Source organism: Xiphophorus maculatus, chromosome 10, assembly GCF_002775205.1.
Source record: "Xiphophorus maculatus strain JP 163 A chromosome 10, X_maculatus-5.0-male, whole genome shotgun sequence".
NCBI lineage: Eukaryota > Metazoa > Chordata > Actinopteri > Cyprinodontiformes > Poeciliidae > Xiphophorus > Xiphophorus maculatus.
The window spans coordinates 2,113,081-2,234,976 of NC_036452.1; the positions used below are offsets into that span (position 1 = coordinate 2,113,081).

General features: G+C 38.9%; 7 protein-coding genes across 12 annotated transcripts in view; 5 read left to right on the forward strand and 2 right to left on the reverse strand.

The window, feature by feature from the left end:
* The window catches only part of sbk1 (SH3 domain binding kinase 1), an 18,748-nt gene extending 11,742 nt beyond the window's left edge, over nucleotides 1-7,006 (reverse strand). Inside the window, exon 1 of one of the 2 annotated variants that reach the window (XM_023340438.1) lies at nucleotides 6,922-7,006. Coding sequence is in view for 1 of the 2 variants with exons in the window: in XM_023340437.1 (XP_023196205.1) it covers nucleotides 6,581-6,618 (38 nt within the window). In the remaining variant the exon portion in view is untranslated. Of the gene's footprint in view, nucleotides 1-6,580; nucleotides 6,662-6,921 lie in introns of those variants that run through there. The other variant, XM_023340437.1, reaches the window with a different exon arrangement.
* A 2,359-nt stretch (nucleotides 7,007-9,365) lies between these two features.
* On the forward strand, nucleotides 9,366-15,338 carry rdh13 (retinol dehydrogenase 13). Of its 2 annotated transcripts, none has more exons than XM_023340420.1 (7): nucleotides 9,366-9,420; nucleotides 10,476-10,594; nucleotides 11,355-11,510; nucleotides 11,583-11,687; nucleotides 12,726-12,938; nucleotides 13,082-13,183; nucleotides 14,305-15,338. In XM_023340420.1, coding segments are annotated over exons 1-7 (957 nt in total). In that variant the 5' UTR covers nucleotides 9,366-9,418; the 3' UTR covers nucleotides 14,565-15,338. The 2 variants fall into 2 exon arrangements, with proteins under 2 accessions (XP_023196188.1, XP_005803347.1); XM_005803290.2 differs by having other exon boundaries at nucleotides 9,371-9,545.
* A 1,399-nt stretch (nucleotides 15,339-16,737) lies between these two features.
* On the forward strand, nucleotides 16,738-22,856 carry decr2 (2,4-dienoyl-CoA reductase 2). 2 transcript variants are annotated; one of them, XM_023340434.1, is made up of 10 exons: nucleotides 16,738-16,948; nucleotides 17,718-17,816; nucleotides 17,929-17,997; nucleotides 18,717-18,768; nucleotides 18,852-18,987; nucleotides 19,584-19,708; nucleotides 20,450-20,543; nucleotides 20,628-20,732; nucleotides 21,475-21,712; nucleotides 21,824-22,856. In XM_023340434.1, exons 2-9 carry the CDS (start codon nucleotides 17,719-17,721, stop codon nucleotides 21,693-21,695), a joined length of 900 nt encoding a protein of 299 aa, XP_023196202.1. In that variant the 5' UTR covers nucleotides 16,738-16,948; nucleotide 17,718; the 3' UTR covers nucleotides 21,696-21,712; nucleotides 21,824-22,856. The 2 variants fall into 2 exon arrangements, with proteins under 2 accessions (XP_023196202.1, XP_005803301.2); XM_005803244.3 differs by having other exon boundaries at nucleotides 21,475-21,663.
* Nucleotides 22,857-24,258: 1,402 nt separating this feature from the next.
* rab11fip3 (RAB11 family interacting protein 3) lies at nucleotides 24,259-57,151 on the forward strand. Of its 3 annotated transcripts, XM_023340727.1 has the most exons (14): nucleotides 24,259-26,223; nucleotides 34,426-34,519; nucleotides 38,838-38,908; nucleotides 42,479-42,651; nucleotides 46,747-46,938; nucleotides 48,968-49,105; nucleotides 49,980-50,015; nucleotides 50,087-50,180; nucleotides 51,184-51,428; nucleotides 51,852-51,933; nucleotides 52,014-52,151; nucleotides 52,225-52,380; nucleotides 52,964-53,104; nucleotides 53,426-57,151. In XM_023340727.1, the coding sequence occupies exons 1-14, from the start codon at nucleotides 25,126-25,128 to the stop codon at nucleotides 53,537-53,539; spliced, it is 2,772 nt and encodes a 923-aa protein (XP_023196495.1). In that variant the 5' UTR covers nucleotides 24,259-25,125; the 3' UTR covers nucleotides 53,540-57,151. The 3 variants fall into 3 exon arrangements, with proteins under 3 accessions (XP_023196495.1, XP_023196496.1, XP_023196497.1); XM_023340728.1 differs by lacking the exon at nucleotides 48,968-49,105; XM_023340729.1 differs by lacking the exons at nucleotides 24,259-26,223; nucleotides 34,426-34,519; nucleotides 38,838-38,908 and adding an exon at nucleotides 40,654-41,402.
* Nucleotides 57,152-58,017: 866 nt separating this feature from the next.
* Nucleotides 58,018-81,528, forward strand: telo2 (telomere maintenance 2). Its single transcript, XM_005803292.2, has 20 exons — nucleotides 58,018-58,707; nucleotides 59,854-60,131; nucleotides 61,242-61,310; nucleotides 61,801-61,948; nucleotides 62,021-62,123; nucleotides 62,205-62,273; nucleotides 62,780-62,921; nucleotides 63,586-63,722; nucleotides 76,005-76,141; nucleotides 76,491-76,571; nucleotides 76,662-76,750; nucleotides 76,944-77,035; nucleotides 77,385-77,501; nucleotides 77,580-77,651; nucleotides 77,725-77,880; nucleotides 78,626-78,717; nucleotides 78,793-78,892; nucleotides 79,271-79,335; nucleotides 79,448-79,563; nucleotides 80,599-81,528. The coding sequence occupies exons 1-20, from the start codon at nucleotides 58,364-58,366 to the stop codon at nucleotides 80,718-80,720; spliced, it is 2,529 nt and encodes an 842-aa protein (XP_005803349.1). The 5' UTR covers nucleotides 58,018-58,363; the 3' UTR covers nucleotides 80,721-81,528.
* Nucleotides 81,529-82,429: 901 nt separating this feature from the next.
* ift140 (intraflagellar transport 140) lies at nucleotides 82,430-120,332 on the forward strand. The gene is made up of 30 exons (XM_023341108.1): nucleotides 82,430-82,571; nucleotides 83,823-83,984; nucleotides 84,871-85,092; nucleotides 85,169-85,290; nucleotides 86,405-86,535; nucleotides 87,581-87,756; nucleotides 88,381-88,472; nucleotides 88,565-88,671; nucleotides 89,323-89,474; nucleotides 89,587-89,790; nucleotides 89,877-89,949; nucleotides 91,111-91,202; nucleotides 91,287-91,414; nucleotides 92,024-92,141; nucleotides 92,238-92,359; nucleotides 93,282-93,417; nucleotides 93,502-93,633; nucleotides 96,206-96,423; nucleotides 112,988-113,165; nucleotides 114,419-114,609; nucleotides 114,690-114,785; nucleotides 114,877-115,009; nucleotides 115,568-115,711; nucleotides 115,780-115,908; nucleotides 116,371-116,553; nucleotides 116,632-116,835; nucleotides 117,110-117,322; nucleotides 117,481-117,647; nucleotides 118,452-118,593; nucleotides 119,554-120,332. Exons 2-30 carry the CDS (start codon nucleotides 83,838-83,840, stop codon nucleotides 119,728-119,730), a joined length of 4,329 nt encoding a protein of 1,442 aa, XP_023196876.1. The 5' UTR covers nucleotides 82,430-82,571; nucleotides 83,823-83,837; the 3' UTR covers nucleotides 119,731-120,332.
* tmem204 (transmembrane protein 204) lies at nucleotides 99,130-111,461 on the reverse strand. The gene is made up of 3 exons (XM_005803245.2): nucleotides 110,158-111,461; nucleotides 107,961-108,116; nucleotides 99,130-101,000 (listed from the first exon to the last, which is right to left on the reverse strand). The coding sequence occupies exons 1-3, from the start codon at nucleotides 110,432-110,434 to the stop codon at nucleotides 100,756-100,758; spliced, it is 678 nt and encodes a 225-aa protein (XP_005803302.1). The 5' UTR covers nucleotides 110,435-111,461; the 3' UTR covers nucleotides 99,130-100,755.
* Nucleotides 120,333-121,896: the final 1,564 nt, after the last annotated feature.

The window sequence follows — 121,896 nt, forward strand, 5'->3', positions numbered from 1 at the left end:
TCTAAAGGTCTTTTTTTCTACTGTTTGTCAACCCCACCGAACGAAAAAACCTCCGTTTGCTGCGCAGCTGTCTGAGCGATCGGCCACAGACTCTCACTTTGACAAATCACCTGCTCTGCACTCGGCCCGGCTCCCATATGGACCCCTGCTGTTAGCGCTCCAGATTCACCTGGCCTCCTGCTGGGAGGACCAATGAGCCGGAAGGACGCTGGCCAAGGTGAAACGTCCCCAAACTTTGAAAGCAAAGTGGAAACGTCCGCAGTGACACTGGAAGGACAAACTGAGGTGACTCTGGCTGGACTGGGTTTGGTTCAGCGCTCAGCAGCAACGGCTTAAAGATACAATCCCACATTTTTTCATAACATATCCAGTTTTAATCAATTTTTTTCTTGGTTTATTTTTTAAAAAGATAAACAAGAATTGACTGAAATAAAAGCCCATTTTTAAAAATATTTTCTAGCATCCCTTCTATGAGTTGTACATATCAACATTTTTTCCTTAATTATAAAAATATATGTTCATAATTAGGAATGCAAACAATTGACTTACAATTAATTGTCGATTAATGATTTATTCGATTAAAATGAATTCCAATAGATTCACTAATAACGTCCATTTAGACCACAGCTGTAAAACTCCAGCCCTGCAACTTTTAGATGAGCCTCTGCTGCACCTGAACAGAATAATTAGGTCATTAAGGTTCTGGAGACCTGATGTACACCAGGAGGAGGTGATGAAGCCGTTTCATTCCAGTGTTTTGTACCTGTGGCTCATCTAAAAACTGCAGGACAGCGGCTGGAGGCCTGGAGTTTGACACCTGATTTAGACCTTTTTGCAGTGATGCAGTTTGGACGCCATCCAGCAGAGGGCGCAGCTGGTCATTCTTAAGAGGAGCCAGTTGATGCAGAAACAAAGATGGCGGAGGGATACCAGAACGGAAAAAAGAAACGATTCAGACAGAGTCCGGTTAGGGCCATTGTACGTAGATAGACAATAAAAAAATAAATGAAAATTCCACCAAAAAAAAATGGTGGAATTTTTTTTGTTTAAAAAAAATCTAAAATTTGCTCGAAAAAAACTTTAAACTTCACTATATGCTTTAATCTTTTGTTAGTTTTTGTGTTAGAGTTAAAAAAGTTACAATTACTTCTCATATTATTTCAACTTTATTCTCCTAATATTACAACATTTTTCTTGTTATATTATGACTTCATAAAAATTGTAGCCTTACTCTAATATTCTGTCGTAACGTCCAAATAAACAGAAGCTGTAAAACAAGATGGCCGCCCTGACATCACTCTGAACTATGGAAACCAAAGGAATGCCAGATTTTCCAAATATACAACCTTCAAAAACCAATAAAACACCAACACAGAAGTCATTCAGTTCAATATGAAGTGAGCAAACATCCGTACCAGGCAAATGATGCACAGACTTGTCCCCTGTCTCAAACTTTGAGCTTGGTGGCCCACAGTTATCCTTGCACATGTCTACAGCCGTGTTTAATTGGCCAGTTTGCCGTCCCTTCAGTTTGTAATGCAATTAGGAAATGGCATTCAGCAGAAACCGGAAAGGTCAACCCGAGACATGGCAGAAAACCTTCAGAGATCCCGTCTCAGGAAGCCGAATCAGTCCCTGCAGAAACACCGGGGAACCGCTGGGTCATTAAAACGAGCAGCAAGATTTGCATGAATGTGACCTTCACAGAGGAGAGGTTTAAAAACGAACATTTAAAATGTAAAAGCGATAAATGCTTCAGGTTTGTGTTCCTGCAATCATAGGAAACATTTTAAACTGAATCCTGAGTTTATTGGCATTTTGTCACATTAAAAAGACAAACTTTGAAATATTTTATTGGGATTTTATGTGTAGTTTATATTTCTGAAACAGAAGAAAATTAAATTGGTGCTAGAAGGTTGTGGTGTAAATAGAATGGAAGTTAGCACTTTAGCATTAGCTTCTGCTAAATACGGTGTCGGTATTTAGCTTTAGCATTAGCAGAACTAAAGTTTATGATTAGTTTTTTAGGGTTAGCAAAGCTAGTCTTTTAGTTAGTGCTACCCACCACTGCTATGTACATTTGTCAGTTTGGTGTTCCACAGGGCTCCGTTTTGGTTACATTGTTGTTTCTACTTTCTCTGCTGCCTCTTGGTCACATATTCTCATCTCTTACGGATATTTCCTACTATGTATTCAGTTATACATTTATTTTCATTCAGTTGAAAGTGGACATTTTATGAATAAATTTGAATTTAATTAAAAGTTGGATGGTTGAAAGCTTTGTCCAAATAAATAAAGAAAAATTTAAACAAATCCCTGGGACTTTTGGTTATTCTGTAAGAATATTTCCTACCATTACTACACTGATGATATTCAGTTGAACTTCTTTTAATTCAATTGATTTGGGACATTTTAATAAATGCTTGAATTTAATTAAAAACTTCCTTTAATTAAATTTAGAAAAAACTGAAGTACTTACTTTTGCACCAGAGAAAATAACCATAACAGATGATTTTCTAAATCTTCTGTTAAAAACCTTCTGAAACTGATAGATCCAAGGATTTTCACTGTCAAAGATGCACTTTTCAGATTTTTATTGCTAAAATGTTTAGAAATGCCACATATTTTCATTGAACCTTACAACAAAGCACTGTTTTATATTAAAATACATTAAATTTGGACCGAATACAGAAAACTTAAACCAAATAATCTCAAACAGGAAGAAACTTGGGGGAGGAAAATCAGCCCAACGAGAAAGAAAACAGCTTTTATCCACAGCAACTTCTTAACTTCATGCTTTTTGGAAATGAGGTCATCTTTTACAATCTGATTAGGACTCATGATGAAAGTGCTTTCCATTGATTTGCATCCCGCTGCATTTCCTCTGGCACTTTCTATCATCATCAGAGTTTAAAGATTAAAGCTCCAGCTGCAAAAACTTTCCCCTGCGGCATCTGATTATGGATGCCAATCATAATAAGTGTCGTCGCCATCATCCTCGGCTAGCTGCAGGTCACACTGTACCCACCGACACCATTATATTCACACAAGCCAGTAACCTCCGCCTGTAGCAGGGAGTCTTTGTCCGAGGAAGATGAGAGGAAGAAATCCAGCGAGGCGCGAACAGAACATGGAGCGCCTCCCTTTGATGCTAAACGCACGGGGGAAATCTGATGCTAATATGAGCTCAGTAAAATGGGGGTGTCGCTAAATGATGCAACGGCGGCATAAGGTGATTAGTTCTGCTGGAAGTGGCTAATGTTGATTTGCTAAGCTGCTCCCTCCTTCACTTTGAAACCGAAAACCAGCTACTGATCAACTCTGAAACCGTCTCAGCTCCTAATGGCATTTAAATGTGAAATTATCACTGTGACAATAAATTAAATGATTGTCATAATTACTGAATAGTGAATAAAAAGCCTTCTTAACGTTGATGTTTCTTTAAATATTTTGTAATATTGTCTGTGCTAAGCTAATGCTAATGCTGTTTGGGGGGCCATGGCACAGAAACGTTTGGGAACTCCTGATATAAATCACACTTCTCTATTGGTTTGTTTATCATGACCAATAATCAAGTCTGTTGAGATGTGAAAAGAAGTAAATATTTTTACTACAGTCCCATAATGTAGCACCAATTCACTAAAATTATCTTCCAAAGGAGAAAAACATGGTCAATTCCTATTTAGTTTCATAGGATCATCAATCAGTTCATACTGAGTAACTAACCCCAGTCAACTCATTTATTGACAGATAGAAGATATAAATGTGACTTAAGATTAAATCTTTATGTTTCTGTTGATATTTTCATGGAAATTAGTTAAAGTTCCCTCTTTGGGTTAAACGGTGGTACAGTGAACCCTCGCTGTAATGCGCCTCACCTTCACGGCCTCGCTGCTTCGCTGAGTTTTTTTTTTCACAGTGCATTGTGTTCTGCGTCCTGATTGGCTAAACGGTCTCCACGCTTCTTCTCTACCTGTGTGCCAATAACGTTACAGTATTTAAATATACAGCTTGGCAAATTTTGGCAAATATTTTTGCCCAGAAGGAAAAAAGAGCGACAACAACAACAACTACCGATAACTACGTTCTTTTTCCGAAAAAACACACCTGCACCTCAGGCTTCAGGAGAAAAACCACTAGAGAGCGAAGTCAGGCTGCAGCGTCAGTCAGAGGATCAGGGAAACACCAATCACTATTTGTCCTACTGTTCTTCGTATTGATGATTAAAATGATTATTTTACTGTAGTTATTTGTAAGAAAGAGTTATATTTGTTTAAAAAAAATGCTTTGGCCTGAAAAGAGTTTTTGTTTATTTGGTTTCAATGTAGAGTATTTAATTATGTTGTATAATAATTGTAAAAAAATAAAGGTAACTACTTCACGGATTTCGCCCATCACTGGTTCTTTTCTGAACCTAATCCCCGTGAAAAATGAGGGTTCGCTGCACTGCAGTTGATTTTCCTTATTGGTTCCAATAATCCATGGTTGATGTTTACATCACTCAGGTATAAAACAAACTTATCTCACCATTTTGCTGCAGATATTTATGGATATTTCAGTTTTTGTGTTCCTGTAATTTAATAATAAATGCCAGAAAAACTCCAGTCTGGGAACGCTACCAGTTACTGGCTGGGAATATTATTCGTCACTCTTCCAAAGGTAATCAACAATTGCAGAAGTTAATGCTCCAAATTCTGTAATAAATACAGTAATAATGTCAAAATGTCATTATTTTTATGTACTGCCTGATCACATAACGCCACAGAATCTAAAGAAATCTTAACGAAATTGACAAAAGGGTTGAAATTTGCTTTTAAAAACAGCTAAAATGAAGGAACTTCATAGAAAATTGCATTTTAAAGTCAAGAAAAAGGGTAACATTTGTTTTCATTCATTATAACTTATTTACATGTTTGCAGGGTTTGTTTATTTCCCTCTGCAAAGTGAATCTGCATTTAAAACAACCAGCATAAAAAAAAAATCCAGCCATTACCCTTTTATTTTCAAGTAATAATCATAAACATTTTAATTATGCATGTTCATTTCTTTGAGTCATTTGGTTTGGAGGGAAACGGTTTGTTTATTCCAGCTGGAGTGGGTCAATTTCCTCTTTAACAGCATGAAAACTCATTTTTGCTGCTATTTGCAGAGTCTGCCTGAAACATTTACCCCAGCTGCATTTAGAGGAGACAATTTCAGAGAATATGTGAGGAGCATGTTTCCACCAGCAAAACTGCTCATCAGCTGTCGATTCTTACTGGGAAATCATCCTGAAATGTGAATTATTTATGCAGCAACCAGAGGCTGCTTTGAATATGAATTGTTTTGGACTCTAACAAAACGCAGGTCTGCAGAAGCAAATAAACACGAGTCGCTGGCCCCTCTGCCGTGTTGGTGACCCATTAGCAGCCTCCAGGTTTCGCTTTTTGCAGAAATTTTAAAGTCAGATGCTCATTAAGATGCATTAAAAATGAGATTCCACCTGTCTGGTCCATTTTTCTGCATCAGCTAACAATAGACATGAAGATTAAAGAGCAGAGGGGAAAACAACTGAGCAGCTGTTCAGGGAAAAATGATGCGACCAAAGTCAGATTTTTGCTTTTCAAGTCGTTAAATGCATCAAAATTATGATTTTTCACCATTTTATGTCTCTGAATATTGCAACAGATCTGTTTTGGGGCTAACGATTATTTCAGTAATTAATAAGTTCAACAATTATTCTGACAATTGATTAATTCCTTAATCAGATTTTTTTTAAATGGCACATTTTGCTGATTTTTATTTAATCACCTGCAGCTTATTGTGTACAGTATCAGAAGTAATTAAACAAATAATTCAATTCCTTTTTAAAATAAGAAAATAAACATTTTAAAAGTTAGTGACAAGAGAAGCCCTTCAATTAAATTCAACACTAAGATTTGAATAATTAACTAATACTTGGGTAGCAAAATGTGTCTGATAGCAGATTCTCTTAGTTTGAACCAGGTGAAGCTAAATATATGCAACTTAATGAGTTCTGGGTAAAACTTAGTTACAAACAAAGAAGGTTTTTCATGTTAAATGCTAAATATTAGCAGTTTTTGTTCAGTTTTGGCTGAATTGCTGCCCTTCAGTCTGTATGTTGTAGTTAATGATTATACAACCACCAAATTAACTGATGGTTACTTTAAACAAAGAAGGTTTTTCACCTTAAATGCTAGTTTTATATAGCTTTGGCTTAATTACTGGGTCTGTTTGCTAAAGTTAATGATTATTAGACTTTAGTAAATTAGCTGAAGGTAATTTTAATAATGATTCATCTGAATAATTATTTCAGCCTTAATTTCTTCAAGTTTAATATTTCTGGTTTCCTTTGGAGCTTAATCTTGCCTTGATTTTCTGTTGGATTAATTTTCTCTTACAAACCGGAAGAAGAAAACCTGGACTATTTGCTGCACAAAACAGAGTAAATTCAGAATAAAAAAACAACAGTGAGAGGGTCAAAGGTCATTTGGTGTGAATGATGAATTGGAGGATTCCTGGACTGGATTTTCCACTTTTTCTGGACCCAGTTGGAAGCTCCTCATCGGGTGTTGCTCACCTGCTGGCGACCTGCCTCTCTCCTCCATGGTCCTGCATCTGCTCGGAACCGACTAACCGAATCTTCGCTTTCAAATAGCAAAAATATTTCTCCAGAACAGAGAAGTTGAAGTCCCAGTTTTGTCCGTCAGTTTGAGACTTTGTTCGGAGGAATCAGAGCCACATGTGGAGCGTGAGAAGCGGGATGTGGGAGCCGTTAACCGACCAAGCAGCTGCGGGAGGCTGCGTGTTTATCTCCCGCTCCTCCGGTGGTCCGCATGACCCACTTCCACTTCCACACGCAGGAGACGCGGAGAGGAGCCCATTCATTCACACCGCCGAGGCTCGGATCTCTGAACAAACCTTCAGGTTGAGTCCGGGTCGTCTGCGGCCGTCGGTCCGCCCCGGTCCGTCCGTCCGTTCGTCCAGCGGGGCTCGAGAGGCGGGGAAGCTGGTTCAGATGTTCTGCATCTGCTGGTCCTACCAGTCATTGTTCACCGGCTCCACCCTCTGGATCACTACAGGCGCTCACGTGTGCTGGGTCCTAGCGCCGGGACAACAAGACGTTCAACATCAGAGACAAACACAAGTGGTGGGTCAGAGGGGCCCATGGACCCGGGGGAAAAGATGCTCACCCTACTGGCCCCACAGGGAACTGCATTAATTAGGCAGAGACATATTCTTCAATTAACACATAATATAAAACCCTGTGAATAAATATATATAGCACATAAAGATAAATACATACATATATATATAATAAACATATATAAACATGAATACACTTGTATATTGTATATTTTACATTGTTTTTATACGATTATGTAATATATATAGTGAGAAAAAATTGACGTGTATATAAACACACACTTCTACTTTTTTACTAAATAAATATACAGCAAAAGAAATACAACAATGTATAAAAATTATATATGTATTTACATTATATGTTTATATATATGCTATAGATAGATAGATAGATAGATAGATAGATAGATAGATAGATAGATAGATAGATAGATAGATAGATAGATAGATAGATAGATAGATAGATAGATAGATAGATAGATAGATAGATAGATAGATAGATAGATAGATAGATAGATAGATAGATAGATAGATAGATAGATAGATAGATAGATAGATAGAACAGTGATCCATCTAAAAGTTTCAGGGTAGTATAGTAACTCTGGAGGATTGGACTAGGCCACCCCTGACCCGAACCAGGCCAGCTACCAATTAGATGCAGGTGCTTTTCAGAGTGGAGCATCATGTGAGGCAGAAGTTTCCTGCAGGTTATTCTGCAAACAGGAGAGTCATAAATCATCCTGAAGGCAGAGCTCTGTGTGCTTTAACTGGCACAAAGGTTCACACACACACACACACACACACACACACACACACACACACACACACACACACACACCTGTATGAGGTGCAGAGACTCCAGGTTTATTTTCTACTCCTCTTTTCCCAGACAGCAGCTTCTTGCCCCAGTTTTTACTTTTGTATGCCACCAGCTTCCTCCAGCTCTTTCATATAAAGGGCGCCCTTGTTTTATCCTCAGATTTATCTCTGAGGTTCTGTCAGTCTGTGTCCCAGTTGCACTAGAAACTACGAAGACAGAAAAGATTTCCACTATAGACTTTTGTTATGCATCATGAAACTGCTCAGGGTTTTCTTTTAATTACAGAAAAACATAAATACAAAAATATACAATCATGGATAAAATTGCTGTTACGAGGGATGTAAACAATTAATTGTGAATTAAATTGCCATCCATCGAATTAACTAACAGAGTTCATTTAGACCTTTTTTCACTGTTGTATTTTGGCCTCCGTCCTGAAGAGGGCGCCATTGGTCAACTTTAAGTGAAATCATATGATACAGAATTAAAGATGGCGGCCATGCAGAACAGGAAAGAGAAACAGTTCAAATTGAGTCCAGTGTTGAGATGCAAGATGCATTTTATTTACAGCGTGTTCTTCTTCTTTTGTTCAACAACATATTGCGTCATTGTATGAAGAGAAAAAAGGAGAACATTTCCACCTAAAAATGTCAAAAAATTTTAAGCGTTGAAAATTTTCTCCTTTTGCAACTCTGAAATTTCCACATTTTTCTTTCTACCAAAAAATCTAATTTCTGATATTGATCTAAAAATTCAATTTTTTTTCTAGCAAATTTTCATGTTTTTAACTCAGAAATTGCAAAATTCTTAAAGAAAATTTGTGAGACTAATGTACATTTTTTGAGTTATTTCCTGCAAAATTTTTGACTTTTGAAAAGCAGGCATTTCAAAATTTTTCTAGGAAACTTCTTAATTTGTTTCTACCTTTCACAGCCCTGTTACTCACAAAGTTTCCCAGTCGAAAACCAACAACAGTAATAAGAGAGAAAATTGGAGGTAGATTTTTCAGTCATACTTTCACCATGTTGCTCATTTGTTTATAAGTGTTGCAGTTTCAAACGAACAATTTAGCAAATTAAATATGTCCCTAACAGCTACATTTTATTTAACAAACTAAATACAGTATTTAGTTTGAAAACTAAATATTTAGTTAGCAATCTAAATGTTTAGTTTGTAAACTAAATAATTAGCTTGATAGCTTATTTAAACTATAAATTTGAATGACATAGCAACTGGAACTGAAAATTATTGCTGTTGATTTTTGACTGTGATGGCATCCCATAATCTTCTGTTTTATCACGTCCAAACTTGAATTTGAAAGTCTAAACAACAGGGAAGTAGAATAAGTTTTCAGCTTCTTCAGTACTACGTTTCCCATAATTCCACTTCTCGGCGCTGGCTGATGACGCAGAAGGCTGCTGCTGTAACCTTGCTCTCTTCTGTTGTTTTCAGATGTGAGTTTGACGTTAAAACTTTCTTAAACTGTTCGGGGTTTTCGGCGTTTCTCCGCAGCCATGAGCAGATATATTCTACCGGTTTCCGTGTTCGGTACGGTGGCCGGAAGTGCCGTTTTAATCAAGTGAGTAACTGAGAATAATGCGACTGGAACAGTCAGGATTTTACACACAACCTGCTGTCACATTTTATTATTTTAGCTCCTATAGTTGCCATTCTCTTTGTGTTGTAGCAGAATTAGAGGTTCTGTAGCCACAGAAAACATAATAATTCAGATTATTAGAGTAAATGAATGGATTGTGTGATTTTAGGACCAGTGACACTTTGTTGTGTCCAGACACGAACTGACATGTATTCCAAACTTTATTGATCCCAAATGAATATTAGATATTGTAACTAAAATAATCTAAGCACCTTTTAAAAGTTGCTGTGGATGGTGATGTTGTGGGCAGACAGATTCTCCAGTAGCAGTCAGTCTTGCAGTGAATCTCAAGAGGCTCCTGACCGAAGACTAATGCTAGCCGCTCACAATTCCACCACAAGAAGTCCTGGATTAAGCCATAAGGTGTTAGCTGCCTTGTGCTATAAAAATGAAACTTAATTGATTAACTATTGCTGCTAATCCGTGTCCTTTGCTTTTGCTGCTCCATTTGGATGCAGTAGGGCATAAGGTCTTTGCCTGTTGTGATGGATGGAAGAGTTGATTTGAACTTCCTTCTTTTTAAGATTTGGTGTCGCAGTTCAGGTATAATTCGAGCGTTTGAGATGCTAATGTAAGTTTCATAAAATGTTTGACTTTTCAAACTCAGAAATTTCCCTGTGTTTTCCAGAAGATTTCTGATGAATCTAAAAATTTCTCAGTTCTTTGGCAGAAATTTACTCTTCCTGTTGCACAATTCACTATGGCATATTTATTACTGTTATTACTATTATCTTATCACTGTATATTTTCATATAATAGAAAGGTACCCCACACTTTTCAGTTTTTTTATTCACAAAAGATTGAGAAAATTTGTTTTTGAGTGGAAAAGGTGAATTTTAATTGGTTTTCCAGGAACCGTGTGACTGGGGGCCGCTGTCCCAGCAAGGCTGGGATTAAAGGGAAGACCGTCGTGATAACTGGCGCGAACACGGGCATCGGGAAGGAGACGGCTAGAGAACTGGCCAACAGAGGTCTGGAGACGCAGCAGTTCTTGACTTATTCTGGGTGTTTCCTGCTAGTAGCTGTGTTTAAAAAGAATGTATATATTTTTTGATAAAAAGTTTTGACAGGTGATCAGGTGTTTTAATTATTATTATTATTATTATTATTATTATTTGGCCGTATCAAATTGGTGTATTTCTCAGAACAGTGACATGATCAACAACCGGATTCTGCCACTGTCACAAACCATGAAGAAGACTATAACAGGAAGTAGTTGGAGGACGATGTTTATTTATATTTAATGATCAAACTTATTCACATGTGATCTTAATTACGTTTCTTATTTACCTAAAATACCGCAATTGCAATTTCTTTTTAATTAGCGGAATATTTGTTTTTTACGAACACCGCATTGAATCTGCTGAGGGATTTCTTATGGGCTGCTAGCATAACCGTTAGCATAACCGTTAGTATAACCGTTAGCATAGCCGTTAGATGCTCCCCTTGTCTTTTTTTTGCTCTGTTGGTCGTTGTCTCATTGGCTGGTGGCGATTCTACTAAAGCACGATGAATATTGTTTCATTCACAAGCACGTAGCGAATTTATAATAACATAATAGTGTTAAAGTGGGAGCTTCAGAAAGCGCGATCCGCTATAATGGAAAAGAAGAAGAAGAAAGTACAGCCACTTCATCTTGCGGTCAAACCGGAAGTCCCCAACATTAATGGAATATCATTGACATTTGTAATGGAAACACGGCTTATGACACACTGTTTCTTACCTGTTCAGGGGGCCGGATCATTATGGGATGCCGCGACATGGAGAAATGCGAAGCGGCAGCGAAAGAGATCCGAGGGAAGACGCTGAACCCGCATGTTTATGCGTGCCAGCTGGACCTTGCCTCCATGAAGTCCATCCGAGAGTTCGCAGAAAGAATCAATCAAGGTGCAAAAAACCCCAAACCAAACCGAAGAAACATGAGACAGAGTTTCTAACGAACCTGCTTTTTTATTGCAGAGGAGAAGAGCGTGGACATTTTGATAAACAACGCCGGAGTCATGCGGTGTCCGGCGGGGAAGACGGAGGACGGCTTCGACATGCAGCTGGGAGTGAACCATTTAGGTAGAGGCCGATACGTGTTTTCATCCAACTTCACTAAAAGTGCAAAACAAACGCAGAGAAAGCATTATAAAAGAGAAATGGTTTTCCAGACATTTTCACTCTTACAAATCTGAAAAGTGTGGCGTGTTTCTCAGCCACTTACCGAGAAGAACCAGAGGAGATTTTTTTTCCTTAGGGGGAATTTCCTCATATTTTCCAGCATTTTATTTTCCAAATATTTCTTTTTATCAAACACAACAGAACAGTCCAACTATTTTTAAATATGATGTTTGCTAACTCCACTAGCCAAAAAGCAGAGCTGGGTAGTAACTAGTTACTGTTACTCAGTTACATTTACTTGAGTAACTTTTATGAAAAAAAAATACTTTTAGGAGTATTTTTGCTACGCTGATGTTTTTCATTTTTACTTGAGCAATTTTATAATTTTTTTAATTTATTTTTATTATGAAGTATTTCGTCTCTTACTTGAGTAAAATTTTCTAATTTTCTCCTCTCTGAATGAACAACAAACTATTTTAACCCAAAATCTACCAGACACAGACCTGCAGTTTCTGTTAAAGTTTCATAAGTTTCTTTTATTGAAAGAAACTGATTTGGAAAAATGTTCTTTTGTTTTTTTTGTTACTTATATGAATTATTGTAATTTTGGACTTTAAAAATGTAATGTTTATTTCTCTCTAATCTGTGACTGCATCTTATTTTTATGACTTTTTAAAATATGCTGTACAAATCAACGTGACTGAACTTGATTTATTGAAAAGCTTTAAATATGGAAAATAAATCAACATAACAGCAAGTAAAATGAATTATAAACAAAATTGTCCTTCAAACAAGGGCTAGTTGAGACCAAAGCACCAGACTGAAGAGTTTTATCATCCAGCTTCTGGTAAAAAGAGAAAAACAATAAACCATGCAAGTGGAAATGATTGAATTTGTTTTAATCTATTATGCGTTTAATTGATTTATTGCCTATTTGCTAGCAGTAAAAAAGCTTTCTCTAAAACTGTAAACCTATTCCAAGCCTCTGACTTCCTCCAGGCCACTTCTTGTTGACGAACCTCCTGCTGGAGAAGCTGAAAGACTCCGCCCCCAGTCGTGTGATCAACCTGGCCTCGCTCGCCCACATTGTCGGAAAGATCGACTTCGACGACCTGAACTGGGAGAGGAAGAAATTCGACACGAAGCAGGCGTACTGCCAGAGCAAACTCGCCAATGTTCTGTTCACCAGGGAGCTCGCCAAGCGGCTAGAAGGCGAGTCCGCCGGCGCTGCGTTCGGTGTGGGAGGTGGTCCGGCCTGCGATGAGCGCGGTGTTCTAACCTGAGGTGTGTGTGTGTGTGTGTGTGTGTGTGTGTGTGTGTGTGTGTGTGTGTGTGTGTGTGTGTGTGTGTGAAAGGCACCGGAGTGACGGTGAACGCCGTGCACCCTGGGGTCGTAGCCACGGACCTCGGCAGACACACCGGCCTGCACCAGTCGCAGTTCTCCACCACCGTTCTCAGTGAGTCTCTGCTGAACTGTTCGTTAGGTTTTTAATAGAGAAACATCTGAAAAGTGTGGCCTGCACCTGTTTTCAGACAATCTGACAACCCTAAGTAAAAATCACTGTAACCAAAAGTATTTAAAAATCACTCGAAAACCTGAAACGTGTGGAGTACACCTCTCTATAGATCCTGTGAGCAACTGGAGCAACTGAAAATCTCAACAGAAAATTTAACGCCTTTATGCAAGTTCTCAATTGAATTTAGGTCTTGCGTATTTTAAGAAGTCGCTAGATTTGTTGCTATTTGGTTATTTGAAAATGTTGCTAGTCGCTGTTTAAGAAAAGTCGCAAAATGTTTCACTAGTGGCTTATTTTAAAAAAGTCTATTTGTTGCCAATAGTTTATTTGAGAAAAGTGGGTTTTTTGGGGGGTTTTTTAATCGCCCCGCAAGGGGTCTTTTTTTTGTGGGCTCTAGTGTCCCTTTTTTTCAAAGTAGGCTGACAGGAAGAGGGGGGAAGACATGCGGTAAACGTCGTCGGGTCCGGGAGTCGAACCCACGACAGCCGCGTCGAGGCTAAGTTTTGTCTGAATGTGGGTCGCGCTAACCCCTCCGCCATCACGGCACGCCCAAGTGGTTTTTTAAAATAAAAACTGTCACTACATTTGCCGCTTGTTGCTTTTTGAAGAAAGCGACTAGTTTTGTCTCTGGTCACTTAAAAAAAAAGTCACTATAGTTGTCGTTTGTTGAATTTTTAAAACTGTTTCTGAATTTGTTGCTTGTCTCTGGTGGATCTGAGAAGTTGCTAAATATAGCCACAAAGAGCTAAATTAGCAACTGTGAACCTGGTAACACCCTCCGCTCCTTCCTACTATTAGCCACGCCCACATAATCTCTTAGCCACGCCCACATAATCTCTTAGCCCACATTGGTGGAATGTTTCAGAAATTCTTTGTGGGCGGAGCTTAACTTTTATATCGGGTTTAGATTCACTTTAAATTGAAAACATTTTAGTTCTCCACTACTTTATGTTTAGCTATGATCAGAAATCCTAACAAAATCTGCTGATATTTCTGATTATAGGTGAAAATAATCAGAGACTATTTGCTGTTAGCCTCCTCTTCCTCGTCCTCTTCCTCAGGCCCGTTCTTCTCCATGCTGGTGAAGAGTCCGGAGCTCGGCGCCCACCCCAGCGTGTTTCTGGCCGTGGCGGAGGAAATGGCGGGCGTGACGGGTCGCTACTACGACGTGATGACGGAGAAGGAACCGGCGCCGCAGGCGCTGGACGACGTGGCGGCGCGGCGGCTGTGGGAGGTTAGCAGCAGGCTGGTGGGCCTGCAGGACGACACGTCGCCTCAAGCCACAACCGGACTCACAGAACCAGAACCAGCTGGAAGTTAGCTTCACTTAGAACAAGGGGGTACAAACTGTGGCCATTTTGTGGCCATTCGATTAATTTTCAGTTGAACCCAACTGCAGTTCAAGAACTAAACTTTTTCTTTTAATCTTTTAAAATATTAAGTGAGACGAAAATTAACCAAAAATTTTACTCAAGTAAGAGTAAAACTACTTCAAAAGTTAGGGGTAAAGCGGGATTTAAAGTTACCCTTTAAATAAAAAGGTAGAAAGTTTAATTAAAGATGGTGAATGTTTAAAATAATCACTTTGCTCAGAGACTCTGTACTACTGTGTTAGAGTTTCTGTTAAATAAAGTTGGCCTACAGCGCCCCCTGTCTCCCAAACATTTACAAGCTGCTGCTTAAAAATAAATGACATGAAGCCTCAGCTGTAGAAAACTGGCAATTAATTTAATTTTGTTTGGAAAATTTTATATTCACAAATATAATTGATCATCTTCACTTTTTGTACTATGTTTATTTGAATGTTGTAGGTCACTTAATATTTTTAATTTATTCTAATGTTTGTAATGTTGGCTTTTTGGGGGGTTTGTACCTTTATTGTAGAAGTCTGTACTCCTGGCACATTTTATTTCATATTCTGTTTCTCATTTTTTCTAAGCAAAGGTGTTTTTTTCAATAAAAAACAAAAGCGAGTGAAATATATTTTAGTATATTTTTTAAATTACTTTTATTTGGGTTTGTCATCTCATGATGTTTGGATCCTGGTTGTTCATCATGGAGGCAAAAAAGAATTAAAATGTAGAAAGAAAATAAATTTGACTTCTGATGAGTATTTCTTCTCTGGGTGTATGGAGCTAAATTGGGGCCACAAAGTTGGTTCAAAAGAAAAATGTGATTATAAAATATTATTTTGAAACTTGGGAAAAAAAAACTTGAATCTGAGAAGTAGTTTGAACTTTTTACATGTTTTCTTCTGTTTCAAGTATTTTTGTTCAGTTTTGAACTTTTTTCAGTTTCAAAATATTTTTCGTTTAATTCTTTTTAACAAACTCTATGGCCCCTATTTAGTTCCATACATCCAGAATAGTTGTACTTTTCTTACGTTTCAAATCTTTCTTAAATTGTATTATAAACATTCTTTTCAGTTTCAAAATCTTTCAGTTTCAAATATTTTTTGTTCCATTTTTAAGATATTTTTCTTTTGAACAAACTTTATGGCACCAGTTTAGCGCCATATGGATGCGTTTAAAAGCAGCAAATCCAGTTAGGGAACCACTCGGCTTGCTGATGCTCTCGGACACATCAGAGAGCAAATTACCCTCGGTTTCCATTTCACGGAGCTTTTTATTGTTGCGGAAACTCCCGACGGGTCGTGCGGCTCTAACGGAGACTGATGAGCATCAACCGGAAACAGGAAACCCGGGTCGGTTGGTTCGGTGTCGGTTTACAGGAGGAGAAACTCTCCGGTGCCGACAGAGAAGCTGATCGTTACTGGAGATGAAAGAAACAGTCACTGGTTTCCAGTCAAATCGTCTCATATCCTCAGAAAAATATATTTGAATTCCGATTTTTTTAAAAATCAATATACGACGCGGTTTCAGGGCCTTTGTAGACAGAAAAAAATGAGATTTCCGCCAAAAATTTATTTTTTTAGATTAATCTCAGAGTTTTATGAAGAAGAATCTTAGATATTTCTGAGATGGAAAAGTCGAAATTTTGCTCGAAGAAACATATTTCTGAGTCTCAAACATAATTTTTTTTTTAACTTTTCCAGCTCAGAAAATAAAATATTTTCTAGAAAATTTCTGAGATTAATTTTGAAATTTGTTGGGTTTTTTTCTAGCATATTTTTGACGCTTATAGGTCAGAAATTAAATTTTGTTCTAGAACATTTCTGAGACTAATCTAAAAATGTCTGAGTTTTTGTTAGCAAATTTTCGATTCTTCAAACTCAGAAGTTTTCAAGTTTTTTCTAGCAAATTTCTGATTCGATTTTTTGGCAGAAATTTTTCTATCTGCGCCATAAAATATTACTAGAAGAATAATATTACGATTTATTCTCGTATTATTTTCTATCATTTTATTTCTCTGTTTTCCATGTGTGTGTTTTTTAAAAGGATAGATTTAATACTCCGTCGTAGTAATGAGACCTTTAGGAACAGAAATAAACAATTACAGGAAAATACTTCATTACCCAGAATGCATCAGTGGAATTACAGCGACTGAGTTCAAAGTCCGAGGTCCATGTTGTGCTCCTGCAGAGCTTGAAGAACCGATCTGAAGAAGTTCTCTGTGACAAATTTGGGGTTTAGTTTGTTTTTCTTCAGTCACGCTGAACAGAACCAGAATCAGAACCGAAACCAGCTCATTTCTTGCAACAACCGAACTGACAGAAACCACTTTAACTGGACCGAAGAGAACAGAGTGAGTTAAAGGCTGTTAAATTCACTTAAGTTTAAGTTTACATTTTATAGAGATGTCTGTAATAAACTAGAGGAATGTTTGACTTTGAGCCCAAAATTTAGTAAAATAAACAACAATATTAAGTGTTTCTTTGCTTCCCAGTTTGATCCTTTTAAGCTTAAACTGGGATGTACTGGAAACCCGAACACAGCAGCAGGGACTTGCAACGCTTTGGAAAAGTTTTCACAGCCCTTTTTTACATTTTGCTGCAGAAAATTCTCTGTTGTGCATAGGTAGAAAATGGATTCATTATTTTTCTCTATCTAGTTTTTAGGTTTTTAATAAAGAAAACAACAGCAAGTATGAAATACTGGAAGTTTGCTCAACAAATCGGAAATCCTCCAGACCACTAGGGGGAGTCTGCAGTAAGAAAAAACTCAAATATGCTGGAGTTCTATAATTTTGTGAAAACATTAAGTATAACTCACCTTTTCTTTCTTCTTCCAACTTTCTTCTCATCCTGTCTTTCCTGTTTCTAGTTCCATAGGATTTGGTGATGGTCTCCCTCTAGTGGTCTGGAGGACTTTGCAGAGCTTCATACGTGCTGATGTTCTAATTATTTGTGTAACTTTTTTAAATTTGTTTTTGTGTATTTTGGAGTTTGAATCATGCATGTTTGCCTCGCCTTTCACAGTTTGCTGTGTGTTTCCATCTGCCAGCCTCCGTACATTATAAACTGGATTTAGCCTCTAATACAATCACTTTGATTCCTTCTGGGGTTTTTCATCAGTATGGCAGAACACAGAAGAACAGAAGAGCTTCCTGAAGATGTTGGTTCAGATGACTGCTTGGCTTCATACACACACATCTACAGCCCAGATTTACTACAGTAAGCTTAGTATATAATCAAATACTTATTTATTTACTTGTGATTTCTTGGATATATGCTGTATTTTCGTTACACTGCTTAAAAGAGATGTAATGTTCTTGTTTTGTTTAAGAGATCAAGTTGCTTTCATCACAGGAGGCGGATCTGGAATAGGACTTCGTATCGCTGAGATCTTCATGAGGTGAAGGATTTCCTGTTCTGTTTTAATCTGCTGTTAATAAAGGCTGAGGCAAAAAAAAACATTATTATTATTATTATTTTAGCACATTGGCAACAGTGGAAATAATGTTTGTGTTCCACTATAGTTAACTTTAATCTGCAACATTTATATTAACTATAGTTAACTATATTAACTATAGTTAATACTGGCCAGTAGTGATGATGGGAATCAACATTGTTGAAATTAGCACTTTAGCATTAGCTTCCACTGAATAAAATGTTGGTGTAGCGCTTTAGCTTTAATGAAGCTAATGATTGGTTCTTTAGGGTTAGCACTCACTACTGATGTTTGGGTATAAACACCATGGTTGAATTTAACGATTTAGCATTAGATTCTGCTAAATACAATGGTGGTGTAGCATGTTAGCACTGTCTTCAAATAAATATCATGCTGTTATAGACTTTCACATTAGTGGAACTATTGTTTATTAGTATTTTAGAGTTAGTGCAGCTAACATTTTAGCTAACAGTGCCTGCTAGTGGTGGTGGGTTGGTAGTTTTTGTTAAATATCATGTTGGTGTAGCAGTTTAGCTTAGCTTCTGCTAAATACCATGGTATTGTAGTGCTTTAGCATTAGTTAATGCTAAATAACATGTTGGTGTCACATTTTAGCATTAGCTTCTGCTAAATAGCTTGTTGATATCAGAGTTCAATAATTATTTATTATCTTTCTTTTCCAGACATGGTTGTGACACGGTGATCGCTAGCAGGAACCTGGACAAGCTGAAAGAGGTTTCCTCATTATCTGCCCAGCTCTGGTTGAATATTATCTATGTGCCCCGGCTCTGTGTCGACTTCATGAAAATGTTTTCTAGGCGGCGGTGAAGCTGTCGGCTGCTTCAGGACGACGCTGCCTCCCTCTGCGGATCGATGTGAGGCAGCCTGACGGCATCGCAGCCGCTGTGGACGAGACGCTGAAGGAGTTTGGCCGTTTAGACATCTTGATCAACAGTACGTGATTTATCCCGCATCGCGGTTCTGTTCACCTGAATTCCACCCAAAATGATACAATTTTAATGAAATGCAGCAGAGTTCACTGGGAAAGTAGAGCAAAGGTCGCAGATAGTGACTTTATTCAACCGAATGCTCATTTTCTCTCAGTAGTCCTTTAAATTATAGCAATAAAATAAGCAGCATTCTCATTTCAAAAAACCTTTTTTGCTAAATTATTAAATAAATACACATGAACTCAACAAAAACATGTTTATTGTTTTTAATCTGTTATTCAGCCATCAGATTGGTGCAAAGTTCAATTTTGCAATGTTTCAGGAACTCCTGATCATTCATGGAGAATATAGAGGACCAAAACTGACATAATTAAAAATAAAAGCAGAAGTATATGTATTTTTTCTTCTCCACACACATTCCTTTTCACCAATAAATGTTTGTTTTTTCTATCCCTTTATATGTGCGTCTTTGTCAAGAAATGTATATAAGGAAAAACAAAATGTATATTTACTTCCGCTTTTATTTTTCATTATGTCAGTTGTGGTCCTCTGTACATAAATCCCTCTTTAGAAACAGTGAAGAAAACTGATTTAACACAGATGCTGCTGGAAACTTCCTCTGTCCTGCCTCTGCACTCTCCTTCAACGCTTTCAAAACCGTCCTGGAGATCGACACCATGGGAACGTTCAACACCAGCAAGGTGGTTTATGAGAAATGGTTCAAGGTACGGGGCTCCATCTGCGTTGTTTTCATAAAAACAAAAACATTTTCATTCCTCAAAATGTGCTTTAATCTGAAACATTTCACTTTAAATCAATGAAAACATATCTGCCATTATTAGAAAGGAAGTGGACATTTTGACAATTTGACTTGGATCCAGTTTTAAAGACACTGATTCTGACCAAACGCATGAAAACTTCTGAATTCAAAGACAGTTGCAAAAAATGTCTGAAAATAATGTTTTTGCCAATATGTCTGGCACTTAGCAAATATAAATAGTTTTATTAATTCCAATGAAGCTTGGTCAAGAAAAGTTTGGTCTGATTTTACTCCAGACAGCAGCTGCGTTTCCATTGATCATATAACTGTAGGATTTGAAATTTTGAAAGAAATTTGTTTAATGGAAAAACGCTAATTAAAAAAACAACTTGTTTTTGTATAAAAAGTTTTTACATATTTCATATTGAATTTATTTTGCAAAACTGCAGTGGAAATACTTTTTTTCTGCATCATACGAGTCACATAACCAGCAAACAGGACATTACTACTGGCAGAAACGACAAAGATGACAAGAGGAAGTGTTGTAACTGAATTACTTGCATCTTTTAAAGATGCAAGTAATGAAAAAAAAGTCATGTAAATTTGACTTTTTTTAGGTGCTACAAGAGGGCAGTAAGTTTGCTAAATGTTTTTCAGTGAATTATCCTCTTCATGCTAACGCTAATGAGTGCGGCTGCTTTCCCAGGATCATGGCGGCAACGTGGTGAACGTCTCGGCCACGCTGGCGTACCGAGGGCAGGCCCTGCAGGTTCACGCTGGCTCTGCCAAGGCAGCAAACGGTGGGAACATTCCTGGTTTTATTTCCTGTTTTAATGTGAGAATGATGAATAAATAAATGACAGGAAGCTGCTGCTGTGTTCTAGATGCCATGACGAAGCACCTGGCGGTGGAGTGGGGGCCCAGCGGAGTACGGGTCAATGCCGTGGCCCCAGGTCCGATCTCTGGTACCGAGGGTTACCGCAAACTCGGTAAACATTGAACCCATTAGATTAGTGGTGCGACTTAATTAAAGTTTTTTAATTAATAGCAAATTTAATCATAAACCTATGTATGGACAAAATGAGCAACATTTTCAATTTAAAAACCCATTTTAGCTGCTAAACTAGTAAGTAGTTAAACATATGAGCTCAACAACAGATATTTATTGTTTTAATCTGTTATTCAGCTGAAATTTCCAATTTGTGAAACTCAGAAATTCAAAAGTCAAAAATTTACTTTTGGAGAAAAAACAATTCTAGAAAGTTTCTAAAATTACTGTCAACATTTCAGATTTTTTTTTCATATTAATTTTCTAATTTTGTAGCACAGAAACGTTTGAGTCTTTTTGTGCAAATCTTTGACTTTTGGAGCTCAGAAATCTTCTTGTTTTTTCAGAAAATGTCTGAGATTCATCTAAAAATGTAAACGTATTGTCAAGCAAATGTTTGTCTTAGTTTTTCTAAAAGGAAAATTCTAGATTAATCTAAAAATGTCAAAACTTCTTTTCTAAAGATTTTCAAACTTTTAAAACTTAGAAATTTTAATGTTTTTTTTCTGGAAAATTTTTTGAAATCTCAAAATTTCTGAGTTCTTTCTGGAAAATTTTTTCTTTTGGACCTCAGAAATTCCCTTTTTTTTTTTTTTTAATGTAAAAGGTTTTTTAGCAGAAATTTTCTGCTCTGTGGTAGAAAACATGCCTGACTTGCTCTCCGTTGTTTCCCAAACACCCAGGCGGTCCTGCTGCCGAGGCCGCGGGTTCGTTCCAGGCCGTTCCTCTGCAGCGAGCCGGCAACAAGACGGAGATGGCCCACTGCGCTCTCTTCCTGGCCAGCCGAGCGTCTTCCTACGTGACGGGCGCCATCTTGGTGGCGGACGGCGGGGCGTGGCTGACCTCGCCCAACGACGTCTCGGCGCTGCTGGGTATAGCTGCCTCTAAACGCGCTAAGCTGTGAGTCCTCCTCCTGACCAGGTGGGTAGGAGGAGGTGCAGCTTCTGGAGAAACTTTCCTACGGAGAAAGGCTCTGATTCTGTCCAAACAGAAATATGATATCTGATAATTATATTTATTTTGCTCCTACAGGTTACTGGTCGCCGGAAAAGAGGAAGGACAAGTGATCAGGAGAAATCAGGACCTTTCTAAAGAAATTAAGCAACTTATGGACAATGTTTGATGTTTATTATGCATTCTGCTGCTTTAGGTGTTGGAAGGTTTCTAGTAGAGAAGAACACAAATAAATTATGTTCATATTGTTTATAAGGAATTACAGCTGTGCATTAGGATTAAAAAATTAGTAAATTTCAGCCAAAAAATGTGAGATATCTCTTAGAAAAAAAAAATTCTGAGTTTCAGAGTTGAAAATTTGCTTTAAAAAAATCTCAAACATTTTGATATTAATTTCTGAAATTTTCTTGATAAACCTCTGACATTTCTGAGTTCCAAAAGTGAAAAATCTGCTAGAAATATTTTTTTGAGATTTTATAGAAAAAACTTGGAAATTCTAAAGCCTAATTTTTGAATTTTAAATTTTAAAATGTCAAAAATTAGCAAAAGAAAAAAAAATCTGAAGTTTTTAGATTAATCACAGACATTTTCTAGAAAATATTCTGAAACACCAGAGCTTGAAAAATTGTAAATTATCAAGAAAAAACTGAAATTCGGAGATTAATTTAAAAAATGTTCTAAAAATATGTTGGAAATTCAAATGTCAAAAATTTGTGAGTCCTGGAAATTTTTTGAGTTACAAACGTTGAAAATTTTTAAACTCAGAAATTTCATAGTTTTTTGCTTTTTGTTTTTAGAAAATTTCTGAGATTACTCTAAACATTTATGAGATTAAAAGTCAAAAGTATGCTGGAAAAAAAACATAGAAACCTGGAAATTAAAAAAAAAATCCTGGGATTGATCTAAAATTGCAAAAGTTTTTTTTCTGAGCAAAGTTTTTACATTTCAAAAAAATCTTAGAAATCTTGAAATGTTTCAGTGTTTTGGCAGAAATTTGCTCCTCTTTTTTCTGTCTACGGAAATATGCTGTTGTAGGTAAAGCAACAATCCAGCTGTCAGTACTGTAAAACATTTCCTTTGATTTATTCAGTAATAAAAATCTTTCTATTCAGTTGTTGCTGTATGACAACTTGCTTTCTCTCCAGTCTCTTCAGATTGTTGGGTAGAAATGGAAACTTACTGCAAATCATTTTTTGAAACTGGTAAATAATAAAAAACACCAGTATCTACAAAATAGTTTAAAGCTGGAATTTAATTTAAATGGTTTAATGTGATTCGGTTTTAATGTGATGCAGTTCTGCTGACCGTCAGAAGGGGGCGCCAGAATGCTGTAAATCAGGGGTCTCAAACTCCAGTCCTCGAGGGCCGCAGTCCTGCAACTTTTAGATGAGCCTCTGCTGCACCACCTGACTAGAATAATGAGGTCATTAAGGCTCTGGAGAACTGATCTACACAGGAGGAGGTAATGATGCCATTTCATTCCAGTGTTTTGTACCTGTGGCTCATCTAAAACCTGCAGGACCCTGGAGGACTGGAGTTTGAGACCCCTGCTGTAAATACTTCTACTAGCAGTTCAGTGGCTCATTATTATGAAACGAAACATCGCCCTGTTTTTTTTTTTTTTTTACTGTAAGTAAGCTATTGGCTTTGAAGAAAGTCATAAACAATTATCTGGATATGATTATAGTGACTCAGTGGTGTGACACTGTTTTAAGTTTAAGGCAGCATAAATAAAAAGCAAAAACTTACGAATGTATGTGTGTATTTATATATGTGTCTTAGGGACAGTGAAGATGTATTAAAATCACTGTAAAGTAAATTTCTTACTTATCAGAAATTTTAGTAAATATCTGCTAAAAAATAAAAACATTTCTAGTAAAAACAACATATTTTCTCAGCCACAAAAGTTGAAAATTTGCTAGAAAAAATTTGTGACTAATCTCAGAAATTTTCTAGAAAAAAGGGAAATTCTTGAGTTTCAAAAGTCAAAATTTTAACATTTGAAGGGTTTTTCTATGAAATTTTCAACTTCTCAAACTCAGAAATTTGGATGATGAAAATGCGTGAACGCATGAACGATCTCTTGTAGCCGTCTGAATTACAGTAAATATATTTGGTTTTATTTTTAAAGATTTATTTTATTTTATTTTTGGAAGAAGATGCGTATGTATGCCTTTTTATGATCTAAACATGATTCTTCGGGGGTGGCCATATTTCGAGAGGGTGTCATGGCCCCCTCGGCCCCCCCCTTGGTATCCCCCCTGCCCTAGCCGACCTAAAACACAACAAACGGTTTAATGCGGTTTAAAATTTTCCAGTGAGCAGAAAAGGTTATATATATATTTTAGAAACACTGTATGTAAATATGCGGTTTCCATTGAACATCGGCGTTATGTTGTGTAAAACAACTTCCGGTGGAAAGCTGCTATGGAACCTCACACTGCGGGGTATTTTCTATGCGTGCGTCTGACGTCATCGCTGAGCGTTTGCGGCTGGAGGAGGCGGAGGAGGAGGAGGAGGAGGAGGATGGGACACTGCTGATGCTGATGCGAGAGCTTTCTCTGTCTGTGATCAACATCGGTGGACAGAACCTCGCATCATGGATCTACCTGATCTCATTTGAACACCTTAGTTTTATTTTTCTGGAGAAGGAGAGGCGATGATCCGGAGAACGACGCCGGATCTGAGGAGGAAATAACGGTTTCGACTCGTCACTCTTCTCTTCTCCTGGCCTGTCTCGGCTGACACAGGTGGACAGAGCGGGGAGGGGGACGTTTAAAACAAGGAAACGGAAGGAAATGAAGACATAGCGTTGGATTATAAAATCCAAAAAGGAGAAACTGACCATTTTCGCTAATTAGGGCTAAAATGTTAACCTGTTAGCAGTCTGGTGGGCTAATTTGTGTAGCTAGTCGGCTAGCAGCCGCCTCGACCAATGGCCGCGGAGAAGGTAGATGCTCGAAGGAGGAGTTAGAGCCAGTTGTCCGGCATAAACACGGCGGCTCCGGGGCTGAACAACCCCAGCAGCTGGAGCTCGTTTCGGCTTCGTGTAGCGCTAATTACCGTTTGAGGCTCAGCCGCTGGTGCTGGTTTCGGCTCGGAGGCGTCATGTCGGCGGTTTAGCGGCTCGCAGGCCGTGAGGGAAGGAAGCGTGCTGATGTTGGATGTTTTCTGGCTCAGCAACCATGACAGAAAACCAGGCTGTGAGTGAAAACATGTCTTATGCGTTAAGGTAACGTTTTAGAAGTGTGGGTTTGGTTTTTGTTTTAATAAACGGAACTGATATTTTGACTCTTGTTCACTGGAAATTCAAAGTTTCAAGCATTGAAAACATGGCAGTGAATTTGAAAAGCTGCTTCCTAACGATAGAGGTTGTGTAGATGGAGCCTACAGTTGTTTCTGGCCCTTTGGGGCATGCTCAGTGGGAGCCAGAGCAGCCATTTTCGCTGGGATTTCAACCAGTGGATCCAGACTGTGGAGGTGTTCTTAGTCCCAGCAGTACTGGTCAGACTGGTTTGGACTTCAGGAAAGGTGACTATGACGATGCAACGCCTCAGAAAAGTGTGGAAAAGCCTGTGGACCTGGAGGACCTCATCACAGTCTCGGCTTTTTCCTGTGGGGATCTGCAGCTGGAAGGAAAACAAGCCAGCGCTTATCTGCAAGGGTTGACTTTAACTGAAAGTTTTGAGGAAATCAGCGACAGCACTTTGTCGTGGCTCTTCTCTCCAACTCTGACTGATGTGATGGGGAAGGAGTTGACTTTAAAAGCAGATTCCCATGAGGAATCCAACGCCGTCGCTGATCAGGGCGACCTAATAAGCCTCGGCTCTCCTTTTAACATCTCCAGGAGGAATTCTGGAGAGCCGTTTCTGCTGGTTGACCTCTCTGGGGTCACCCAGGACTCGCCCAGCGAGTTAAACTCTCAGATTGCAGAGGAGCAGGCAGCGCTCCCTCCCTCTCAGACTTTGTCACCTGAAACCGGAGACAAAGGTTTATTCCCTGATCAAGTGACTGATCTGCCTTTAACCAGCAGCTCTGCTGAGAGCTGCCATTCGCCACCTTTGTTGGATTTTGACAGTCCTGCTTCTGTTGTACCACAAAATGAGGCTCAGTCTGCTGTAATCGGCCATGTTCCTTCAGAGGAAAGGAGTGAAAACGATGAAGACTCTGTGGATTTGATGGAAGACCGAAGTAGTTTCGCTGCTAAAACGCGATCAAACCAGGAGGAAATGGCTCTGGATCTGTATTTGACTGCTGAGGAGGTTCATGATGATGATGATGGTGGTTCAGAGGAGAGGCAGCATCAGGTGGCGTCTTTTGATTTAAACCTTCCTCCTCCTCCGGCGGCAGCGGGAAACGCCAGACAAGACGACGTGTCTTCTCTGAAAGCGGTGTTCGACGCCTTGGACCAAGACGGAGATGGGTTCGTCCGCGTCGAGGAGTTTTTGGAGTTTGCGGCGGCCTACGGGGCAGATCAGGTGAGATGGCCGTTTCTCTTTTCAGGAGCCGCCTCTGATCGGAGCGAAGCGCCGAGTAAAATGATCCACAGATCCATTTATTATTGATTCTCTGAGAGTCCGACTGCAGGAAGCCTGTTTAGCTCATCCGCTTAAAAACATCATCAGTTCCTGTCTGGGTTTTAGGTTGTTACTGAATCAAATATACACTTCTGAAACGGTTAATTGGATTCATCATGATTAATCGACTATTTTAGTAAGTGATTAATCATTAACTTAAGTATACAGACTCAAAAAATAGGCCTTTTTCTGGACAAAAGCCTTCAGAGTAGTAATTGAGCCAAAACTGTACAGAATGTATACATATTTTGTATTTAAGATGGGAACACTTTTGTCTGTAATGTTCTTCCCACTGGTAGTTTTAGCTTCACCTGGTTCAGGTTTATAAAAATAATGCTATGGCGTTGTAGGAAACAAAATGTGTAATTTCTTATATGGTGAATCAATGCTGGTATTAGCAGGATGTTTGTTTCTGATGGGGATTTAAAATCTGCCAAGCATGTTGTCATTAATTCAAACCGAAACGCATCAATACGACACAGATTCATCTTTTCATTTCCACTTCCTGTGGTTTGGGATAATCTGGTGGTGTGACTGGTATGTCCACCCCTTCAAGCCTTTATCTTTACTGCTAATAAAATAAATCTGTAAAATATATTTCTAATTTAGAGATTTATTTTGAATGAAAATGGGACAGATTGCAGTTCCAGGCCGATCACTTTAAAAACTCTGATCAGCCAATTTAAACATTTTTAATAACTGACACTGTTGGGTATTATAAGGTCACAATAACCCTAAAATGTTTCTGTTTTATTTGATTAGAGACGTTGAACCACGCCTGTGAAACAATACAAAGTTGTTTTGAACATTTGAGTATTTCTGTCCAAACTTGGACAGTGGCTGATTTTCTGACCTTTTTGTGGATAAGATCGATTTCACGTGTAAGAATCGGCCGAACTGAAGGAAATTATTTTTAGTTTAATTTTCCAATCTGCTTGTTTATGTGGCTTTACAGTAATCAAGAGGCCCGGCTCTTTGTTTGCAAATTTTCTATCCTAAACAAACGTGCATAATCAACAATTAGGCTTAATTTCAAGTAAAAAAAAACCATTAGTATTTTTATCAACCAAATCCACTCGCTTACTTGATTTATAGGAAGCGTTAAACTTTAAATGTATCAGAATTTTTGAGTGATTTCAAATCGGTAATATTTAGAAAACTTTTTGTCCTATAATATACTAATAGGACAACATTTAAATATTTTTTCAGCTTTTTCTTTTGAGTGGTTGGTTATTTATATTAGCATGAGCTGCTGTGTGATAGCAGTCATTGTAAATCAGTTACATAGTTGACATGTGAAACTAGCATTAGCAAAAGGCTGAATAACATCACTGCCATTTAAGTCTATCAATTACTCAGTTTTATATATATATATATATATATATATATATATATACATATATATATTTTTATTTGGCATTTCCTGTTTTTATCCACAGTTTTTACTCTGTTTATTTTTAAGCAGTTATGAGACTCAATGGTGAAATCTTAAACTGCCTCTGGTCCAGTTACTCAGCAGGTCGTTGCTAGGCAACCAAAGAGAGAGAGTGAGTTGATTGCACCAGCCCAGCTAGCTAGCTGTGAGAGGTTGAGCAGCTAAAGCTTTTCCCTACCTACATCTCCCAGAATGCTGTGTGGTTATTGAATATTCAATCAGATGTGTTATCTATTGATATTGATTGCATATCTATCGCGATGCATATTAGAGTATTGCCCAGCCGTCCTTTAGCATCTTTGATGATTGTCATTGAGAGTCTGTGTTGAGCTCAGCTAACAGTTGCTAACAGCATCTTCCATGGCTGAAAGAGGTTAAAATCAAATGTTCAGTAATGGCGTAATTACTGAAGAGTGTGTTGCTAACCTGGTATCACTGGCTGAACTGGAGCTGATGTTTCAGACCCTCTGGTCCGTTTCAAACAGGCCTCACCTTGTTGATGTTGTACCCAGTTTGGTCGCCCTGCTAAATCTTTTGAATCCCTTCTCTCGGGTCGAAGCCCCCGTTTGGCCACACGTCTGTCTCCCCGGTTAGAAATGTGAAGGATTAGGACTGAAATGTTTTCTCATGAGTCAGACTGTCCACCAACTGAAAACCTGTTAGATAACTTTATTTTGAAGGGCTGATTTTCCATATTTCCCAGTAGCAACTTGAATGTCGGTATGACGGCCATTTTCCAACACCCTTTTTAACCAAGCATTGCCTTAAAATGTCACTCATTTTCATGACTTGGATGAACTTGATGTCACACATTGTGTTTTTGATGCCGTCATTTTATTTATACAATTTTAAAGTGATATGTACCAAAATAGACCACCAAAACTGAAACTGAGGATGTTGCTGTGACGACCCACCTCAGTTGTCAACTGGAGGAGATCATGTGACAGACTGAGGTACAGTCATCTTAATGGTTAGCTTTAGCCTTTTTATATTTAGACATTTTATTTGTAGCTCTTTCTGAAAGCTTTGCAGAAATTAAGCACTGAAGTAAATCAAACAAGCTCAGTGGTTTGGTATTAACTTCTAATATTTTGTGTAGCATTAGTTTCCACTAATATTTTTACATGTTTAGAGTTAGCTTCTGGTAATTTATGTTTAGGATTTTAGCATTAGCTTTTGTAATTTTATGTATTTAGCAAATTAGCTTGTGATTATTTAGCTGTTTATGGCTACCTTATGATAATTTTGTTTTCAGTGGTTTAGCCTTAGCATAACTAAGATTCTTCCCTTATGAGTAAGTGGTTAATGAAGCTAACATTAACTACTGCCTATTTTAGCACAAACATGTATTCTCCATTACAATCGTGGTAGCCATTTTGAAAAATGTCTGCCAGAAAAAGGAAACGCAGGATCAAGAAAATAATTTCTATGGTTCAGAATATGTAGCTACAATTGATGCCAAATAGATTCGTATAATTTGTGATTTTAGTTCAGAAATTAATTTTCCATGATGACCACAGTGGCCATCTTGGAAGATCTAAACATTGTCAGTACATATGATTTCTATAAGTCCAATTATATATGATTTGACACCCAAAACATTAAACTGTGGTAAATATTAAGTCTTCCTTGATGAACATATTAGCTGCCATCTTCCATTACTCAGTTATTTAAAAAAAAAAAAAAATCAAGTCCCTGGGAACATTTGTACCAATTTAGGTTGGTTCTTCAGACTTGACAGTCTGCACTCGTCCAGATCACATTAGAGTGTCGGCGCTGATCCGACCAGGCTGGCACTTTGCACACGCAGTGATTGCATCTTTTTGCTGCGGGAAGCAAACGCTTCGCTCCCCTCCTATCAGCTGGGATACGTGTTGACACGGCCTCCATGTTTGACAGGGCTCTGCCCTCATCTGTCCTTGCACAGCAGTAATCTGGTGATAACCGTTTTGAATATCATCCACGCCTGAGCGAGTCCAATCCACAAAGTGTTGGTTTGGACAGCAGCGCCAACAGAAGCATTTCAGCACGCGGTTGGGAAAATCACAGGACCAGAAATGAGTGAAAACCATTCAGACCGAGACGTTACTGTCAGGTTTCCCTGTTCAGGTTAAAATTAAAGATGATAATGACGCCTGTCTTTCTGCCCAGTAGTTGGATTGTTCTGATGTTGGTTATTAGCTGGAAACGGGTTTGGATTTGGCTATCTTTGCAAATTTCCCAGGAAGCCGCCAGGCTGCAGGGAAACATTCATCTGGTATTTGCATGAATTCCGGTTGGTTCTTGTAGGTCAAACATGCAAATGGGGTCAGGATATGTTACAAAGATGGCAGATATATTTATGCTCACACACACTTTATTGTTGAGAATATTTGGTCTGGATTAGATCCTCATGGTGCAACATGTTGGGCTTTTCCCAAAGACTCATGATTAGGCCTGTTGAAATAAATCGATTAATCGCATAATTTTTATTTAATTTATTTTTTTCTTTTTGCTCTTTTTTACCAAAAACAGGGTAAGTCTCCAGTTTTTTTTTTGTTTTTTTTTTTTAAGAATTATTTTGTTGAGTCTTTATAATGAATTGAATATTTAAAATGTTTTCCAGTTCCAGTGTTAGCTCTTCATTAGAATTTTAAGTTGTTTTTTTATGTGTTATGTTATTATGACATTATCGTTATATCACTTTAAAATGGTCTCAAACACATTATTATAATTTCTGGGACAATTTACCGTCCAGCAAAATTTACCATCGTAACCCAGCAGTAAAATTTGTGCATCAGTTTGAACTTTTTTTTTTTTTTTTTACTAGTTTCTCAGGATGTTCAGTATTTTCTGCTCTGAATGTGAAGTAAAATGCAGTTGTAGTGCAAACAGATTTTTTATTTAATTTTTTTCCCTTGTGACCTCATCATTGTGCTGATGACCTGCTGATGAATGCTTTGCCTCCAGGGGGGAATGTCCTGCAGCTCGCATCTTATTAGGGTTTTTCTGCTGAAGAAACCTTTCTATCCTTGGGTCTCTCCCCGATTTTGACCCCAATTCCTCACAAAAGCTGCGGCCGTGTCTCCCTTTACTCTTCCACCGCTAGTCCACAGAGGAATGTCCCGCTGTCAGAAACCACCGTCGTTGTTTTTAATTCCTCCCCTGGAAAAGTTTAAGATTATTGCTGCTGCTTTTGTTCCAACCTGCTGGTGGTTTTCTCCGTCTTGTCGGAGCGGGTCAGAAGTCCCCGCGGTGGAAGCCCGTCGCCCCAGGTTGCTCGTCTCGGTGAGGTCACGCACAGTGGCGGTCTGAGCCGCGGCGCTCGGGCGCGCCCCGCCACCGGTCGCACACAAATAGAGGAAACAGAAAAACCACAATGCTTTGCTGCTCTAACCAGCAGAACCCGCTGCTGCATCCGAGTTCAGCTGAACAGAACATGTAATTCAGGAACGAGTTGGCATGAGATTCTCACGGTGCAACTTGAACCAAAAATAACCAGTGGTGGGACTGGATTACATTTTTAATCCAGTTTATTTGCAGACTCTGTAATTTTTTGACAAAATAAGAAACATTTTAATTCAAAAACAAGTTTTGCAACTAAACTGAATTAAAAAAACAAAACATCTTAGCTCAAGTACAAAAATATTTATAGCTTTTAACCTATAATTTAGGTTATTTAACCATCAGATTGGTGCAAAGTGCTGCTACAGCCATTCAGCTTTCCAGTGATCATTCATGGAACGTCTTGAAACAAATCCGTCGTTAGACATGTGAATTGTCGGGACGCAGTAAGAAATGTTAGTGGAAGTTAGCACCACTTTGATCATTTTTGTAGGAAAATTTGCAATAAACTCACAATTATGCATTTTTTGTGTGAATTTCCACAATTGTGGAATTCAAAAAAACTGCAATATTTGCCTAAAAATAAGATTAATTTTGTTTAGGGGGAAATTTAGTTATTGTACTTTAGAATGGTGAATGAAAATGAGTCAAAATAATCAGCAACAAAAAATTCTGCCACCTGCAGGTGGAAATTAGTAGTCGCTCAACACAATGTTGACCATTTTTGTGGGAAAATTGGTAATAAACTCATAATTATGCATTAGCAGATTGGATTTTTTGTGAATTTTCATGAATATGGAATTACAAAATATGGAATCTGCTTTAATAAAATTAAAATGATTTTCTTTGTTTTAGTCAAATACATATTTTACTTTCAAATGGAGAATAAAAATTAGATGATTTGGTGACACAAACGAAATACTGCCACCTGCAGGTGGGAGTTGGCATCACATAAAACTATTTAACAATATTTGTGGATTTTTTTTTTTTTTCTTTGATGTGGATTTCCGTGGTGATATTTTGCAATTATTTACTCTGTTTTGGGCAAATGGTTTTAAATGGAGAATAAAATGAGGAGAATTAATCAAATGACAAAACTGGTTTTAAAGGAAACTAGATGAAGAAAAAGGATTTCAGTTATAAATGTTTGGCCCAGTTTATCTGTGGTTCTGCTGACCTTTAGTTCCAGCCCAGATGTAGATTAAACTCTGCTCTACTGGGACCTGCTGCTGCGACTCTTAATAACTCAGATGGAGGCCGGCTTCAGCCGTCTGCCTGCTCTGTTTAGCATCCTGTGGTTGTGAAAGGAAAAAAACGCTTGTTGAGCCGTTTGCTGCTAAATATAACAGATTATTAAATAAAGTCAGGAGCTTGTCGTGTTCTCGCAGCCGAGGCGTTTCTGGATTGGAACATCATGACTCATCGGCGTGCGGCGAGAAACTGGAAGCTAAACACTAAACGCGTTCCCACTGACCTCAGGCAAGTGTTTCCATCATCGGGTTCAACCCAAAGGAAACCTCAGTGAGGGTTTCCTCTGCAGGAAGGAGCATGATGTTTACAGAACCAAACACTGTCACTTCCTGTCGCCTACCTGACAAAATCCTTACATGCTTGAATTTCATTGATGGGTTTTCAAGGTTTGGAAAGTGCTTGGTTTCTGTATAAAGTCCTTGAAAGTGCTTGATGTTCAGACTGCAGAGTTTTGCTGTAAAATTAATCCTAATGTTTGATTAAAAGCCTAAATGTGGAAAACTTTTTACAGTAGAAATAACATGTAAACTGTAAAAAAAAATACACTTTTTATTCTCTTGCCTGAAGTTAAATCAGACTAAACTTGCTTTAGATCAGTTAAAATGACCAAAATTATTTATTTTGCTAACTGCTAGAAAACTTAGCAATAATGTTTATTTTTCATAACTTTCATTGTATATTGTGTTTAAGTATTTAATTTGAGCAGGAAGGTAATTCACCTTAGCATGATTTGCTTGAATTGTTACATTGTAATATTAATAGCTCAGTGACTTATTGATTGTCTTACGTTATATGTTTAACAACTTGTCCTAACTGGATGGGATCCGCGGCCCAAGCCGCCATCTTGGTAGGCAAGCGCAGCACAAAGCGAAGATGAACCAACAACAAGAAAGTATATGGAAAATAAACTTCAGGCTTAATAGCTGTTACTTAATTTTATTGCTTAAGTTGGAGATAACCGAGGCGAGAGCTTCTCTTAAGCTGTTGCCATAGCAACTACCATGACAGTTGGTTATGTTTATCTATCAAGATGGCTGTCGGCTTCAAAGTTTCCAGAAATGTGACATCACATGAGAATTATGTAATGAAACTCTTTGTTTTGTTTTTTTTTTGTTTCTTTGTGTTATTTCCAAGGTGTGGTTTTGGAAAAGTTTGGAAACTTGCCTTAAATTCTTGAAAAGTTCTTGACTTTTCCTGCTGAAACATCGGACCCAGACCCTAATCTCTCCGGCTTGTCGGCGTTACTTTGTTGGGATTTTCTGGCCTCTTTGAGTCGCAGCTCAGAGTTGCTAAGGCGATCAGCTTGTTTTTATTTGTAACTGATATCAGGAGCGAAGGAGAGGGAGGGATGAAGTTCATGTCAGACATTTTGGACTCAGTTTGGTCGGGATCCTGACCCAGAGTCCAGATTTGATTCTTGTGTTCATGAATCTGTTTAAGCCGCCCGTGTTCGGCAGATAGCAGGTCCCCGCTGGCTCCCTGTTGGGATTTATTTCCAGCTCCATGTAAAGAGCGACTGGTTGCCAGGTAACCGGCGGAGCGATGCAGCATGTAGGTGCGCTTATGTAACCCGTTTCCTGCAGCTCCTGCGCTGCACCGCTCCATGCTGTGAATGTGAAACCAGGCAGTCGGCTCTTTTAATCAGCTTTTCTTCCTCATTTTTGACTGCAGGAACTTTCTCCTAACCTCTGGTTTTTTGCAAACATTTTGAATTGTCTATAGCCTTTTTTCCCTCAGAGTTTAAAGACTTTGCTCTTTGTAGTGCGTAAAAAGCTTTTATGAAGCCACTGTTGCACTCAATTCAGGACAGTTAAACACTTGAAATCTGCAAATGCAGATTTTTATTTCTGGAGGGCAGCAGCGTTTTATTGGGCATTTTCTGCCCTGTAATGACTTTATGCTGCTGTCTCTGTGAAATTATGTAGAGTGAACTCTTTATATCATAAATGTTTCTCACCGAAGTCACAAGGCCGGTTACTCATTTACAGGATCTGAAAGAAAAACCTTCCCTTGTCATTTATTACATGATGGTTGAGTATCTACTGCTGCTTTGCTGAAAGTAAAATTTATTTTATTTATTTTTCCTCGTTCAGGTGAAGGATCTGACCAAGTTTTTGGACCCCAGCGGTCTCGGCGTCATCAGTTTTGAAGATTTCCACAGAGGAATCTCTGCGATCAGTAATGGAGGTGAGGTCCATGCGTCTCGTTTCATCAGGCTGTAGTTTAATTTGTTGTTCCTGTTTTCTCTGAAACCTGAAGACGGATGATTCTGGTATTCCAGATTAAGGCTTAGAATGTAGTAAACTCTACCTCAGATGGTTTTCATCTATAATTCATGATGGAGTCGTTGCCTGTTTGGATAATTATTCCCTGTGCAGCTATACTGGTAGACAGCTGGTGTGATGTGCAACTATGGTAACTGGATTTTTTTCTTCTTCTTTTTTTTTTACAATTTGAAGTAGCTGTGTTGCATCTCAAACTCAAATACCTGAACTTTGTCCCCAAAGTTTACAAAAGAAAAGAAGGAAGTTCAAACAATTTCTTCCATCCATCATAATAAACAAGGATCTTATCCCCTACCCCAACATCTTTAACCAAACAGTGTTTATGTCCATTAAAGGCCCAAAATATTAATCCAATTAACTTGATACAGGTCTGTGAGTTTTATAGAGTACAGTACAAACATTCAGTAAACAAAAATATCAGTGGCTGTTGAATCTGCAGAAACCTCTGACTGAAAGCTGTTACTGTACGACGGTCTCATAATTACCACGAAGGCTAGCTCTGCTAATCCACGTCATTTGCTTTTGCCGCTCCTCTTTAAGGGAGCATTCACACTAACGCTGTTTGGTCGCTTTAACCAACTCCAACTCCAATCCATTTGTCTAGAAAGTCCGGTTTGGTCGGGAAGTGTGAACGTGAAATCGATCTCTGATTAGGACAAAAGAACCGAACTCTGGTTCTACTAACCTCGGTCTGGGTTGGGTTGAAGTGAACTCTGTTTCAGTTTGGATGCATATGTGAAGCCGACCTGTAGACCGCTCCAAAAGCAGGAAATGGACTACAACGCAGGGCTTTCTGGGTAAATGCCACCAAAACAAACCTAGCATTAGCAGGAGAAATGGTTGGTGTTTTTTTTTTTTTACTAAAGACAAACGAGAAAACCGCTAAAACGCCTCCATTTTTATTTACATTTTGTGAAGAAGGAAGCTGTGCTCAGCGTCTTCAGAGGTTTCTGTCGTTTCCTTTAGTGGTTCTTGGTGCAGCGCCCCCACAGATCAGGAGGGGAACAGGTTTCTCAATAAGTTTGGTTTGTTTGATTCAGTGCAGTGAAAGAACAGCAGCAGCTGGAAATGTAACAAATGTTACAATTTTGATCTCCAATCGAACTGAATCTGCTGAACCTGCAACTAAGTCTGTCAGGTTGGAGATGTTGGAGTAGGGGATAAGATCCTCCTTCATTATGATGGATGGAAGAGAAGCTTTGAATTTCCTCCTCCTCTCTGTGCATCCATGAAGCCTCATTTTCAGGTATTTAAGATGCTGATGAGCTTCTCCCAGTTCTAAAAACGTTACCTTGTTGCCACGGTTACGCTTCATAACTGTCCAATGGAAAAAGAGTAAAAAAATCCTTCCAGCTTACGGCATCCAGAACCGAAAGCCATAAGACGGAACAAATCTGAGCTAATGTAACAGATCTGTGTTCAACATGGCGGTCTGGCCCACAGCATGACTCCGCCCCTCTCAGCTCCACCCACACATTGACTTGTAGGATTGTTTCTGCGTTGAGTGTCTCTGGTTACTGACGATATGAATAAGTCAGGATGTTTGGAGACACATGGTCTGATTGGCCGGCTTTCAGAGCGCTTGGACAGAGCGTCCTGTTCGCTTCAATTATTCACCCTCCTCCTCTCTGCTTTCCCTGCGCCGGCCCGGTTTCTGGTTCTGACCCGTTCATCTGCTGCTGCTGTAAAATCACGGCTGGGCTTTACAGCCATGTAATGACAGATTCTTATAAAATACGTCCAACGTGAAATTAGTGGTTTGGCCTGCGTGTAAAATGTGAAACTAGAGTTGAGTTTCGGTTCAGGATTCCCACACGACTGATTAACAAAAACCTGCTTTAATTTTTATCTGGATAAATCCTCATCTGATCCCCCGGATCCATTTACTCTCATTGTGTCCAGGATGGAAGGAAAAAGGAGCCAAACCTGCAGATCCAGCCTGACGTGGCTCCCACTGCACCATGAAGAGCTTCCTTTAATCTGACCTCACAGCCATGAAAACACTTTAATGTCTTCTAGGTGAACTTTATGCAGAAAACTGCAGTTTTGTAAGAAAACTTAATAACATTTTTGACAGTAAAACATTATTTATGGTTGAAACACTTTTTTTTCAGTCTGATGAATCAAATTAAACTTTTCTTGTTTTTGAGAAGTTAGAATCACCAAAATAATATCTATTTGCTAAATTACCAAAAAAAAAATGTTTTTAAATTAGAAAAACATTTTATTAAGGAATATTTATTATTCCTTAATGGCTCATTGACTTATTGATCTGTGCAGTCAAAATAAAGGTTGGCTTATATTTTATGTTAGACATTCTTATTGATTTAGTTTAAATTATGGTTTTGTTCTTAGACCAGTCGGGTGCAACAGACATTTCAAAACATAAAAATGTTACCTAGTCAAATTCAAAAGTACTTTATTGATCCCAAAAGGGATTAAATGCAACTCTTTTAGAGTTAACGCCTCGCTCTAGATGGTGATGGCTGTGGGCAGGAAGGATCTCCTGTAGCAGTCTGGATTACAACACATTTGAAGAAGCCTCTGACTGAAGACACTTTTATTTTTTTCCCAATAATGATGCAGTCTGAGGCGTCTAAAGATTCATTTTTATGGTTCCACTTTACAACTTATCAACGACTATAGATGAATTGATAACATGGCTATTAACTATTACACTCTTTATAAATCATTAATTACTTATTATGTCTTAAGGGTGAAAATTAGATTACATAATAAAAAATTACATTTACAAATGCTTCATGTGTTTACAAGGTAGAATAACAACTCTAGATAAAATATCTAAACAAACTATTTGGTAAGAATCTGTGATTGTCTCCTCTTCTAATTAATGCATAATAAACGGTTATTAATGATTTATAAAGTGGTAACATATCTAAAAGCTATTGGCCATCTACAAGGGAAACATTATTGCAAAATGGAACCATTTTTAGTTTTTTTGTTCCAGCTGCAGGATGTAAAATACTATCAGAAGATATTACCATCAGTAAAAAAAAACTATTATATTGAAACTGGTGATTAGAAATTAACTGAAAAAGTAAACCTGCTGCTGAGAAAGTTAGAAAATGTTAGAAAACTGTTAGATTTTTGCAGTAGTGAAGTGAAGGAGGCGTGTTGGATGAAAGTGTTGCCCCGGGCCGTGGAAATGCCTCGCTCCCCGCTGAGACTGGAATGTCTGAAGCAACGTTAAATATTCTCACTTTGACGTCAGACCAGGTTCTGCAGGCGTGTCGGGTCCATTGCCACTGGAACCAGTTCATGTTGCTTCCTCCCAGTAAGGTGCCGTTGGCCGCAGTGGCTGATGGGACGCGGCTCAAGTTACGGCTGCTGCTGCGGGTCTCTGCTGTGACCTCACAACTGGCCTCTGGTTCGCCTCAGACGGAGGTCATGTCATGTTTACCGTCGCGTCTTACTGCTGACCAACCTGCCCAACCAGGACATCTGGGGCTGCAGTGCGCTGTAAAAACATTCACACCAATTCAACTACCTTGTCACGTTACAACAACCAAACCTTTGTGTGTTTTTATTCTCGCTTAATGTGATGAAGCAGCAGAAAGTTGTGCAAAGTTATAAATTAAAATCCCAAAGGTGTGGAGTGCATTTTTTAAACAGCTGCAGGCTTTTCTGAGCTTCAATCCAGATTTTCACAATCAAAAATCTATGAACATTAAAATTCAAGTCTTTCCACATATTATTGGTAAAAATTGGATTTAGACTTGGACTAGGCCAAAGTCAGGCTGGATATCCCTTGATCTCTTGATTTCATGTGGCTCCATGAAATCTTTCCATTTCAGCTTTTTGTTACTGGTTGTGTTGGTTGCTGAGCAATAAATCAATTTGATCGATTATTAAAATTTTCTACTTAAAGATAAAATTTTTTGGACAATCTGGATTTTTAATTTCTTTTTTTTTTTTTTTTTTCTCCCTGCTATTTTTTGGGGTCTCATGATTCAGTGACGTCAGGCCGCCATCTTGTTTTTCTGTTTTAGCTGAACCTGTAATTCAGGTCAACTTGATGAAAGGATGAAGAACATGTTAATGTTTCTGCAGTTTTCCACCCAGAGCAGAACGTAAACAGAGGACTCCTGCCCTCATGTTACCTGTTTGCACATCAACAGCCGCTCCTCCATGTTTGCTCTGCTTCTGTTTGTTTCTGTTGCTGCTGCGCACACCAACACGCCTCCCTGCTCTGTCGGCAGGTCCAGAACCGCAGCTCTACAGCTACAACCCAGGGGACGGCGCCGGCGGCTGCCCAGAGGATTACGACGAGGTGAGACGTCCTTTCTACTTCCTGTTGGACTAGTTGGTCCCTTCCACTTCCTGTTGGGTCCCTTCCACTTCCTGTTGGTCCCTTCCGCTTCCTGTTTGTAGGGACCCATGGCCTGAACTCCGTCTGCCCTCGGCTGTCGTTACCGTGCCGACGGCTGTGCAGGCCCAGCACCATCCTGGCGGGTTTGGCTTCTGGCCCTCGAGGCGTTGGGTTTCCCTTGACATAAAATCGACCAGCTGGAATGCGCAGCAGTGTGTGAAGTTGTGTGAATGTGTGTGTGTGAGGTTGTGTGTTTCCAGTTGTGGTCGACATTTCTGGAATTCCTGCCTCCGTTCGGGTTCAGGACTTTGTATATTTAACCTGCGTTATGCAGAACCGACAGTTTCTGCTGCTCTGGGCCTTTTTACTGAGCTGCAGTGTTGGTGCCCCCTGTTGGCCATGGCTTGAACTACAACTCTTCTGCAAATGTTTTCCTGACCAATCTGGGATTATTTTGAGTTACAGTTGAATAAGTCTGCTTAAAAAAAGAAATGTTTATTAAATGAATGTGATGATTAGTTACATAATTATATATAGCTTGCCTTCCTGTTTCATTGAGATTCTTTTCTCACTAAGAATCACTGAATATTGGTGCTGGAACTAATAATTTAGTAATATTCTGACTAATTGATCGGATTAAAAAAATGGCACAGTGTGCAGATTTTTCTTTTAACCACTTAAACCCTTATACAAAATTTAAAAATACATTATATATATATATATATATATATATATATATATATAGATTTTTTTTTAGGTATTTTATTGCATAAATGTAACAACATATTCCTAAAATGAATTGAATCTGGTGAAGCTAAAGCTATGCTCTTTGTGGAGTTTTGGCTAAAACATGTCGACAGATGAATGTTTATCTTAAAAAGCAACATGTTAATATTTTGTACAGTTTTGGTTCAACTGCTCTCAATACGTTTGGTCTTTTTTCTTCTGTAGCAATTAATTCAATAATTGACAATAATTTCAAAAGATTAATTGTGATTAATGGATTAGTCATTTTAGTCCTTTTACTATTAAAAGTTGATTTTCTTCATGAGGTCCACACATCAAAAATTACACTAAAATTATAATAACCCGATAGCAATAACAAAACTAAATGCAATCAAAAGCAACCATTAATCATCATAAATGATGTATGTGAGAATGTGGCTGTTCTTTTATTTTTTTTGCCAGTTTGTTGATTTTTGCGTTGTGTGTGAATTGTGAGACAGTTATTTTTTGTTTTTGGGCATGTGCACCGACTGATGGCACCCTTTGAATTTTGTTGTCCTTGTGACAATGACAATAAAGATTTATCTCATCTTATCTTAATATTAGAGATATTACAAAATAAGTAGGACTGTCATGGTAACAAATTCTCCTGGACGATAAATTGTCTGAGAAGTTATTGCGATAAATGATGATATTGTTTTGAAACCATTTTCAAGTGATGGTAATATTGGCATAATGATGCAAGAACACATTCTCAAAGATCAATGAACTTAAAATCCTTGTGAACATTTAACATGTAGCCAAAATAAATGAAACGGAAACAACAAATAAAATGAATTGTGATAAAAGGCCAGTTGAGACCAAACATCAGAGTGAAACTTTTATCATTCAGTTTTTAGTAGAAAGAGAAAAACAATAAATGTTGCAAATGGAAATTGAGTTTGTTTTAATGGACTTATTGCATATTGTGACAGGCCTAAAATAATAAATCCCAAAGAGCCCAAACACTCAAATAAAAGTGAATGCAGACTCTCTTCAGTTCAGATTATTACAGCTGGGAAAAGATGGGGAGAAACGGGAGTGAAGTTTTTCTCCTGGGGAAACGCTCCAGCGGCTCCGCTTGCTGAAACGTGTCGCCTGAGTTTGGAAGAAGTTCGGCCCTGACCTGCGTCCGCCGCCGCCTCCTCGCTTTTTTCCTTTTGGGGTTTTTTTTTATTTGGCCTGAAAGGCGTCTCTCTCAATGGCTGATCTGTTCTGTTGCTGTTTGCTTTGAAAACACGGCGAGCTGAGGACGTTTGGTCGCAGGAACGCCTCGTCAAACACGCTCAGAACGTAGTTCCTGTTGGTCCCTTCCACTTCACCTGGTTTGATCATAAACAGCGTTGTTGTAATTTAACAGTTTTAGTTTGGCCCTGCATCGCGGCTTAATGATTTCTAGGGCCGGTGGGTTGGGAAGTGGCAGCGGGGCAGATTACCCAGCTGAGACGTGCTGCTCTTTGGACTCGGCTCAGTCTCCTCCCCTCGGCCCGGCCAGCCGCTCAGCCGAGTGTCGCTGCGTTGTCTGTTTTCTCCCTGACATCCTCCCTGTGCCACGCTGACGGCGGGAGGCGCAGGAGTTACTGAAGGTGTTTCATGACGACTCTGTGGGTCAAACCCAGTGGAAAGGATGATCCTGGACATGGCGGTCGTCCCTCTGAGCCCCACTGCTTCCAGTGCCTCCAGTGAACTGGTATGTGGTGGTGTAGCTGGCGTTGTTAAGGTGTCGCCTTAATGTTGTTGTTTGAACCTGTTGCTTCGAGGTGTTAAAGCTTTGCTGATGGTTGGTGAGATAATGAGCTTAACTTGTCTGGATCCACCGTCTCTAAAGTATCGTTTGATCGTTTGTTTGCTTTTCTAAACAATCCAAGTGAAAATTAAGTTTATTTTATTGTAACAGGTTATTAAAGAAAGGAGAGTTTTAACTGCAGAAGTGGGGAGAAATGTTTTTACTTGTCCTAATTCTCTGTTGTTTGGCTGATTAAATACAGGTTGCTGAATAAATGCAGGGCTGCAGCTCAACATTACGTCAGTAATTGATCAATTATTCTAATGATTAATCAATTTATTTGATAAGAAAATATGCAATTTTTTCAGATTAAACAAAAAAAATTTTATTTGCTTTTTATACAATCTTATTAATTTAAAAAATTTAAATGAACAAATTCAGTTTGTTTTTCAATTAAGAAAATATTTTATTTTCTAAAAGTCAATGAAGGAGTTTCTTTAATGAATTCTTGATCTCTTGTTACAAAGGATTCATCTGCAGCTTAAATCCGTCCTTTCTACTTAACTTAACATCAAAACAGCGCAGGACTGATCTGTTTTTATTTTAAGTTACTAATTAATAATTGGATACCAAAAGGTGTGCAATGTGATGCTTATTTTACAGAATTTAAACCAGATTAATTTTATGGAGTTTTTTTCTTTATTTTAAATGCAAAATGTTTTATTTTGTTTTATTTGGCCTATTTACTGCTCTGAATGTGAGCTGTAAACTCTTGCTGACAATTAATAAATTACTAAATTAGTTTATTTAAATTATCGATTAATCGTTTCAGCCTTGGATAAATGCATCAAAATTAAAAACTTAATTTCTTTGTCTGTAGATGAATCGCTCCTCACTTACTTTAATTCAGTTTTGAGCCGATTTGAAGATCAGATGAAGGGTTGGAAGGATTCTTTAATTTGAAAAGTGTAAATCTTTCTCTGTTGGGTTTCAAACCTCGCCGGGTTTCAGCTCTAAACGTGATGATCTGTTTTCTGCAGCAGAATGAGGTGACGGACAGCGCGTACCTGGGCTCAGAGAGCACCTACAGCGAGTGTGAGACGTTCACCGACGAGGACACGGCGGCGCTGGTTCCCCCAGAGATGCACGAGGACGTGGAGACGGACAGCGGCATCGAAGCCACGCTGCACGACCCCGACGATGGGGGAAGCAGGTCTGTAAACGCGGTGTTGGTGATTTCTGTGTTCTGACCCGGCTCTGACCTTTCGCACAGCATCACATGACCTCCGGCTTCGGGTCAAACCCAGGGTTCAGGCCGCCATCTTGACTTAATGACCTTAAGTCCAATGTGTGATTCAGGTTTGGAGAGCGGGTTAAACATTAGAGCTGGGCGATTAAAATTGGACTCATTTCATACCAAATCTGGTTTTAATCAATCAATACATTTTTGCTCACTTTTTTTTTCTAAATTGAAAACTTATTGAAAATATTTTCAATAAGCGTCTGTAATTGTAATCATCCCTGCTGTGGCATTAGGGCCAGATGACGAGAATTTGTAATTACAGAATATAGTTAGTTATCAGAATATGACGCTAATATCGGTTTAATATTCTGTTGTAGAGAAGCTGTAAAACACACAGGTCAAACAAGATGGCCGCCCTCAGCGTACTGACATCACTCTGAACTACGGAAACCCAAGTAGTTCTAAAATGACATTTTCAAAAACCATAAATGATCAAACTCGATTAATTAAATTCAATTAATTGATGAAATTTGATTATTCGAATGGACTCAATTAATCACTAAAAATCTGATTAATCACCTAACTCTAATAATCATACTGCAGGCTTTGGAGCCCCACAGTATTTTCTTTTTTTAAAGTATTTTTAGTTTTTCTCTGAACTTGGATCTGACCGCTGCTTTGAATCGCATCCAGTGCAGAAGTGATGAGTATTTTGTATTTTTTCGTTTGAGCAAGTTGCTTTGTGCAGCAGCAGCAGGAAGTGCAGCGAAGCTTCGGTATCTGCTGACTGGGGAACCCGTCTGTCCGGCTTCTTGACAGGGACGCCTTCGGACTTCCCGTTCCATGTGTGAGCCTTGAATTCCAGGAAGTGTTGATTCAGCGTTTTTTGTCTTACTCTGGCAAAAGCTAATCTAATCCCTTCATTCCTCTCCCACTGACTGAGGCTGACCTGCTGCTGCTGACTGGAGGTTAGCAGATAAACCGTGTGACTCTAGCCTTCGTCTGCTCGTTCCAGCAGCCTGTTTACCAAACGCCGGGCATATTAGACCGTCTGAGCTTCTGTTGTACCAGCAGCTGCATCAGGTTGTAGTTTTCTTGCTAAATCAGGACATTTTCCACATTCTGTCACCTTACAAACATCAGCGGGTTTTATTTGAACTTTGTTTCAGAGCAGAACTAAGGTTAATGCGTTTATACTCGTATGTCAGAATGGATGCGTAAAGGTCCAGAAAGCTGCTGAAGAAATGAGCAACGTTGATCAAAGAATTTGATATTAAAGGGGAGCCGTGAGGCAAAATGTACTTTTTTGACTTTTCCATCATGTTATAATGTTATTCCCTCATCAGAAACACCTGGAGTGTTGCTTTGATGCTTTCATGAATGTTTGAAAAATACTTTAACCTCCATGGCGGTATAAAACGCCTGAGTGGCCCTAGCCCCGCCTTCGAGACGCAGCTCCTCCTCAGAGGGTCGGTGTTATTTTACAGACACATGCTGCCATTTTATAGCACAATCAAGTTACTATGTTGCCTTCAGTTGTTATGAAAATGCTGCAGTTATCAAATATGACTAAAATAACTTCTTGATTTAAAGCCCTGAAATTGGGCATCTGTCTCTTTAAAAAGTTTTGCTTTGATTCTTTCATGCATGTTTGTGAAATCCTTGAATCTCCCACGGCAACCACTTGGCGGTGCTTAAACACCGGCTGACATAAATTTCTGAAGCTCCGCCCTCTTTTCCCAAAGCTCCGCCTCTGGTGTAGCGTCACTCAGTTCCTCTGAAATCGAACATTCAGCATTGAATCTCATTACAAAGTATGGCTTCATAATGTATATTTATAGCTTCCTTCCAAAAAGTAGATTAATATTGACGTGTATGTATTTCTGTTTTTGATATTTATAGCTTTTAAGTTTTGACATTACATCAGTTTAGTGTTATCCAGGAAATTACTCAAGAATAAAAAGGTATTTGTTAAAATGTCTTTCCAGGTTCAGAGTAACTGATCAGATTATCAGTCATTTAATATTCACATGGACCAAAATATAAAGTTAAGTGGAAATTTTGTCATCTTAAGAACTAAAATGACAATAATTCATGTAAGTAACAAAAATAACAAAACCAGACAAAAGAAAATGTTTCCAAATCAGTTTCTTTCGATAAAAACTGCAGGTGTGTTTCTGGTTAAAACATGTTTGTTTTTCATTCAGTGGGTAGAAAATCCGGAAATTTTACTTGTTATACTTCATAATAAAATTACTCGGGTAAAGGAAAAAGTACGGTTGAGTAACTTTTGAAAAAGTTACTTAAGTAAATGTAACTAGTTCCGACCCGACTGTCAAACGTTGAACCAATGAAACTTGTTGTTCAGTCGTGGAGTTTGGTCAGATGAACCGACTCATCCAGCAACATTTAAAGTACGAGTCTGTTCACTCGGCTCAGGATTAACAATCTAACAGGATTAGTCCCTCCTGCCTGCGTCCACACACACACACACACACACACACGCTCGTGCTCGGACCTCGGCTCGGTCAGCGGTACCGTCTGTTTGTCGCTCAGCCTGGAATCTGATTAAGCCAATCGGAGCGGCGTCCTTCATGTGGCGTCTGGTTCGGTCGCCGTTTTGCTTCGTGCCGCGGTGAACCGTGAAACTTCAGGATTCCTCTCTGGTTGTCAGGAGTTTTGACCCCAGTCGCCCCCAGGCTTTCTCGCCAGGGCAGCGCAGGGCGTTCAAAGATGCGATCGCGCTCCTCGCCGGCCCTCGGTGCCGGGGACCTTGGCGTGGGGCCCGCTTGCAAGGAAAAGGGTAAAACGTAAGTCGTAAACTAGTAGTTTTTAGAATGTTGCGACTCGAATCCGTCATCTCAACCCGTATTTATTATATTTTTTTTACTCCTGGTGATTTTAACATCCTCATCCTGCGATGACTTCAACGTCCTTTAAACAGGAAGAGAGACTCATGTTTTCATGAAGTCGACTGTTTGTCCCGTTTAAACGGCACAGATGGCCTTCCTGCTGCCACAGAGGTTGAGATTTACAACAAGTACAGGAGGAGCCCTTGGGATTAATGTGAATTAGCAGATTATCTTAACGAGCAGCCATTGAACTTGACCAGATGGCTGCGGTTCCTGGGGAAAGATTAGTCGTCGTCTGGTTTTTACTCTAAAACTGGGCCGGATTCTGGGTGCTGCACCAGTTTCTGTTTTTCTGTCTTTAAATGGAGGCAGGAAGTATTTTCACCTTTTCAGTTTCTCATTCATTACAAACACAAAATCCAACGTCTTTTATTGGGGCTTTATGCCATAGTGCAACAAAAAGCAACTTATAACTGAAGTGTTTTTGTTTTTAAACTCATAATCTGTACATTTGTGTTCAGTACTTTGTAAAGATACTTTTCTCTGCATGTACAGCCAGAAGATGGTGGTAACTTGTTACTTATTCATTGCAAAAAAAGTACTTTTAGATGTACGACGCTGTACTTTATAGTTTCACTTGAGTAAAATTCAGGGTCACTACTCTTCAAGTTCAGTAAACTTTCTGGATGCTCTATTTGCTGAGAAGAAGTTCAATGAAGGAAGAAGAAACATGTTTGAACTAAACCGACGTTGTAGTGAGACCTCGTGTTTATACACAAGCTTTGTTCAGCCTGAACAGTTCCTCAGTTCTCCAGTAAAAAGATGCTGAAGTAAAAGATGCTCTTCAGTAAATAAAGGCACTTCAACAAAGATGTTAAACTGCAGATATTAAGATCTTTAACATCTTATAATAAAAATGTTGAAGTAAAGAATTCCACAACTTCAGGATCTTTTTACTCAACAGTATTTAATGCTACTTTAAAATCCCCCCCAAATGCATTAAACTTTCTTTTTTTGTTTGAACACAAATACTTTTCCAAGGCACTGTTCCTTTAAATTTGAGCTGCTATTAGCACCCAGCTAGCCATCTCTTTCATAGGTTTTCTCCTTCCTCTCTGATTTGGACCTGAAGTGAACGTTTTGTGGTTCTGGTGTTGAACACCGTCTTATTCGTGTGTGCCTCAGTAACCCGATGTGTCGACGCCCCCTGCAGGTTCTCCCTGAACTCGGAGCTCCACAGCCACTCCCTGGTGACGGTCATCAGCGGAGAGGAGGAGCACTTCGAGGACTTTGGGGAGAGCAACACGTCGGACCTGCTGCTGGAGAGCAGCGTGGACGGCTCCATGGGGAAGGGCGCCGCCACGCCGCCCGAGCAGATCAACGGCTCCGCCGTCATTTCCCCCAGGTAGGAGCGGTCGCCATGGTAACGCCTCAGTGCCATTTTTAAACGGAGACACTGCAGAAACAATGTTTCCCATCATGCTTGCTGATAAGGCGTGAAACACTGTCGCGTTCCCAGCTGCTCGAGGCTTAAATTAACGTTCACAGGAAAAATGTATCCAATGCGGTTTACTCCCACCTGACTCCTCCTCTGATGGATGGAGAGTTACTTGGACTGGTCCCATTGAGCTTGATGGAGCTACTTCAAGGTTTAATCTGGGACGGACGGTTCTGACAGAGTTAGGAAAATATTCAGCCCAGTTTGTTTCTCCAGCACCGATGGAGACCTGCTGAAAGCTAAAACACGCTAACGGCGCGTTCAGCTGTTTGGTCCGCTTTGACCCGACTCCGGTCCGCTTTGACCTGACTCCGGTCCAGTTTGGTGAATGCATAATCGAACCAAAAAAGTGAACTCTGGTTCTACAAACTTTGGTCTCAGTTTGGTTGAAGTGAACTCGGGTTCGGTTTGAATTTATACGTGAACACCAAGCGGACTGGAGACCACTCCAAAAGCAGGAAGTGGACTTCAGCGCAGGGCATTCTGGGTAATATAAATGCAACCAAAACATTCTTGCTAGCCTAGCACTAGCGGGAGAAATGTTTCTAATCTGCTAAAGTCAAGAGAAATCCTTCAACCGCTAAATTCTGATGCTACAACATTTTTGTTTGTTTTGTGAATGGAGGCGCTTCCGAGGTTTTTGTCGTTTCCTGCTGTGGTTCTTGGTGCAGCGCCCCCACAGGCCAGGAGGGGAACAGGTTTTTCAAACGATTTGTTTTGTTTGACTCAGTTAAATGTGGAAGGAAACAGCAGCAGCTGAAAATGTAACAACTGTTCCTATTTTGAACCAATTCAGCTGGAAAATGCCATAAATTCTCCCTTCATATAAATGCTTAAATAAAAATCAGCAGAATGTTCCACCTTTTTCACCAGAATAAATTTAGAAATAATCACCAGCAGAATCGGTTTTAGTTTCTTTATAAAGTGAATTAAATGAGTTTGATACTAAATGTCCAGCTTTGGTTGTTGAGATAAAAGAAACAAACTTCCTGCAGATTTCACCCACTCAGTGTGAATGCGTCACTGTGTTTGGAGACAGTCACCCTCACGGCTGTGCATGTGTCCACACACACACACACACACACACACACACACACTCACTCACTCCTACCTCCATATTCCAGCTCTCAGAACGTGTAAACAGCTTAAACGCTGCTTAGCAAAGCGTTTCTTCACAGCAGTGACTCGATACTAGAGTCAAAATAATGATCAAATATTAACTGGAGTAAAGGTTTTCTGTCCAGTTAAAGTTCCTCAGTTTGCGCTTTCATAAATACTAATACTTAAAGTTTAGTTCAGCATTAGTTTTATATTTTTCTAGTTTTTAAAAACACAGACAGTTTACAGTTTAATGCGTTATTCATTCATGTCACAATCTGTAAGGAAACACCAGAAGGACAAAAAGGATTCTTCTCTCGGCCGGCTTAAAGCTTCATAAGTGAATTGTTTCCAATAGGACATTTAGCAGCGAGTACCTGAGGATGATTGACATCACTAAGCCTTCCTGGCTCTGATTTTTATTTATTTTTTTGGTGCATTTCTTCAGACAGCAATATTAGCTCAGAGAGAAGATCGATCTTTTCTCAGATTATCTGACTCATAACAAACTAACATGGAGAAAAGTTGAACAATTATGTAAAAAAGCATTTTTTAAATTAAAGTTACATACTGCAGCTTTAAGTGCAGTCCTTGTTTCTGCCCACCTAGGACCACAAATGGCCCCTGCGCCTCACTTTGAACACCCTTCATTTAGATGAATCCACAGTTTTTATCTCATTTTGTCCAGAGCTGAACCACAGCCTCACATCACTTTAACTCTTTAAAGCTCTGCTTTACGGGACTTCCTGTCGCACCTGAATGCACCTTCACCACCTCCTATCTGCCACTCACCTCCTCCTTCTCTTCCTCCTCTTCTTCTTCTCTCCTGCCTCTCCAGCGCCCCCGCCTGCCTCCCTGACTGCTTCCAGAGCTTCCTCAGGGAGGAGGCGCTGGACTTTTTCTGTAGCCAGTGTCACAGGCAGATCAGTCGCCTGGAGGATCTGTCCACACGCCTCAATTTCCTAGAGATGACTAGGTAACACATGGCTGCTGCTGCGGCTGCTGTTCATGTCTGCAGTGCTGATTAGGTCGCATGTCCCCCTCATGTCTGCATGCTAACTTGTAGAAACTTGCTGTGTTGTGGTGAACGTCCTCACATGGTTATAAAGTTCTGATCCCGTTTTGTTTTTCCATCCTGGCTTCTTTTTGTGGCTTTAGTTTCATGAGTTAAAAACGAAGTTTACTTTGATGAAAATAACCGTAAACCGTTATCGTATGTCGGATATTTATTTGAAATAAAGTTTGCTTTGTATTGTTTCCTTCATGTCTGTAAAGGCCGGACAGAACCGGCCGGTTTTGGAGCAGATTTGCTGATTCAGGATCAAATTAGGCTCCAGGTTTTTAAACGGCTTGGAGGAAAAATGTGGAATGAAGCGTGAAAAATGAAAACAGGAGAATCTAAAAATACAGGTGGACAAACTAAGCAAAATTATGTCTGAATATTTGTTTCCTTGCTTGTTTCTGTCCTGGTTTCCTTTTTGCTTTTTCCTCGTTTCCTCGCTCAGGTTTCTGATTTAACCTGCAGTATTTTCTTTTGTTTAATCCTCTAGAGATGAACCACAACTTTTAAGTTTGGAAACTTAAAAAATCTGGAGATTAAAAATGTAAAGTAACTCTTAGTAACATAAATCAACAGACCAATCAGGCTTTGAGGTTTATTGATTCTTCATCAGTCCTGATATTAAATCTAAAACTTGTATTTTATATTTGTGTAAATCCTGTATGTGAATCTGCTCCTCCATCAGAGCCTTTAGAGCCTTTAAACCTGCTGCGGTTTGTTTGCTGTGAGTCGCTGAGCTTTATTTTGGTGACGGTTTCTTCCTCTCACCGTGTTTCCTGTCTCCCTGCAGCGCCGGGAAGCGGCTTTCCAGCAAGAAGGTGGCGAGGTGAGTGAAGCGCTCGCCATCGGGTTAGCAGCCGTTGGCGAACGCCGCTCTGACTCCTCCTGGTTCCACAGGCATCTGCTGCAGAACAGCTCCATGACTCTGGACACCATGAGCGACCTGACGCGGGACATCCTGGAGCTCGCCGACAACGACATCACAGACAAGGTGACGATAAAAAAATTATTCTATAATCAGTTGATTCAACAGAAACTGACTCAATTCAAAACACTGAAAGATTTTAAAATGTGACCAAGTTGTGTAACTTTACTGCATATTGTGGTCGTTCATGCACCGAATATAATTTTAACAATTTTAAAACTGTTTTTTATTCAGTAAAATCAGACTTTTACAAAAATCTTTCTATCATGTTTTAATGTTTTTCCTCATCAAAAAATAAACCTGGAGTTTTGTTTTGATTCTTTCATGAATGTTTGATAAATCCTTTAGTCTCCATGGCAACCATTCAGTTGTTAAAATACCTGTGTGGACCTTCGAAGCTCAGCTCCTCCAGACTAGCCAGCAGCAATTAGCAAACAGCTGCTGAGCTCATTATAGCAACTGCTGCTCAGAGCAACGCTGGTAAAAACGCTAAAGGAGCCATGTTGGCCTCCAGGAGGCAGGAGCTTCTTAAAGAGACAGAGGTGATAAATGAGGAAGCAAAATTTCTTTATATTGGATATAAATGGCATTTTTATAACAACCGAAGGGAACACAGGTACCTGATTGTGCTATAAAATGGCTGCCATGTGCATGGCGAATGTAATACTGCCCCTCTGAGGAGGAGCTGCGCCTGGAAGGCGGGGCTAGGTCCACCCAGGCGTTTTATAGCTGAATGGTTGTCATGGAGACTAAAGGATTAATCAAACATGCATGAAAGAATCAAAGCAGCTCTCCAGGTTTGTTTTTGATGAGGAAAAAATTTTATTGGAAAGTCAAAAAAGTTGGTTTTCCATGATGCTTTGAGTAAATATTCTATTTGTTTACAGTTTTTTCCACATAATTTAAACTGAATTTCTGGACCGATTGAACAGAAAAATTTGTTTTTGAATAAAAGTAATAAAAGTAAAAGAAAAGAAAATAATTACCATAAAATGAAAGATTAATTTCTCTAGTTTGCATTCAGCTCTTCAGCGCCCAGTCTCTGGTCCTGACCTCTGACCTTTCCCAGGTGCTGCTCCTGGAGCGGCGCGTGGCGGAGCTGGAGAAGGAGTCGGAGGCGTCGGGCGAGCAGCACGGCCGGCTGCGGCAGGAGAACCTGCAGCTGGTGCACCGGGCCAACGCGCTGGAGGAGCAGCTGAAGGAGCAGGAGCTGCAGGCCGACGAGCTGCTGCAGCAGGAGAACCGCCGCCACAAGGAGGCGCTGTGCAAGCTGGAGAGGGAGAAGGGACTGGAGCTGGAGAACGCCCAGGCCCGGTGAGGAGACGGGTCTGGGTCACGGGCTGGCTTCAAACCCACGGCTGATCTGTGATTATAATCTGGAGTACGGAGAGAAATAAAGGCCATAAACTTGAGTTTAAAAAATGATTTAGGACACCTATGGAACAAAAATAAACATTTGAAAGTAGGAATTAAGATTTGAAACAGAAAGAAAATATTTGAAAAGCAGTAAAATAAAAACTTTAATCTGAAAAGCTTTTAACTGATTTTTTACTTTTTTTAGTTTCGAATTAATTTTCATAAAACTCATTTGGAGCATAAGCAAACAAAATAAATGTTTTAATTCAAGACTTGAGAAATATATGTTTTTTTCCATTTTCATATTTTAAAGCAAAATTAATAATCTGCGTTTTGCGAAGCAGAAATGTTGGTGAATGACTCCGGATGTTTGTTGCTCAGGCTGCAGCAGCTGGACGATGAGAACAGCGAGCTGCGGTCCTGCGTTCCCTGTCTCAGAGCGAACATCGAGCGGCTAGAGGAGGTAAAACTGATTTTGTTTTATTTCTCGTTCTGTTGTCTGTTTTTGTTTTAAGTTGCTCAACCTTTCTTCATGGTTTCCAGGAGAAGCGGAAGCTTCAAGACGAGGTGGAAACTCAGACCGACAGGCTGAACGAGGAGACGGAGTCCCGCAGGAAGATGGCCGACAAGCTGAGTCACGAGCGCCATCAGAACCAGAAGGAGAAGGAGAGCACCCAGGAGGTGGGCGGGGCCTTCTGCAGCAGGACTGGGCTGTTGCTAGGCAGATTCTAACGTTTCTCCATTTCCGCCTCAGCTGATCGAAGACCTGCGGAAGCAGCTGGAACATCTTCAGCTCTACAAGCTGGAGGCCGAGGCCAAGCGAGGCCGAACCCCCGGCGCCGGGCTGCAGGAGTACCAGACCCGGACCCGGGAGGCCGAGCTGGAGCAGGAGATCAAACGACTCAAACAGGTACACGACTGAAACAGGTGAACGAATCTCCCGCTCTGCTGCAGCGTCTTAAAGGGACAGTAACATGGAAAATTAACTTTAATCTTTCCATCGTGTTTTTCTGTTTTTCCCTCATTAGAAACGAAGCTGAAGTTTTGCTTTGATTCTTTCATCATGTTTGAGAAAGCACTTAATCTCCATGGCAACCATTCAGCTGTTAAAACGTGTGGTTGGCCCTAGCTCCTCCTTCCAGGTGAAGCTCCTCCCACATTCAGCTCCTCCAGACTAGCCAGCAGCAATTAGCAAACAGCTGCTGAGCTAATTATAGGAGCTGCTGCTCAGAGCAACGCTGGTAAAAACCTTAAAGGTTTAATAGAGGAGCCATGTTGGGACGACTTCCTGGAGGCGGAGCTTCAAAGAGAGCATGAGCTTCTTAAAGAGACAGAGGTCCAATTTCAAAATGTTAAATCAGGAAGTCAAATTTGTTTTGTGTAGCATTTTTAAAACAACTGAAGTTAAAATAGTTGCTTGATTGTGCAATAAAATGGCAGCATGTGCTTCAGTTTTTGTTTACAGGTTTTAAAATCTGACTGTTTGTTTCCAGGACAACCGAACTCTGAAAGAGCAGAACGACGAGTTGAACGGACAGATCATCAACCTGAGCATCCAGGGAGCCAAGAACCTGATGTCGGCCTCCTTCTCCGACTCCCTGGCAGCCGAGATCAGCTCCGTGTCTCGGGCTGAAGTGAGTTTAAAACAAACTCGATTCAGTTTGATGCGTATTCAGAGTTGCTCAAACTGGCATCTGCAGGTCCGGTAGATAGATCTGCCCTGATCATCTTCATTTTCGTAGATTGACCGATAAGATGAGAAACCGATTAACTTAGCAATTCTGTTGCTATATTTAGCAACTTTTCAGACCAAAAGATCAGTTTCGTCCAGAACCGGAATGGGCAGGTCAGAATTTTTAAAGATCTGTGATCGGCTGTAGAGCTGACATATTGGTCTCCAAGTTTTTTTCTGTTAGCTTCGTGTTTATGACCAACTTCTGTCTGTCTGTTTGCAGCTAATGGAGGCCGTTCACAAACAGGAGGAGATCAACTACCGACTCCAGGATTACATCGATAAGATCATCGTGGCCATCATGGAGTCCAACCCCTCCATCCTGGAGGTCAAATAGGCCGCAGGCAGCCTTACTGGGAACGGCCGCTGCTGCCGGCTCCACAGGCTGTGAACTTATTTATAACAAACTGGCACTAAGAAAACGAAGGAGAGGATGTAAAAATTAATTTATTGGACCTTCTTACAACACTCATGACTCCAGACTGGCTTAGAAAAGAACGACGATAAATTTCTACAAAGTCCAAGGCTGTCAGTAAAAAATAAGCTTGTTTTCGTTTCTTTTCGGTTTGTGTGGATGTGCGTTGGCCTCCTGAGCGCCGTTGGGTTCTGGTGACTTCCATGTATTTGGCTGGAGGAACCCGAGCCCCCTGGTGGCTGAATGTGAAAATGCAAGTGTAGATTAGCTCCTCCTTTATTCCCAATCAGCTTCTAATCCACCTAAAACCGATCCGCTAGTTCTACCAAAACGCCTTAAAGGAAGGTTGATCAAAGTATTTCATTCTGCTGAGTGCACCGTAAGCGACTCGGTCCGACCCGAGGAAACCCGACCCAGGCTGAGTCGTGTTTTTACGACCCGCATGAAGCGCAGGTCAGGGGTCAACGACGGTTGGTCTCTAAAGCTCAACCCGATGAGGGAGGTTTCTCCTGATCAGAAACTCCAACAGGGTTTTGCTTTGTGTGTGTGTGTGTGTGTGTGTGTGTGTGTGTGTGTGTGTGTGTGTGTGTGTGTGTGTGTGTGTGTGTGTGTGTGTGTGTGAGACGTTCCCTTGCTTTTTCTGTGTTTGTGTGAACCAAAATGGCGACACTAAATGCAGTGAAAAGCATAAAACAATCATTCCTGTAGGGGAGAAAACTAACAAGATGAAAGAAGTGGTTTATTGTTTGGTTTATGTTTACAATGAAACAGGGTCCTGGATGTCAGGCGGGCTGGAACAGCACTACACACATTTAAAGGGCCAGCTGGAGAAAATAAGCACTTCTTCTTACCTACAGTAGATTTCTCTGTCTGCGTCGATTCAGGATAAATCCAGAGAACTCGGCTCCAGAAACAGAAGCATCGGCTAATCCCAATGAGTTAGCCATTAGCTGTAAACCTCCAAAAACATCACTTTGGTTTAGGTGAATCTTATTAATCTTTAAACAGTAATTTACAGAGACAGATCATTGGAGGCGGTGCGCCACTAAAAGTCTTCCTGTCTGAAAAAGTGAAGCTAACGGCTACTACGAAAAGAATTGGCAGGTAGCCTCAAAATATTAATTAAATTCACAAAAATCACATTGATAATTTGAACAGTCATTGACAGAGATAATCATTGTTTGCATGGAGGCTGGAGGTGGTGCGCCACCAATAGTCTTCCTGTGTGAAACGCCTACGAAGAATGAAAAAACTGAAGCATTTATAGTCAGCACCGTCATTTTTTTGTTTGTTTTTGTTTTTTAAAACAATGCAAGAAGCTAAACATATAAATCGACTTGTGTGTCTGGTACTTGTTATGATCAGTTTATTTCACACAGGAAGATTATTGGAGTCACACCAACTCTTTAGTTCCCCATCTAAACACTCAGCAGTTTTTCTTTAAAAAGAAAAGACAGCTTGATGCAAACAATGTAACGGTTAGCTTGAGAGGCTGGAGCTAACTCTGGATTTACTCTGATTTAGGACTCCAAGTGAGCATGACACTGTAGGGTAAGATATTGACTGTGCATAGCCCTTCAACAGATCCTCAGTTCAGTAATTCTGCGCTGTCCCTTTAAATGAATCCCGACCAACCCAGTATGTAACCCAGTACAGCCCGCCTGATCCCAGCGTCGTCTTGCTGAGTGCAGCAGGGAAGTTTAACGTGTTTTTTTACTGCAACTATTAAATGCCGGCATTTTGACAAGTTGTATGTGAAGAATTTAGCGCTTGTGTTTTGCACTATGATTTGTTTTTGTTTTTGGAAGTAGGATGAAATGCTATGAAATGATTATTTGTAGGAATCTGTTGAAGAGGGAAAAGTATCACACTATGACGCCATGTTGAGTCGAACATATCCGATGATTCTGCAGCGTTTCTTTAAATGCAACTCTGAGCATCAAGCTTGGAGACTTCAGACGTTTTTGTAGCAATAATGCAGGATAAGAAATGAATGGAGGGTAATTCTTCCTTCCTTCTGCTGGGTGAAGACATCATGAACTGATTCTGGACTCTTAACGCCAACCTGGATGTGGATTTATATCACGACCTTTGACACCAGTACGTCTGATTTCCTCGTTTTTTCACTCTGTTCGCCTCTTTCTCACTGCTCTTCACTCGCCACTCCATGAAGGAAAGACAAAAAAACTAAACAATGGCCTTGGATGTAAATGTCTTGTAAAGTTTTTTTCTACACTCATTCTAGATTCTAGGTATTTTTCTAGTCGCAGCAGAGGAACGGAAGGTCGCCTGTGCTCTGTAGCATGTAGCGTGTACAGTTTCTGTCGGGGTTCTTCGTCTCACGCCGGTATTTATTCGTCGACGGCTCACACTGACCTGTTCTGCTGAAACAAATATGTTTGTGCTTTATTGAATTCACACTTATTGACACTGATCAACGCGGCGGGAGAGTTTATTAGCGAGGTAAGAGTTAGCTGAGCTGCACAAGATGGCCGCCTGAGGTCAACGCGCTCTTCCGTGAAGGTGAAGTTTTTCCTGTTGTCTTCCCGGAGGGAGTCGGTCCTGCATGGATGCACAGAGTTCTTGTTGTACATCTTGATCCACGATCACTAAGATGACATTTTAAAACCTCCTGGCTTTCACAAGGGTGAAAAAAGGTTTTTAATAATTCCTGATTTCTTTGAGCAAAAATACGACGTAGACGTATTTTTAGGTGTCTAATTATGCCTGTATATTTTTTCTTTTTGTAGATTAGATTTGCACTTTCACCTGATCAATCATCTCATTTCCTGGGTTAAAAATGACCAAAGACTGATTCTGTTCTGAATTTTTTCTGAAAGAAACTGACCTGGTAGCAGAGCCGGTCCAAAAATAATCTACGGCCTTTGGCAGAACTTGATTTTGGGCCCCCAAACTACCATGACAGCTAAACGATATATATAAATTAAAGCAGTTTTTTCTACTAATGCTACTTCTAAGATGTTAGCCTATTAAACCAAAAATATTTTACTCAAAGTGTTTTCCCGCCTGTCGCTTCTAAGGCGCTAAGTTGCCGCTCAGTTTGCTTCTACCTTGGTCCGGCTCTGCCTGTAGTCTAAACACTGTCTCTCGCTAAACCTGATGATGAGCCCTGGATAAAGTCAGTTGGTTTTAAATTATGCGATATACATCTGAGCTGTAAATATAAACATTTTTGCAGACTTCTTTCCTGTTTCCTTCAAATGCGTCTGAAGGTTTGCTGAAGGCGTCGCCATCCGAGTCGTGCTCAGCTTGTGTGACGGAGAAGGACAGGAAGCAAATACTGTAGAAAAGAGAATCTGTAAGAAGTAAATTTATTCCTATTTTCAAAGATAAATGTATAAATTAATGTATAAATTATAACAGTATTGGGTACAGCTGTATAATATTTTTGGAGCTCCCTACAAATGATTTACTCCTAATTGTTACTGGGGAAATATGTCATTTATTGTAAGAAGAGAATTTAAAGGTAAAAAGTGGAAGTAAGAATAAAATAAATAAATGGAATAAAAAAAACTGTTTCTGTTTTATTTAAGCACTTAAAAAATCTGCAACATCTTTGTCATAATTTGTCATTTATGTTTAAAGGTAATTAATCTGATTAACACCAACAATCACTTTACTGACTAAACATTAAGCCACTAGCTCCACCTGCTGGTTGGAAATATTTACTGCACTGTAAATGTTTTTACAGATTTAAATGTTAAAAAATAGCAACTGTCATGAAAACCACATATTGGTGTGAAAGATTAGTTAAGTTTCATAGTTCAGATTAATTAGAGGCAATAAAATAAAAGTTTTAAATGTTTTTAATTGGTCCAGCAAAGAGAAATGTTTGTTTTCCTTATCAGTAAAAATGCAGAAAGTCACTTTCACAGTTTTTATTGTAGCAATAAAGTAAAAAAAAAATTGACGTATTGAGAAAGAATCAGGAATCTGCAGCCCCAGAGCCACAAGTGGCTTTTTGACACATCTTAATATAAAATAATAAAAATATTGCTTTTTTTCTCTTCTATTTGTTCTGTGGTCCCACTTTGCCAGGGCTTGTAATTTTAGTGTAGGATCACCACTGCCAAAAAGCAAAAAAGGTTTTTGTTTTTCTTTTTTATAAAAGCGTAAATATTTTTTTCTACAGTTATCTTCGATCTGCATTATTGCCCAATGAGTTTAGTTAAAATGAATATCTAGACCTAAATAGTTTTTTCATAATTATTCCACTTGCACGTTTTCAAACAGACAATGCAGACGCATTAATTTATTTTAAAAACTATTTACAAAACAATTCAGTCAGAAAAAACTGATTTATAAACTACACAATCATAACCATCACGGTACAACTGGACACCCGGAACCAAAGTTACAGCTGTTGCTCTTCCCGGTGGTGTTTTGATGAAGGACGCCGGAGAGTCAAATGCTGTCGATGTTTCACGTTTTTCCACAATATTTCCATTGAAACTTCAAACTCCAACTGTTGATAAAATGTTGTAGTTGTAGTTCTGTGACTGGACGAGTTGCTGGATGTTATATTTGATGCATTTTGCACGTTTTTAGCAAGTCGAGTTGACGAAGCTAAAGCTGATAATTTACTGAAAACAGCGTCATATGATTCTGAGAATAATCATAACGAAACATCTTTTCCTGAATTAGTGAGGAAACTTTTGATTTTGTATTTTTATGGATTTATTCCGCAGCAAGATGTCAAGTTAGCAGTTGTTAATCTTCACATAAATGGCGCTGGGTTCGGTAAGTTCGGAGGTTCGACTGAAGGTGGCCCAGTGCTTCCGGTCGCTCTCCTCCTCCTCCGCGGATCATACAGACGTTTTTGACGCCCTGGAAACGCTGAACTCGTATTTAGATGACGGGGCTGAAAGCAGCAGCACCGCGGCGGAGCGCGAGGAGTTCCGGAGGACCCAGTACACCCGAACCCTGCGGGTTCTGGTCGGGCAGCTCCAGGCTGACTGGACCCACAGCCTGTCCGCCGCCCAGCGCTCCAAGCTGTGGGACCCGCTGTTCCTGAAGGGGCCGCCGGATCAGGCGCTGCTGGTGCTGATGGAGGCCGTGACCCAGCTCCGGTGAGACGAGTTAATTAACTGAATTATCCGAGTTAATTTTTGATCTAAAATATGAAAAACTACGACGACGTATCGGGGACCTGAAGGAAAAGCAAATTTCCCCCCAATAAATTTGACTTTTGAGCTAAATCTCAGACATGTTCGAGAAAACATAAGAAAATTTCAGACATTGAAAAGTCAGATATTTGCTAGAAAAGGAAAAAAAATCGGAGATTAAACTCAGAAATTTTTAAGAATAATATGAACATTTCAGAGTTTGAAAAGTGAATTCATTATACTCAAAAATGTCCATGTTTATGTAAAGTTTTTTTTAGGGTTTTTTTTGTTGTTGGAAATTTACTTTTTTCTATACAATCACAGGATGGCGATATGCTGATAATCTGCATGATCTTATCTGTTAATGTAAGTCTAAAATAAGTAGAAGTACAGCGGTGTATTGGGACCATAGGAGACAGGAAAACAGGAGCATATTTCTGCCCCAAAATTGTTTCTAGATTTGTCTCAGAAATTTCATAACATTTTTGACATTTCAAAATTGTAAATTTGAAACATTTGCTAAAAACTCTGAAATTTTGAGAGAAAAAAACAAGAAAATTATCTGAGTTTCAAAAGTCAAAAATGTTTTCTTTTAAAAAAAAATTCTGAGTTTTGCATTTTCTTTGTATTTTTTGCACTGAAAAATGCAAAGAAAGAAAAGGTTATTTTAAAATGAGCTGGATAATTTATATTCTGAATATTAATATTTCTTGAAGGGTAATTTTGATTACAGACTAGATAATCTATTATTTATGCTTTAGGTTTTTTGTAGTTTTTATTAAAGTTTTTATTTCCATTTTTATGTACAGATTTTGGTTGTTTTATTTTGCATATTTAAACTGAAACATAGTTACTTGATTATGGTATAAAATGTAACTATGTGTTCAGAAAACACATCAAACTGTCCCTTTGAGAAATCTGCCAGTTCCAGTGAAAATTGTTCTGTGCAAAACTAAAGTTTATTGATCTTTCAAAGCCTTATTATAAGCCATTATTATTGTATTATTGAAAATGGCATCAAAACGACAATATTATCGTTTATCGCAATAGTTTCTGGGACAATTTATCGTCCAGACCTGGCTGATGAAGTCCTCTGTCCGCTCCCTGCAGCCCCAGCGCGGGTCTGGACCGCCTGGTCAGCGTTACGGAGCGCTTCCTGCAGAGCGGCCGCCTGGCGGACTTGCTGTGGTCCTTCTGCCTCCGGTCGGTGCCGCCAGACTCGGCCCAGCTCAGAGAGACGCTGCTGGCCCGGTTAGCCGCTCTGCCGGACCTCACCGCCAACAGGCTGCACCCCAACAACCGGCCGCTGTTCACGCCCCAGCGGTTCTACCCGCTGCTGGCCACGGAGATGCTGGCCGCTCTGGAGAGGATCTGCCGCGCCCTCAGAGGTGACGCCATTTAGCTAGCGGAAATTGTCCTTGGTGCCATTTAGCTAGCGGAGATTGCTATTGGCGCCATTTTAGAGGTTTCCGTTGGCGCCGTTTTAGCTAGCGGAAATTGCCGTTGGCGCCATTTTAGAGATTGCCGTTGGCGCCGTTTTAGCTAGCGGAAATTGCCGTTGGCGCCATTTAGCTAGCGGAAATTGTCGTTGGCGCCATTTAGCTAGCGGAAATTGCCATTGGCGCCATTTTAGAGATTCCCGTTGGCGCCCTTTTAGCTAGCGGAACTTGCCCTTGGTGCCGTTTAGCTAGCGGAAATTGCCCTTGGTGCCATTTTAGAGATTGCCGTAGGCGCCGTTTTAGCTAGCGGAAATTGCCCTTGGCGCCATTTTAGAGATTGCCGTTGGCGCCGTTAACCAGCAGGTTGTTGCTAGGACACCGGAGCCGAGTTGGGTAATAACTAGTAGTTAGATTTACTTACATTTGCTTGAGTATTATAGTTTACTTTTAGGAGTATTTTTACTGCGCTGTACTTTTTACTTTTACTTGAGTAATTTTATTATGAAGTATCACTATGCTTACTTGAGTAAAATTTCTGGATTCTCTAAATGAAAAACAAGTATGTTTTAACCAAATATTCACCTGCAGTTTTTATTAAAGTTTCATACATTTTTATTGAAAGAAACTGATTTAAAAAAATGTTCTTTTGCCTGATTTTGTTATTTTTTGTTACTTATTTGAATTATTGTCATCTTGATCCTTAAATACCAAAAATTCTGCTTAACTTTATATTTTGGTCCATCTGATTATGTAAATTTAATATTTAAAATTTACAGGTATTGTCTGACAATACTTCAAAAATATTTCATCAATAAATCTTTTTGCTCACTGTTTAGTAATTATTGCATTAATTTAGTGTAAACGCTGCTTCATACCTCCTGATTTTAGTTGGCAATTAGGATTATATTATCACTTTATTAATCTGATGTTGATGTCATCATATGTTTCCATATGTTTCCATATTAATCCTATCACATGTGTTATCTATTGATTTTGATCATGTGTCTACTGCGATATATATTGTTATTGATTGATTGATTGTTGTGATGTCTTCCACAGATGGTGTCGATTGCTCTCTGACATTCGTAGCTCAGACACTTGGGAAAGTTTGCCTCCAAGGTCACAGCGGTGAGTTTAAAACAAGGCAGACTGACGGATTTAATGGTAGCGTTTGGTAAAGTTGTGTAAAAATGGCTTCCTGGGAAAAAATATGGCATCATAAAGAGATGACTGGATTTCTGGGCAAAGACTAGAGTAGAGTTCATATTCAGCAAAAGAGATTAAAAAGACCAAAAAATGTTTTTTTTGCTCAGTCCCAATTTTGGCAAAATCCAGTTTCTTTTGTCCGTATCCTACTTAACCCAAATCTGAATTTTATTATAGTTTTTTTATGCCATCTTGGTAGGCAAACGCAGCGCAATGCATAGCAAACCCAGGGAGACCAACAAAAAGAAAATATGTGGACAATGTGCAAGAGAAAGATACATGAACAAAATGGCTGCTGTCGGTGAACTGTGGAAGTAAACCGCTGTAAATTCAGCATCTCTGACGTTCTGAGCTCAACGTTCTGCTCTAGAGCGCCACCTGCAGTAAACCCCGTCCTGCTGTGTCTGTACAGGCCTGGTTCTGGGCGTGATGGCGCCCCGCCTGGCCGTCTGCACGCGCTCAGACGTGGTGTGGCAGAGGGTGAGCTGGAAGCTGCTGCAGGACGTCCCAGAGCGCTGCATGGAGAGCGTGCTCACTGGCCTGCTTCAGGCGGCCGACAGGTGAGCCGTCCGGACAGGTGAACGGGCACCAGGTGAGGGCAGGTTCTGATTCTGTCTTTGGTCCATTTCCAGCTCTGACACCTTCAGCCGCATTGCTGGAAATCTGGTGTTAACCAATAAAAAGGCTCAGTTTGTGCTGACTCATAAAGTGCTGCTGCTGCAGTATAAGTACGAGGTAGGTCAGCAGCTGACAGTGAATATATTATATGTGTATTTATATCATGTGTTGTTGTTTTTAATGGTGTTTTGTTTCCAGACTCAGGTCCTGAGGACTGTCCTGGGTTACCTGGCCTCAGACCGGGATCGGAGGCCGCTCCTCATCCAGGTTCGTTTATCTAAACATTTCAAAGACAAAATCATAGAGTTCCATTTTTATACTATCTTTAGCATTTTATATGTAATTAGCATCACATGTTGCATGTTCCAACATCTTATTTACATGAAGCTAATGCTAAAGCGCTTCACGAACATGGTATTTATGGAAATGAGTATTGATAACACGAGAGGAAAGCTGTAATATTACAATAAAGTAGAAATAATTTGTGAATAGTTGTAATAATACTGGAATAAAGTCATTATAATATGAAAATAATGTCATAATAATGCAAGTGGTAAAATTCATGAAAAAAGTTGTTTGATGATAAAGTTGAAATAGTACAAAAATAAATTCAGAATAATACGAGTATAGAGTTATATTTTAGGAGAATGAAATAGAGGAATTCCCCCCATAAAAACAATAAAAATGTTTCCCAGGTCTCATGCTGGAGTCTCCTGTTCTACATGTTTTCTGAATGGTGTGGTGCTTGACGTTTGCTCTGTGTGTGTCTTCAGGTTTTGCGCAGTGTGTCGCAGGCCTGGGCCAACCCCAGCGCGGTGAAACACACGCCTCAGGAGCAGCAGCTCTACGTTAGCAAGACGCTGCTGCTAGCTGCTAGCCTGCTGACGGACGCCGAGCTGCAGGAGCTTCGCTCAGGTGCAAAATCAAACCACCGAAACTCCTCTACTTCCTGATGGTCTTCTGATTTATTTTAGTTCTGAACAACATCAGAAAATCTTACGATGACGACATTAGTTGCGATTTTTCTTGCTGTTTTCTTTTCTTCCTCATCTGTTCCTCCATCACTCTGTGACCTTTAGCAGTTTTTGTAGCATCATTAATGTTTGATGTGGGATTATAATCTCATGAGATTCTTTTTCAACTGGATAAACATTACATCAGCATGAGAAATGCCAGCAATTATTGTCAAATAATTGATATACAGTGATGTTTTGTTCCTACGGCGAATATTAGAGCCGGGCTAAGAATTATTTTTCATGATTACAAGAATGTAATAATTGTAATAATACAATAGAAAATTTTGAAATAATACTAAAAAAAGTAATGATTTTATGAGAAAAATCATAAACGAAAAAAAGAATAACACGTGAACAGGCATGATACCGGGATGAAGTTGTGCTGCTACACAAAAAAAGTTTTACAATGATAAAGTAGAAATAATTTAATAGTTGTAATATTAGGATAAAATCCTGATAATACGAGAATAAAGTTATACAACAATAATAATCAATGCTTTTTAACTCGGATTGTTTTTTTAACTCAGATTGTTTTTTAAATTCAGCTCATTGTTTTCTTTCAGATCTCCTGCAGTGCCTGCTGGACGGCATGCAGAGCCACCTGGACAGCAGCGCGGTCGGCATTAGGACTCTGGGCATGGTGGTGGGCGAGTGTCTGAGCGCCCGGATGGATCTCAACGGCGCCAAGCTCAAGTTTGAGGTACATTCTGTGAATGTCTGACATCAGTGGTGGTGGCAGCATGATGCTGTGGCCTCAGCAGGGACAGGGAAGCTGGTCAGAGTGGACAGGAGGACGACCGGAGCTCCAGGATAACAGAAAAGAAAACGGAGGATAAAGTTGAAATAATGAGAATAGTAAAAATAAAATTTAAAAAGTTATAATACAAGAAAAAGTTACAATAAGAGATTAAAGTCAAAACTAGAAAAACAAAATTTCTGAAGAAATTTAGCCGGGGCCTGCCAAGGCGCGCCCGTCTGGTTTGTGCCCGGCGTCGTCACGCTACAAATTGGCATCGACGCTAAAGGATGCTGCAATGTAATCAAGTTCAGATTTCTTTAGCCGAAATCTCTTTGCTTCCTTGTCTTTCGTTAGGCGATGAAATACGTTCATGTTTGGTTCGGTTCAGTTCTACTCTAGTGGGCAGACTGTACCGCAGCTGCTGCGCTACAGATATTTCTCCGCTGATTTTCAGTAAAACTCTACAACGGAGAACCTGGAGGTTCTGGTTCGGATGAACAAAATAAACCCAGATATTTTATGTTTTATTATTAGAAATTATTGATAGGCCAAGCATAATGAAAAAAAACTCAGATCATGAAGTTATTTTATGTAATTCAAACAAAAATTATAATTTACATCATACCAAGGTAATATTATGTAGTTCTGCTGTTTTTCACTGTCGGCACAAGACGGCAGCTGAGAGTATCTGTATCCGAAGCAACTGATTCAGTGAAGTAGCTTAATATGCTAGTTCCGGTTATTTGTGGCAATTTCTGCAAGTCACAATAGCTCTAGGTTGAGGTAAAACAAAATTGCCTTATTTCAGCTGATCAGATTGATGTTAACAGAGATTTTGTAGCCTAACAGGTTTCACGAAAGCCAGTTAGCAAAGTGCTAACATGTGAACAAATTGTGGTTCCATCAAGCTAGCAGCTACGCTATCAGAGCCACAACAAAATATCCCACAGCAGTCAAACTTTTAAAATCGATCACATTTCTTAAAGAACACATTACATTTAACAACTGTAAGCAGTTCTAATAATATAGTAATGAAATTAAATAGTATATTTTATGGACAGAACACAAACACTTCTTACCTTAACCAAGCAGTCGGAAGCAGAAAGCTCTTCTTCTTCTTTTTGTTTTTAATGGCGGTTGGCAAGCAACTTAATGGTGTGCATTACCGCCACCTACTGGTATGGAGTGTGGATCAGGGCGCAACTTAAAAAAAAAAACACTAAATCCTTTCTATCAGTTTAGTTTTCTTAAGAAATTTTATGAAATAACATAAATATTCATGGGGCGTGCTGTGGTGGCGCAGGGGGTTAGCACGCCCCACGTTTCAGTTAACCGCTCCCCAATCTAAAGTCTTACATATAATCCTGTTACCTTCAAAAATGTAATAACCGCTTTATTTATTTTGTGTTTAATTAATATCTTATTAAGTTTAAATGTCTCTATATCATATTTCCTAATTTATTGTACTTGCTTTATATTTTCCACAATTAATTATTACATGTTCTACTGTTTCCATATCCATACCACACTCACATCTACCTGTTGGATGTTTACCAATCAAATTTAAAGTTTTGTTTAATCCAGTATATCCAAGGCACAATCTTTTTTTTTTTTCATACTTGCTCTTTTCGCTTTTCAGACTTACAATACTTCATTTGAGCCAGCTGGGGGAGACAATTCTCTGTTTTAGCCAGTAGGGTATTAGGGCGTTTGTAGGAGTTTTCCCATTGAATTATAATGGGGTTTTTTTCGTAGTTTTTTGCGAATTATGTCGCCATGTTCATCCCGAATCCCACCAAAAGTAATAGCTGGAATGGCGTGAATTTTCTGCAGGTTTTGATACCTCTTTTGTAGGTGTGCACGCAGCAGTATGAGCCGCATTAACGGTTACGGATGAAAAATAAAGAATTATAATAATAACTAGAAAATTTCGGAAGAAATTTAGCCGGGGCCTGCCAAGGAGCGGCCGTGGGGCTTGGGCCCGGCGTCGTCACGCCACAAATCGGCGTCGACGCCAAAGAACGCCGCGAAGTAATCAGTGGCACGCGGTGAACCGCAAGAACGTTAAGCGAGGCGGACGTGCACCGTTCGGTACGATTTAAAATGTTGTCAAGGCTTTTATTTTGGAAGTTTTGTTAAACTTTATTTCAAAGGGCCAAACTAATCCCATGCGTAATAGTCCTTGGGTTAAAATAGTTATATAATGCTCAAAACACAAGTAGCTGATGTAAAAAAATGCAAGGCTTTTATTTTGAAATTTTCAGTATGCTTCATTTTTAAGTTCCGAACTAATACCACGTGTAAGAGTGCTTTGGATGAAAAAGTCAAAAAAAGCCAAAAAGAGCTATTACCTCATGTAAAAATATTCAAGGCTTTTATTTTGAAATTATTATTATGCTCCATTTTAAAGTTCCAAACTAATCCCATGTGTAACAGTGCTTTGGATGAAAAAGTCATATACGGCCAAAAAAAGCAATTACATGATGTAAAAATATTCAAGGCTTTTATTTTGAAATTTTCAGTATGCTTCATTTCAGAGGGCCAAACTAATACCACGTGTAACAGTGCTTTGGATGAAAAAGTCATATACGGCCAAAAAGAGCAATTACGTCATGTAAAATATTCAAGGCTTTTATTTTGAAATTTTCAGTATGCTTAATTTTAAAGTTCCAAACTAATCCCATGTGTAACAGTGCTTTGGATGGAAAAGTCAGATAAAGCCAAAAAGAGCAATTACATGATGTAAAAATATTCAGGGCTTTTATTTTGAAATTATTATTATGCTCCATTTTAAAGTTCCAAACTAATCCCATGTGTAACAGTGCTTTGGATGAAAAAGTCATATACGGCCAAAAAGAGCAATTACGTCATGTAAAAATATTGAGGGCTTTTATTTTGAAATTATTATTATGCTTAATTTTAAAGTTCCGAACTAATCCCATGTGTAACAGTGCTTTGGATGAAAAAGTCATACAAAGCCAAAAACAGCAATTGCATGATGTAAAAATATTCAAGGCTTTTATTTTGAAATTATTATTATGCTCCATTTTAAAGTTCCGAACTAATACCATGTGTAACAGTGGTTTGGATGAAAAAGTCATATACGGCCAAAAAGAGCAATTACATGATGTAAAAATATTCAAGGCTTTTATTTTGAAATTATTATTATGCTCCATTTTAAAGTTCCAAAGTAATCCCATGTGTAACAGTGCTTTGGATGGAAAAGTCAAATAAAGCCAAAAAGAGCAATTACGTCATGTAAAAATATTCAGGGCTTTTATTTTGAAATTTTCAATATGCTTAATTTTAAAGTTCCAAACTAATCCCATGTGTAACAGTTACTGAGTTAAATCAGTTATATACAGCCCATAGCAGCAGGTAGTTCTAAAGGCCAGTTCTCAGTCCTGATCTGTTTCAACTGAGGATAGATAGAACTACAGTGATGCGTATTCGTAGTCCTAACCAGCAGCCAATAGCCTCTTGAGTTCCGTTGCTATGGCAAATAATGGTCTCAGCAGGTGTGAGCTGTGAGCTCTGAGCTCTCAAACACACAAGTGTGTTTGAGCAAACACACTTTACTGAAAAAAAGCATTGGAAACAAATCCTTCTTGTTCGGGAACCGTAATACATATTCGAAAAGCGTTTTAAGCGTATGACAGTTCAATGTGTCTTCTGCGATAGTCCCGAGATTCATATCTGTACCTCACTCAGAGCATTTACAGCGATGAGAGAAAGAAATGTTGTGCCCATATCTGATCCGAGAGCGGCTGTCACTGTAATTTCAGCAAAAATGAGAAAGTTTGGGTCGCTTAGAGGCAAATTGTGGACAAACCGTAACTGGTATCGACGAGCCGTCTTCACTTTCGAAGAGATCACAGACGTATCTACAAAATGAAATTTGAATGGCATTTCTAGGTGAATTTGTGACGACACAGCAAATCCTCAAAAATAGGGTATTTCTAGGATTTTTCCCATTGAGTTATAATGGGGTTTTTTTCGTAGTTTTTTGCGAATTATGTCGCCACGTTAAGCCCAAATCCCACCAGAAGTAATAGCTCCAATGGCGTGAATTTTCTGCACGTTTTGATACCTCATTTGTAGGTGTGCACCCAGCGGTACGAGCCGCATTAACGGTTACGGAAGAAAAATAAAGTTCTATAATAATAATAATATTAAAGAGACGCTTCTCTCCGACAATAGTAATAGGTTCCTGCCATTGCTTTGCATGGCAGGCCCCAACTAGAAAATTTCGGAAGAAATTTAGCCGGGGCCTGCCAAGGCGCGGCCGTGGGGTTCGGGCCCGGCGTCGTCGCGCCACAAATCGGCGTCGACGCCAAAGAACGCCGCGACGTAAGCAGTGGCACGCGGAGAACCGCAAGAACGTTAAGCGAGGCGGACGTGCACCGTTCGGTACGATTTAAAATGTTGTCAAGGCTTTTATTTTGGAAGTTTTGTTAAACTTCATTTCAAAGGGCCAAACTAATCCCATGCGTAATAGTCCTTGGGTTAAAATAGTTATATAATGCTCAAAACACAAGTAGCTGATGTAAAAATATTCAAGGCTTTTATTTTGAAATTTTCAGTATGCTTCATTTCAAAGGGCCAAACTAATACCACGTGTAACAGTGCTTTGGATGAAAAAGTCAAATAAAGCCAAAAAGAGCAATTACGTCATGTAAAATTATTCAAGGCTTTTATTTTGAAATTTTCAGAATGCTTCATTTCAAAGGGCCAAACTAATACCACGTGTAACAGTGCTTTGGATGAAAAAGTCAAATAAAGCCAAAAAGAGCAATTACCTGATGTAAAAAATATTCAAGGCTTTTATTTTGAAATTATTATTATGCTCCATTTTAAAGTTCCAAACTAATCCCATGTGTAACAGTGCTTTGGATGAAAAAGTCATATAAAGCCAAAAACAGCAATTACCTGATGTAAAAATATTCAAGGCTTTTATTTTGAAATTATTATTATTCTCCATTTTAAAGTTCCAAAGTAATCCCATGTGTAACAGTGCTTTGGATGAAAACGTCAAATAAAGCCAAAAACAGCAATTACCTGATGTAAAAATATTCAAGGCTTTTATTTTGAAATTATTATTCTCCATTTTAAAGTTCCAAACTAATCCCATGTGTAACATTGCTTTGGATGAAAAAGTCATATACGGCCAAAAAAAGCAATTACCTGATGTAAAAATATTCAAGGCTTTTATTTTGAAATTATTATTATTCTCCATTTTAAAGTTCCAAAGTAATACCATGTGTAACAGTGCTTTGGATGAAAACGTCAAATAAAGCCAAAAACAGCAATTACCTGATGTAAAAATATTCAAGGCTTTTATTTTGAAAATATTATTCTCCATTTTAAAGTTCCAAACTAATCCCATGTGTAACATTGCTTTGGATGAAAAAGTCATATACGGCCAAAAAAAGCAATTACCTGATGTGAAAATATTCAAGGCTTTTATTTTGAAATTATTATTCTCCATTTTAAAGTTCCAAAGTAATCCCATGTGTAACAGTGCTTTGGATGAAAACGTCAAATAAAGCCAAAAACAGCAATTACCTGATGTAAAAATATTCAAGGCTTTTATTTTGAAATTATTATTATGCTCCATTTTAAAGTTCCAAACTAATCCCATGTGTAACAGTTACTGAGTTAAATCAGTTATATACAGCCCATAGCAGCAGTAGTTCTAAAGGCCAGTTCTCAGTCCTGATCTGTTTCAACTGAGGGTACATAGAACTACAGTGATGCGTATTCGTAGTCCAAATCAGCAGCCAATAGCCTCTTGAGGTCCGTTGCTATGGCAAATAATGGTCTCAGCAGGTGTGAGCTCTGAGCTCTGAGCTCTCAAACACACAAGTGTGTTTGAGCAAACACATTTTACTGAAAAAAAGCATTGGAAACAAATCCTTCTTGTTCGGGAACCGTAATACATATTCGAAAAGCGTTTTAAGCGTATGACAGTTCAATGTGTCTTCTGCGATAGTCCCGAGATTCATATCTGTACCTCACTCAGAGCATTTACAGTGATGAGAGAAAGAAATGTTGTGCCCAGATCTGAAATTCTATTCAAATACATGGGAGAGAGCCTCAGACAGCCTCAGAAAATCCTGTCGCATGACTTTGCTCTGAAGCACCGTGACAGAAAACCGTACGGTCTAGATAAATTTCGAAAACATTTTACCGGAGCAGACAGGCGTATCAATGTCAGGACCGATTTTGATACTAATCGTGCGATATTTGTGGGCGTGATGGCGATTTCAAAAATGATTTGGGTTGAAAATGTTGTCTTCATCTCTCACTCTAAGCAGCCAGAAACGCACTCTAACTTGAGCAAAAATGAGAAACTTTGGGTCGCTTAGAGGCAAATTGTGGACAAACCGTAACTGGTATCGACGAGCCGTCTTCACTTTCGAAGAGATCACAGACGTATCTACAAAATGAAATTTGAATGGCATTTCTAGGTGAATTTGTGACGACACAGCAAATCCTCAAAAATAGGGTATTTCTAGGATTTTTCCCATTGAGTTATAATGGGGTTTTTTTCGCAGTTTTTTGCGAATTATGTCGCCACGTTAAGCCCAAATCCCACCAAAAATAATAGCTCCAATGGCGTGAATTTTCTGCACGTTTTGATACCTCATTTGTAGGTGTGCACCCAGCGGTATGAGCCGCATTAACGGTTACGGAAGAAAAATAAAGAATTATAACTAGAAAAACAAAATTTCTGAAGAAATTTAGCCGGGGCCTGCCAAGGCGCGCCCGTCTGGTTTGTGCCCGGCGTTGTCACGCTACAAATTGGCATCGACGCTAAAGGATGCTGCAATGTAATCAAGTTCAGATTTCTTTAGCCGAAATCTCTTTGCTTCCTTGTCTTTCGTTAGGCGATGAAATACGTTCATGTTTGGTTCGGTTCAGTTCTACTCTAGTGGGCAGACTGTACCGCAGCTGCTGCGCTACAGATATTTCTCCGCTGATTTTCAGTAAAACTCTACAACGGAGAACCTGGAGGTTCTGGTTCGGATGAACAAAATAAACCCAGATATTTTATGTTTTATTATTAGAAATTATTGATAGGCCAAGCATAATGAAAAAAAACTCAGATCATGAAGTTATTTTATGTAATTCAAACAAAAATTATAATTTACATCATACCAAGGTAATATTATGTAGTTCTGCTGTTTTTCACTGTCGGCACAAGACGGCAGCTGAGAGTATCTGTATCCGAAGCAACTGATTCAGTGAAGTAGCTTAATATGCTAGTTCCGGTTATTTGTGGCAATTTCTGCAAGTCACAATAGCTCTAGGTTGAGGTAAAACAAAATTGCCTTATTTCAGCTGATCAGATTGATGTTAACAGAGATTTTGTAGCCTAACAGGTTTCACGAAAGCCAGTTAGCAAAGTGCTAACATGTGAACAAATTGTGGTTCCATCAAGCTAGCAGCTACGCTATCAGAGCCACAACAAAATATCCCACAGCAGTCAAACTTTTAAAATCGATCACATTTCTTAAAGAACACATTACATTTAACAACTGTAAGCAGTTCTAATAATACTTACCTTAACCAAGCAGTCGGAAGCAGAAAGCTCTTCTTCTTCTTTTTGTTTTTAATGGCGGTTGGCAAGCAACTTAATGGTGTGCATTACCGCCACCTACTGGTATGGAGTGTGGATCAGGGCGCAACTTAAAAAAAAAAAACACTAAATCCTTTCTATCAGTTTAGTTTTCTTAAGAAATTTTATGAAATAACATAAATATTCATGGGGCGTGCTGTGGTGGCGCAGGGGGTTAGCACGCCCCACGTTTCAGTTAACCGCTCCCCAATCTAAAGTCTTACATATAATCCTGTTACCTTCAAAAATGTAATAACCGCTTTATTTATTTTGTGTTTAATTAATATCTTATTAAGTTTAAATGTCTCTATATCATATTTCCTAATTTATTGTACTTGCTTTATATTTTCCACAATTAATTATTACATGTTCTACTGTTTCCATATCCATACCACACTCACATCTACCTGTTGGATGTTTACCAATCAAATTTAAAGTTTTGTTTAATCCAGTATATCCAAGGCACAATCTTTTTTTTTTTTCATACTTGCTCTTTTCGCTTTTCAGACTTACAATACTTCATTTGAGCCAGCTGGGGGAGACAATTCTCTGTTTTAGCCAGTAGGGTATTAGGGCGTTTGTAGGAGTTTTCCCATTGAATTATAATGGGGTTTTTTTCGTAGTTTTTTGCGAATTATGTCGCCATGTTCATCCCGAATCCCACCAAAAGTAATAGCTGGAATGGCGTGAATTTTCTGCAGGTTTTGATACCTCTTTTGTAGGTGTGCACGCAGCGGTATGAGCCGCATTAACGGTTACGGATGAAAAATAAAGAATTATAATAATAACTAGAAAATTTCGGAAGAAATTTAGCCGGGGCCTGCCAAGGCGCGCCCGTCGGGCATGGGCCCGGCGTCGTCGCGCCACAAATCGGCGTCGACGCCAAAGGACGCCGCGACGTGATCAGTGGCACGCGGAGAACCGCAAGAACGTTAAGCGAGGCGGACGTGCACCGTTCGGTACGATTTAAAATGTTGTCAAGGCTTTTATTTTGGAAGTTTTGTTAACCTTCATTTCAAAGGGCCAAACTAATCCCATGCGTAATAGTCCTTGGGTTAAAATAGTTATATAATGCTCAAAACACAAGTAGCTGATGTAAAAATATTCAAGGCTTTTATTTTGAAATTTTCAGTATGCTTCATTTCAAAGGGCCAAACTAATACCACGTGTAACAGTGCTTTGGATGAAAAAGTCAAATAAAGCCAAAAAGAGCAATTACGTCATGTAAAATTATTCAAGGCTTTTATTTTGAAATTTTCAGAATGCTTCATTTCAAAGGGCCAAACTAATACCACGTGTAACAGTGCTTTGGATGAAAAAGTCAAATAAAGCCAAAAAGAGCAATTACCTGATGTAAAAATATTCAAGGCTTTTATTTTGAAATTATTATTATGCTCCATTTTAAAGTTCCAAACTAATCCCATGTGTAACAGTGCTTTGGATGAAAAAGTCATATAAAGCCAAAAACAGCAATTACCTGATGTAAAAATATTCAAGGCTTTTATTTTGAAATTTTCAGTATGCTTCATTTCAAAGTTCCAAAGTAATCCCATGTGTAACAGTGCTTTGGATGAAAACGTCAAATAAAGCCAAAAACAGCAATTACCTGATGTAAAAATATTCAAGGCTTTTATTTTGAAATTATTATTATGCTCCATTTTAAAGTTCCGAACTAATCCCATGTGTAACATTGCTTTGGATGAAAAAGTCATATACGGCCAAAAAGAGCAATTACTTCATGTAAAATATTCAAGGCTTTTATTTTGAAATTTTCAGTATGCTTCATTTTAAAGTTCTGAACTAATACCACGTGTAAGAGTGCTTTGGATGAAAAAGTCAAATAAAGCCAAAAAGAGCAATTACGTCATGTAAAAATATTCAAGGCTTTTATTTTGAAACTTTTGTTAAGCTTCATTTCAAAGGGCCAAACTAATACCACGTGTAACAGTGCTTTGGATGAAAAAGTCAAATAAAGCCAAAAAGAGCAATTACATGATGTAAAAATATTCAAGGCTTTAATTTTGAAATTTTTGTTAATATTCATTTCAAAGGGCCAAACTAATACCATGTGTAACAGTGCTTTGGATGAAAAAGTCAAATAAAGCCAAAAAGAGCAATTACGTCATGTAAAAATATTCAAGGCTTTTATTTTGAAATTTGCAGGATGCTTCATTTCAAAGGGCCAAACTAATCCCATGTGTAACAGTGCTGTGGATGAAAAATTAATATACGGCCAAAAAAAGCAATTACATGATGTAAAAATATTCAAGGCTTTTATTTTGAAATTATTATTATGCTCCATTTTAAAGTTCCGAACTAATCCCATGTGTAACATTGCTTTGGATGAAAAAGTCATATACGGCCAATAAGAGCAATTACGTCATGTAAAATATTCAAGGCTTTTATTTTGAAATTTTCAGTATGCTTAATTTTAAAGTTCCGAACTAATCCCATGTGTAACATTGCTTTGGATGAAAAAGTCATATACGGCCAAAAAGACCAATTACTTCATGTAAAATATTCAAGGCTTTTATTTTGAAATTTTCAGTATGCTTCATTTTAAAGGGCCAAACTAATACCACCTGTAAGAGTGCTTTGGATGAAAAAGTCAAATAAAGCCAAAAAGAGCAATTACGTCATGTAAAAATATTCAAGGCTTTTATTTTGAAACTTTTGTTAAGCTTCATTTCAAAGGGCCAAACTAATACCACGTGTAACAGTGCTTTGGATGAAAAAGTCAAATAAAGCCAAAAAGAGCAATTACATGATGTAAAAATATTCAAGGCTTTTATTTTGAAATTTTTGTTAATATTCATTTCAAAGGGCCAAACTAATACCATGTGTAACAGTGCTTTGGATGAAAAAGTCAAATAAAGCCAAAAAGAGCAATTACGTCATGTAAAAATATTCAAGGCTTTTATTTTGAAATTTTTGTTAAGCTTCATTTTAAAGGGCCAAACTACTACCACGTGTAACAGTGCTTTGGATGAAAAAGTCACATAAAGCCAAAAACAGCAATTACCTGATGTAAAAATATTCAAGGCTTTTATTTTGAAATTATTATTATGCTCCATTTTAAAGTTCCGAACTAATCCCATGTGTAACATTGCTTTGGATGAAAAAGTCATACGGCCAAAAAGAGCAATGACGTCATGTAAAATATTCAAGGCTTTTATTTTGAAATTATTATTAAGCTCCATTTTAAAGTTCCGAACTAATCCCATGTGTAACATTGCTTCGGATGAAAAAGTCATATACGGCCAAAAAGAGCAATTACGTCATGTAAAATATTCAAGGCTTTTATTTTGAAATTTTTGTTAAGCTTCATTTTAAAGGGCCAAACTAATACCATGTGTAACAGTGCTTTGGATGAAAAAGTCAAATAAAGCCAAAAAAGAGCAATTACGTCATGTAAAAATATTCAGGGCTTTTATTGTGAAATTTTCAATATGCTTAATTTTAAAGTTCCAAACTAATCCCATGTGTAACAGTTACTGAGTTAAATCAGTTATATACAGCCCAAAGCAGCAAGTAGTTGTAAAGGCCAGTTCTCAGTCCTGATCTGTTTCAACTGAGGATAGATAGAACTACAGTGATGCGTTTTTGTAGTCCAAATCACCAGCCAATAGCCTCTTGAGTTCCGTTGCTATGGCAAATAATGGTCTCAGCAGGTGTGAGCTCTGAGCTGTGAGCTCTCAAACACACAAGTGTGTTTGAGCAAACACACTTTACTGAAAAAAAGCATTGGAAACAAATCCTTCTTGTTCGGGAACCGTAATACATATTCGAAAAGCGTTTTAAGCGTATGACAGTTCAATGTGTCTTCTGCGATAGTCCCGAGATTCATATCTGTACCTCACTCAGAGCATTTACAGTGATGAGAGAAAGAAATGTTGTGCCCATATCTGATCCGAGGTCGGCTGTCACTCTAATATGACCAAAAATGAGAAACTTTGGGTCGCTTAGAGGCAAATTGTGGACAAACCGTAACTGGTATCGACGAGCCGTCTTCACTTTCGAAGAGATCACAGACGTATCTACAAAATGAAATTTGAATGGCATTTCTAGGTGAATTTGTGACGACACAGCAAATCCTCAAAAATAGGGTATTTCTAGGATTTTTCCCATTGACTTATAATGGGATTTTTTTCGTAGTTTTTTGCGAATTATGTCGCCACGTTAAGCCCAAATCCCACCAAAAGTAATAGCAATCATGGCGTGAATTTTCTGCACGTTTTGATACCTCATTTGTAGGTGTGCACCCAGCGGTATGAGCCGCATTAACGGTTACGGAAGAAAAATAAATAAAGAGACGCTTCTCTCCGACAATAGTAATAGGTTCCTGCCATTGCTTTGCATGGCAGGCCCCAATAAATAATAAAGAAACTTTTCTTGGGAGAATAGCAATAGGTTCCTGCCATTGCTTTGCATGGCAGGCCCCAATAATACTTAAAGAGACGCTTCTCTCCGACAATAGTAATAGGTTCCTGCCATTGCTTTGCATGGCAGGCCCCAATAATAAAGAAACTTTTCTTGGGAGAATAGCAATAGGTTCCTGCCATTGCTTTGCATGGCAGGCCCCAATAATAAAATTCTGAAACTTTGTGCTGGTTTTGTGACAGTACGACGAGAATGAAGAAACCCGGGAGCTGCTGTCTCTCATGACCCCCAGCGCGTGTGACCCTGAGCCTGACCCTGACCCCCATCCTGACCTTGACCCTGAGCCTGACCCCCATCCTGACCCTGAGGCTGCTGATGGGTGAGTTTGAGCAGATATTGATTTAAAACAAAACAAAATTATTACAGAATGTTTGATATTTTGTTCATTTATTTAATTCCTTAAGTTCCTTCTTTTGTTTTTCTTTCACTTCTTTTTGCTCTTTCCTTTTTCATTCATTTGTTCTTTGTTTTGTTCGGTGCAATGTTTTGTTTCTTTTGTTCGTGTACATGTTCATTTTGTTCTTTTTCTTTTTCCTTTCGTTTCTTCATTCTTTCTTCCTTTAGTTCCTTTGTTCTCTTGTTCTTCCCTCTTTCCGTTCTCAGATTAAACGCTTCGTTGGGTTCTCTGTCTCTCAGTGAATGTTTTTCGGTGAATCTGTTGTCCGCAGGTCTGAGGCGACCAGAGAATCGTCTCAGGTCAAATCGCCCTCCCAGAGGTCAAAGAGCGATCCAGACTCTGACCTCGACAGGTGAGACGTTTCTCTAGTAGTCAGATTTTAACTTTCATTTTAATCAATATTTAGATTTAAATGTAATAACCTCGTTTCTTATGGACGCAGCGATGATGACCTGCCTCCGTACGACATGTCAGGAGACGTGGAGGCGAGTCGGGCGGCGCCGCCTCGTTACCTACGGGACTGTCTGGAAGGCACGGTGCAGATCAGTTCTCTCTGTTCGGTTCTCTCTGTTCGGTTCTCTCTGTTCGGTTCTTTCTGTTCGGTTCTCTCTGTTCAGTTCTTTCTGTTCGGTTCTCTCTGTTCAGTTCTCTCTGTTTTTCTTTGTTCGATTCTGCTGCAGAAATAGAAACCCGTTTCTAATGTTCTCCTGGTTTTGTTGATCAGCTTTGATTTCCTCTGACGACTCGCAGCGAGTCGAGTTCAGTCTGAGAGCGGCGGAGAGTTTGGTGAGGAGGAACGTCTTCGCAGCGAAGGAGGTGAGAGCGGAGGGAATATTTATATGGAGTTTATTTTGTTCTTTCTTCTTATTTCTTGTTCGTTCTTTATTGTTCTTTTATTTCATTTGCTCATTTGAACAGAAGAACGAAAACATGGTTCTGTTCTTTCTTTCCTTTTCTTTCATTTGTTTGTTTGGTTGTTGGCTACTGTTGCCATGGCAGCCAGAGCCTGGAGAAAGTTTACAAATATCTTGTTTGACATTATTTGAGGCCTGGTTCTGTCTCAGATTCACTGGTTTGCATGAAAAAACTATAAACTCAGGTCTGTCATAATATTTTAGACATTTTTTGACTCTGGTTTGTTTACGTTTTTGGTTGTTTTTTTTAGATCAGTGTCCAGATGACCAAAGTGCTTCTTCACATGGAGGATAAATTCAGCGTTAGCGGCTTCCTGGTTCTCCGGCAGGCGGCCATGGTGGCTCTGACCGCCGTCGACTCTGTTCCTGTACGACTTTGATTCATTCTCTGCGTCCAACCTGATCGCGTTACGCATCGTAAATCAATCCGTCTCTGTCTGTCTCAGGTTACTCAGTTCTTGACTACAGAGTTTTACTCCTTGAACTACAGCCTCCGGCAGCGACTGGACATCTTAGAGGTGAAACCAGCAGCTTTAGCCACTTTTAAATCTTTTAAATCTTTATGAATTTGATCATGTTTGGGTTCTGCAGGTCCTCGCCTTGGCAGCTCAGGAGCTTTCCAAACCAGCCGCCGATAAAATAACCGCAGCTGCCTCGGAGCTGACGCCTTACCAGAGCAACAGCGCTGCCAGCTGGAGACAGGAAGTGGAGAAGAGGATCCAGAATAAAACCAAACGCATCTCTAAGGTCGCTGCTCGTCTTAGCGCCTCGCTAAACTTTATAAATAGTTATTTTACAACCAGAAATATTACTGCTAGATCTTGAGAGGCGCAAGTTATAACTCATTTGGGTTGCTAGGCAACAGGGCTAGGCTCTGCCTCGGTTGCTAGGCAACGGCTCACTGGCCTGGAATGTGATTTTGAAACGGAATTTTCCGGACACCAAAAAACACGAACTTATTTGCAGAAAATGACCGGCTGTTTTTAGAGGGAGCAGAAACCCAAATGGAAGTAAAAAAATGTTAAAAATGGGAATTAAGCAGAAATACTGAACTACATGTTTAAAATAACATACCCAAATCTAATTTTTTATTTTTTTTTACAGACTCTTATTTAAATAATCTCTGTACCAAAATAAAGCGAAACCTTTGTAGGATCCATCAGAAGTCCAAACATCACAGCAGCTGCTGAAGTTTCAGAGAAAATGAAGACGTAACACAAAAGCATTTATATATGTATATTTTGCTCTTGATACGTTATATAAACCTTTAAAAATATTAATTTTGATTCAGCTGAAGTAAACTAAAGCCTAGTAACAGAAGTTTTAGTAAAAGAATACCACGTTGTTAAATCCACTTTGGTTAAAACCGTGTTTTATGTGACTTATAGACGTTTCCCTCTGTAGAAGTCATCCCGTTGTTTAGGTCAGGCATTAAATAAGACGACCTGTAAAGCTAACTGTGTTGCATCATGTTGCGTTGATGTTCCTGCAGGGCTCCGCCCAGCCGCGGGCCGGAGCCGCTCCAAACCGCTACGCTCCTGTTGCTGGATACTTCTTCTTTCCTCTCCTCAGAAACTACGACAAGTTAGTATTTTAGTGAAGCTCTGAAGATTGGAATAGTTTTAACTGATGGGATAAAGAAAAACTCCTTTCTGGCAGGCCTGAGGTGACCTTTGACCTGCTGGGCAGTGACCACCTGGTTCTGGGCAGGTTGATCCACACTCTGGGCCTCTTCATGCACCTGGCCGTCAACGCACCGGTATTATATTATATTATATTATATTATATTATATTATATTATATTATATTATATTATATTATATTATATTATATTATATTATATTATATTATATTATATTCATGTTTCCCTTCTGTTATTGCCCTGATTTTAAAAAGTCTCTTTAAAGAGAAAAAGTTTGGATGGAGTTATTAAGCAGCTCAGTCTGTGTCCACATTTGTTTCAAAGTTCTGCTACTGATAATAATCTGATGCTAATTGTTGAATTTTTTCAAATTTGTCAGTCATATGTAAACATTGTGTTACCATTTCTGCTAATCCAGGCTGATCTGACTGAGCCATGCCAGCCGTTCAGCCTGTTTCCTGCAGTCAGGCTGATCCTCATGCTGTTTATTCCCAGATAGCTGCACAGATGGGAGCTGCGTTGTTGGACTTTGTGTGGGCCGTTCGGTACCACGCTGACCAGTACGTCTGACTCACATCGCTGCTTCACACACAGGTTGACTGGAAAGTCTGGAGTTTTTATTGGTTTCTAACTGGGTTTCTTGTGGTTTCTGTTGGTTTTGTGTCGTTGAAGGACGGTGAGGCGAGGCGTCCTCTTCGCCGTCTGCTCCGTGTTTCTGAGCATGCCCAGTCAGGCTCTGATGATGGACCTCAGCCAGCAGCTGATGGAAACAAGAACCTGGCTGGCAGGTAAAATATTAAAATAACAGAAGAAAATATGATCAATAAATCACTAGATTAGAGCATTCTGGGTTTCAACGACTCAGGATTCATGATCCCACCGTCTAAATGTTCCTCTCCTTCCTTCCTTCTTTCCTTTCTTTGTTTAATTTCTTTTGTCCTCTCTTTCCCTCCCATTTTCCTAATTTCTTCCTTTCCTTCTGTCTTTCTTTCCTTGTTTAATTCCTTCCTTTAATGCCTTGTGTCCTCTTTCATTCCTTCTTTCCTTTATTTAATTCTGTCCCTTTTTTCTCTAATTTCTTTCATCTTTCCTTCCTTCCTTCTGCCACAGATTCATGGTATGTTTTTATATTTTAAAATCAACATAAAAAACTAAAAACGGGAAAAGTCTCGAGTTTCTCCGTGAAACTGAAACCAAATTTTCACAACATGAAAATCTGACGCTGAAGATACGAAGCATGACGGGATATTTCTCCATCTGAGCTGTAGTCACATCTCCACCTGCAGAGTGTATTTCTGTCAGCGGTTTCCCATCAGACACACACACACACACACACACACACACGTTTGCGCAGCTATCTGTGTGGGGACTTTCCATTGACTTCCATTCATTTCTACAGCCTAAACCTTATCCTTACCCTTATCCTAACCCTATCCATTACATACCTAACCGTAACCAAAACTCAATTCATAAATCCAAAACTTAGTCCTAAATCTGACCCCTGACCCAAAAACAGCGTTTGCCCTTGTGGGGACCGAAGCCTGGTCCCCACAAGGAGCAGTGGGTCCCCACAGTGTAGTATATGTCAGGAAAATGATCCCCACAAGGTATTAGAAACAAATGCGCACACACAGACACACAGATTTCTGGGAAGGAGATGAGGAACCAGGATGTCCTGTGATGCGATTTGCTCTGTTTTTATTTCTTTTTTCTTTTTGCCTGGAGCAGAAAATCAGTGAACTGAGACTGAAAGCACTAAAACAATGTTTAGTTTCCTGTCTCTAAAAACTGGTTCTGGTTCTGGTTGTGTTGTCTGTCCACAGATGTGGCTGAAGCGGACCCGGACGCCGACTGCCGCAGTTTAGCTGTGCAAAGCCTGGTTCTGCTGGATCAGAACCTCAAGAAGCAGCTGCAGAACCCGAATGGCCTCAGCCTGGAGTCGTGACCGGTTCAACATCTGCGTGAAGAGAGTTTCTGATGATTGTCTGGTGGAGATGACGCTCCAGATGTTTCCTGGATGTTTCCCAATCATCCGGATCAGGGCGTCCTTTAAACTCTGCATTTACTATGCAGAGATACTGCGAAAGTGAATGATCCACTTCCTGGATCATTCAGCCAGACACAGGAAGTGGACTGGTGACCAACGTAATGCCATTCACTGCAAAAACACAAAGTATTACCAAGTCATTTTGGTCGACTTTCTGTTTCAATTATCTTAGTTCACTTGAAATAAAACAAAACTAACTTACAAGTTACTTTTCATCACGATGTAGGAGCTGGCAGATTATTTCACTTTCAATAAGACATTTTTTCCATTTTATAAGTAAAATAACCTGCCAATGGAACTAGTTTTTTTAATATATTGTTTAGCAATATTAAGAAATTAGTATCTTAAAACTAAGTTCTTATTTTGCCTTAAAAGTTACTTTTAAGTTAGTTTTGTCTTATTTGTAGTGTAATAAGACATTTGCACTAAAACTAGACAAAAATACTTGGTAAGATTTTGTGTTTTTGCAGTGTATAAGTCAGTTCCTTAAAGGAATTCCTGCTTCAATTTCTGGTTTAATTCTAAATATCAGGATTAAAACATAACTTCCTTTTGACCAACATCTTTCCGGTACAAGCAGCAGTTTGTTTCCAGAGAACATCCTGTGAATATTTCTGTACAGAAAAACTTTTGGAAGTAAGGGAAGATGGAAGTACTACTACATTCGGTCGTCACAGTTTTCTGTACAAGCTGGATTATTCTCCAATTAAAATGTTTTTTGTTAGACCAAACTTTTTTTTTTTGTTGATTTTTTTTTCTCATGTAAACTGATGAATTTGATGAGTTTATAAATATGTGTTGCTTGGCAAGCCTCATAAATATGTATAAAATACCTTAAGGGCAGTTCATTATTTTTACTTTGATAGCATAAATTTTACTGTAATAAAATAAAATAAAAAATCCAATCTATTGGTTGAGTAAATATGAGGTTAAGATTGAAGCAACTAAACACTCTGTTGGGTTTGGTGTGAATCAACACGTATGTTTCACCAGATGAAAAAGTTTATCTAGGATACCAATGAAATTTTCCCTTTTTATTTAAAATATTGCACCTTATAAATCAAATTTTACCCTTTGAAAAAGGCAAAATTCTGAATTCTGCTCTTTTGTGGAGCAGAATTCTGGAAACGTCCAGCTACCATTTTAGAACAAGCTTAATGTTGGCTTATGTTTATGAAAGTACATTTGTAGTACTCTAAAACTATTATTAATAAATAAAACGTATACATTACCATAAGCAATAAGAATGGCTTTATAGAGATGTAAATGATCAAACATTTACAAAGGCACACAAAAACAATACTCTTAAAGAAATTGGTGCATACATAATTAATCAGAATACTCAAAAAAATCTGCTAACAGCACAAAAAGTAAGGAAATTTGTGATTGGAGGCTTAAGCCAATTTTTGTACATCATAATAAAAGTACTGTTTGAACATATTCTACTAAATAATTGGAACAACATAAAACGTTAAAATAGCGCCGTTTGTGATCATCTTATGGGTTTTCGTACAGGCACTTTCTGAGCCATCTATGGCTCACCATCAATGTTCCATCTTCGGTACGGACTCGGCCCCGTTCGCTGTTTTCCGTCGCTCCGCCTCCTTACGTAGCCTCTGAGGTTGTCATGGGCAACTGAGAAAGACGCTTTTCCAGTAGACAACACCGCTTGAAGTAACGGTCCATATGACGCGCTCCGTCCGTTGTGACAAAGCGAAGTGTCGCTAATTGAAAAGAAGAGACAGTAAAGTAAGTCTTCATTGCCAAATAGTTTTTGTAGTTTTTGTTTTTTTGTGTGTTTCAGCGAGGAAGAGACTACAGGCGCTAACTTTGCTAGCTAAGCTAATGCTAACATCTAATTGATGCTGTAAGGTTTGTCCTTTTTTACACATAAAGCCTGTAGCGTTCTTCATAGCTGACTGTTACGTATTAGAGACCGTAATCGAGTTCATTTAAATCTGCCTGTGTTAATGTTATACGTTGTTAATGCAACCTTAAAGTAAAATTACCCTGAAGGTAAGCCAAACTAGAATAGAAATATCATTTAATGTGAAGAAATTCGGTTGTGTTAGAAGCCAAGTAAAAGACAAATGTAAACATGTAGCGTCACAACATAAAAAAATATAAAAATAAACAATAGGAGACAAGTAGTACAGTTATTAAAACTAGCACATCTGTTTAAAAGAAATGTGCAATAGAGCGGGGTAATTTAACAAAAAAATGAAAACAAGAGATTTTTCAAAAAAAAGAAAAACTGCACATTTTAATTCTTAAAATGATTCTTAAGAATCAACTTCTGATTCACCACCTATAACACCAAGTAAAGAAGTGATCTGTATCTGTATTACTTTATTATTGTCCCCTGAAAATGTTTCCTTGCAGTAAGGTGAAAAAGAAAATAAACAACACAGAGACAATCATATAACAACATCAGCAAGACAGTAAAGCATCTACTAAATATCTGTACAAATATCAATAAAACAGATTGGATGTAGTAATAAGTAAATAATAAAATAAGCTTGATCATTTCCATTCTGAAAATTAATATTTTTTAAGGGAAAATTTGTTTACATAGAATCATAATCCATTTTATTTATGGTTACTATTGTTTTTATGTTTTAATTTTTATATTTATTGTTTTTGATTGTGTTTTATTTTGGATATTTAAAGTGTTCGTACAATTTTAAAGTTTATTAGAGGGCAAACTTGCATTATTATGTCTTTACTTAAAAATATATAGATACAGGTAAACAACAATACTATCGTTTATCGCAATAATTTTTGAGACAATTTATCGTCCAGCAAAGTTTGTTTTACCAGATCAGGCCAGATCACATTTTAAACTCACCTGTGAGAAAGATATTTAGAACATGATTACTGATTATTCTAGAATAAAGAATAAAGTTCTGTCTGATTTAATGTACGTTGAATAAATCGTCACACACACATATATATACTGTATTTTGGCAATATGTTCCTAACTCCATCTCTGTCATCCAGCCGTACTGAGGGAACATGGCGGTGTATTTCGACCACCGCATCGAAGCCCCCGACAGAAGCAATCTGCCGTCTCATCTGACCTGGCACTCCACGCTTCCCATCCTGGCTGTGGCGTCGAGCGGCCCTGCTGCTGGTGGCAGCGTGGATCTTTACCTGCAGCAGGTGAACTGGGATCAGACGGTCGGATGGATCAGCTGCAGCGTTACTTCAACTCCGTTAAAAACGATTCCTCTCATTAGTTCCCGTTTTGTTTGCGTGGCGCATTGATATAGTGTTTGTGTTTTAGAAAATATCCAAGATGAAATCCTGGGCCCTTTATTTCCAACGTTATGGGAGAGGAACAAATATTTCAGCTGTTTGAACTGTTCCCCCTCCTTCACATGGGAATTAATTAATTTACCAGCAGGTCTTTAACTGGTTATTCCTCTCACTGTGATCAACAAATCCTGTGGATTTGTAAACATTTACCAACTTTTTAAGAAAAAATTATTTTACTATGGTTTTGTTTTTTTGTATATATATTTTGCTGTTAATAGTAATTATGCCAATTTTTTACACTTTTGTTAAGTGTATTATTAGTTATGGAGGAATATTTAAGATATATTATCTAGAAAGAATGTTTAAATGTGGTTGTTGCCATTTGTTTGTTTTGTCGGTTTTTATGATATTTATTGGTTTTCTGTTAAATAATCCACAACCTGGTTGTTACATTAATGTTAGCACCGTACCGTATGAGTAATCTCCGTCTGATATTAACATCTGCAGTCATATTCAATAAATTAGGATATATTTTCATACAAGGCTTGTTTATTATATTAAAAACTCCTTCGCAAAAACTGTTGATGTCAAAACCTTTCCTGTTAAAATTTTAATTTCACAGCGAGATTCTTATTTTTAAGCCAGTTTTAAGTTAGTTTGAATTGAATACAACATGGTGCATATTTCTAATTAAAGAGTTTATATTGATAATGAAGACTGATTGATAAATTCGTATCAGTACTGATGTTTGAAGCCTTACGTGTTTCTTTGTGGTCCTTTCCAAACTCAGGGTGAGTGTGTGAAGAGCTGCCATGTGGACCGGGCCCAGCCGGCCGCCGTGCTGCGCTGGCATCCCGCAAAGCCGGTTCTGGTTCTGGGCTGGGAGAGCGGGGAGGTGGTGCTGCTCACGCATCCGTCCGGAGATCAGACCGTGCTGCCGGCCGTTCACACGGCCCGCATCGCGCTGCTGGAGTGGAGCGGCTCCGGAAGCCGCTTGGTAACCGGAGATCAGGTTTGCTGCTTCATAACGTGAATAAAACATAAACGCTGTTTTTGTTCTGAATTTAACAATCATTGTGTTTTGGCAGAATGGAGCTCTGGCCGTGTGGAAATTAGATGCCAGAGGGCGACTTTTAGGAAATTACCTCGTTAAGCACGACTACAACAAACCTTTAACCTGCTGCATTTTCAAACCTGCCTCTCCTGGGGTGTAAGTAGCTCACAGATTTAAAGCTAAACATGTTGCAATTAATCAGTTAAAATGAGATCAATAACTTTCATTCTGATGATCAATTCAAATCTGTTGTTGGGGAAGATGAGATGGAAAAAATGTGGAGCTAAATTGGGTATTTACTTTGAAACAACAAAAAAAAGACTTTTAATTTGAATAGTAATTTTGAGAAGTTTGACTTTTTCTTTTCAGTTTCATTTTTTTTCTTTTTAACAAAATTTATAGCCCCGATTTTGCTTTATAAAAAACACTTTTGTTTATGTTAAGAGATTTAATAATCCTTTTATTTATGTTTTTGGGGGTTTTGTGGTTATTTCATTTTTTATTTATAGTTTCTGGTTATTGTTTTATTTTGGATATTTAAAGTATCTTCCAGCTCCAGGAAGAAGTATTCTTTACTAAATTAGTAAATTAGTTTATTGATCTTCCAGGGAGTAAACTTGCATTATTAAGCCATTTTCATTGAAACCGTTTTAAATGGTTTCTAAATGACAATATTATCATTTATTGCAATAGTTACAGGGAACATTTATCATCCAGCAAAATTTATCATGACACTTTCTGTTGTTTCATCACATTAAATGCAAATTAAATACATTGAAGTTTGTTGCAAACAGGTGCAAAAGTAGTACAAAGAGTTTTCAAAAACACTTTCTAACATTATTATTGTTATTGGTTTTATTTGAAGATATATTATGTGTTGATTGTGAAAGAAGAAAACAGAAAAATCAGAATCTTTCTTCACACAGTCAAAAATGTAGATCCACAGGAACAATTATAATTTATACGTTTTTTAATACTTTATTTATCTTAAATCCATTATCATTAGTTTTTAGTTCAGATTAAAGAAGCCGCAGCAGAGAAGCTAAATTGAAGAGATCCTAGTACTTTAAAAGTTACATATAAAGTGATTTATAGATAAAGATTTAGATTTTTATTAGTAGTATAAGAGAGACAGAAAAGTTCCCAGGAAATGTTTGAACATTTTGACTTTTAAAGCAAACCATATTAAAATCTAAAGACATTAAGAGGAATGTTTCAGGTGGAAATGAGCCTGTTTTCACACCTGATCTGATCTGTGTTGTTTCCATAGCGATGTGGCGATGTTGGCGCGGGCGTCGGTGAGCGGAGACGAATCGGCTCTGGACATGTTCAGCTGGAAAGGGGCGCCTCTGAAGATGGGTCCTCAGGAGGGACTGGGCTTCTACGTCAGCAGCTCCGACGGTAAGACGGTTCAAACGTTTCTGTGACATGGCCCCCAAAGGCCCGGGAACCCCCTCTTTACAAACCCAAACACAAAGCTACAAAATATGTTAAAAAAAATCCACTGCTAGAATGTTTTATCCACTAGTCAGTAATTATTTTATTCATTTAGCATAAATGCTGCCTCATTTTTTCTTATTTTAAATTATCCTGTAACAGAGAATTTTATTATCATAGAATATATTATAACTTTATTAAAGGGCTGGACAATAAATCAATAACAGTATTAATATGTGATCAATATCAATAGACAGTACATCTGATACAATATTCAATATAAAGAATATTTTAAGTTGGTGGAACCTACTAACTCACTCTTTGGTTGCCTAGCAACAACCTGCTGGGTAAGAAGCAGTTTCTAGCTCCCCCAAACTTCGGTTACCTAGCAACAACATTCTGAGAAACCTTCCGAGCAGTTTCAAGTTTCTCCACTTTGCCTCATAACTGCTAAAAAGTAAAAAACTAAATGGAGAAAAAACTGGATAAAACATTTAAGGTCACGTCACCAGTTTGGCTGCAGTTCAGATATTTAAAACAAAAAACTTACCAATAATTATCAATATCGACTGATATGAAAAACTTATATTGTGATAAGTTATTCAGCTCGACTTTATTACCAGATAATCACAATTTTTTTTTTTACCACAAACCCCTTACTTGATTATAAGATAATATTATTTTATAATAATCACATCAAATTTAATTTGATTCCTATAGTTCTTATGGTTTATCACAGCAGAGTTTGGCTCCTTTGGTCTCCTTTTGTCAGAAACTTTTCCATTTCTAGCTCGCTACGCTTGCTTGAGCAGCAAAGCAACTTGATGAGTTTAACTGGCAGCCAATCAGAAAATAGGCAACAAAAATAACATTTAAATCAGTTACATTAACTTACATTTATTTAAAAAAAAATTTGTATGGGATTCAATCTTTTTTTAATCAATTTTGGCGCCCCCTGTGTTTTCCGCGCCGTTTAAACTGTTTGAAGCCGATGTGTGATGACCTGCAGGAAAGGTCCATGCTGTGGACGAACAGGGCAAGACGAGCCCGCTGCTGAGCGAGGACGGCTCCATCAGGAAGCTCTTCTACCTGGAGAAGAGAGGTGTGCTGGTGGTCGTCACGGACACCCTGATGCTGTCGCAGTACACACTGAGACCAGAAGGGGGAGCTCACGAGTTCATGAAGGTACACTTTGACCGTAGGTTCCTAGAGTTAGATGTCTGATTTCTGCAGTAAATGTCTCATCTTCATTTTAATAAATAAATAACCAGGTTATGTTTAATGTAACAGGCAGAGTTGGGTACTAACCAGTTACATTTACTTGTAAAATGTACTTTTAAAAGTGTTTTCACTACGCTGTACTTGTTACTTTTACTTGAGTAATTTCATTATGAAGTATTTCTACTCCTACTTTAGTAAAATTTCTGCATTTTCTATCCACTGAATGAACAACAAACATGTTTCAACCAAAAATCCACCAGACTCAGACACACACCTGCAGATTCTGCTAAAGTTTCATAATTTTTTTATTGAAAGAAACTGATTTGGAAGAATTTTATTTTGGCCAATTTTGTTATTTTTTGTTGCTTATATGAATTATTGTCATTAAAATACCATTATTTTCCTTAAAATACCAAAATTTCCACATAACTTTGTATTTTGGTTGGTCAGATGATGTAATTTTTAAATATTAAATTTTTACTCAAGTACCTTTTTTTACTCCTGTATCAGTCATTTCTTTTTACTTTTACTTGAGTAAAAACACATTGAAGTAGTTCTCCTCTTACTTTGTTTGGTTTCTGTCTGCAGGTGAAGTTGAGCAGCACAGCCGGGCAGAACGTCGACATCATCTGGACCGAGAACAGCCTCCTCATCACAGCGACAGGCGAACCAGTCATCAAGTCAGTTTCTACCCGCCATTCCTCTACAGACCAACATAAATGAGTGAAGCGTGATTTTAACCTGTTGAATTATTTTCCTTTAAACATGTCAGAATTTGGGACCTGGAGAGAGATGAGAACTACGTTCTATCTCTGGACGAAACTCTGGGATTTAAGAAGGGAGAGATGATCAACTGTGTTTCCTACTGCGCAGCCAAAGGTAAATTCATTTAGAGGCAGAAAATCTGGAAAATACTTACTTTATCCATCCATTATCCAGCGACACCACCAGCAACACCTACACTGCAAAAATGCAAAATCTTACTGAGTATTTTTGTCTAGTTTCTACTGCAAATATCTTAGTACGCTTGAAATAATACAAAACTATCTTACTAAAAACTATCTTGATCCTTTGCAACTTCGTCACTCAAGCACTGGTAACAGTGGGGTGTCTGTTGTTATCCGGAAACAGGCAGACATGACCCGGTGGGCCGGTCTGTTGGCCCAACCTCTCAGACTGCACAGCAGAAGAGGATACGGCTGATTTTTAGACCTTTGCCAAGGGGGATGATCGGCCCATCACCGATTTCCCAAACTTAAAGAAACTGGCGCTGATAAATCAGTGGACCTTTAGTGATTATCTTTAAGGCTGAGGGGCTGGTCTGTCCGTCAGCGGCTGATTTTCAGGATTGAGTGGCGGTAGATAAGATCAGTTTTGAGATGTAAGTATCGGCCGACTGCCCAATCTTAAGGAAATCGGACCCAACTGAAAAAACCGACCCACGCCTCCCGTCATTATTTCAGCATGCGGTACTACTGTTGAGTAGCTCTGAATTATTTGTTTTCTTTAATAAAAATGTGAAATGTGCAGAGATCCTGGCAGCTGGAACCTCCAAAGGCCGCATAGCGATGTGGAAGACGGCGATGCAGCCGATGAGCAGCAGCAGCTACAGAGCCGACGCTAAAGCCCTGTGGAAGCTGCAGACTCCCACTGAGATCCATGGAAACGTCACCGAGCTGCAGGTACCACCTCAGTCTGAGCACAACATTTAAACAAACGGTTTTATTCCAGAAATACAAACAGAAATATCCTGCCTCATCGCGCGCGCGCGTGTGTGTGTGTGTGTGACATCAGTGGGGCTCCAATCAGAACCTGCTGGCCGCCAACAACTCCAGAACGGTTCTGATCCTCAGTGAGCATGTGATGTCGGCGCACTTCGGCCAGCAGGTGGCAGCAGTGCAGCTCGCCCCGACTCAGCTCAGCATCACGAACTTCAGCAGAGGAGAGACGCTTCCTCTGCAGTGTGACATGCACATCAGAGGAGTGTGTGTTAGCAAGGTGAAACCAAACAAAACAGCTGGACTCTGCTTAGTTCTGCTCTGACAGGCGATGAAATGAAACGTACTTTTCTGTTCCTCCGACAGGACTCTGTGACGGTCTGGAACGGGAAACACATCTCTGTCTTTGAGCTCTCAGGGACGGCTCTGCATGTTACAGGTATTCACCCTTTGCAACTACGTCAACTACTACCCTAACCCTAACCCGTCACTGAATCATTCCAGGCGCCATGACGGACGTCAGAAGTGAAGGACAGAGCGATGGAAATAGATTTCCCAAATTGTTTTTGCCAGTTTGTTTGTGGCTTCTTGTTCGAGTCGAGTTAATTTCTCGGTGGACGTAACACACCTGGTTGGGGCTCATAGACGGCAGGATTTACGAAAGTTGGAAACAGCTAGCTTAGAAACCGACCCATACGTCCTCCATCCTGACGTGTTGATCAAATTAAAGGCGAGATGCTAACCAGTTCTTTCCATACATGCTAGGCTACATGACGGTGCGGCATCGTTTCCATGGTTACCAATGGTTAGACGAGTACCTTCTCCATAATGCGATATTTGATTGCATATTTGTGGTCATAATTACTTATAAAGTATATGAACGTTAATCTTTTTACTGTGCGATTTCACAGAGGGCTGCCAGTCGTTGTGATTGACAGCTGCTGCCGTATCTTTCATCATTAAAAGTTACACAATAAAATGTTTGGATTTATCCTGCAGCCGACAGCGCAGCCTCCTCTTAACATTTTTAAAGCGAAATAAACTGAATAAAAGCGACATCAGGTTACACACGTGTGTTTTCTGACAGGAGTGCAAAGGTCGTTTTGACTTCCGTCACGGCGGAGTGGGCGGAGTTCTGGGAGCGTGACGTCATGTTCAAAGAGTCGATAATATGTCACTATAAACTCCCTGATCACTTGCGAAATTACGACAGAGCATCGGGGTCATGCTAAGAAAATGAAAAAATAAAATAAGAATAAAGTCATAATATACTGAGAATAAAATGGTACAAGAATAAAGTCGAAATAATACGAGAATCATAATATAACGACTTTATTGTCATGCTTTTTTTAAACTTTATTCTCGTAATACTGTGACTTTACTCTTGTATTATTTCAACTTTATTCGTCCGATTTTATTCTCATAATCTGACATTATTCTCTTTTTAAAATTATTTTATTCTGACTTTTGGAAGGTCCAAAGAGCCACAGGTTGAAGACTTCTGGTGTAGAATATAAAATGCGTTAAAGTTTGTGGGTGAAACGTGAAAAAATGTGAATAATTCAGGTAGTTTAGCCTGTTTTCCTTCCATCCATCGCAGGATCATTTCCTTGTGATTCCCACATTGTTGCTGTTCATGACGAGAACCTTTACACCGTGGAACCAAACAGAGTCCAGATCCGAACACCTCAGGTACGTTGCTACCAGCTGTAGCCGCATCCTGCCGTGTGAAGCTCAGACCCGGTTTAAACGTTGCTGCTGTTGTTTCTCCCTCAGGGGACAGTGAAGCAGCTGCTAACTTTCTCCCGGGCCGAGGGAAACCCCGTGCTGCTGGACGTGTGCCAGTCGTACCTGGCAGTAGGAACAGACACGGCACACATCAGAGTTTACGACCTCTCCAGACGGTAACTAATGTATCAGAGCATCAGGACAAAAATAAAGTCGTAATATTATGAGAACTCCAAAACAAAAGATCAGTCTTTCAACAGTGGTAAAATTAGGAATATTGAGCATCTTGAGAAGTTATACTTTGGTATTTGTTTTACAGATAAGGAAATACTTAATCTGTTAACACATCATGATCAGATTATTATCAACAGCAGGCTGTGCCCTGTTATTTATGATAATCTGATGTTTATGTGTGTACTATGACTTTATTCTGGGAATATTGTGACTTTATTCTCAAAATGTGTCTTATTTATAACTAGTTGTGTTTTCTTAATATTACAACTTTTTTCTCTGATTATTTCTAATTTATCACGAGAATATTATTCTCAACATCTTACTGTGACTTTATTCTGGTTACATTATAGCTTTATTCTAGCATTCCTATGAGCTTATTCTCGTAATATGAAAATAAACTCATAATATTCCGACTTTATTCTTGTACAGATTTATTCTTGTATTATTACAACTTTATTCTAGTAATATGTATATATTTTTCCTCATGCTGGCCCTAATCCTCCGTCGCACCTGAACGCTGTTTTGTCTTTTTGCGCTGTTTTCTCTTGCAGAGACGCCAAAGCTCACTGCGGCGCTAAGAATTTGTCCGACCACATCAGCGACCTCGGCGCCCTGAGGTCCATCAAATGCAACGCCAGCGGCAGCCAAGTTAGCCTGCTAGCCTCTCAGGTGACTCGGTGTGATTCAGTCACACTTTTTAAATCAAAGAGACATCATCTCCTTTTTTTAAGCTGTAAATTTAATTTGATCTCGACTGTTTCTCAGGTCAACGGGCGACCCGATCATAAAGTATATTTCTACGACATCGAGATGGACACCGTGACGCACTTTGACTTCTTCACCGGCAGACCGTCCACTGGCGTCTCTCCACCTGATGAAAGTGATAAGTAAAGATATTATTCTTACTGCTCATGTATCAAACTCATGGCCTGTGGGCCAAATCTGGCCCGCTGTAGCTACTTCTGTGGCCCTGTAGGCTGGGGTTCTGCAACCTGCAGCTCTTAATAATTTTATTAAAAAATGCTAAAGAATTTGTGTTTTTTAAAATGTAAAAGTAATAAAAAAATACCAGCTGATTTCATGTAATATACAAAAAGCATTTCCACAAAAAATAACAAGAATGTTTTTTTTTAAAACAGCGACTTTTTTGTCTTTTGCTTGCAAAGTATGCACTTTTTAAAAATTATTTTCTATTAAAAAATGTTACATTCCACTTAAAAATTGTCATGTTTTTTTGGTGTTTGGAAAACGAGCCGTTTCAAAAACCAAATGAGCAATTACTGTGCCGTTACCTAGCAACCCAAGCTGAGCTGCAACATGTTTGGTCAGCTGGTTTTCCCGCTGTATGCGCTTTACAATGACTGCTGGAACAGACAAAGTGTTTTGTTGTTAACTTAGCATCCAGAAACCACTTGCTGCGTTCTTCTAGGTTATGCAGGATTCTCCACTTATGCTTTTCAAAGATGTGTGATTGAATAATAGCACATCTGTTTGCAGCTATTTTCACGTGTGAGAGTAAACGTTGAGTTGTAGCCAACAGCAACTTATTTAAATTTAAAGTGACAGACTCCCTAAAACAACTCAATGGTTCAGCTGAGTAGAATAAAATCTCACTATCTAAGATGATTTTGTGTAAAAAATATAATAAAAATGTTTTGCATAGACTACAGACCTATAATAACCTGTTCAAGAAACAACATTGTTCAACTTCATAGAAGTATATAGTATTATATACATTTGCCAGCCCTTCCTTATTGATTTTGTTCAATAAGGCAGGCACACACTAACTCGTATTTTCTGTCATTTCAGGCAAATGTTTCAGGAAAATGAAATCAGTGGCCGTTTTCCTGTGGCCCACTGCTGGGATGAGAGCGAACCTCGACTCTTTGTCTGCGAGACCGCGCCTGTCGGCTCGGAGAAATCAGCCAACGCTTTCTCAGATTTGGTAGATAACACGCTGCAGTGATCGTTCGTAACCTTTTTGGCGTTGTTGGCAGGATTCCTGACGCTGTGACGGTTTCTCTCTCAGGAGGACGTGTCAGTGGTGACGCTCTTCTGTACGCAGGAACATGGACTCCTGCTTCAGGACTGCTTCTCCAGGCCTTCAGGCCTTCAGGCCCTCCTCGCCCTGGATGTGCCATACTACTACTTTACCTGCAAGGTGAGTTCAGTCGCTCTCTTTGTTATTGTATTTGGATTATGGGGCAACTTCTGGTGAAAATAATTTTAGAAATGTTCTGGTTGTATGTTTGTATAGGGGCCAAACTTAGATTATATTTTTAAATTACAAGAATAAAGTCGTAATATTTGCAAAATAAAGACACAATATTACCAGAGGGAAGTTGTAAAATCACAAGAAAAAATCAGTTTTATAGAAAAGTCAGGATCTGATGTGACCAACTTGTCAGGTCTGTTTGGTTATTTCTTTGAAATAGATTCAGTCGTTTGCAGCAGCCGACCTGCTGCTGATGTGTTAAAAGATGTAAGAAGTATTTACTTATTTCTAAACCTGTTACCAAAGAATAACTTTACAAGACGCTCAACATTACTCGTTTCAACCTTTAGTTAGTTGTATTATTATGACTTGATTCTGTTACTATTGCAACTTTATTCTGGTGATATTATGGCTTTTCTGGTATTATTTCTAATTTATTCTCATATTACTTCAACGCTATTCTCATACGACTTTATTCTCGTAAAACTTTTTACTTATGACTTTATTCTTTATTCTATGATTTTATGCTCATGCAACTTTTTTCTCACACTATTACAATTTTGTTCCTGTGATTACATTTTTTTCTTATCTTGGCCCTAATACTCTGTCATAATCTGTGGGGTTTAATTCTGAGCATATTAATTGTTTTTTATGATTGTTCTTATGTGAAAATGTGTGTGTGTGTGTGTGTGTGTGTGTTCAAACACACCCAGCTGTTATTTCGGGGAGATGGTGTGTTTCATCCAGAAGTAAGTGTTTGTCTTTCAGCAGCTGTGATTGTGTGTCCTCAACATGTCCGCTCCCTTAGATCGGCACTAAAAGCACATCCTGAATATTTCTGATTACATCACAAACACCTGTAATGGTTGCATTTATTGAGGGATTTCTTTCAAATTCACACAGGATCAAATTGATCCTCACAGACTCTAACATTTAGAGCCAGGCCTGCTGACGTTTGGCTAAACGTCTCTTTCTAAGTTAAACCATGACCAAAGTTTTTCCACCAGAAAGTCAAGTTAAAACCTAGAACCTGCAGCGCGTCTTGTTATTATTTTCTGTTTTCTGTACTTCTTATTGTCTGAAGTGAATAAATAAATAGCTGAAGAAGATTACAGACGGACGCTGGGGAAAAAAGTACTTTTTTCTCAGAATTTTGATTTTTTTTCACTGAATTTTGACTTTAGTACCAGAATTCAAACTTTTTTCTGAATTCTGACTTTTTTCTCTGAAATTTGACTTTTTTTCCTCAGAATTTTACATTTTTTTTCAGAATTCTGACTTTTTTTCTCAGTGATTGCAAATTTTCTTCTTCTGTAATAAATAAATGCAAACATCTGAAACCAAAGAAAGCTACAAAAAAATTCTTAACATTCTCGCTACGTCTTCTTGCATTTAGCAAATAGAAAATAATTTAGAGATTCTAGCTGACCTGAAACAAGAGAATCTGGTCTTATTTAACTTCAGGCACTTGGAAAAAAAAACTTGTCTGTGTCTTTATTTGGCGCTCGTAAATATTTGATTTCAGCTGGATACTTTTGACCATGAAAATCCTCAATAAATCCAGATCTGTTCAGAAACCCTTCTGTTGTATCGTCATCCCACCTTGAAACTTCAGATAAGTCTTCAGATAAATCGGTAAAAGATTCATTCAGATGATGAGTGTATGTAAACTTCTGGACTCGGTTGTTTCCCTGTTGTTTGCTCCCAGCTGATCCCCATTATTATTACCCCATGTTTTAGGGCTGGGCAATAAATCAAAGACACAAGATCAATATCAGTAGATAATACATCTGATAGAATATCCAACATGTAGAATATTCTAGGTTGGTGGAATCAACTCACTCACACTTTGGTTGCCTAGCAACAAGTAGCAGTTTCAAGTTTCCCCACCAAACCTCATAACTACTTAAAAATAAAAACGATGAGTTTTTAAAAAATAAAAATGTTGTGTGAAAACTGGATAAAACAGGAAAGGTCACTAAACCAGTTTGAGTATTTCAGATATTTAAAAGGAAAAAACTAATAAATAATTACACTGCAAATACCTAAAACCTTTCTCAGTACACTTGAAATAAGACAAAACTAACATAGAAGAAACTTTCCAGCAAATACAGGAGCTTGTTTTAAGTGAATAATTACTTAATATAGATGAAAAACTAGTTCCACCAGAAAATGTTTTCACTTATAACAAGACATTTTTCCTTATTTATAAATTAAGTCATCTGCCAGTGGAACTAGAACTTTTTCATCAATATTAAGAACTATTGACATTAAACAAGCTCCTGTATTTGATGAAAAGTTCCTTCTAAGTTAGTTTCATCTTATTTCGAGTGTATTATTTGCACTAGAAGCTAAACCAAAAATGTGTTTTTGCAGTGTATTGATGTCGACTGATATGAATCAGTTATATTGGTTTTTAGCCATATTGTCCAGCCCTACCATGTTTTGATTTTATATTTATAAAACATCGATGTAACTTTCCAAGAGCTCACCTAGCGGCCTGGTCCTCTGATCCCAGCCAGGTGAGGAGAACCCAGAAGTGTCTCCACCGTCAGATCAGCCAATCAGAGCGGCTCCTTCTTCGCCCCCCGTCATGGCGTCCAGGCGTCCTCTCAGAGACTTTGTGGGCCTAGAGAAGTGCGAGAAGGGAACGCGGGACGCCATGTTGAACTTCAGCTTCTACCTGAGCGTGGGCGACATGGACGAAGCCTTCAAGTCCATCAAGCTCATCAAAAGGTATGGCGCTCAGTTAAAGGGGCTGTTAATAGGGACGTACTCTGGGTGGGGGTTCGCTGTTACTGGGCCCTGGAGCTGACCGCAGTTCATTCTCAGCTGAAGGAGTGATGGGGTATTGATTTCTGGCTGCGCTCACATTGCAGCGTGAAGTGACCCAATTCTGTTTTTTTGTCAAATCTGATTTTTTTGCCGTTGTTGTTCAGATTTCCAAATAAATGCGACCTGTATGTGATCTTCAGGGTGAATGGGGAAACGACCCGCATGCGCAGTAGAGGGCGCAATAACGTCAGGGTTCTCAGTGTTTGTGGAAGTAAACATGGATGCTAACGGTTAGCATAGCTTACACATTTAATGTTGTTGTCCAACCGGAGCCAGCATATTAACAACTTAATCGTCATTATAGTCTGCCAGGGTTGCTGTTTTTCTTCCAGCTCGTGTTTATCAGGACGCAGAAGAGTAACATCTGTTGAGTATCAATGACGTTCAGGTCAGATGAATGCGACCTGGACGTTTGGTCACGTGAATCAGATGCATATCGGATATCGGATGGCCTTGGTTGCATTCGAAAAGAATCCGACCTGTGTTGTTCAGACTGTCATGAAAAGATCAGATACAGGTCCCATTAAAGCAAAACAATTGGGCCACTTTAGGCTGCAGTGGGTAAAGCAGTGTTTTTCAAGCTGCGGCCTCCAGAGGGCGCTAAGGAGCCTCAGAAAGCCTACAGTCTTTCAAATAAAGACTGAACCAGATCCTGTTTTTATGGCTGAGAAAATATGAAATATTATTTCAGTTTTCATCAAATAATAAGCAAACTGGACGCCTTTTATTTAACAAGAAGAAAGTATTTGAAGTTCTGGATATATGATCTGATTACTTTAGTTGCAACATTTTGGTGATTTTAGTTTGTAAAAATATTTTTTGTTGACCTGTGACTATTCCTGTCATGATAACAAATGTTGGTGGACAATAAATTGTTCCAGACATTTTTGCCATAAACGATAATATTGTTGTTTTACCACCATTTTCAACTAATATAATGATAATAATAACATAATAATCTAGGAACAGATTCTCAAAGATCAATTAACTTTAAATTCTAATGAATATTTAACACTGGAACTCTAAGACATAAATATCCAAAAATAAATAAACAAAACATCATAAACATGAAATAAAATTAATTATGAAGTCTCTAAATAAAATTATCCAGCTAAAAAAAGATTTAGTTGAGACCAAAACACCAGGCAGAAAATTTTATCATCCAGTTTATAGTGGAAAGAGAAAATGATAAATCACGCAAATAGAAATGACAGAGTTTGTTTTAAAATATTATGCAATTAATTGATTTATTGTTTATTGTAACAGAACCACTGGTCTGGTGCAAACTTTCACTTGTAGGGTTTTTAAGAAAAGACTTTATTACAGAACATTTTGAATCATTTTAGAGGAGAAGGAACTCCTCGGTGTGTGTACAACGTTCCCAAACACACCCAGCCGGATTGGTCGGGACGCCGGACTCTCATCTATTCATCCAGACATTACTAATTAAACCCGCTTTCTCCTCCGTGTGTGCTTGTGTGTCGTCATAGGAAAACGTCTTCATCTCTTTGGTCCTGCAGAGAACCAAAGGACCATTCATTCATTCATTCATTCATTCATTCATTCATTCATTCATTCATTCATTCATTCATTCAGAATTTTGTGCTTCTGTCAGTTTCTCACGTACAAACACTGGGAAGGGAAATGGCATAAAAGTAAACGCATTATTCAACCGGCCGGATGTCCCAGCCGTTTTTAACAGGCCTGATGACAGCTTTACTAAGCGCAGCAGCAGAGGCTATTTATAAGAATGCCTGTTTTTAAAATGTATTTATTAAATACAGGTATTGTGTGTAATTCCCGCATATCTACACCCACTGGTCGGCATTTCCTGCAGAAATAACGCGGCTCTTCTGGGACCAGCAGTGAGCTAACAAAGGTTCTCATGGAGGCTGGATGCTCTTCAGGGTCAGATGAAATACTGACTGCAGACAGCAGAGACAGTTTGTCTGCAGTTTATTCATGCTTTATTTTGTTTAATCACTGTTAAATATTTCAGATCATCAAAAAAATCATAAAATCAGATTGTCTGAAGCACTTCAAAGTGAAATAAATTAGAGCTGAAACAATCGTGAAAGAATCAAGTTTTGAATTGATTAATCGTTAAGTGGAGTATAGAGACTCTAAAAAAGGCCATTTGATGGGAGAACAACACACTCAGAGCTGTAATTAAACCAAAACTGTACAAAAAATATAAAGATTTTTGCAGTTAAAATAGAAAAAAATCCTTCTTTGTTTGTAAATCTGTTGTACCCAGAACTCCTCATGTGGCAATTTTAGCTTCACCTAGTTCAAGTTATGTAGAAAATATCCTATTTAGCACCTTTTTTCATTCAATTATTAATTGGTTAATAAGAAAATCAACATATCACAGCTCCACTGTGTTGAGCAGAAAGACCTAAACGTTTCATATTTGGTTCAGCTGCTGATCCATCCTTCGCTACGAATGATCAAACATTCACAAAAAATGTTCTGTTATTGCATTTTAGGAAGTAAATATTTATCTTCCTGTTAAAAAATGAATTCAATTATTTGTTTATTTTGTTGCTGATTATTCCTAACTGAACACAGCAGGACTTTAGTCAGAAAACACGCAGGAAACCAGAATATTTTAAACTATTTACTGTAGAACTGCAACCTGCAGAGATGTCATTTCAATTGAAATGGAAAGATGTGACCTTTATTTGTTAACGTTTTAAATATTTATGGTAAATATTTACACCTCTAAAAATCTGCAACAAAAAAGCTAATTTCCAGGGGTTTTTTATATTCAACTCTATATAGACCTACGTATATTCCATCATTTAAATCAAGTTTAAATAGTAAAACCATTCAAATTTATCTGAAACCATTGAACACCAGTTTAATTTTGACATTATAATTTACATGTTCTATAATGCTTTTAAATATTGTATTTATATTTATATCTTGTTTTCTTTAAGATTAAATAAAGCTCTTGGGGAAAAATATACAGAACATGAAGAGAGGAAATGGAAAATGTCTTCATCACCTTCAAAATAAGAGCATAAATATAAACGTCTAACAATTTGATTAATTCTCAACAATCAATAACCAAAATTTCAACACAGATGTCAAAGTTTAACCAACTGAAAGTTGATTAAAAACAGCCGAGTAAATTATTGCTTTAGAATTTATCTGGAAAAATTATTTTAAGTAAAACTTAGTGTACTACATATTTTCAAAGTTAGCAAAAGTGTTAAGCTAAAAACTAGCTTAGCATATTAGCGAGAGGTGTGCCCACCACTACCATCATGTCTGCTCCAAACTTTATCTCTAACATTATTAACTACGTTTTGTCAGCTGGTAAAACACATCAGTAGTAACAGCAGCAGCCATTATGTTTACATATTCAGAAATATATCTTTTTATTGAATTTACAATGATATCTTGTTGATGTGCCCCTTTTCTTGCTACCCTGGTGGACTCAGACACACATTAGTATCCCACCTCTAATGATATCACTATCCTAGTCTCTTAATTTAAGGTATACAGAATGTACCACAAGCAAGCAGAATTTAATAAGGAAAGCATCATAACAAGTAAATCTAATATTTACCGTCAATTATTTTATCTATTTCAAAAACTGCAAAAAAAAAAATCCAAATAATTTTACATGAAATTGTTTATATTTTTGCATCCACCGATTAGATCTACTCTGGTTTTGTGCGTAATGAGACCAAAATATTTACTCTAAGCCTGTAGCCTTGTTAGCCTGTAGCCTTGTTAGCGTGTAGCCAACTTACCAATATGCTAATAACATTAGCATGTATTTAAATTTTTTTGCACTTTCAACTTTCAATGATGGAGACAATATGAGGTAATGTGGTGTTATTCCCAATTCATAATTATGTAAGGGACCATTCAATAAGTGCGATTAAACAAAACAAAATCAGGTCAAGATCCAGCTTGATCTTTTTATAAAGATGTTGTATGGAAGACAGTTCATGTCCAAACTCAATGTTGGCAACCAGTAAGCTCACCTTACGGTGCTTATATAAGACTTCATACAGTATAAATGTATGCTTTGGCTGCTTCGTGGTATTTTGGATAAATATGTGCTTTAAGCAGCAAAAATAATTCTGCAAAAACAAGCTTGTCCACAGGAATGTATCTTGTCTTTAGAGTCCCATCACAGACATGCAGCCAAGATATAATAGGAGCTTTTCAGAGCTCAGTGTCGTCGCTTCAGTCCATTTCCCCGCCTGGCTTCGCTCAGCATGGCGACTCCACGTACTCGTTGTCCAGCCGCGGATGAAAAGCAGAGGCCAGCGGGGGACCGAAGATTATGACCCGCGGAGCGAGGCAGTCGTCCCGCCGGTGTAAAATGTTCCAGATGAGCATGGCGGCGGCCATGGTGGCCAGCAGGCAGGCTGCGATGTTCACGTAGCAGGAGTAGGACAGGTGTGTGTAGGGCCCAATGCGGTAGAACGTGACCAGTCCAATCACCAGCACAAAACCTGGAGACAAAACAGGGACAATACCAGCTTGCATAAATACAACACACTCTGCAACAAATGGGACTCATCGTGGAGCTTTAAATTAGCAATTCACGATTCACTTTTTATACTTCCAATTCCGATGTCTGAGGTTCAGTAACTGCCGATCTGGTACAGAAAAACAGCTGGACTGACTTAAAGCTACGACTGAAAAATATGACACCATATAAGTGTTTCATATCGATAATTATTAATTAGGTTCTTTGTGTTTTATATTTGAAATACTTCCAAACTGATGGTGTAACATTTCCTGCTTTATCTGGTTTTCTCTCCACGTTGTTTTAAATTTTTTAGCAGTTATGAGGCAAAGCTTGAAACTGCTTCTTACCCAGCAGTTTGTTGCTAGGCAACCAAAGAATGAGTGAGTTGATTCCACCACCTAGCTTAGCGGCTAACGTCTTTCCTCTGCCTACGTCTCCCAGAATGCTGTGCAGCTCTGGAGTTCAGTGAATATTCTCTCAGATGTATAATTTGTTGATATTGGTCACGTGTATTTTGCAATATACATTGTTATTGATTATTAAACAGCTCTACTTAAAACCTTTCTTAATTTAAACACAGACGTAAATTTACTGAATTACAAATTTATTTGCTAACTCTGCCCCAGTACAGCTCACGTCAACACATCAATAGCTTAACAATCTTGGTCAAATATGTACAAATTTGTTCAGTCAGTTCAAGAAAATAAGATAAGATTTATTTGTCATTGTCATCAACAGATTACAATGAGATTTGGATTTGCAAATCTGCAAATATTGGCTAAAATGGTTCCAATAAAAACAGAAAAATCTGATTATAGACCCAAATATTGGCTGCCTCAGTTTCTCAAAATTACTGAATTAATTTTGAACAAAGTTGATGAGTTTAGTGAGGAATATGAGTTAGTAAATGATCATCAGTTTGTAGAGCAGATGTGTGAAAAATATGGCAACACCAGTCTATGAGAACCAACATTCTGCTGGTCTGTTTGTTGATTTATTTTAAGTGTTTCATAATAATCCACCATTTTTCCAGGAAAAATGCTCAGACAAACCCAAGACCAAACAAAAAACTTTAATCCAAACAAAGCAATCTGAATATTTTCTGTTCTGCGACTGTGTCTTTATTTATTTCTTATTGAATATTTGTGGGGAAGATAAACAGACATGCGTCCCTTTGCTTGTGTTTTACCAGCGTTGGAGCACCGTGTGGGGTCTTTGAGTCAGAAAATCTGTTTCCTCTTGGGAAGAACTCCTGAGATCTCCGGATTAGACTCCTCAAAAGCACAAAAATATCAGGCCAGAGGAAAACTTTCAGAAAGGCCTTTGAAATGTTTTATCTCCTGATTTCCTGAATTTCAGAGAGTTTAGCTCACGCAACCAGGAAGCTGGAAAGCACCAGACCAGACCAGGGTTATAATAGTTTGAAGTTTTTCTTTACAGATTAGTTTTATTTCATTGTGACATTTTGTCTAATTTGGTTAGTTTTATTAGTTTTCAGAATGTGTTTGCTAGTTTTTATTAGTTTAAATAATCAATAATCAATTAATCAGTTAAATACTGTTAAGTTTAAGTTTTATTAGTTATTGTAGTAGGGTTTTTTTCTCCAGAATTCAATTCATTGTATTCAATTTATTGATCGCAATATGAAATAAAATAATTATTGTGATTATTATTGTGATTATGCTAACATCCTTTGGGTAATGAATACTCAGCAGAAGATACCATTTTCAAAAACTGGATGTGGTTATTGTTGAATGACCAACTGAGTTTGAAAAGCATAAACATGAAAACAAAGAATATTATGTCTATAATTTCAGTATGTCTTAATAGTATTATCAATCAATAACGATAGATATCGCAATAGACACATGATCAAAATCAATAGATAAGACATCTACTAGAATATGCCATAAATGGAATATTTCAGGTTGCTGAAATCAACTGACTCACTCGCTCTGTGGTTGCCTAGCAACGACCTGCTGGGTAAGAAGCAGTTTCAAGTTCCCCCAAACTTCAGTTGCCTAGCAACAACCTGCTGAGCAACTGGAGCAGTTTCACGTTTCCTCACCGTGTCTCATAACTGTTTAAAAATAAAAAAACCCAACATGGATTGAAAAGTGTGGATAAAACAGGAAATGCTACGCCACCATTCTAGGAGTATTAAAACAAAAGACTAATCAATAATTATCGATATTGACTGATACTAAACTCTTACATGGTGATAAGTTTCTCAGCCATGTTGTCCAGTACAATCTAGTTCCCGTTAGTTATAGTTTTTCCCCATTAGTTACTATTTTTCTTTATTTCAGTTAATGAAAATGTTTTTCAGTTTTCATCATTCAGTTAGTTTTAGTTAACTATCATAACTTTGTTTGTTTGATCTTCACTTTCATTTCGTCGCATTTTCTCCAGATTTCTCCACGTTCAGGTGCAATCCGCAGCCACCCGACTGTCCGTGTCAGAAAACGAAGCTCATATCCTCCGCGGTCTAAATAAAGTCGCCCAAAATAATGAGTGGAAACAGGGATGCTGGTGCTTTAGGATATGAATCAGTTTGTTTCCGGTTCATTTCTATTCCTCCCTCCGCTTCTACAGAAAGATGGCCGTCTTTGTTTCAGACGAGGATGTGGACGATTATGTCTGTGTGTCATTGCGTGTCTGCGTCTGTTTGTATGTGAAGAATGTGACTGTTTTTATTGGTATTTAACTGTCTGGCTCCTGCTTGGGATAATGAATAATCTCCTGTCAGTTTCTCTGTGTGAACCTCTCCTTTGGCTTGGACTTATCTCCCAAACTTCCTTCCCTTTCTTCCTCTTTCCATCCTTCCTTCCTTCCCACTTCGCCACACCCTCTAAGCCTTCAGCTTCGTATATTTCTGGACATTCGACATGAACTTCTAAATAAGGATAGATCTCGTAAATGTATTATTCCAGTTTCTATCCAGTTTTAAAAACTAAATTCCCTGCAAATTAGTTTCTTTTAATAATAATAAAAAAAGCTATAAACTGCATTTATTTTGCTTTGAAGTACACTACAGAAACACCAAATCCTACCCTTAGTTTTGTTTCTAGTGCAAATACCTTATTGTTTGAATTAAGACGAAACTAACTTATAACCTTATATAGGATATATAAGCTTGTTTTAAGTAAATAATTCCTTCATATTGATCAAAAAGTCCTAGATTATTTTGCTAATAACATTGGCAAATGGTCTTAGGAGTAAAATTTATCTTCTAGTTGAACTATAACTTTTTCATTAATGTTAAGGAATTATTTAGTTAAAACAAGTTTGTATTATGTGCTGAAAACTTATTTGTTATTTGTTACTTGTCAAATAAAGTCAACTAGAGCCAAACACTAGCACGCTTTCATAAATATTAAGGAACTATTAACTTAAAATAAACTCCTATAACTTTCTGAAAGGTTATTTATAAGTTTTGTCTTATTTTAAGTGTAATGAGACATTTACACTAGAAACTAAAGTTTGTCTTTGTGTTTTTGCAGTGCGGTGGCAGGTCCAGTATTGGGCCTTGAATCTTGATTATTGTTAATGACATCGTCCCGCCCTCTCACACTTCATGCTCAGTTCCAGAGAAATTTGGCACGATCGAAAATGAAAACATTCCAGAGAAAAAGAGCAAAGGGTAAAAATATCTCCATTCATTCAGAGCTGAAGCCCATTGACCGACTCACTGGGGTGGATCGGTGAATGGTAGCAGCTTTTACACCAAAACTATGAGAAACTACAAATTTATTCTGCACTAATAGAATAAAAAAGCAATCTACTGTTTCATCTGCAGTGATTCAATTCAAATTCAAAAATACTTTATTCATCCCTATGGGAAATTAAATTAATAAAAATAGTGTCTTGCCAAAGTTTTGACACTTTTAAAATATTTTTTTACAGATTGTCAGGTCACATGCATACACTTACACTGCAAAAACACAACATATTACCAAGTAATTTTGGTCTAGTTTCTAGTCCAAATATCTCAGTACACTTGAAGTAAAAGAAAACTAACTTACAAGGAACTTTTCAGCAAGATACAAGAGCCAATAATATCAGTTATATCAGAGTCAATAATTCATTAATATTGATGAAAAAGTTCTAGTTCCACTGGCGCCGTTACCTAGCAACCCCAGCCAAGCCCAGCCCGTTACCTAGCAACCCAGTTCCAGTTCCACTGGCAGATTATTTCACTTATAACAAGACATTTTAAGTGTTATAAGTGAAATAATCTAGAACAAGTAATTTTTCATCAATACTAAGGAATTATTCATTTCCTATCTTGGTGAAGATTTATTTGTAATTTAGTTTAGTCTTATTTCAAGTGTATTAAGATATTTGCACTAAAAACTAGTCCATAAGTACTTGGTAAGATTTAGTGTTTTTGCAGTGTAAACACAGTGTTGGTGTAGCATCTTAGCATTAGCCCAACTACCACTTTGGCAGTGTGGATGTGGGAAAAACTGTGATTAAGAAACATGAGAGAGTTTGAACGCATATCCTGTTTCCTTCCATGTTTTGGTAAAGTTGAAAACAGATTTAAATCTATAAACCAACAGTTTGCCTGTTTGAAGCCTTAAGGCCTCGTTTCTAGATCTTCACTGTTTTATTTTCTCTTTCTTTTAGCTGGGAATGCGTAATCTGTTGGGATCTTCTTGCTTCTTGTTGACCTTGTGCGGCGAGCAGGCAGACATTTTTCCAGAGAGCATCAATATTTTTAGACGTTGAACTGAAAAGCATGACAAACTCTTGGCTGCTGAAGTCTGAGCTGGTTGTGTCTAATATGGAAAAGTACAGTAATATTGGGAGGGACTGGATCCTCTGTCCAAGGCCTAGATAAAGCAGGAACGTGTGCGTTAACTGGACCAACGATAAAAAGAGGATGCTTTGCTGCTTTCTGTAAACACAGACATGAAAGCCAGTCCATCTTATCTGGATGGAGCGATTCCCACCCTGCTGCCATGTGTGCTATTTCCCCACTGTAATAAACACACAAACACTGAACCTGCGTATGCACACTCCGCCCTCTGCAAGCCCACACACAAACATCGAAAACTGTCTTTCCCGTCCGTTCCCCCTCCGCCTGCTGCGGCTCAGGGGTTTGCATAACAGGTAGTCGCAGACATTTCCTCGTCCTGAGCAGGGATATCCTGGCGCCCGACAGTCGCTGCCTGCTTCGCTGCGGCTCGGCCCGTGGACTCTGGACCAGGACTAAATTTAGATGCAGAGACCCCTCAGTTCCCGCTAAAGCCGAGAAAACACCAAGCGAAACGCAGCAAAACTCGTTTCTGCACTCCAAAAATACAAAATATGACCAAGGATTTGGTCTGGTTTCTACTGAAAATATCTCAGTGCACTTGAAATAAAACAAAACTTACAAAAACCTTTCAAGAAGATATAGGAGCTTGTTTTTAGTCGATAATTTCTTAATATTAATGAAAATATACTGTTTTCATTGGCAGATTGTTTAACTTATAACAATCAATTTTTCTAATATTTTAAGTAGGCATGTTGCAATAAGCAATAAATCAATTAATGACATCAATCAATTAATCACATGATAAATTAAAATGAGCTCAGTAACTTCCATTTGTATGATTTATCATTTTTCTCTCTTTCTACCAAATTCTGGTACTTTGGTCTCAACAAGCCATTTTTTTGAAGTACAATTTTATTTGTTGTTTCTGTTGTTTTGTTTATTTTGGATATTTTAAATGTATTCCAATTCCAGTGTTAAAAGTTCATTAGAATTGAAAGTTTATTGATCTTTGAAAATGTGTTCTTGCATTATTATGCCATTAAAAACTGTCTCAAAACAGCAATATTATTATTTATTGCAATAGCTTCTGGGAAAATGTATCATCTAGCAAAGACCTAAATATTAGCTTGTTGTGAAACACATAATTTATTCTGGTTAGGTTTGGTCCTTGGTCTATACCAAACATGTTCATTACATACCTGCCCAGTTCTGCCTATTTTGAGCCCCATCCAACATTTACACACGCATGTGAAATTGCCTGCAAACAGATGCGCAGTTATACAACTGTATATCTTTGAAAAGCAGAAGTGGGGGCTCCTGCACAATCATCAGGAATGCAGCAAGTGGTTTATGTTGTTAAGTGAACAACAGAACCCTGCACTGCAAAATCACTAAATCTGACCAAGTATTTTTGGTTTAGTTTCCAGTAAAAATATTTTAATACGCTTGAAATGAGACAAAAATAACTTACCAATAACTTTAAAGCAAGATATAAGAGCTTGTTTAAAGTAAATATTTTCTTAATGTTAACTTTTTTTTAAAAGTTCTTGTTCCTCTGGCAGATTATTTATTTCACTTACAATAGAAAATTTTCCCATGTTATAAGTAAAATTGATTCAATTTCTCTCTAATAAAATAAGATTGTAGTTTCACTGGCAGATTATTTAGCTTATAACCAAATATTTTCCCTGTGTTAAAAGTGAAATAATTGGCCAGTGGAAGTGGTGCTTTTTCATCGATATTAAGGAATTACTTACCTGGTTGCTAGATAACGGGGCTTGGCTAGGCTACGGTTGCTAGGTAACAGCAAAGTGCCCGTAGAATGTGGCTCAACTTTCCGGATGTTTATGAAACGGCTCATTTTCCAGACTCCAAAAACTATAAACTTATTACCAAAAATTGGTTTAGTGTTTGTTTTTTTGTTTTTTAAGAACGTGAGCTGTTTTAAGAAGCAGTAGAAATCAAAATGGAAGAACAAAAATGTTCAAAATGTGAATTGTCTCTTTAGGCGCTTATTCTTTGCTATTTTTGTCTGCGGATCAAAATCAAACAACGGGCGAAGGCTTAAAAATAAATAGATTATTATTATTATTATAAAAAATGTACCAGTAAAGCCGGGATATATTGCTATATTGTTGCTATCGCTGGCCCAGTTTGGAGCAGCTGGATACTCACTGGCTAGCTGGAAGAGCGCAGCAATGGCCTCCTCCCACCACTGGGACTCCTGCGTGACGAAGGGCAGCTCCATCAGGCCCAGGAGGAAGATGAGCTGGCCGGCCGTCAGCGCCACCGTCGCTATCAGGTTGCACGCTCGCATCATGTTGAACTGCACTGTGGGAGCAGAACAGACGCCGCGTCAAACCTCCATGTTCACAGAAAACAGCAGCAAAACGTTAAGCATTGTAAGGGCTTGTTTTTATGAATGGAGAAGCGCTGCCAGTGGTACCCAGCTGAGCGTTTCCCACAGTTGTTTCTGAATAGCAGTTTCTGAATGGAGCCTAACGTAGGAAAAGCTTTTAAATGTTCATGTTTCTTTTGAGCGGTTCGGGCGAAGCCAACAAAAACACCAGAACCTGTAAAAACCGCCGTGCATTCAGAACATTCCTGACCAGTTTTCACACGATGCAATCAGACCGACTTTATTAGACAGATAACTTTCTACCAGCTGGGATGAAACGGTCGGCTGAGTCTGACTGTTTGGTTAATCTGGATTTAACTGGATCTGACTGAACCGACCTGAATGGGGGTCACAAACTTTTCAGCCTGTGGCTTCCAAAATAACATCTTGACTGGCAAACTCCTAAAGATATACTATATATATATATATATAATTTAAAATATATATAATTTAAAATATATATTTTTATTTAAAATATAAAATATTTTTTAATAAAATAAAAAATATTTTATTTAAAATATATATTCAATTTTTTATTCATTTATTTTTGGCCCTCTTGGCCCTCCATACACCTTAGAAATCACGTCACTATGACTCTGAAAATCATTTTGCGACCCCTCTGGGATCCCAACCCCTACTTTTGGAACCCCTGCAGTGGATAAACCCCAGGTTGAGGGTTATGGTTAAACTGGAAACCCTGGGTACTGGGAGCAGATTTTAACTTTTTGCCCCTACATTCATAACTGCCCCTCCCCTCAGTTAAACATCAACATATTTGGAAATGTCAGACTCTTGGCTGGAAGCTGATAAAAAGCATTTGAGTTGAGCAGGAACATTTGGACTGCAAGCCAGATATCAGTGACCAAGAACCTTCATTAAAAATACATTTTATGGAGCACAAGTAGTGCCAAAAAACAAGTATATCTTCTGGTAGTTTAAATGTTGTTATATGGTTTTTTCAGCAAAATATGCCCAAATGTCTAAATACTAAATATTTTACTAAAACATATGTACATTTGCTTTAGTTTAGTTCAGTGTGGCTCTATGGTTTCCAAACGTTTGTAGCCTTAGTTATGGTATTTATAAAAGGTTTATATACTGCATCATGCAGGGGTGTCCAAACTTTTTGTATTGTGAGCTGAAATTGTCAAGTCAAAAGAATTGGTAGGCCAAGAAAAATTATTTAAAGAAACTAAGATAAAGCAAATATTTGAGACACAATTTTCATTTGATCTGTTTGGATATTTAAAATGGTTTCAGTTCCAGTGTTAAATATTCATCAGGATTTAGTTTAATGATATTTGAGAATGAGTTCTTTCATTATTATGCCAATATTAACATTATATTAGTGAAAAATGTCTCAAAACAACATTATAATTTATCACGATAACTTCTGGGAGAATTTATTGTAGTGTAGAATAATTTGTTATTGTGACTCAGAGGTAAAAAATATATCATTTTTAAAAACTAAAATTACTAAAATGTTGCTATTTTTACCTACTCAACAATACATAATTCATAAATTATATTAATTAAGCAAATAATCAGATCGTTGATGCAAAACTATAAATAGTTTTACTTTGATAGATGAAGATTAGTTCAATATTTGAAGAAAACAGAAAATATTAAATTTTTTCATCAATAAATTCAGGATTTGGTTCAGTCTTTATTTGAAAACACTTCCTGTATTGAGCCAAGCTGCACTAAAAGACTTTAGTGCAGCGACTCCCAAACATTTTAAACCAGAAAAGTTTGAACAGTATTACCTTCTGTCCCGGTCAGGCAATATCACAAAACATGCAAAGAACCATTGAATTTAAAATGTTTTTTTCTCTCTTTTATTCACTATTGGATAATTATTGCATTTGTTTTGCACATGTCAGGGCTAATAGATGCACAATCAAAGTGATTTAATGTAATTAAATCAATAAAAGCAGTTTGTGTCTGTTTGCGCTGAGCGACCTGAACTCTTACGTTTGACGGTGCTGCGGGACTCCTGGGAGCCGGCGAACTCCGACCCCCAGCCGATGGCGGTGCAGTGCCTCTGCGTGCCTTGCCCCCGGCCGGCCGCCTGCAGGTCGTCGCGTCCGTGCTCGGTGCTGGCGTGACACATCCTCCACAGTCCCACGCTGCGCTTGCGGCCGTCCTGCTCCTGCAGAACCCAGCTGGGCGTGAAGGCCGCCACGTTGTTGAGCACCAGGGACAGCAGCGCCACCGCCGCCGCCGCCGCCACCAGCCTGCGCACGGCCATGCGACGCCCGCCGCCAGCCACCGCTCCGCCGCCGTTCTCCACTTCCTCTGCTTCTTCCAGCTGTCACAGGAGTGTCGCTTTAGCTAAAGAACATCTCCATTCATCGTCATCCGGGAGCCGGTTGTCGTGGCGACGGATCCTCAGCCCTCCTCCTCGGACAGCAGCGCTGGTACCTGCGGGTTGGTCCAACCGGCACCGGGGTCCATTCCACCTCCTTCCACTGGCTGCAGCTTCACGCTCGCTTAAATCTGCCCGTTTGTTTTTTCGCTCCTTCTTTGCACTTTTCTCACTTTTAGTGTTTTTTGTTTAGTTTCTGCAAAGCAAAAGCATTGTTTTTAAAATCAATCTTCTTTGGACAGTTTCTGAGTCGACTGGAACAAGAAGTCCTCTTTGTTTGTAGGTCAGAGTTGAAATGTGCTGCTCATCAGTTTGCACATGCCCTCCTCCAGGATCGATTTAAAAAAAGAAAACGGGTTTGTGTGTGTGAGCATCTAAAAAAGAATCCCGTCGCAGACGTCATGGCCTGCTGGATTCTTTTGTCTGAAGAGCAGGGGGGCGTTTGCGAAAGTCCTCCTTCTCCCATGTGCAACAAACATGCCAGATCCAGCCAGCAACAGGATGCGTTTCCTGAGAGGAAAAGAGGCCAAAAGCAGACCTGTTCCTCCTCGTGTCTTTCCTTTTCTGGCTCTGTAGATCTCACCGCTCCACTTTTTAATCTGTGACCATAAACAGAAACTTTGGCCGTTTGCGCGCGCAGCTCGCATTCTTATGTTTCTGTTGGCCTCCACTGGCGGGGCCCCCAAAGATTTGGGGTATTTCCTGTTGCTCAGCTTTCAATAAACAAGCCACATCTGTATCTGCTGAAGCAAAGAGGAGGGAGGCGATGAAAATGGCGAACAGATGGCGTAGGAATTTAAAAACCCGGAGACGAAGCCGAGGTTAAAAGAGACGGAGGATCGGTTTACGTCAGAGAGGCGAAAAAAGGGAAAACAGTTCAAAGTGTTCACTGAAAATTCCTGCAGTTTCACCTGGAAGTATGTACCGTACTGCATGCAAAAATTAGGACAAAAGGTCAAACAAAAATGTAAAGGATAGATAAACAAAATATGAAAAGTGTGGTGTGCACAAATAATTCCCTGTAAAATGCAAGAAAAGCAGCAGAAGTCCAGTGTAAAGACATATATGAGTCAGTAAACAACGTGCAGAGGAAAACGTTGCACATGACCTTGAATAAACCATTTTCACAGTGAAACATGGTGGTGGCAGCATCATGGTGGGAGGCTGCAGAAAACTTAGGAGCCACTGAAGGAAATGACATGAAGGCCTCTGAAGAAGATACTGAGAGCAACTTCCTTCCTCACAAAATGGAAACAATTTAGATTTTAGCATATAGGGGATTTCTCTGTAGTCTTTGGCTAAAAACCACAAGTCATTTCTCTGGCTAGCGCTAGGCTAGCACATTTATTTGGGCTGTATCTACCCAGAATGCCCTGCTCTGCAGTCCACTTCCTGCTTTTGGAGCGGTCTCCACTCCGCTTGGCGTTCACATATGCATCCAAACCGAACCGGAGTTCACTTCGGCCGAACCCAGACCGAGGATTGTAGGCAAACAAGAGTTCGCTATTTTGGTCTATTACACATTCACACCTCTCCAACCAAATCGGACTTTCAAAGTGGACTGGAGTTTGTTAGAATAAATATGTTTTGTTATCATTGTTACATAAGTAGTTACCAGTTTGCTTTTCATTCATAGGTTTAGTTTTCACACCCCAGAGAGGAGGAATCTGTTAAACCGTGTGAAAGACAAAACTTTGCTTTTTCCCTAAACCTTGAAGCTGCAGCTGCTTTCTAATCTAGGGATCCTCCTTAAAGGGCCTGTGTGTTAGTTTATGTGTTCTTCCTTGTTTCAGAAAAGCCATTCTTTGATTTATCACTCTCACATTTCACTCTCAACTCCCTTCTTTCTCCTGCTTAATAAAAGACAGGCGCTGCTGCAGGGAGTCAGAACGCACGGTAAACACCTTGGAGAAGTGGTTTGCTATGTTTTGTCCTTCTGCAGAAGCTTGGTTGAAAACTCATAAATGTTGTCTGTGATTCTTTCGTTGTATTTAGGTAAACAAAATACCTATCAGTGTTGGATTAAAGCAGACCAGAGTTGGGTTTAAGTGGACTTTAACAGGGTTGTTTAGGGTGTGAGTGCATCAAAAACACACTTTTCCTAAGAGAAATTCCAGTAAAGTAAAGTGAATGTTTGTTGATGTAGCGTGGCTAAATCTAAATAAACGATCAAAGAAAGAAAATCTGTTTTCTAAAAGCTGAATTAAGTGTAGATTTTACCCTGTTGCTGGGAAGAACCAGCCATGTTTGAGTCAGGCCTCATTGCCAGTAAGCTGAAACAAACAGCAGAATAACTCTAACATGCACCATCATTGTATTTCTTTGAACAAACAGGAAGCCATCGGATGTTCGCACAGCAGCAGTTTTCACTGCTGAATAATAAACTGCATCAGAATGAGCCACAGTTTCTCATCCCTCTGTGTTTTCTTCCTGTAGTAAAGCGGTGTGGGAAAACATGGCACGGATGTGTGTGAAAACCCGCCGGCTGGACGTGGCCCGAATGTGCCTGGGGAACATGGGGAACGCCAGGGCAGCGAAAGCCGTGAAGGAGGCGGAGGCCGAATCCGAACCCGAAGCCCGGGTGGCCATGTTGGCCATTCAGCTGGGCATGCTGGTGAGAAAATTATCTGATTAACGAACCGCGTAGAAGAAAAACCTGTCAAAACAGATTCTGGTTCATCTTTTCATTACTTTGTTGAATTTAGAATAAAGTTATCCCCCATTTCAGCCTCTGAACTCACCAGCTGCGTTTACATTTATCTTAAAATTGCACAAATTGGAATTAAGAAAATAAATTCGCTTAATGCAAACACACCAATTTTGAAAAAATAAACGTGCCGAAATAGTTGTATTTTGCAAAACTGCAATAGAAGCACTATTAGTCACATGATCAACAACCGGATCTTACTACAGGAGGAAACGACAAAGAAGACAACAGGAAGTGATAAGAGGATGATGTTATTGCATTAACAAACTTATTCTAATTGTGTTTTTTATCTAATGGAAACACTGCAATTGTGAAAGTGCTTATTTTATTTTAGCAGAAAAAAAACTAAGTTTTGTGTACATTTGTAATGAAAAGGCGGCTACTGTGAACGATAGTTTCAGTTGTTTTCTGTTAAAGGTGACCGGTTGTGCCTCCTTGAACAGACTAGGATAGGCCTGTGGCCTATGCAAAACATTTTTTTGCACAAATTTATTCTTAGATAACTTTAATCTGCTCAGTTCTGCCTACTGTGAGCTCCTTTCATAATAAGCTAAATTTGCTACTCCTAAAGCGCTATACACCAAATCACCATTTGGCATGAGCTACAGTAAAACAGCATAGGTTGTTTTAGGGGGTCTTGTCACTTTAAATCCAAATAAGCTGCTGCTGGCCACGCCTCCCAGATCAACATTTACACAAACAGATGGGCAATTATACAAAACCTCCATCTTTGAAAACCAAAAGTGGAGCCTCCTGCACAACCAACAAGAACGCAGTAAGTGGTTTCTGGGTGGTAAGTGGTAAGCCTATCGCTTGTCTTTTCCAGCAGCCACTGGGCAGTGCATACAGCTGACCAAACATGCTGGAGCTCCATTTTGGTTGCTAGGTAACGGCACAGTGTGATTCAACAATAGGGAGGATTTTGAAACGGCTTGTTTTCTAGACACCAAAAAACATTAACTTATTGCCAAAAAAAGGCCAGGTGGTTTTAGAATCCGTTGAGACCCAAATGGAAGTACAAAAATGTGTAAAAATGAATTTTTCATCATAGGTCCCCTTTAAAGAACCTTCTGTCCAGCTTTCAGTGAGGCTACATCCCTTTAGGCCCAAGCGGGACTTTCCTGACTGAAGGCATTTATCTCCTTCCTGTCCTGTAACAGGAAGATGCAGAAAAGCTGTACAAGAGCTGTCATCGCTACGACCTGCTGAACGCCTTCTATCAGGCCTTCAGCGAATGGCCGCGAGCTCTGGAGACGGCCGAGGCTCACGACCGCATCCACCTGCGCACCACCTACTACAACTACGCCAAGTACCTGGAGTCCATGGGCCACAAGAACCTGGCGCTTGCTTAGTAAGATGCAACGTTTAGGTGGAGGCTTTGGGTGGATTTACTCTGAAAATGAGAAGCAATAACCAGCGTTTCTGTTCCAGTTATGAGAAATCAGACACTCACCGAGTCGAGGTTCCCAGAATGCTGCAGGATGACACGGTGTCGCTGGAGGTATACGTCACCAAAGCCAAAGATAAGTAAGTTTTTCATGCTCTGACGTCAGCACAATGTTTGAGCTGCCTGCATGACATGGATAAAGTTTAAACGTCCCTCCTCTCGCGAATCCAGGAATATCTACAAGTGGTGGGCCCAGTACCTGGAGAGCCAGTCCAACATGGAGAGAGCACTGCTGTTCTACGAACGCGCTCAGGATTACCTCTCTCTGGTTCGAGTCCACTGCTACCTGGGCAACATCCCAGAGGTGCTTCTCTAAAACACGTTTAGCTAACCAGCTAATATTTACTCCAGACACTGATCAAAGTCTAATTAGGAAGAAACACTGTTCTACTTATCAGTTTTAGGGAGAGTCTCTCTGAAGTTCTTTGAACATCACATGCAAAATTTCAAAGATCTTCAACATTTTTGGCATCTGAAAAATTTAGCCTGCGCTAATCCTAGAACACTAATCATAAACATTTGTTCTGCAAAAACACTAGCAGAAGCTAATGCTAAAGCTCTAGCCATGAGTTAATGACACGTGTTGCAACATATTATTAAAGTATTTTTGAATTGCCCTCAACAGGGTCCAATTTGCAATTAGATACCTGCCTGTGTGGTTTGTGCCTGGGTAGAGCATCCAGAAATTTGAGAGGAAATGCTTCAGTATAAAATTACTCAAGTCAAAGTAAAAAGTACAATGTAGCACAAATACTCCTAAAAAAAGTATATTTTTCCAAAAACGTACTAAAGTAAATGTAACTGAGGAAATGTAACTAGTTAGTACTGAACTCTGCATATGAATCTGTTCATATGCCCACAGGCGTCTCAGATAGCCAACAACACAGGTGACAGAGCCGCATCGTACCACCTGGCCAGACATTACGAGGGTCACGAGGACATCAAGCAGGCGGTCCACTTCTACACGCGGGCCCAGGCCTACAATAACGCCATACGACTCTGCAAGGTACAGTAATCCTCTCCAGACTTCAGGGATTTTTTCTGTGCGGTTTCCTCAGCTTTGTGTCTGAACAGGAGAACAGTCTGGATGACCAGCTGATGAACCTGGCGCTGCTCAGCAACCCGGAGGACATGATGGAGGCCGCCTGCCACTACGAGGAGAAGGGCAAACACCTGGACCGGGCCGTGGCACTCTACCACAAGGTCTGTACATCGGCCGGGTCTCCACAAGGTGGCGGTGTTTTATCATATGCAGGGTGTACAATGTCTTAAAGGGGCAGTATTCTGTAAAATCCACTTTTTTATCTTTCCATCATGTTATAATGTTTTTCCCCCATCAAAAACAAACCTGGAGTGTTGGCTTGATTCTTTAACGCATGTTTGAGAAATCCTTTAATCTCCATGGCAACCATTCAGCTGTGCATGACACCTAAATACCTGTTTATTTTGACATTTCTGTCAGTCAAACATTTGAGTCATGTGCATTAATCTTCATTGCATTTTGTGACTCAAATCAGTTGAGGCTACTGCTAATTAGCTGCTAATGTGCCCTTGAAAGCCAGATGCCTAGGTTTTTTCATCAAGTCAAGTTTATTTATATTTCAGCAACAACAGTTTGTTTTCACCACTGGTTGTAAACAGATGTGAGTTTTGTGTTTTTTCCAGGCCGGTTACGTCTCCAAAGCGTTGGAGTTGGCGTTCGCCACCGAGCAGTTTGCTGCGCTGCAGCTCATCGCGGAGGAGCTGAATGAAAACTCCGACCCTGCGCTCCTCGCTCGCTGCTCCGACTTCTTCGTCCAACATTCCCAGTATGAAAAGGCGGTGGAGTTACTGGCAGCGGCCAAGAAGGTAGCCGTGTCACACAGTTCTTACCTTCCCAGCTGTTGACCGGTTCATGACCTGACACGTTTTTCTGTAAATGTTCAGTATCCTGAGGCGGTGGAGTTGTGCCTGACCCATAACCTGACGATCACAGAGGACCTGGCTGAGAGGATGACGGTGACGGATTCCAAGGATCTGACGGAGGAGGCCGGAAAGGCTCTGCTGGAGAAGATCGCCGACTGCTGCATGAGTCAGGGCAGCTACCACCTGGCCACCAAGGTGTACACACAGGCCGGCAACAAGCACAGGGTAGGACCACATCTGCTTCATGTACTGGGTTTGTTCCAGTTCACAACAGTTCACCTGGAATATAAATAATATCACAATAATCAGATCTAATGGATGGATGATTCCAATTCTCTTGGTTTTTCTAAATGGATCGCTGTTTCTGACTGTTGCCGGGTAGAAATGTTTTCCTGCTGTTATTTAGAATCTTGTGACGAATTGTTTTAGTTTTCCTGTTTTTCCTCCAGTCAGACATGAATCCCTCCTCCACATGATGACTGTTCTTATTTTATCTCAGGCCATGAAGGCGCTGCTGAAGTCGGGCGACACGGATAAAATCGCTTTCTTTGCCAACGTTTCTCGTCAGAAGGAGCTTTTCATCATGGCCGCCAACTACTTCCAGTCCCTGGACTGGCGCAAAAACCCAAAGAACCTGAAGCGAATCATTGAGTTTTACACTAAAGGAAAGGCGCCGGACCTGCTGGGCGGCTTCTACGAAGCTTGTGCTCAGGTAGAGAAACTCCAGTTATTATTATTATAAATAGTTTGTTCTGGCACTGTTGCTATGCTAATAATATATCTGATTCTTTATTTCAGTGACTCTGTTCACAGATATTAGATAAAAACTTTGAACCTGATGACTTTTATTTTCTGTTCTTATTAAATTAGGTGGAGATAGATGATTACCAGAACTATGAAAAGGCTCTGGATGCTCTGATGGAGGCGTTTAAGTGTCTGTCCAAAGCAAAGGACGGTTCCTCTGGACAACAGGAAGTGAGGTTAGCCGACCTGCAGCACAAGATCGTCCTCATCAAGAAGTTCGTCCACATACGCAGGTGAAACCATGAGAAAGTGGAAATAAATGATAAAAAATAAGTCTTATTTAACAAATAACTACAAATGTGAATATAGACAAAAATGTTTGAATAATAAATGAAAAGTATAATTAGTAAAAGCTGCATACTGTCTGTCCAACTCATCGGTTGGTCCCTATGTATAACTGACTATAGTCTGGATTTTCTGTAATGATGTATTTAGATCTAAATCTTTTCATTTTTTTGTACTTACAGTTTCTGGTTGAAGTATTTAAAGAGTAAATAAACCCCAATTTTTTGTGCATTTCTAAGGATATCTTGGTGTTTTTGTGCAAGTTTTTACGTTTGTCTGTAAATTACTTTCATTCTGCACTCGCTGCTCGCTAACAGTTTTACATGTCGCCATAGAAACATCCAGTAACAGATAACAGTTGCTAAATTTGATGCTAATCAATTTTTTTGAAAAAGTCGTTAGCGGGTCTATAAAGTTGCGAAACGCAGCGATAAATTAATTAATTTGGTAGCAGTTCTTAATGCCCCGTCCTGACCACAGCCTCGCTCAGCTGCAGGTTTGGCCACGCCCCTCTGTGTCTCTTGGCTCCGCCCACTTTGGTGGGATTCTTCAGAAAATGCCTGGGGGCGGGGCTAAACTTTCCCGGGGTGGTTGGCTACACTAAATCATTCATGTTAAAGCCAAAACATTAATTGTATTTTATTAGGATTTTATTTTACAGACCAGCGGAGCCGCATGAAGGTGTCTCGCGATAAAGTCGTGTGTAGTTTAGCTTGTCTTCCTCATGACAGAATGTTGCCGATTCTCCGCAGGTTGTACTCGGAGGATCCAGACGAGGCAGTGAGGATGTGTGAAGCCTTGCTGGAGGAACCAGAGTTGAACCCCGCCGTCCGGATCGGAGACGCGTTCGGCTTCCTGATCGATCATCACTGTCAGCAGGGACGCCTGCAAACGGTGACGCTCAGCAACCATTTACAGATTATTAGGGACGAGCGTTTCCACAGAGACCAGATCTCCTGTCTGAATTATTACTGCCAGAGAAAAATCCAGGAGCAGAATCTCATCAGAGCGAAAAGGTTTCTGGCTTTCTGGCTTAACGAGATGAAAAACCAGAAAATGTCTCGTTCAAGCAAGACAAGTTTTATATCTCGTTTTAGCGATTAAGTTTCTTGTTAAAACCAGAAAACTTTCTGGTTTTATCCAGATATAAAACTCGTTGAAATGAGACGAGTTTTATATCTTACTTTCTATCTCGTTTTAACAATAGTTTCTTGTTAAATCCTGAAAACTTTCCCATTTGTTGAGAAGCAAAACAAGTTAAATTAAGAAAGTTTTGAATCTCTTTTCAGAAAACCTTCTCGTTATTACAAGATGCAAAACTCGTTAAAAGGCCAAAAAAAATACACTTGTGATTATGTTGTGATTTCTTAAAGAAACTAATTCTCACCCTTTTTCCTCTAGACGAGGTGAAAGAGATGTAGATGTTTTATTGTTAAGACATTTCTTATTTAAAAGAGAATATATCTAGTTTTTAATTAAATATAAATGTTGTTAAAGTTGTTTTAAAATCTCGTTAAATCTCGTTTAACCTTTTGAGGTCGACGCCCGCCCTGTGGCGGGCATGGCGTCATGTTTCTGTGTGTGTTTTTTGCTCCAATGTGATAATAAATTTTGTCAAAATGAAACAAACACTGTAAAATCACAAAGTTTAGGATGTTCTGAAAATAATGATACCAAACAAGGTAAGGTAAATAGTTTTTATGGTGAAAATATAAGGGTAAATTCAAAATTAGACCAAAACGGCCATTTAGACCCAACACTCCAAAGGGTTAAAGAGATACTTCTCCTGAATTCCTTCTGGCAGTTAATCTCTTCCGTTAAGCCGATGTAGAAACGTTTGATTTTCTTCCTCAGGCGTACCAGAAGCTGGAGGAGCTGCAGAAGCTGCTGCCGTCTCAGAGCATCAGGTACTACATCAGCCAGGCCAGCCTGGACGCGCTGCAGAAGGAGATGGGCTTCCCTCTGGAGAGCGGCGACCACAAACACGTCCTGCGGGAGGACGACGAGGTGGAGGAGGACCTGACAGTCTGAGGAGGAGGAGGACCTGACAGTTTGACCGCGCTCCACTCCTCCTACCCAGATAGACTCTTCAGCAGGTTTTATATTCATATCGTAGCCAAAAAAGCAAATAAAAGTCGGTAATTATCACCTAAAGTGTGATATACAAACAAAACGGAGCAGTCAGGATGTTTAATGTTTCCAGATTTACTGGGTTTAAAAAAAAGTGATTTCATAGAAAATCGTTTTGAAATTAAAAACAAACGACCTAAAAAAATTAAACTTTTTCCAAATTAAGCCTAAGCTTATGTCACCTTCAGAGAAGAACAGCAAGACTACAATTTATTTTTTTATACTTTTTTGATTGTCTTTAAATTAGGCTTTTGCAAATATTGTTGATGAAAAGATGTGGTTGTCTCTGAATGTTAAGATTCATTCTTAAATTTCATGTGTTTTGTGGTTTTTATGTATTTTGTACAAAGTGTTTTAACTCATCTGATGGAAGCAGTGTCAAAACTTTATTTTGAAGTTTGCTGCAGCTATTTTTGATAAAACTGAAGGACACCACTTCCGGTACCGAACATGAGCCGTCTTCATACGTTCTTCTAAATAAACGGTTTCCGGATGAAACAGAATAGTTTTGGGTTTTTCTGTCACTGGCGGCGCTCAGACCTGCAACAGAAACTCCTGAATGTTTTTGTTTGAATGCAGTTATAGCTCCAGTCACACGGGGGCGCTGTTGTCAAAGAAATCACCAACCCGATTATATGCGTCCCAGTGTGTCCAGTTTGTAAAGTTACACCGAGTTATTTAGCCTGTCACATGAGATTCATTTATAAATGTCATTTAGCTGGAAAGTTAAGCCATAGGAAAGTTCACTGAAAAAACTAAATATTCCCAACAATTTTTGTTTAATTTCTACTGTAAATATCTGAGTACACTTAAAATTAGACAAACTAACTTACAAGTAGCTTTTCAGCAAGAAAAGAAGAATGTTTTAATTCAATAACTCCTTAATATTGATGAAAAAGTTCTAGTTCCACTTATAACATGGGAAAAGTGTATTGTGATAAGTGAAATAATCTGTCAGTGGAATTAGAATTAGGTTGCTAGGCGACGGGTTGGGCTTGGTTGGGGTTGCTAGGTAACGGTGCCAGTGGAACTAGAACTTTTTCAGAAATATTAAGGAATTATTAACTCTAAACAAGCTGCTACATCTTGCTGATAAGTTGCTTGTAAATTAATTTTGTCTTATTTAAAGTGTACTAAGATATTTACACTAGAATTAGAGGAAAAATACTTGGTAAGATTTTGTGTTTTTGAAGTGCAGCAGTTTCGCTGACACTCATCTGATCTTTGTGTTGGTGCAGAGTGAATAGGAAAGACTGGAGGTAAGTTTATATGGAGCAAAGTAAAATTGATGGAAATCTCAGCCTGACGACATGAAACCAGAACAAGGTGAGCTTTTCCTTTTCTGCAGTGTAATTATAATAATATGTGGATGTTTTAAAAAGGTTAACCTGTGCTGGACTCTGACCGTCAGCGTTTCCATGACGACAGCCAGCCGTTGGATCGAGGGAAATGTGACAGGGAGCGGATCTACAGAGAGACGACAGCAGCTCTGACTCCTCCAGGAAACTGAGACGTTGTGAAGGTTTGATTTCTGATCGGCTTCGATCCGCACAAAACTCTGAGTTAGGGAGTTGATAGTTCGGTAAATTCGGTTCAGTTTGGGACCAAAACAGCAACATTTGTTACATTTCCGGCTGCTGCGGATAACTTTCAATCTACCAATGAAAAACCAATAATTGGATTGCTTTATTTTCTTGATTTTAGTTTTTCTTACCGTTTTCCAGTCGATAATCAATCAGTCCTGAAGTGTGGTTGTGCTGCATGTTTGCTCCAGTTCTGTTGCGTTGTGGCCCAGAGTTCTGATTCCTCTGGTGGTTCTGTTGTGGTCGGGTTCTGCCCTCAGAGACCCAAACGACCCGCCAGAGACCAACGGAGGAGGGGAGCTCACATGCAGACAGGAAGTGACATCAGACTGGTTTATGAGTTCAAAGACCTAATACCTGCTGGGTGGCAAAAATTTTATGGAAGAATAACAGTGTCAAAAAAACCTGAGTTTGTTTTTTAAACGTTGCATTTATTGGACTGAATTTTATCCTGCGCAGTTTTTATTTATTTTAAATTTGCCAT

Excerpts from the sequence above, each read along its gene's own strand:
- rdh13 (XM_005803290.2), top strand. The coding sequence starts at position 9,481 with ATGAGCAGATATATTCTACCGGTTTCCGTGTTCGGTACGGTGGCCGGA. Across the intron at positions 9,546-10,475 it reads GGAAGTGCCGTTTTAATCAA|GAACCGTGTGACTGGGGGCC; the intron begins GTGAGTAACTGA and ends TTGGTTTTCCAG. Across the intron at positions 11,688-12,725 it reads GCTGGGAGTGAACCATTTAG|GCCACTTCTTGTTGACGAAC; the intron begins GTAGAGGCCGAT and ends GACTTCCTCCAG.
- decr2 (XM_005803244.3), top strand. The coding sequence starts at position 17,719 with ATGGCAGAACACAGAAGAACAGAAGAGCTTCCTGAAGATGTTGGTTCA. Across the intron at positions 17,998-18,716 it reads ATCGCTGAGATCTTCATGAG|ACATGGTTGTGACACGGTGA; the intron begins GTGAAGGATTTC and ends TTTCTTTTCCAG. Across the intron at positions 21,664-21,823 it reads CGACGTCTCGGCGCTGCTGG|GTTACTGGTCGCCGGAAAAG; the intron begins GTATAGCTGCCT and ends TTGCTCCTACAG.
- rab11fip3 (XM_023340727.1), top strand. The coding sequence starts at position 25,126 with ATGGAGCCTACAGTTGTTTCTGGCCCTTTGGGGCATGCTCAGTGGGAG. Across the intron at positions 38,909-42,478 it reads GCCCAGAGGATTACGACGAG|CAGAATGAGGTGACGGACAG; the intron begins GTGAGACGTCCT and ends TGTTTTCTGCAG. Across the intron at positions 42,652-46,746 it reads CCCGACGATGGGGGAAGCAG|GTTCTCCCTGAACTCGGAGC; the intron begins GTCTGTAAACGC and ends CGCCCCCTGCAG.
- telo2 (XM_005803292.2), top strand. The coding sequence starts at position 58,364 with ATGGCGCTGGGTTCGGTAAGTTCGGAGGTTCGACTGAAGGTGGCCCAG. Across the intron at positions 77,502-77,579 it reads CCGCCGTCGACTCTGTTCCT|GTTACTCAGTTCTTGACTAC; the intron begins GTACGACTTTGA and ends TGTCTGTCTCAG. Across the intron at positions 77,652-77,724 it reads AGCGACTGGACATCTTAGAG|GTCCTCGCCTTGGCAGCTCA; the intron begins GTGAAACCAGCA and ends TGGGTTCTGCAG.
- ift140 (XM_023341108.1), top strand. The coding sequence starts at position 83,838 with ATGGCGGTGTATTTCGACCACCGCATCGAAGCCCCCGACAGAAGCAAT. Across the intron at positions 88,473-88,564 it reads ACAGGCGAACCAGTCATCAA|AATTTGGGACCTGGAGAGAG; the intron begins GTCAGTTTCTAC and ends TAAACATGTCAG. Across the intron at positions 91,203-91,286 it reads TCCAGATCCGAACACCTCAG|GGGACAGTGAAGCAGCTGCT; the intron begins GTACGTTGCTAC and ends TTTCTCCCTCAG.
- tmem204 (XM_005803245.2), bottom strand. The coding sequence starts at position 110,434 with ATGGCCGTGCGCAGGCTGGTGGCGGCGGCGGCGGCGGTGGCGCTGCTG. Across the intron at positions 108,117-110,157 it reads GTCCCGCAGCACCGTCAAAC|TGCAGTTCAACATGATGCGA; the intron begins GTAAGAGTTCAG and ends CTGCTCCCACAG. Across the intron at positions 101,001-107,960 it reads TGCGCTCTTCCAGCTAGCCA|GTTTTGTGCTGGTGATTGGA; the intron begins GTGAGTATCCAG and ends TTTTGTCTCCAG.